This window comes from Limanda limanda, chromosome 2, assembly GCF_963576545.1.
Source record: "Limanda limanda chromosome 2, fLimLim1.1, whole genome shotgun sequence".
In the NCBI taxonomy this organism is placed as follows: Eukaryota; Metazoa; Chordata; class Actinopteri; order Pleuronectiformes; family Pleuronectidae; genus Limanda; species Limanda limanda.
The window spans coordinates 27,308,657-27,452,202 of NC_083637.1; the positions used below are offsets into that span (position 1 = coordinate 27,308,657).

At 41.4% G+C, this 143,546-nt stretch overlaps 9 protein-coding genes across 16 annotated transcripts in view; 4 read left to right on the forward strand and 5 right to left on the reverse strand.

The window, feature by feature from the left end:
- Window positions 1-15,268: 15,268 nt before the first annotated feature.
- On the reverse strand, window positions 15,269-20,615 carry crybb1l2 (crystallin, beta B1, like 2). Its single transcript, XM_061090528.1, is given in 8 exon segments — window positions 15,269-15,440; window positions 17,700-17,842; window positions 17,949-18,081; window positions 18,824-18,942; window positions 19,351-19,451; window positions 20,441-20,518; window positions 20,521-20,563; window positions 20,565-20,615. Coding segments are annotated over 8 exon segments (840 nt in total).
- A 2,250-nt stretch (window positions 20,616-22,865) lies between these two features.
- LOC133023491 (beta-crystallin A3-2-like) lies at window positions 22,866-29,469 on the forward strand. Of its 2 annotated transcripts, none has more exons than XM_061090550.1 (5): window positions 22,866-22,901; window positions 25,133-25,251; window positions 27,879-28,020; window positions 28,277-28,419; window positions 29,322-29,469. In XM_061090550.1, exons 1-5 carry the CDS (start codon window positions 22,866-22,868, stop codon window positions 29,467-29,469), a joined length of 588 nt encoding a protein of 195 aa, XP_060946533.1. The 2 variants fall into 2 exon arrangements, with proteins under 2 accessions (XP_060946533.1, XP_060946524.1); XM_061090541.1 differs by lacking the exon at window positions 22,866-22,901 and adding an exon at window positions 24,615-24,689.
- An 855-nt stretch (window positions 29,470-30,324) lies between these two features.
- unc93b1 (unc-93 homolog B1, TLR signaling regulator) lies at window positions 30,325-41,530 on the reverse strand. Of its 2 annotated transcripts, none has more exons than XM_061086783.1 (13): window positions 41,345-41,530; window positions 37,874-37,987; window positions 37,592-37,733; window positions 37,261-37,414; window positions 36,947-37,108; window positions 35,878-36,007; window positions 35,683-35,776; window positions 35,394-35,518; window positions 34,528-34,710; window positions 34,111-34,396; window positions 33,863-33,984; window positions 33,634-33,756; window positions 30,325-32,275 (listed from the first exon to the last, which is right to left on the reverse strand). In XM_061086783.1, exons 2-13 carry the CDS (start codon window positions 37,985-37,987, stop codon window positions 32,018-32,020), a joined length of 1,893 nt encoding a protein of 630 aa, XP_060942766.1. In that variant the 5' UTR covers window positions 41,345-41,530; the 3' UTR covers window positions 30,325-32,017. The 2 variants fall into 2 exon arrangements, with proteins under 2 accessions (XP_060942766.1, XP_060942775.1); XM_061086792.1 differs by lacking the exon at window positions 41,345-41,530 and adding an exon at window positions 41,297-41,321.
- A 93-nt stretch (window positions 41,531-41,623) lies between these two features.
- On the reverse strand, window positions 41,624-45,825 carry timm10 (translocase of inner mitochondrial membrane 10 homolog (yeast)). The gene is made up of 2 exons (XM_061089719.1): window positions 45,631-45,825; window positions 41,624-43,528 (listed from the first exon to the last, which is right to left on the reverse strand). The coding sequence occupies exons 1-2, from the start codon at window positions 45,699-45,701 to the stop codon at window positions 43,333-43,335; spliced, it is 267 nt and encodes an 88-aa protein (XP_060945702.1). The 5' UTR covers window positions 45,702-45,825; the 3' UTR covers window positions 41,624-43,332.
- A 10,006-nt stretch (window positions 45,826-55,831) lies between these two features.
- ctnnd1 (catenin (cadherin-associated protein), delta 1) lies at window positions 55,832-86,569 on the reverse strand. 6 transcript variants are annotated; one of them, XM_061067127.1, is made up of 22 exons: window positions 86,499-86,558; window positions 76,524-76,671; window positions 73,687-73,761; window positions 73,440-73,559; window positions 72,939-73,231; window positions 72,712-72,802; window positions 72,396-72,586; window positions 70,923-71,178; window positions 70,149-70,220; window positions 68,570-68,720; window positions 67,629-67,830; window positions 65,083-65,200; window positions 64,672-64,828; window positions 62,878-62,943; window positions 62,528-62,655; window positions 61,571-61,721; window positions 61,252-61,447; window positions 60,967-61,157; window positions 60,218-60,262; window positions 59,910-59,992; window positions 58,339-58,433; window positions 55,832-57,951 (listed from the first exon to the last, which is right to left on the reverse strand). In XM_061067127.1, the coding sequence occupies exons 2-21, from the start codon at window positions 76,662-76,664 to the stop codon at window positions 58,374-58,376; spliced, it is 2,787 nt and encodes a 928-aa protein (XP_060923110.1). In that variant the 5' UTR covers window positions 76,665-76,671; window positions 86,499-86,558; the 3' UTR covers window positions 55,832-57,951; window positions 58,339-58,373. The 6 variants fall into 6 exon arrangements, with proteins under 6 accessions (XP_060923110.1, XP_060923102.1, XP_060923094.1 ...); XM_061067119.1 differs by lacking the exon at window positions 86,499-86,558 and adding an exon at window positions 86,277-86,421; XM_061067111.1 differs by lacking the exon at window positions 86,499-86,558 and adding an exon at window positions 85,635-85,654.
- Window positions 86,570-87,980: 1,411 nt separating this feature from the next.
- Window positions 87,981-112,237, forward strand: LOC133020203 (equilibrative nucleobase transporter 1-like). Its single transcript, XM_061086682.1, has 15 exons — window positions 87,981-88,100; window positions 91,330-91,497; window positions 94,442-94,683; window positions 95,051-95,180; window positions 97,293-97,339; window positions 97,427-97,503; window positions 97,601-97,693; window positions 97,773-97,912; window positions 98,004-98,107; window positions 98,942-99,082; window positions 106,630-106,737; window positions 108,723-108,909; window positions 109,011-109,134; window positions 109,235-109,347; window positions 111,947-112,237. Exons 3-15 carry the CDS (start codon window positions 94,491-94,493, stop codon window positions 112,050-112,052), a joined length of 1,563 nt encoding a protein of 520 aa, XP_060942665.1. The 5' UTR covers window positions 87,981-88,100; window positions 91,330-91,497; window positions 94,442-94,490; the 3' UTR covers window positions 112,053-112,237.
- Window positions 112,238-113,442: 1,205 nt separating this feature from the next.
- On the forward strand, window positions 113,443-120,620 carry LOC133019136 (protein NYNRIN-like). Its single transcript, XM_061085510.1, has 4 exons — window positions 113,443-113,480; window positions 114,647-114,853; window positions 115,308-115,494; window positions 116,959-120,620. The coding sequence occupies exons 1-4, from the start codon at window positions 113,443-113,445 to the stop codon at window positions 120,082-120,084; spliced, it is 3,558 nt and encodes a 1,185-aa protein (XP_060941493.1). The 3' UTR covers window positions 120,085-120,620.
- A 3,002-nt stretch (window positions 120,621-123,622) lies between these two features.
- Window positions 123,623-132,498, forward strand: LOC133025990 (equilibrative nucleobase transporter 1-like). The gene is made up of 13 exons (XM_061092798.1): window positions 123,623-123,933; window positions 125,112-125,473; window positions 126,323-126,449; window positions 127,317-127,363; window positions 128,178-128,254; window positions 128,388-128,480; window positions 128,990-129,129; window positions 129,225-129,349; window positions 130,303-130,446; window positions 130,576-130,683; window positions 130,769-130,955; window positions 131,572-131,695; window positions 132,223-132,498. The coding sequence occupies exons 2-13, from the start codon at window positions 125,284-125,286 to the stop codon at window positions 132,370-132,372; spliced, it is 1,512 nt and encodes a 503-aa protein (XP_060948781.1). The 5' UTR covers window positions 123,623-123,933; window positions 125,112-125,283; the 3' UTR covers window positions 132,373-132,498.
- A 1,953-nt stretch (window positions 132,499-134,451) lies between these two features.
- The window catches only part of LOC133023097 (uncharacterized), a 10,658-nt gene continuing 1,563 nt past the window's right edge, over window positions 134,452-143,546 (reverse strand). The window contains exons 2-7 of the mRNA XM_061090046.1: window positions 141,978-142,309; window positions 141,771-141,835; window positions 140,560-140,717; window positions 139,874-140,389; window positions 137,329-138,821; window positions 134,452-136,392 (exon numbers count right to left, since the gene is read on the reverse strand). Of these exons, the coding sequence (XP_060946029.1) occupies window positions 135,718-136,392; window positions 137,329-138,821; window positions 139,874-140,389; window positions 140,560-140,717; window positions 141,771-141,835; window positions 141,978-142,309 (3,239 nt within the window). The 3' untranslated portion in view covers window positions 134,452-135,717. The remainder of the gene's footprint in view (window positions 136,393-137,328; window positions 138,822-139,873; window positions 140,390-140,559; window positions 140,718-141,770; window positions 141,836-141,977; window positions 142,310-143,546) is intronic.

Here is a 143,546-nt window from a genome sequence, read left to right on the forward strand (position 1 = left end):
ACAAAACTGTGTTTGCATGCACAACTTGTGCACTCTGTTTATTTGCTTCCCTCCAGTGGTATGAGAGATACACAAGGAAGTTCACAAATGCCCCTATAGCAGTGCACAAGGTGAAAGAGACAGAGACTCTGTGACGCAGAGAGAAAGTCACAGTGCACAAGCAGCAGCAGCACATAAACAGCGGAAGAAAGAAAACCAGGACATGTGCTTCTGGATGGTGACTCAACATGTCTAATTGTTTTGGATCAAACTATCTAACAAGATGCTCTGACCCGTCCAACTGTCACAGGCAAACACACGCTGGCGCCATTGGTCCACGCTGTGCCCACCTCCCCTCTCCTACAGCGCTCTTCTCTTTGTCCTTCAGCACTCTGTCCTTTTTTTATTTTGTTTTTTTTTCATCCCCGTTTCTTTCATTTGTTCTGTCCCTTGGCGTCACCACTTCCGCTTCACCATATACTGCGCCGCTCTATCTCCACACACTGGCACGCAGCCTGCAGCACAATAGATGCTGGAGTGTCATGTAATTAGTTCCTTCTTCTTATAAGGCAACATATTGTTTTGAGTTTCTAAAATGCTCGACAGCAAATCAGGATGAACGTCATTTCTATTGTATTCATATTTCTTATAATGTGTTTAATTAGACTGTTCATTCAATGGAATTGATTTAAAATGTATGTAATTTTTTTAGCTGTTATTACGACCTATAAGTTCTACTCTACGTACTACATTCAGACGTTGGACTGTATAATGTCTTATTAAGCTCTGGAGAAGGATTTGTCACGTTTGGGAAGTAATCGTAATGATCTCTGGGTTTGGGATTGACGACTGCAGATTTACAAAAGAGAAACTATATATTACAAACTGTAACTTTAAAAAAACATATGTATTTACCAGGCAAAGAGGATCCAACCGAAGACTTCACATAATTAATAATAAACAAGTTGCATTGTGGTAAATATAGTGTCCAATGTTGCTGAAGCCTGATCCTGGTAACTAAAAGTCCCAGATTAAGATATTTCCACCACAGTTTTTTCTTTAAATCTGTTTCAACGTATAAACACATTGTGTGTGTCCTAGAGGTCTAAAAGACATGTGAAATATATTTTCTTCCCTATGAAAAAACAACATAAACAACATTGTGTCACATGGATGTGAAGTAGACACAAAATAGGTGTCCTCTTCAAAAATCAATGCTAAAACACTTTAAAGCAGGACCTGTATCTGCTCCTCTGTGCGAGGAGGATCAGGAGGAGCACTGCCAGAGCCCAATAAAATTACCTCCAGCAGGCTATTGGTGTGCATGTTTCTGACCAAACGGTCATGTGGGGAGCATGATGGACTGACATCCTCCAGTAGGACCTGTGCTCACAGCCCAGCACCTTGCAGCTCGTTTGGCATTTGCCAGAGAACACCAGAATTCGTAGGTCCGCCACTGGCGCCCAATTCACTTGACAGATGAGAGCAGGTCTCACCGGAAAAATTTGTTCATCAAGATCTGATTTTTGATTGAAGTGTTCCCTTCATTTTTTGGAGCAGTGACAACCATGAACCTAATAAATTGCAAGTCTCATTCTTGAATCACGTACGTGGCTCAAAAATATCATCCTTTTGTACTGGAGCATATACAGAGTTCAAAGTGCTGTGTAAAATGACACTCTCCTTTGAAAACACACTTCAACCAGGGATTGGTGGGGCTCACTCTGCTATCTTTGGTCAGTATAGCTTCCTGTGCTCTTTTATCTCCAGCAGAACACTTGTATAACACTCAGCCATACGTGTTTTCATGTGCTCAGATCAATAATGTCCTCTCTCTCCCTCCTCCTCCTCCATCCACACACACGCTCGATCACTCCCTCCATTCTTTAGAGCTGATTTGCTCAGTCTCCCCTCATGGCTTCCTCTTTCAGTCAATTAATCTATCTATCTATTCAGAGGACATGGTGAAAATAAATTATTGATTGTTTTCCACATCATAACATCAAAAAAAGACAAGAACCAGATCCAAATAAAAGCCTCTTATTTTGGTGCCACGGACCATAAACCTGTTTTTTTTTTTTAGATGTGAATAATTAATGAGGATAATAATCCTGTCCTCTCAGGGCTATATTTCATATAGGATCACTATGTCAGTTTGGAGAAACAGCAAATGTTCGAAGGGGTTAAAGGTTTTCTCTTTAGAATTGAGCCTTTTCTTTCACCACAGCAGCCCTCACATTGTTCTGCATTATATCCGAGCTACACTAAAGTTATAGAGCTGGGCAGTAATGGTAGAAAACCAGCAAATCCTTTGACAGATAGTTTTTTTTGTGAAATGAATAATTGATCATCAAACCAACCGCTGATAATTTGTCTGTTTAAGACAGATGATTGATGAACCATTTCAGCTCTAATTTAAATTGTGTTTAGCTAAAGGTTGAAGTTAAATCAGTGTCAGGTAATAAGTGATTATTTAGTCCCTCTGTGTTGAGAAATAAAAAGCAGTTGTAATGTTTAGCGCACAATAAACGTCTCACTTTTATACGCATTTTGGAGATGGCTTATTATAATTTCTTATCAGGTGTGATTATGTGAACCACATATAGCACCTGACTTGGTTGCTAGCGAGCAGTCCTCTTAATAGACCCCTTAGCGATAAAAGGGCTCCATCATGCAAGCAGAGAAGAAAACTTCCACAGATTAGTTTTCATGGCACCTTGTGTTTTCTCACGTCTCTCACACAGTCTTTGCTTTGCGTCATTCTTCAATTTCAATATTATCTGTGCTTGTGTCACCTCTCTGTGTGTGTGAGCTTACGTCTGCAGGAAGGTGTTCCTAATTAACACTTATTAACACTTCCTTCAGGTGTTATATTTTGCTCGCTCTCCTTCTTCGCTAAGCTGGTTTCTTAACCTTGTCTCAAATTAAACACTCAAACTCTTAAATTAAAAAAAGTTACTTCACTTATATAAATAATGCCCATTGAGAACAAAGGAACAGGTTTGGTCAGTATTACATTGATAAGGACAGTAAAGGACCCTGGCTGAATAAGTGAGGTGGGCTAGTGGGGTTTGGTGATGCTTTGCACCAAAATACAAAATGAAGGTATAGCCAGTACAGAGTAACACACATGAGTGAGACACTAGGGCTGTGTTCGAAAAGTCAATCATGTTTAGGAACCTTCAGTTAGGAGTGAAATGACCTGGAAGTATTTCAGCGGCCGCCATTATAAGAGCTGTTCAAATTCTCTAAATGATAAGGAAAAGAGCGTCAATGCTTCCTAACTTATCTCCTTTAGCACAGGAACCACTGGAACATCCTTAATGAAAAAAAAGAGAAAATACCGTCCCACAAATCGTTGCGGCAGCAACATTTAAAACGACACAACCTCATAGTTGCACTTGTACACCCTAACGCACATGTATATAAAAAAACAGAACAACTGTTTTATTCTCCTGACATAATCTTGATTTCTTCTGTCACATCTGTCCAGTCAACAACAAGCTTATACTTGTCATACTTATAGTTCACAATATCGAAAAATACAACTAAATACAAATATCAAAATAATTCAAATTGTGGAATGGAAACAATAAGGTTTTCTTCACATTTATTACTCACATTATTATATTATTTCAACATTTCAGTTTGGTTTATTTTCATTTTCAGTCAAATCTGTTTTGTTCCTGGACCCTGTGACGTATACATCGGGAAAAGTGTAATAAAGGAGATTATTTGGACGTTCTGTCGCAGCCTAGCTCTAAGATGCAAGAAAGTGTAGGTGTGAACATCATGACTTGAGAATCCATTACCAGCACAATAGGAGCTTGGATAATACAACAAACTGGACAATGACAATAGACAGAAGAGACAGACCAACATCCACACACAGCACATCTCAAGCTCTACACACAAGTGAGGAGCAGCTTGTGCAGACAAACACAACAGAGACAAGACACAACGAGCTGAAATGTGTGAGTTGAGCGAGATAAAAGATGGAGCATCAGAAGGATCTCTCTTGCCACCCAAGGTCTCCCAACACAACAGGACAGTGTGAACACTGGATATATACGTGCAAGTGTAAAGAGAAAGCGGATTGTCTACTCCGCAGCTGGTTGATTAGTTGCAGAAATCACAATGGACAGGAAACAACAAAGGTGAAAAGGTTCAAAACAACACATGCAACGTAGCAGACTATGTAAAATGGCTAAAAATGTCAGCAAACCGACACCAAGCATAAAGCTAGCACAAGTGATGAACTTTAAAACCGAAGCGTATTAGTGTGGACGTAGCCCAAAAACACAGGCAGAGAACAGAGCTGTAAACTCGGTCAAATGAAAACATGGAACAATCATAAATGCCCTATTTCTCTTGCTGTTTTTTAGATAATTTAAAAGGTTGATGCTCGACGGGTGGTCTTATTATTATTCTCTTACGGTTGAGAGACTGGAGCTTTACCACCAGTTCACCAGCATCTGTTTATTTCAATGGTCCCAAAGGGGGATTTACTACATAAAATCGGAATGCTTCACATCTACCAGTAATATATTTTTAATACTGTATTTTTACAGGTGTAGTTTTACACACACACACTTGTTCTGGTTGACTCATCCTCTTGTTTACTGTTGTCAAGTTTCACCACTACACCTACAGTAAGGCTGCAGGCACCATTGTCGACTATAAATGTGACAACTGCTCCATACTATAGAGACACAACAGCAACCTGCAGGTACTTCAGCTTTTGTCTTTGACAGGTGAGCCATTGTACAGAAAACCATTGTACATTACGCCCCGCTGTCAGAACACAGGCACTCATCTCCAAGCTGTCAGTCTGCATAAACTAGAGGTTGATCTTTGTGGCCTACTGACAAACTTCAAACCAGACTTTTACAGACTTCTACATTGACTGCTGCAATGGACTTCCTAAGAAATCTATCAGTTACTAACATCTTATTCAAAATTCAGATGCAAGAGTTTCAACCAAATCTAAGGCTGCCCACATCACCCCTGTTTGTAAATCTATACCAGCTGCCAGTAAACCAGAGGAAGTTTCAGATTAAAACCTCTCCATTAACAGAAGTTAATGGAGCTGACATGAAATCCATAATGGAAATGCTAGACCGATAAAACCCAGTGAGATGTCTGAGACAGGGAGCTGTCTGCTAGTGGTACCAGTGCAGAGGGAAATCTAAACACAAAGCAAACTGCCTGATGGTCTTAGGAATGCTCCTTCTTTTTCTTTTATTATTTTTCAAATATCTATCTATTCTAATTGTGTTATATTACTTATTCAACTTGTTTATATATAGAGAGAGATTTATCCTTATTATTTCTTAATTATTACCAACTTTTGCTCTTTTTATTTTGCTTGAAAATGGTTTGATTGAATTATTTTAGTTTTGTTTTAGTGTTGTCCCTCCAGTACAGCACCTTGAATCTACCTCTGTGTATAAAATGTGCTTTATAAATAAAACTGCCTTGCCGCAGTTTATACTTAAGACTTAATTACCAACCGGGATAGTTGCCTCCAATGCGTCAATTCAATTTAATTTTCTTTGGAAAATTCGTAGCTCCAAAGCACAAATTACGAATATGCTTAATGTGGGTCGGGTTTATTATCTAATATTAAGTACCATAGTTTCGATACCATCCTTGTTCAGGATTCTTGGGCCAGCAAATAATGTAGCACAGATTAGATGAATATACTTTGCACTGAAAGTGGTAAAAAGCAGGGGCCACTAATGGCTTCGGGTTTCATTTCTATCATCTTGCCATGTCTAAAGGCAAAACAGTGTAGCTGCGCCCAACAGCCACAATAAAAGACAGGGTCAGGGCATGATATTCATTGAGGTTAGGATAAAAACCCAAACCCTCAGACATATTCTGCTAGAAGGCATTCAAGGTGTAGCACTTGGTTGTACACACAAAAAGTGACAAAAATAGGTGTATGAGGAAATAAAAGACAAGCTGAGCAGTTCAGCTCCTGTGTGACCCTCTCATCTCCACATGTCTGGCCTGTAACTGTGTGATGTCAGATTGGCAGTGTCAGAATGAACTTTGTTGCTTCAATGTGCTTCAATCCAGTGCCATTCAGTTTTATGTGATTTCACATTCAGCTTTATTGGTCACTTCCATAATACACGTAACAGGATAGAGCCAAATGCTGTCCTCCACAGCTCGGGGTGCAGGTCATGGATCATAAAAACTAAAAAAAGGCATAAAAGAGAGCAGGGTTTATACTGAACAGGTAGTCATTGGATATGTAAATTGTTCAGTTCTGTTATTTTTTTAGTGTTGGAAGGAGGGATGGAGGACAGAACAGAAAGATCTTGCTAAAAATGCTCTGAAGCCAGAGTGCAAAGTTAGTGGTTACTCTGTATAGATGTTCACTAGGGAAGGGATAGAGTCTCCTATGATCTTCTCTGCAGCTCTCACTTATTCTCTGCAGTGACTTGCACTCAGTGGCTGCACAGCTCCAACAGAATGTTTGCATTACGAATGGAGGGGACCTTTGTCTGCACAGGAAGTATTGGCGCAGTCTGGCTTTCTTGGCGAGGGCTGTATTGTTGGTGGACTAGTTCAGGTGTCAGCGATGTGTGCCCCAGTGGAACTTGATGGTGCTGACTTTTACCACTGCAGAGGGAATTGAAAACTGCGACCCCTCTTGAATCATTGTCCGATCCATTTTGAGGGTTCACATCCTGAACCTACACTCACACTCTGGTTAATGTTAACCCCCATCGCTCAAGATTCAGTGGCTGTGTCTGCTCAGAGGCAACACATTAACAGGTAATGGACTGGAGAATAAATATGTGAACAAAAAACTGTTAACTGAGAGATCTTCTTTTTTGCTGCTGCCTGTAAGATCAGTCCTCCCTCCCCTCCGCCTTCTCTCCTCCATATCACCACCCCTATAGTCATCAGTCCCCGTCGCCACTCTCCTTGCATCCTGTGACCGGTTCCACTTTCAACTATTATTTTTAACCCTCCGGCATGCCTCATGTGTGACGCAGATGGTGGCGTAATACAGACACAGCAAACTAAGGAGGGAAGAAGGGGTTGAGAGGGAGAGAGAGAGAGAGAGAGAGAGAGAGAGAGAGAGAGAGAGAGAGAGAGAGAGAGAGAGAGAGAGAGAGAGAGAGAGAGAGAGAGAGAGAGAGAGAGAGAGAGAGAGAGAGAGAGACGCAGGAGGTCTAGTTATAGCGAGACAAGGAGGGAGAAAGTCTTGGAGTTAAAGTCTGGCGAGGGATGAGTGATGAGGCAGAGGAGAGAGAGAGAGAGAGGCAGGAATGATAGGTTCACCTGTCGCACATTGTGTAAAAACCTGCCAGCATCAATTTTTCATCCCCTGCTGTGATGCAAACTATGTCAAAATTCCGAATGTATAATGAGCATTGTTCTTTTCCCACATCTTGCCACACCCCCTCTACCCCATCATCCATCTTCCTGAAAGCTCTACGCACCCACTCGTTTGTCTGAGCAGAAAGAAGAGGAGTTGCATATCAATCTTACATCACTCATCAGTCAGCCCAAGACTTTACATAGAGGCACTGAATGAGCATCAGCGCTCCGTGACGCACACCAACTGTCAGGTTGAAGCGTTTGTGCACTTGTGTGTTGCTGCACGTGTGTGTGCGCGTGAGTGCAAATGTGTGCAAATATATTTGTGCATGCTGAATCTGTGTGGCAGCATGTCAGAAACCAGACAGAAATCATCATCAGACTCACAGAGCAGAGAGAAAAGTGAAAAAAAATAAACGTTTCTCCTCCATGCCGCTCCCTCTTTTCCCCTCCAACTTATAATAAGGACATGACATTAGTCACAATTAGACAATGAGACTAAAATTGTCTGTCCTCTCCTACTCAAAATATGTTTTCCGTCTGTTTCCAAAATTAAACATCACAATCCCTGCATGCAACAATGGCAGCATCCAAATTACTGCCAATTGTAATGATTAAATTATTAAAATTAGTACAGATGACACATTCAGGTTCTGGGAAAAATACATTCTGTGACTTAGGGAGAAATAAACAATAAAGAGAATCATCTGCTCTGTGGTTTCATTTTATCTGAAGTCACTCTGACAAAACTCCTTAAGCTTCCTGAGAAACAGTAGCAGTGCATTTACTGCAAGATAATGGCCTCGGTCTATTGTATGGAGGACCAAGTATGACAGAACTAACTATTGTATTGGAAAAATGACTTGGTGTAGTGGAAAATAGCAAATTGTGGTTGAAGACTATTTGATAGTTGAAGAGTAACTTTTTGCATACCTGTCTAAGACTCTATGATCTTAATTGTTTATGACCTGAACCCTGTATGACCTTTCTATATACCTGTTTGACCTTTCCATGACTTATTGACTGTCCAAGGAACCCAATAGAAATGTATGTAAATCATTTGTTCTTTTCCTACGGTTCCTGTCTGAATCTACCCTACAGAACCAGTCTGAACTGGCAAACAGCCTTGTTCTCCTATAAGATCTGTGCATCTGACTGTTCTTCATCTTCACTCTGAGATCCTTGTGACTCCCTGCATGAAGCCCCTTATTAAATACACGTAGATAACTTTGATGTTTCCAGCCTCTTGTGTTTCCAGATTTCCGTCACACTATTAATGGAGGTCTGTCAGTGACAATTTACAGATAACACATTCATTTTGTTTTGTTTTTTTTTTTAAAACTGAATCAAGATATACCTTGAAACAAATTAAAAAAAATAATACATGGCATACATGTAGTTAATTTCTTTAAGAAAAAATAATTGCTACAAATAGAAAATGTAGTAGCACTACAAAATATTAAATGGGAAAATTTGGTGGAATTATACAGGAATGTGCTGGCATTATTACATTATATTTCATTTAGCTGACGCTTACACCTAAGCGACTTACGATAAGTGCATTCAACCATGAGGGTTTAAACCCAGAACAACAAGAATCAAGTAAAATTTTCTTCAAGAAAGCATGAATACGATATCCTTTTAATTGTAACGAACTGATCCTCTAATATTTAAATTAGTCTTTTCCACTTAACTTTCTTTTTGGTGTCTTATTTATGTATTTATTGTAGTTCCTGCACATCGTATTTGCTGGTCTCATTGTGCTTAAGGAAACAAACAGCTCCTACTGACTGACACATTTTGAGATGGGTTTGGGCACTTGTGAAAATAAGAAAAAAACAATCATACATACATAAATACATAGACATATTTCACACAATGGAGTATTAGGGCCACATTGAAGAAAAACAAATTCAGACATTTAAAAAATGAATTTGTAATATTACAATATATGTGCCAAAAGATTTAGTATCTTGTTATTTGTGAAACATATACTGAAGTATAGTTTCAGGCAGTGTTGTGCACGAACGTGTTCAATGAACGTGAGCGACATTCACTCCAGGGAGAGAGTGAACGCCCCAAACCCAACTCAGTAGCTCAGAGCATTACACAGGGAGAGGAGTGTTCAGGGGAGAAGCCGGTCAGTGACTTTGTTGAAGAACAGGAAACAGTGAAAAATTCAGAGTTTGTCTGGTCACAGCTGCTCAGTGATCAGAGCAGCTGCAGGTGGTTTGAACCGAGCTGGAGTTTCTGTGTCCTCCTCCACTCTGCTCTCACTTGAACTAATAAGCACTCAACACTAGTTATTAGGACCTGATCAGTTCATGAAGTATCTTGGTGTTTGTTTGATACGCTCTAGGGTTTATGAGGCATGAAAAATGACTCGTCAACGTTTTACGGCTCAATACAACACGAGACGTGACGCTCACATTCAGGACTCAATGTTAAAGTGAGCGGAGCGACATGCAGACATGATCCGACACCGTCGATTCTTATCCAAACACATGACCGAACGTTTGACATCTAAATCATCCCAATAAAAAAAATGAACTATAAACACAAACTAGTTCATTTTTAAGTGCGAAATGGCACAACACTGGTTTACGGAATCTCTGCGCTTGTCATTTTAACACAAGTGCAGGCTGCTTTTCTAAAATAACATTTTGCCTAAAATTACGAGCTTTTTTTCATAATGTTCTTTTTTCTCGTAAAATCATGGCTTTATTATTGTAATATTATGACTATGATGTTTGACTTCAATGTCCCTTTTGCAACATAAAAATTTAGATTTTCTCCTGTAATAAAACATGTCATGAATCAATGTGAGTGTTAAGGCAACGTTTTTGCATTAATGACTTCAACAACTGAGATAGGAACATATTTATAGACAAAAATCACAAATGAAATCTGCTGTTACTTAAAAACCAAGCTCGTTGCCAGTGTGACTTCACCTCTCTCTGAGAGCAATTGTGACGGGTAATACATGTTTTGCAAAGAACTGAAGATAAAACACCTTATCGTCTTTACTGTATAGCAGCAGTGAATGACCATGTTCTCTGAGCAGTATATCAGATGGTCAGAGCCACTACCTCACCAGATTATTTAGCAGTATTGTTCCACAAGGAGTCATTAAGCTCTTATAAGCTTTCCCATAATGCCCTGCTGCTGAAACAGTCCCAATTCACAGAGTGACATCAGAGGCAGGGCTGGAAATAGTAGTAGCTGCATGTGTGTGTGTGTGTGTGTGTGTGTGTGTGTGTGTGTGTGTGTGTGTGTGTGTGTGTGTGTGTGCATGTGTGTGTGTGTGTGTGTGTGTGTGTGTATGTGTGTGCACATGTGTGTGTGTGTGTGTGTGTTTGTCAGCTTGCGCTCTGGTCTACTCACGTATGCACCTCCATATGTGTGTGTGTGTTATGTTAACTTGTGCGTATTTGCTAACGTGCTCGTGTGTGTGCCGGCGTGTGTGTGTGTGTATGAGGATGACGTCAATACTCCTCCGATCCACATTTAACCGCATAGTGCTCACAGCACATTGTAGGTGTCTTATCTCCTCGTATTTATAGACTGAAGTAAACAGGGTGTCAGTGTGACAGGTGAAGTGTGCCGTTCCCTCTGGTTCGGGTTTTACTAAGGGACTTTATTTCTGGAGTGGGACTGCATAGGAATTTTCTTCTGACAGAATAGGATTTTTTCTGATGTTTCAAAAGCAGTATTTTTAGGATGGAGGGATGAAAAAACAATAAAAGATTGTTCCTGACTTGTTCCCAAAATATGTGATGGAAACCTCAGAAAAAAAGGAATAACATAAATGGAATAAATGGAACTCATCCAGTTCATGTTTTTATAAGTAACGAAATGTATGACTTCTTCCTCAGCTGGAAGACCAATTGTCTTCCTATTGAGTTTTCTATTTCTGTTTCTTCCCCCCCGCCCACATGTTAATTGGTGACGACTGTGTGGTACAGCTGTATCCTCTGTATCTGTGAGGTATTTTTCATTCATGTGAGAGCTGCGCATTTCTCGCACAAACTTGCCAATCAGTGAGCTGTCACAGGAAATCAGCAGAGAGGGAAGAGATACATTTGTCCCTTGTCAGTCCATCAGTCATGTTACAGTAATAATAACTACATTGCCCATAAGCCCCATCAGTCCTTTCCATGGAGAAGAAGCCAGCCAATGATTCACAGTTGGATCAAACCCAGAAAGCTTTATAGTTTTCTCTAGAACCAAACACCACAATCCACCACAACCCAAAGGGCTTCCTTCGTTTACTTTGTGTGTTGTGTTAAATTGTGCAAGCATATGTTGTGTTGACTGTACTTTGCATGGCTGTATTCCACGCTATCAAACGTGTCGATTGTCTTTCCACTGTCTCAGATTAGGTTTCGGCAACAAAAGTCCTTAAGTTAAGGATACGGGAAAGATGGTATAGGTTTGGTTAAATGTAAATAAACTTGGTAGTCTGAAGTCAAAATGAACATAACTAATAAATATAATAATGATGGTGTCATTAAGGGATTTTGTGTGGGATCAGATATTTTTGGTTTAAAGCTAATGTCTTTTAACATTTAAGTCAGTACAGGAACAATCTATTGCCAAAATGACCCATAACTAAATGAATTAAATTAACCCTAACACTGTTACATTGCTCAATTTGTATGATTGTAGATTAGTTGTAATCTCTGATCAAATGCTTATTTTTATTATGTCTGTGTTTATTTTCCTCTACATTATTCAGCTGCATAACACTGATCAGAATTGCTCTTGGTTTATCCTGCAATAACTTAATTATTTTTCCAGTTGGGGGCAGCAAAAAATAAGTTCTAAGCATATCATTAATTTTTAAAGCTACGGCCACACTAATACATTTTTAAATGGTGTTTTAAAATCGTTTCAGATTCTTAATACTCTATGTACATACTAACACTACAGTGACCACATATCCCATGACCATTCACATACACTGGTCATGCATTTGCCAGTATAAACAGGAAGCAGATTTGCAGTTGGCTGCTAGTTGCAGAAAATTACACAAACCTTTAAAAGTCTCAGTTTCTGCTCATCCAGAATAAAATGCAAAATCTAAACTAAAACTGGATCAGTAGTGTTTGGAAAAAGCTCAGTTTGAGGAGCTCTGAAAGTCCGGATGAGTGTGGATGTCTGTTGTTATAACTGTGTATCGAGAGAGAGGAACACACATCATTTCTCTTTTGGCAACAGGGACAAACTATGAAAATTATTTAAAAGTAAACACCAAAATTCAATCAAAATATATTTTACGTTAAACTACTGAAATATCACCCTGTATGACCTGTAACCTATTTTACAGCCTAAAAACACATTTTTAATAGTGGGAATAAACATGTTATTGTGTTACATCAGACATTTTCAGGAGCCCGTCCTCTTGACATCAGTGGCAAAAATAGTCTTTTGTTGCATTTTAATTGAAAGCAGTGGTCGTAAAGGTTGGAGAGAACATAGTGAGTGAATCATATTTATGTATCCATCAATTCTGGCCCAGCAGTGACCGAATTATGCTCTAATGCAGTTTACTGAAACTTGCCTCATTATATTTGCATGGTTTGGAGCACTCTAAGCTATTTAAAAGGTGTGTTCTACAAAAGTCTGATCATCACTGACGTCGCGCTGTGCTTAAAATGGGTTGGCACTGAGAGAAAGTGCAGATTACGGTATAAATGATAAAGTATTTCTGAATAGTTGATGAGCCTCAGGGATAGACGTACATGATGCATAAATGATCACATTTCACAGAAAGAAAGTGTGAATGCTTTGAATGTGGTCAAAACAATTTTGGTGCTGACGTCGGGCATCAATAGTCTGTTTGGTGAGGAGGATAAATAATGAATGAGACCATTGATTGCAGGAATGCTTCGAAGCTCATTGTTTGGGTTGATGCAGAGAGCTACGGTGGACGAGGGGGAGAGTTTTCGTCTTTCAAAGACTCAAAGTGTTATCCATTGGTATAAATCAAATCTGTCTCTGTATGCATCATATTGAGTGATTCCACTGTGAGTGTGGACTGAAGGATAGATATCCCAAATTACCTGAGATGAGCTCTAACAATGACAGATCCAGCGAGTCGGTCTATTCTCCAAGGTGATAAAGGAGTATTGGCTGAGCTGAGTCTAAGAGAAGAAGATGACAGAAGTGAAATCCAACATTTTACAGTTTTGTAGTAATGGAAGTCTCACTCCTATATCTTTTCCAATTAATGCAAAATAAATATTCTAATGTGCAGCTCTAGTTGATTAGAATTATAATCATGAGACAATAAAACCCAAACGGCTCATTTGAATGTATTTCCAAACATACCCTTAAACCCTAAAACCACAGACACTTGTTGGAAAGTCCAAAGACACAAAATCAAAAAAGGTTATAAGAAGCTTCCCATTCTCTCATTCATTAACAATTGGCTCTCACTCTCCCTGCCTATTCTAATCAGCGAAAGTTGGGTGTTTTGATAAGCCAATAAGATCTGGCTTTCATCTAAATTATCCAATCACCTTGTTGCTGTCAAAAAGGGAATCGGTTCTCCTCTCTGTCGCTGTCAGCTGTCAGTTTGGTGATTCCCTCCTCTTCCTCAGACACCTCCAGTCTCCACATCCAGAGCCCTGGACAGGCCCAACTCTGAGCCCAGTCATCTCATCTCATACTCAATATTATCTGGATCCCATATCCCATCTCCAGTGTTTAGATCCTAAACTGTGGATCCTAAACCCCTTCAACCTTGATGACATCACAAGGGGTCCAAGCGCCAAATAGACTCTCATTCATACCACATCACTTGAATCTCTTAAAATTGGTCGGCAATACAGTTTTTTCATTTTTCCAAACAAAGTGTCTCCTGTTTGAAATTCTAATAATTTGTTTCTGCTCTTTCTTTTAAGTCCTCTTTAAAGTTGCCTTGTTGTTGCTTCATTCAGATGAAGATGGCAAATCGTTTTTTACCGTTAATTTGATAATTTACAGTGGCTACTTGTCATATTCTCCAGTCTTGTGAAATCCAATCAGCATTGGCTAAACCTTTACCACTGACTTGCACCATCCCTAAAGTTAATTTATCATTTATTATTTTATTATTTCATTTATTTTTCGACATTGTTTTTTTTTTTTTTATCTCACATTTCCATATTTTTTGCCATTTGAGGGTAACTCAGGAAACGTTTCAATGAGTCGTGTGAGACAAACAAGGTATATCAGTAACCACCTGGATCCAGGGGAGTTCTGTATTTCAGGGGGCTCTTAATGTGTTGTGCCCATCTTCAGACATCTGGTAGTTATATGTCGAAACCATATGTTAATAAATAAGACATCATTTCAAGTGGAGCAGGATGTAAGATGCTTTATTGGGAATCAGGGTTGATGTGGCTTCAGGCTCTGAGCACAGAGAAATTGCATCCACGCTCTTGTTGTGTCCTCCTTCTGTCTCGGACTCCCCCACATAAACACACACAATATCCACACTGCTACCCCCACCTCAACCCCTGGTCTCCCCCACCACCTCTCCTGTCCGCCTCTGCCGGGCTGAGTGAGGGGCTGACGTCGGCGGGATACAGGAGAGAAGTGTGTGAGGGGGAGAGAGGAGGGAGGGAAGGAGAGAGAGGAGCTGACAAACAGAGATGGTGAGAGGGGGGAGAACAAAAATGGAGAGAGCATTTATTAACGGTGTGTGTAATTAATCTCTTTCTTCAAGAGTGTCATTGTTCAGTGGCTTCCAATGCTCCACCAGCTAGAAGTAACAAGCTGCTGTTTTCCCTCCATCATGCACTTAAAACCACCAAGAGTATTTTTGGGACATGGGAGGAGAATATTACTCCCTCTCCCTCTTCTCCCTCTTTGCCTTCCCCACTGCTTCCCCTCCATGTCTTTGCCCGCCCTCTGCCTTCATCCCTCCTCCGATCCCTCTCTTCCTCGGCCTCGCTGGGTTTCATTTGGAGGTGATGGTGTAGCAGCCGTGTGGGTGCCACTGCTGGTCCCGGATGCGCCTGATGGACTGCATCTGGGGGGAGCGGGCGCCAAACTCGTTGAAATGCCTGTAATCGCCCTTCTCCAGCAGGTACTGGCTGCCACGGTAGCCGGGGAACTGGTAACCGACCCAGCTGCAAGAGAGAGAGAGAGAGAGGGAGAGGAAGAGGAGAAAGGAAAGGAAGTAGATCACAGGAAAGAAAAATGAGTAACAGATGAGTAAAGTGTGAGAGACGGACCGATCACACATCTAACAAATTAAGACATCGATCTGTTTGTCACAGCATCGAACCTCAGGGCAGTCTGACTCCCAGCTGTTTGTTTCAGGCACAGCGAGTGCTTCAAATGAGGTAATCAGAGCAGATGAGAGGCTGAGTCTGCTGCCTGCCACACCCCTGACCCCCTCCGCTAGCTGCTGATGAAAGAGCCTCGGTTCCTGAGCTCGCTCCCAGACAAACACTTAGATCTCTCAGATAGTGGGGAACTATGCTGCTGGCTCAGATTGAGAATGACGTCAGCCGGATGTGGAAACTCTCTGACCCACGCTGGATTTAATGTAGTTCGGCTTTTTTTAAACAGAGTTGTTGCAGACACTGGGTGAGAACGTTTCAGAGCTAGCTTTCTGCTCTGTCGGCAGCCAATTAATAAAACACAGAGGCAGGTCTAATTGATGTTTAAATGTAGTTTTGGGAAAAATAGAATGTGTCAGGCTGTTCATCAAAATGTGAGCCCAGAAGCAAATTGTGTATTTCCAATTACCAGTGCAGTGCCCGTTCTAAACCTGCCTGTTTTCTTGTCCTGTGTCAATGCTCCAGAGCTACTACAGAATTACTCCTCGTCATTATTGAGTCCACCTCTAACAGTTCTACAACTTCACTTTTTGTGTGCAGAGCTTTTTATAAACAGTCTATGGTGCAGAGTGAAGTTAAAAAGGTTTGTGTTCATCCTTACTGATTTATCTGCAACGGAGATTTAATAGTACATTTTTTTATTGAATGAATTTAAACTGAAATTGCTTCTTTACTGTTCATGTGTATGGCCTCTATATATATTCAAATGATTTGCTGAACTGCCGTATATTGCAGAGGTCTGTAAAGCAATCACCACAATCTACAGACCAAAGTTCACAACTTTTCAAAATAAAAGCTTTGCAATTCAGCTGAATATAAATCATTACAGATTTTTTGGGACACAGGCTGCCAGTTGCCATCCTTGCATTCATAAAACTTTTAGTAGTATTGAATATATCATGTTTTTAAATTGCACCAAACTCAACACTGCACTTCCTCCAGTTATTTACAATACACTTACCGAGTATGAATGTACGGTTGTAAGATATGTTCTCCAAAGACGGAAAGACACACAGAAAGTTTGGAATTCGACTGTAAATGCTGAACTATTCGTTTTGAACAGATCAAAACCTACAGTTATATGTCTGGATATGTGTGTGGTCAATATGCAAAATTAAGCTCAAAGTTGAAAAATGTTATTGTATTAGCATATTCATGTAATCCTCGTGTCAGATTTACATTCTTCCTATTGTCAACTGGTTTCAATCCATTATATGTCTGCTTCTCTCCTACTCCTGTGTTCACATATACAGCACTTTTATATCAAACTATTCTCATTTACATGTTTTTCTGTCAAAAAAGTATGAATCTGTGACACGTGCCATTAACTCTATATGTTAACCAGCTGTAATTTCCAAGCTGCTGCTCTGCTCTGCTAAAACCCTTATTTTATAGTTGTCTAATGTTGTCTGACAAAATCAGACACATAAGTTAGAGACAACTAAGGTGCTGTGATTTGGGATTATATTTCTGCCTCTCTGAACCATGAAGAGAGAGGTGTGTCTCAAACTCGCCCGGCAGTACCCGCCGGGAGTGACTCTCCTACTACAGAAATTAAATAAGCTTTGTCCAAAAAGCTGTTACAGTTTTAGCTCGTGTGATAGTTTGGCAGCGCTGCCTGTTTGCTCCCCCTGATGACGCAACAGATACAGAAAACAACAGCCAATATGGAAGCGCCCACACTCAGACAGCCGACCAATAGTGTAATCAGTCAGTCACACAGCATTCGACTGATCATTAGTGTAAGGCTACGGCCACGCATTTGTGAATGAAGCACTGGCAAACCTTTGTCTTTTGTTTACTTCCATCCTGTGGGAGCGTGGAGCCGAATAAAACATTTGCTGCCTGTGTCAAAGCAAATCCTTGGCTTCATTTTAGCTTTGGTAAACCAGCACCGGCAACGCCACAGCCTCAACAAATGCCAAAATGTTTGTGTGATTTGTGATCTCAGTCACGGACATTTGGGTTTACAGGTCTAGCCCCACTGTTAAGGTTCAGGCAAAAAGCAAGAAAATGGCTGTAACAAGTTGACTCAATACTCACGTTCCACAGCTGACCATGATGCTGCCCACTCTATCGGTGAAACCGTAGGCAAACAGGCTGGGGACATCATCATCCATGATCTCCATCTTACGACCCTTGAACTCTCCGACCTCATGCAGGCAGATCTTGTGCTTCTCAGGGTCCTGCAAGGTGGAAGAAAAAGGAAGGGCCGTTAAATGGAGTGAAGAGATGAGATGGAAGAGAGCCTGTGAAATATAAATAAATCTTCAGTGAAATGGAGAGGTTTACCATGCGGACTGGTCTGAAGGACAGCAGGTAGTCGTTCTTCTGGCAGTTGCTCCATGAGTCCCAACGGGGGTACTCGCCCTTCTCCAGGATGAACATCTCACCACAGAAGTTCATCTGTTCAAAGCCCACGAAGCTGAGAGCGAAAATGACAAAAGGGGGAGGAGGGGGAAGGGGAAGAGATCATTGGATTGCCTTTTTAAAGGAGACATCTTGGAGGAGCAGTAAACTTGAGTTTACTCATGAGTACTGCAGAGCCACTGCAACCAGTTGTATAACGTGTTCAATTGTTCAATGGTTTGGACGCAAGAGTTTTCAGGGTTTTACAATAAAATTATGATGTCATCAAATGTGAGATCTGTTGTTTTTTGTTTTGTTTAATCCAGACGACAGAGTAAGAATCAGGATATCTCAGTCCCTTGCCCCCTCACGTTTGACCATTCTGTTTTAAATGTGTCTCATAAGTTAAGCCCAATTTTACGGAGGTGCAATTCAAATATGTGTTCATCACAGGATGTCCGCTTTGACTGACTTTGATCAAATTTCTTTCTTCTTGCTTTTACCTCTGAAAAACTTTGTCCTCATGTCCTCCCTTGTATGTTTTTACTCTCATCGTGTCACTGTTTGTGGCTTTGTTGCGTCAGTAGCTTGGGTACTGGAGTTAATTCTACTGCTGCACCTCTCTGAACATCACTCAGCATAAAAGCATCAGATAAATGTCGAAATGCAAAGTGTGAAATGTTGCATAATGGCGAGGTACCGCAGTGAAATTATCTCTTTGCTAGCTCTTTGCTCAGACGAGTGTTGGTAACGGGTACATTATACGTGCATATGTGGGAGGGTGTGCACATGTGACTGTGCGTGGTTGGGCTACTTACGGTCCAGAGTCGACACGCAGGGAGCGCACCCTATCCATTCCCATGTCACACACATTCATGCACTCGCCGGTGATCTCAATGCAGCGACCCTGGAAGTTCTCCTGGTCATAAACGCACATCTGGACAGTTGGGGTGAAGAGAATAAGGATTAGACAGGAGATCACAGAGTACATGATGGAAAGACTGTGGCAGTGGTCTAACCAAGAAGGAGGGAGAGAACAGTGAAGCGACTGTGTTGTTATTACTGTCACTTGTAATTGGGGACTGTCTCCCATCGAGCTACAAGAACCAACAGGCTGTGGTAACAGACATTTCACCTGAACTCTTTGTTCAAGGCCAGACTTCTGTGTGTGTGTGTGTGTGTGTGTGTGTGTGTGTGTGTGTGTGTGTGTGTGTGTGTGTGTGTGTGTGTGTGTGTGTGTGTGTGTGTGTGTGTGTGTGTGTGTGTGTGTGTGTGTGTGTGTGTGTGTGTGTGTGTGTGTGTGTGTGTGTCTGTGTGTGTGTGTGTGTGTGGGCACGTGCGTTACCTTGTAGGACATCATGCCCATCTCTGACATCTTGTTCTGAGCGGCCTTCCCGTCAGTCTGAGAAGCAGACTTGGATTTCTCTCCCCCGGCGGACATGATGACTGAGAGGAGAAGAAGAATCGCTCTTTAGTAGAGTTTTACTGTCACATTAAGAGACTGCACAGACACGACTGGGGTTGCCATTAAATAACTTAATATGCACAAAGAATTTGTACTTTAATTAAAAATGTAAGTGTAATGTATTAATGACAGAACACAGACACAAGTTACAAAACTAGTGGAATCGTCTATATGGCCAAAACTGAGGCGAACATACAACAGAATACTAACATTATTCATCCTGTGACAAATGATGTCAGTTCTGGATAGATCATGTTACATCAATTCTAATAAGATTTTATAAATATAATTGTTAAAATTACAACATCGCCAATCCTAAAATACATACAACTGCATAAATGCTATTTGTAATCACATTTAAACAATTTGTAATGCAAGAAGGACAAAATATGAGACACAAACCTCCCATTTTTCTGATCGTCTCTCGCAGCCTGAATCATTTTCACACATTCCACAACAAAGCTGAATTCAATTCAAACTTAACCACACAAATGACCATCTCGTCACTTAGCTTTACACACAGAGTTACAGTAAAACCTCCATCACAAATCAGCAATCAAATCAATGCTAATAACCCTTACTCCTTAACAAATATCCAAAGCTGTACAGTACATTTGTAGTACCTGCATAAATAATTCGGCAGTTTAAAACTTTTCTCAGTTTTGAGCCTAAAATAAAATAAGTCTGTGCCGCATTTGTGGAACCAACATGAATTTTTAAGTTAAATGTTAGACACAGCCAGACAAAATTTAAGTATTGGTTTAAGCAGAAGTAATAAAGTTTTCATTGACCACTTTTGGATTTACTAGAAATTCACCTAGCTTGACTTGTATAGCTTAGCTTGAACTGGAACTGACTTTCCTATGTTGTTCCTATTGAAAGGTTTTACACCAGGTAACTTTCAGGCTCTCTCTCTCTCTCTCTCTCTCTCCCTTTTCTTTTTCTGTATGATGTTTGTCCACTGTCTTACCTGTGGCAGTGTGTGCGTAAAAGTGTAGACTCTGGGCTGGGACTGGTGGTCTGTGTGAGATTGGGCCGGCCCCCTGTGGCTTTTATATGCTGGCGCCCAGAGAGAGGGGATTATAGAGACAGACAACAAACTCGCTGAGCTCACAGCCCCCACAGAATAGAAATACCCCCATCATCAAAGAGAGCGAGGAGAGAGAGAGAGACATAGAGACAGTGGAGCAGGTGAAAAGGCAGATATATGCCACAATATACAGTATATCTACTACTGTACTAATTCCACAAATGTCTGTCTGTATGTATGTAGAGCGCATAACCAATTTGATACATTATAATTTAAATATTAATACAATTTGTATAAACAAGCGACCAATACTGTGTTGATTGCTTAACAGACCTTTGAAATAGCCAGCATGTAATGTATGAAAAATTAACAGCAGTTCAGTAAAATCATAATCATCATAAGCCACATATGTCATTTTATGAAAAACATTGACTCTAAAATCTATTTAAAATCTTAATTGCAAATAAACCAGGCAGGATGAACCAGCAGTCTCTGCATACAACGTACACAAAGGGACAGTTTATTGTAGATATGTTAGAGGAGGACTCACTAATGACTAACAGTCACTAATAATAATAATTCTGAAGTAACTCCAGATCATTAACACAGACCAAGAGTACAGCCCATTCTAACCAGGCAGGTTCAGAGCAGGCACTGCACTAGTGAATTGAAAATCAAGAGGAATATGAAGAAGAGAATATGACAAATTAAACAATCTGAGTACGCATATATTTCACCTCAGACAGGCTGAAAGACAAAACCACTTCCTGATGACTTGAGCATAATATAAATCCATGAAATAAAGAGGGTGAAATAAAGTGACTTTAACACTTTCTGTGGTATTCAAGGTATTTTCAAAAACCTAACCTAAGCAGCAGCTCCAAATAATGACGACCAGGATGACCAGGCTCACATTTAAGAGCCTGTCACAAAATTATTCATCCCTACTCCCTTCATTTCTATCATCAAGATGGTGCTGGGGAAAACAATAACAGGAAAAGCAATAAGCTGTGAGAAGCAATAACCTCGCTGTTCCACCTCTGGGTGAGCAAAGAGGTTCGGATGGGCACGGACAATAATCTGAATCGCCCTCTTCATCACAGTGGAAGAAAGCTATCAAATTAAAGCCTGCTGTCTTTTCTCTTGTGTGGGCAGCTAAAATGTTGTGGTGGGTGTCGGCTGCAAGAGGCAATGAAAAGTATCAGAGGGGTGATGCGAAATCTGAGGGCTCTATATGACCCAATAAGACGATGCTAACTGTCTATGTATATTGTAATGGTGCCGTGCCGTAATGACGTCATTCGTTCCATTTGATAGAAACAAAAATGCCATCTATGCAAGCCTATTGGTGTTTAGTTTGTGGTGTGACTTTACAGAAGCACTTTTTACTATGGTTCAGCCATTGACCCATTCACACACACATTCGTACAGTGCATCTACGTGCAGCACTTTATCTTTCAGGGATCACTCACACTGACAGAACAGCTCAGAGGTGATTTGGGGTCCAGCATCTTGCCCAAGGACACTTTGGCATGCGGACTGGGGGAGACAGGGATTGAACCGCCGAACTTCTTGTTCGTGGATGACCCACTCTACCTCCAGTATTTTTGAAACATGATAACTTTTTCTGACATTTTCATAACATCTCTTATCATATGACATCATAAGAAGTAGGATGGTTTCCTGATTAATTTAAGCTTCAGATTGTCTCTTATTTAATTATTTGCGGAGATATCTTGGACAATGTGTTTTTTACCTGGACCTTTGACCTCTGGTTGATCAGGTCCAAAAGTAAATAACATCCAAGAAATAACTTCACCAAGTTTAGTGAATACATGTCCAAGTTTAGTCTGGTTATTTTGTCCACTCAAAGACAGGGGTGAAAACAACACCCTGCTTCCGGCTCAGTCAGCACACAGGGGAATCAAACGTGCGGCTCTACATACTGCCGTACAGGTGAGGTCACAGGACAGGAAATGAGGGGGCAGCTGTTCACCAGATGAGAGTCTAATGCCCTGTGGTTCAACTACAGGCTCATAAAGCATGTTGTTTGAATTTCTTCTAATCATCACGTGAATGGTCAGAGGAGAGGGAGGAGTGAAGTGGTGAATCGCACACATCCCTCTCCCGCTGCTGGACGTCCTCCATCAACGCTGAGAGTCACATGACTACACAGATAGTAGAAAACAGCAAGTGAGCACCCTGAGTTAAAGCTCTTATTTGTGTATCCTTGATCAATCTAAGCAGGATTCAGTGACTGCAGACACTCAAAACCTGCCCCCAGAGGATGTTGGAGCTGGCAACTAAAAATTAAAAAAATACTTGGCGCAAAAAAACACAAGTGCATCCAGTGTGTATGTCCTTCATGAGAATCACTGATGCGCATCCTGATGGTCCCCAAGCAAATAATAATGGCTTTTCAATATATTTTGGCTGCATACTGATGAGAGTAATCTAGTGAAAGTCAATCCTCTTGTGGAGCAGCTACTGTGTGTGTGTGTGTGTGTGTGTGTGTGTGTGTGTGTGTGTGCGTGTGTTGGGTTGAGTTTTACGTTTTTGCCAAACAATTTTTTTCATGAAATTACTTTTCAAGCTGTTTTTATTACTGATTTACATCCTCATCAATTGCATTTCTTTCTTCCAATTTCCTTCACTTCTGGGCTGAACCATTGAAACAGGCCTCCCGGGTTTCTCTCCAAATCCTCCTCATTCTCTGCCTATAGTCCCGACCATTGTTGCTCTATATGATGGCTCTGCTGACCTACACGAATACACCAACAACAGCCCCGCATTCACCGGCCGCACCTCAGCTGTGTACGATCTGCTGAGTCGACAGACAACATGGTCACAAAGAGAGAGGGGGGGGGGGCGGGTGTGGGGCGGGGTGGGGGGGGGGGCTCACAGGCGCGCGTAAAATCCGTGTTTGTTTGTTTTTACGCACCAACATGAGCGCACGTTCTCACCTGCGTCAAGCTGCTCAGTGTGAGTCCGAGGAGCAACACCGGAACTACACTTCCTCCGGCCTTCAAAAGTAATATCAGGGAATACCACCCCCCCCCCCCCAAAAAAAAAATCACATATTAAGAATCATTAAACAAGACTGTGATTAAAGGCATCAATGTTTAATTAGCTGATTATTTCGCATGATCTACAAACTAATTGTTGAGTCTCTGAACTTATTCAACTTCTATAGATATTCCAATTGTGATCAGCCTATAAAAACATCCCCTTTTTAATAAGCTGAAACCATTGAATTTCGAAAAAGATTTGACTCAACAACTTAACAAATTACTTAGAATTAAATAAATTACTTTACTTGTTTTAATAGGGCTTAGCTGCTGATTCATTTACATTGATCCGCAGATGTATTAGCAAACCTTAGCATTAGACCAAGGTAGAAAATATAAATAAAAATATGCTCATAATAATCATCATAATAATAATAATAGACTGTTCATTACACATAAAAATAAAAGTATTTAAATGTATCATGGAGCTGTTAATTTAAAACGAGAATTATATTTTATTAGTTACTTAAAACTCACAACTCTAATACAACTCTATTATCGTGTCAAGAATCTAGAATGACTTGAAATAATCAGTTGTTTAACAGAGTTCAATTTTGAAAAGGCTCACCGGAAGTATGATGTATAATTGTGATAAAGCTGCTCACTTGACAAACTCAGCTCGTTCACAGTCATCAGTAAAGTAAAGGGCTGCACACGCACATGCGCGGGCACGGGGGCCTCGCGTGGACGACGGTATAAAGCAGAGGCGCCAGGTTGAGACAAAAGTCTACGTCAGGAGGTCCCGGTGTGTTAGGAGAGCGAGGACACGTATCAGGTGATATAAGTTTAAATGTTTATTAATCCTCCATAATCCCATATTTTGAATATTATCATTATTACTGCATTTAATTACTTTCTCTGAAGACACACTGCTTGCATAATTCATGTCAAAAGGAAAAGTTTTTTTTACAGCAAATAGAAACGTTTAAAATAAGTGTTTTTCTGTGATTTTATTGTGAATTTGTTGAATAACTGTAGCATTTTACTGATGAAACTTCACCTCATCCGTGACCCTGATTCTCTCTCTGACCTTCTCTACTCTAGAAATGTACAGATTCAATAAAACCAGCATGACCATGCCCATGTCCTTCCCCAGCATGGGTACAGCCCCTTTCTTTAAGGTGAACATACACACACACACACACAAACTCTATAGTGTCTCCATGACTTCACAGGACTAACATTGATTTCTTGGAGACTTATTGTCTAACTTTAGCCATAGTTTCTACTTTGCCTAAACCTAACCCAAACCTAACCTTAACCTTAACCTTAACCTTTATCCTAACCTTAACCTTAACCTTAACCTTAACCTTAACCTTAACCTTAACCTTAACCTTAACCTTAACCTTAACCTAACCCTAATCTAGACCTAACCTTAAAACATGTCCTCACCTGAACATGTATGATTTATGTCTTGTTTTTTGTTCCCATAAGGACGAGAAGTCCCTATAATATGACTACGGAAACAGACTTATGTCCCCACCACATGAGTTATCCTGGAACACACACACACATGTAGTAATGACATGACTGCAGCCTCATGCCCTACCCTCCATGTCCACAGGTGACTGTGTTTGAGCAGGAGCATTTCCAGGGCAAGAATATGGAATTCACGTCCGAGTGCTGCAACATCAACAACTGCGGCCTGGACAACATCCGTTCCATCCGAGTCGAGAGTGGAGCGTGAGTCACACAACCTGTACGCCTGCAAGTCTCTGTGGACAGCTGACTGACTCTGTGTGTGTGTGTGTTTATCTAAGTGTGTGTCTGTGAGATGTAGAAAGGTAGAAAGATGATGAGATACGGAAAAGTGTCCAGGCTCCCACCACAAAGCATCTGAGGCCCCTCCCTTAGATGCCGGGTGTATGCATGCAGCTCCCTGTCCTGTTTGTGCCAATGACTCTTTTAGAAGGAACACCACTAAGAGTTATTCAAGAAGCTGAAAGGGTTATTATTCCTCAAAGTCCTTTAAAAGATTTACTCTGTGTGGAGGCTGTTCAGACCTGGCTCACGTGCCCCGCCCACATGTGTTCAGCAGTTATCACTGGTCAGCAGTGGATTACTGAAGCTCACATGAGAGTTTTTATTGCTTTCATAAAACGGTGTATCTGCTATAAAGCAAACTAAATACTGAGAAAATCTAAACTTCTCTGAGAACTGGCTACAAAGTATAAACTATTTTAAATCTGTATTCATTATTATATTATCAATATTGTTAGTGTATATTCCTGTAATCTAGATTTTGTCCTAGTAACTAAATACATTCAGTTTTAAAGTGTAATATCAGTGGGGAAAAGTAACTAAATAGATGTACTTCTACTTACACTCAAATACTTTCCAGAGACAAGACGATTCTTCTCAGATTTGGATTTTACTTCAAAATAAAAACTGGATGGAGCATTTTATGAAAATTTGACTTTTTATTAGAAACTGTAGACTATACAATGAGATGGACGTTACCTCTCCACTTCCTACCGCTTTTCAAAAAATTAAGCTAAAATATAATGGCTACAGTTGTAGCCATCTTGGACATTTTATGTCATAATGAGCCAAAGTCTGTGCAGTAGTGATCGGGGGTGTGGAGAGGTGGTAGCGAGGGCCCAACGATAAACACACTCGACCAATCGGAAGTCAGTCTCGGCTGTCAATCAAATAACTAATTAAAACTTAATGGAAAATTCGAACGTGAACAATCAGCAGCGTGATCATAGCAACCTAAAATAACAGAAACCATCTTTGAGAAGTGCTTTGACCGTGCTCTGCTAATATTAGTTATGCAGCTGCCAACCACCAGGGGGTGATCACGATGATTTGGCTTTACTTTCTGGGAGCAGTCAAGATTTATTTACAGTCTATGTTATAAAATAACCAAACATTAGCTCCACCTCTATCAACTCCAATGCTGAAGTAGCACTTGAAGGCTTATAAAGGACAAGAACCATTCAGTGTAATAAGAATGTTTATTTTTTATGTCTTGCATATAATAATAATTATTGGAGCAGAAGTATGAAGGAATATTATTTCTATATTGTGGAAATGCTAGCTTTATCCAACTGGATGTTATTTTCGGAACCACCTATAAAAATTTGCAACAGCTCATTACATTGGTTTTGTGACATAATAAGGCCAGTGGGCCAGTATGAAAAAAGTTAGTAAAAGTAGAAAAAAGTGGGAAACAGGAGTGGTTCTATTGTAAAGTGGAGCAAAATAACAAAATTCACAGAAAAATCATTGCCCTTTGTAATGAATCAGCCATTAGTAGGCCTCATGTGTCCCTGCTGCATTTCACTATTTAAACAGGTTTTAATATAACTTCAGATGAAGGATGATTGTCTCCTTTTTTCTCATTAAATCACAACTTTAATCTCATCACATTATGACATTATTTGTGAAATCCCATCTCTTTATTTGTCTCAATGTGTCCCTGATACAGTTTGTTAAACCTTTCAGTTCAAGGGAGCATATATGACGCTTGTAAAATAACAACAAACCACCTAAGACAATAATCATGTTGAAGATATCTTACACTGATTGGTACACTAATTATCAAATTGAACTATTAGATTGATTTAATAAGCTCAATCTTCATTGATAACCATGTGTATATTTAGAAGCCTGTTTATGTAGTACCAGCTGCCTGTCATCGTAATGTGTCCTCGGTTTCCCCCACACAGTCGTCTGTACACTCAGACTTGTCACAGGGTGAGAAAGCTCGCTCTGATCATTTAGAAGCTGAGGACAAGTTTAAACACACGCAAACTTTGTCTCACCCTCCGTGTTTTGACGCACTCAAGAGCAGAAGCTACTGCTGAGCGGATTTATACGTAAGAGACCTTAGTCATTTTGTTTTCAGCTCCAGTGAACGTTCTCCAAACACCTGCTGAACGAAGCTGCAGAGAGCTGATCATTTTTTTAATCATTTTTTATTCACTTAGGAGAAGTAGACTCCGGTTTCTTTTAATTATACACATATGAAGTTTCTTTAAAAAATGTCTTTCTGGTTCACACTCTAACATCGTAAGTATTCGTATTGTGTAGCGTTTTGAGTTTAAATTATTTTTTTTGATTTGGGGGAATATCAAATGTTTTAATCCCTCTTAAATGTATATTACGATGAAAGATTTGAAGCAAGAAATTATAAAAAAAATGTTGAGGTGAGCTTCAGCACCTGGAAAATGTAGGAAAGTCATCTCTCTTTTGTCTGATGTCCCCTGTCACTGTCTGTTTTATGTTCAGACTGATCTCAGATGACACTGTGAAACATTTTTGCTCACGCATGTGATTGTGACCTCTTCCCCTCGTGTCTCCAGCTGGGTGGGCTTCGAGCACCACAGCTTCCAGGGACAGCAGTTTATCCTGGAGAGGGGCGAGTACCCCAGCTGGGACGCCTTCAGCGGCTCACTCGCCTATCACACAGAGCGCCTCATCTCCCTTCGCCCCATCTACTGTGCCGTGAGTACCTGCGGGGGAGGGCAGGGCCGTCAATGAGCCAGAGGAAGAGATGAGTGGGAGTGAAAGAGCAGGAGAGAGGGAGAATGGAGATGGCAGTGATGACAGAGTGACAGAAGGCGCGAGTGGTCACAAGAGTGAGCCACACTGTGAGCGTGCTCAAAAATAGAAATGAGACAAGTCAGTGGCGAATGTACGTCTGTCTGACAGGAGCTAACGCTAATTTTAACACCAATTCTCTGTTCCGCCCCGTCCACAGTCTCACCAGAGCAGCCACATGAAGATCTTTGAGAGGGAGAACTTCCAGGGCCGCTGCACCGAGCTGGGCGACGACTACCCCTCCCTGCAGGCCATGGGCTGGCTCAAGCCTGAGGTGGGCTCCATGCACGTGCAGTGTGGAGCGTAAGTCAACAGTCCTGTCACATACTAGTTCATATTGAGTGATGGTGTTTTATTATAAAAGAAGAATATGATGAGAGAAAAGGTAAATCGAGAAGTGAGTGGGAGGCTAATAAGCAAAGGTAGTTAGATCCAATGGTTAAAAGAGGTGAACTAACGTACTGTACCTGTGTGGTCTAATGTGGTCATATCAGTTCTGAGCGGTAAGCCACCTTTGATTAGATAGTATTAACTTTTTTAAATAAATGTCTTTACGTAGTGACATCCTAAACTTAAGCTTAGGTCCTGAAGGGTCCAACACAGTTTGAAACACTAGGTGGCGTTATGAGCAATGTTCAACCCTTAAAAGTAGATTTTTAAAATAAATTTGGTAATGTTATATTAAAGGGATAGTTCGCCGAAAGAGGAAAATGATCTTATCATTATCTACTTACCACAAGTGTCTGTAAGCCTCGACATTCATATTAGAATCGAAACAAGGTCATTTAACCATGTTTTTAGCCTAGATGTCCTCTGTGATCCACGAATATTAACTTCTGCCACATGTTGAGAATGTACATGAAATTGCAGTACAGACATGATAAAAACAATTTGTGTTAACTAAGACACAATTTTTCTTCCAGAGAAAAATATAAACATTATATCACCAACCTCCAATAACAACAAATTATATATTTTTTGTATTTTTTAAGATATAAATATCTTGTTGATATCGACAACAAAGATCCAGCATATGTCAAGCTCTGATTTGAATAACAGACCCTATGTTGGCTCCCATGGAAGCTTATAGAGTTTAATCAAATACTGTGGAGACGCTTGGAGAATGTCTTTGTGTTGAACAACTCGCGACAAGTAAACCCCGCTCCTCACTTACTTTACCTCCTGCTGCCTCTGTCTCTCTACAGCTTTGTGTGCTATGAGTACCCTGGCTACAGAGGCCAGCAGTACATCATGGAGTGTGAGAAACACAGTGGAGACTACCAGCACTGGAGGAACTGGGGCTCCCACTGCCAGACTCCCAAGATCCAGTCCATCAGACGCATCAGGCACTGAGAGGGAAACACATCGGCAGCGGCCGCAGCAGCAGAAGCAGCAGCAGCAGCAGAGGCTGGGCTCAGGCTAACACCTGGGCCCCCGCTTTGGATATGAGTCCAAAAAGCAACTGAGCTTAGGGCTTCTTTAAGACAATGCACATCATCCGTGACGTAGCAGCTACCTCTTTATTCTCGCTTAGATTCCTATTTCTTCTAATACTCATCTTGTTTTAGTGAAATAAAGTTCAGATTCAGAGCATGAGAAGTCCTGTAATTTCTGTGTGCGTGCAAATACTCAGAGATGATCAACAGAGCTGTTGAGAATTAGTCTGGAAACTATTATATTTACACTGCATGAGAACACGTCATGTGTGTGCAAATGTAGTGTTTTATGTGCTTTTATGCACAGTTCTTGAGTGTTTCCCGATTGGCAAAATTACATTTTTTAACTTCATTGATCAAGTATCTCAGAATTCATGCAGTAAGTTAAACCGGCATAGTGATGTAATAATTAAATTGTCAAACACTTAGAGACCAAGATAATGCATTTCAACCTTATATTAAAAATTATTGCATCAGTATTTCCACAGAAGGAAGCGATGCAGGTTATGTCATTATACTTCTAAGGTTCTTTTCACCTTTATATGTACTCTTATGTGAGTTAAATACATGAAAAGTTTTCATTGATGTCATCTACATTTATAAATGTCATAACAACTGCAATGAAACATTTAGTCTTGCTATTCTTTGCACTAGTCATACATCAAGTTTCCATGGCATTACGTGTTTGGCATCCACCACCGTCTGAATATAAAGTTGGTGACTTCAATGCGTGCCACCCACCAGGGACAGAAACAGTCACAGTCAGCAGCAGTTGATTTCAACACTATTTAGTTGGTTCCAGTGAACTCAGAAACACAGTAACAGATCATCACATAAGACATACCTTTGGCTTTTACAGTTTACAGGAAATCAGAAATGATTTAAATTACAAAATGAAATGTTTAGAATCCATCCACTCTAGGATGTGGATTCTATTAATTTCCCCTACAGCAGGGTCTCAGTAAACATTCATGCTTTCATTCCTTTATAAGAATGAACTAAAACCAAGCTCAACTCTAATGTCTTAAGTATAGGTGCTAAAAAAATGAAATGACAGAGCATCAGTGTGAAAGCACGACAGCTTTCAGTACTGAAAATAAAAAGCCTACTCAGTCCAAGTTACTTTCATGAGCATCGTGTAACTTCAGAAAATATAAATGTTCAGTGAAACACTTGACTGCCAGGAAATACAGTAGCAACTGTATAATAAAGTACAAACTGTGGGAATTTAACTTAACATAACTTTGTATCACAAAATATTTCTAGAACTGCATTTTAAACATAGATTTTACAATGCGTTTAAGTATCTGTAGGTACATGTGGCAATCCCGATATGTTTGTAGTTTCAACACATTATCTGCTGTTCGTACCAAGTTCCTCACGTTTTAACTGAAATGTGTCTTTGTCGATTGAAACACCAGGAGGACATTTTTGATCTCTACATACCTGCAAAACTAATGTCCTTCCCATCAGCCTCAGCAGTACTTTCTGTTGAGTGCTAACTTGTCAAATGTCAGCATGCCAACATGCCAACCTGAAATGATAAACCTGGTGAAAAGACATACAAAATCTCTAGAACTGAAGACAGACTCTCATTCAGCATTTCTTTTGTCTGTCTTTATGAAAAAATTAATATTGTTCCTGTCTTTTACTTTCCATACTCTAAAACAAATCACCATCCACCACAGCAACCACTGTAACCTTTGTACTGTAATCATTGTTTTACATCGATCAGCTCCCATGACAGCACAGCAGCATAAGGTCATCGTCATGTGGTTTAATTCATGTCCCTAGAAATCACTACCCCCTCAGTTATTTATAGTTTTCCTATTCATAACTTCTGCTGTCCACAAACATGTGCAGCGTTGACTGTCCTGTTAATGCAGACGTGTCTGAATTAGTCACGACCGCTCGGCTCACTCATGGACTCTTTGTGTTGAGTTTGTTAAAGGTAGATAAACAACAAACATTGACCAAACAACAATATAAGATCTTATAAGATCTTTAAAAACTACAATTCTCTTAAAGAGATGAATCAAACCACTCAATATTTGGTTGACAAAGGCTGAAATTGTATCATAATTAGAGATATCAATTGGATTTTTAATTAAAAAAAAATCTTGGTTCCAGTTTTATTTTGGCTCAACATCAGTATAGACTCAGTGAGTATTTTAACATATTATCCAGTGTGTAAAACCATCTGAGGCGCAGTCTGTTACAAAGCATTATGGTCCTTCCACTTTCTCTACCGTTTCATCAGGATGACAGTTGTGACTAGAGCTGATTTGAGCCTTTTGATTAAAACAAATGCTAGAAAATAAATGTCTGTTTATTCTCGAATGAAGCGTAAATATCTGTAAAAATATGAATGGAATCATGAACACAACAGGAATCCAGATCATCGGAATCTCTCCTCCTCTTCTGTACGTCATCTGTCCACCATCTCACCTCCTTTTTCTTTTCTCTCACAATCCCTCACGCTCTTCCCTCTCTCCCCCATTGACATTGGCGTCATCCCGATTCTGGTGGTGTCCTGCTGCTCCTCTCCTCCTGGCTATAGGTGAGTCAGCTCCGTGGGCCCCTCCATCCTGGCCCCTTTCCTCCCTGCCCTCGGCTTCCATCTCCTCCAACACATGCTCTTCATCCTCCTTGTTCTCCTCCTCACTTCCCCCCGAGTCGGACTCATCTGAGTTGTCCTCTTCCAGGTAGCGGTAGCCTTTGACCTGCGGAGACAAATTTTACAATAATGACTCACTCTGGAGAAAATAATGGTTTTACAGTCACCTTTCTTTTAGTTTTTCACACAAAAGCTCAGACTATAATGAGACTTCCTGTGCTGAAGGGTTCCCTCCACAGAATAGAGAACCAGACAAATCACTGCATGCAGGAGTTCAGATCTCACTACAAAATGGATTAGTAGAGTCGTAAAAGATAACAATCTAAACAATTAGATTATCAAAGTAAACACTAAATATTTTTTCTGTTGAATGACTGATCGACTTATCAGCTCAGGTCTGTATGTAACCAAACCCGAACGTAACAATAAAATTACTTTACAGTCTCAGTGACACTGAAGGCACCAGGCCACATTGCACTTAGCTGAACAGAGAAAGAGAGAAACCCACACAGTGACAGATTTGACAGTTTAACTGCAACAGAGAACATCTGTGAGCATTCATCAACGCATTCACTGTGACCTCATTAACAATAATACGTAGAAACTTTCCGCCTCTAATTAACCATGTTCTAAATTAGCAGAGGGTATTTCAGATTACAGGTAACCATAGCAACAGCACTTCTGATTACTGCATTTAAAAATGCATTGTTATTTTCTTACAACATCTTGTTTTGCTTATGTGAAGTGGCCTCTTTATGAATGTGATATTACACTGAGATTTACAACTTTTATATACATACAGTAAATTGCAATGAGAACAAGTGTAGGAGTTCTCTTTATATATATATTTAATAGTGAGTGAAGTCGTTCAATGTAAAACTAACTGCTGCTCACTCATTCTTCAAAACCTGCCTCATTTCCTGTGGGTTCTTCTCTGAAATTAGATACATAAAGTTCATGAAATACCATGTTATGAAATACATGTGCCGACTGATTCATGGTGTGTCTTCTATATCAAAACAACGGCAATATCTTTTGACATCAAATGATGATTTTATACAAATCACACAGTGGTATCAGCTGCCCCGGCCACACTGGCTGCATGAGTATAAACCTCTTGCTCTTCTGTTGACTGAAGTTTTTTATTGTAATATTTGCAGGACCAGAAAATGCACGGCTTAATTCTGTTGATTGCTGGTATTTGGTTGAGTGCAAAGACCTACTTTTATTCAAGGAATTACAGTCGTCATACCAGAGACCTCCTTGTGTAGCAGACACCCTGTGTCACCAACAGATGCATGCGAGAGGCAGGAGATCATCAGGGTAACTTTACCATGGCTGGCCTCAATGGCAACTGTTAACTTAACTTTTTCAAGTGGATGAAACTTCTTCCTGTGCGGTGTAATCATTGGCTGAAAAAGTGGAATTATCCAGATTAACTCTTGAAAGCCTGTGGCTGGTTACCTTGTGCCGTGGCCGAGGAATGCGGGGCAGTCTGGGGCGCACGTCGCTGGCCAGCCGACGCTCCATCAGCCAGTAGCAGTAAGAGGCGATCAGTAAAGTGACCAAAAGGATGGAGATTTTGGCCTGAGAGTTGGGGACAACACACAGGTAAAGACAAAAATAGGATCATTTGGAACATTTCACAAATGCACACTAAAGGCTGTCAAACACAGACAGTCCCATACTGTACCCTCATAGGCATGTGGGACCAGAGGTAGACGATGAAGATGGCGATGGCCTGGCACCAGTGATAGATGGTGAACACAAAGTCCAGACGTTCTTTTTCCTCAGCATACAGCATACTGAGCAGAACTGACAGACACAGCAACACACACACACACACACGCAAGAGTTAATACGGACACGTCATGTGTGAACAAAGGTATTGCACAGTACATACAGACACCATCCCTCCCCCCCCCAACAACCATTACTCACTGCTGAGGCCCGTCTTGTTCAGTGCGGTGCCGAGACCCCACAGCACAATGATCACCAGCAGAGGGCCCAGATAATGTTCGTAGGACTCGCCCGACACGCGCTTTAGAGAGAACGCCATGAGAGCCACCAGCAACACAAAGTGCACAGCGGCGCCGCTCAACAAACACACCCAGCGCGGGAGGCGCAGGGTGCAGAGGGAGAGGGAGGAGAAGATGGAGCAGGAGAGGCCGTAGACGAGGACCAGGAGCCACAGCTTGTCCAGGCCCAAAATACAGACACCATAGGTCTGTGGAGGGAGGGAGGGAAAGAATCAAAGAGATAAGATGAAACATACTTTTCATTTTTATTTTATTTGAATTGTTTGGGTTGAAGTTACACTTCTATTAGTTCAACAAACTCCTCTAACAGAAACGGTACCAGAGAGATTCCACTGATGGCAAACAGCGCTTCAAAGCCGCTGTAGAAAAAGAAGGGGCAGAGCAGGCGCAGGCGGTAGTCCCTCAGGTGTTTGAATGGCAGCTGGAAGATGTTTCCCCAGCCGATGCTCCGCAGGTCAATCTCTTCTGTTGGCCTGTAGGCGGCGCCACACAGGACAAGGAACTATAGGTAGCAGCAAACAGCAATCAGGACTGACCATTGTGCTCCATACATGCTTTTCTCCAATGTGAATAATAAGGCAGTTGTTTCTGGCCAATCATAGGACAGAAAAAGCCGAGCACAGAACTACTCCTGCAAAACTGAGAGTAGCATTGGCTTTGTAATAGAATGACTGTAGCTTTACTATGAGCAACAATAAACCAGCTTTCTGAACTCTTCATTGTACATAAGTGTAGATGTGTGTGTGTCTTTGTGTGACAGACTCGACCAATACATACCGGAGAGGTAAGAAGTCTGATTTCACTGTATTTATAAAGATCTAACATGTTTAATCAGTTCTTAAATGCAGAGGGTATAAAACCACAAACTAAGACTTTTGTTCTAAAGACTTTTGGGAAAATGGTTTCCTGAGAATTACACCTCCAGGCGATGTGGGTTTTCTTACGAAAGCGACATGTGTCACTATCTGTGCGTGTGTGTATCTATTTAATTATTTTTAATTTCTTTTTAAATGCTTGTTTTTGTATCGTCTTTTGTTGCTTTTACAATTTGTCTTGGTGCCATTTATATCTCACGTTAAGTACTTTAATTTGGCTTGCTTAATTGCTAAAAGTGCAAAACAGGTAAACTTGCATGTGTGTGTGTGTGTGTGTGTGTGAGTGTGTCTGCGTGTTTGAGGATCCTACAATGATCATGGCCAGGAAGGCGAAGCCCATGAGGACACTCTCCACCTGGATGAGCAGCATGGAGCGAGGCAGTGTTTCCAGCAAGGTGGTGTTGAAGCCAGGGATCAGTCCACTGACACCTGCACCTGATAGAGGAGGAGGAGGGTTCACACATTAGAGGAGGGAATGGGAATCTGACATATGTCCCCCTCTCACAGGATAGAAATTAGTGATTCCTCATACATAATTGTCATGTGGTTATTTGTAAGTAATCATTCATCGGAGGAGGTAGAGTTCTGTGTGTCTTTACCACAGGCTTTGACATTGAAGAGAATGTGCTTGGTCGTCTGCAGGTGGCCGTTGAGGACCAGACGCATGGGGAACTCCGCAAAGACCAAACTCAACTGTTGAGTAAAAGAGAAGACAGGGACCAGTGTGGTTTATTTTTTCTCATGTTAAGGACAGCAACCCAGCATTAGAGAAGAACACTTGGCTGAGGACTCACGTGGAAGATGATGTGGAAGAGTGACTGGAAGATGATGATGTAGCGGTGGCACACTCCTTTAGGAAGCTTCTTTTGCTCCTGCACATGCTCTTCCTTGTAGTTGACGTACTCGTAGTACTGCTGTGCCATCCTGCATGTGTTTATTTTATTTTTTTAACACAATTAAGGTACAATCAGTATGTGTTAGTTTGATATCCACTAAAGCTGCTTTGAGACATGCGCTAAAACCAGTGGCTGCAGACATTTTCTGGAATTCTTTCAGAAAGCAGTAAAAAGTTTGATATGGTCCAAGTGACTCCATGTGAGAATACAGCAGCAGATTATCTCGTGAGGGAGTCAGCACGATTTCAAAACATGTGACAGACGCAAAAAATGGAAAAAAAACAAACAAATACATAGATCTCAATATGGAAAAGCCATACACGGAAGATATGTGGTGATAAGGCCGACGCCGATGTCAATATGCTGTCAATAAAAACTCAAGCAGTGAAGTGAGTCTCTCTCCTGAAAGCTCTGCGTTGTTCAGAGAAGGTTCTCATGAGTTCATGCCAGAAAAGTGCTTAAGAATATGCCTTACATTTCTTTTTCTGTTGCTTTCCGAATTCAACATTAAAGAAGTGCTATAAAAAAACATCTGCTGGCTAAAACTTCAAAACTCACAAAAAATCCAGAGTTTGTCATGTGACCGCAAGAAGTAGCCATTGGCTGCTTTCTCTCCATGCAGGATGAGGGATCCCTCTGTGAGCCCTTAAGTGATGAAAACGGTTTGATTTGACTTTCAAAGCTTCAATGGTTACGTTTGAGCATTATCGAAATGGTCAAGATGAATGGTGCTGTTTCATTGCAGATTTTCAGGTTTAGTGATCAGGTGAGAAACAGTTGAGTTGGTGAACATGTGTGATTGTGGTGCAGTGAAGGTAAGAATAGCAACAGCTCATCCTTCCATTGAGATCTGAGCCACTGTTGCTGCTCGACCTTCACTGCGCTTTGTTTGCTCTGCTGCTGTAAGGGTCAGACATCAGCAGCTTGTGAAACGTCTTCACCCACCCACCTGCACCATGTTTCTCACCTGGTGATGTAATTTCCCAAGGAGGCCCAGAGTGGCACTATGGCCACGCCAATGGCCACGGCTGACGGAACCAAGGTGTAGTAACGCTCCCAGTAATTGGTTGAGACAAAGAGGGCGTAGATTCCTGAAGCCAGGAACATCATCCACTTGGTACCGAGAAACCTGAAAGAGATATAAACAGAGTTTATAGAGGCAGAACAAGGGTGTCCATGAAGAGAGATTATTTTGTTATCCTGGTGTGTGTGTGTGTGTGTGTGTGTGTGTGTGTGTGTGTGTGTGTGTGTGTGTGTGTGTGTGTGTGTGTGAGTGTCTACCTGATAAGAACAGGGGTATACAGCAGGCCTATAATAGGCGTGACGTTGATACCCATCAACATCTTGCGGTCAATGTCCTCTAAGCCAAGGTTGCTATACTTCACCTCACGGTACGTCATATCATAATGAAGGATCAGTTGCATTTGCAGAAGGCCTGTGGTGAACACGAACACACACACACACACACACACACACACACACACACACACACACACACACACACACACACACACACACACACACACACACACACACAATCTCAGTTAAAGAACATATAGGAGACTGCAACTCTTTGTATTTATCTGAGGATATTTTCTACTGTGAATCTCACCCATATATACACTGTACACAATCATTGCTCCAACACTGGCTGCAACAACATTCTTGATGACCCCCAGCCTCTTCCTCCTGTAGTATTTCCTCTCCTCCTCCTCCTCATTGTACTCTGAGTGCGGACCCAAAAACTCCTCCATCTGAAGAACATGGGGGGGGGGGGAGGTTCTGTTACTGTTTGGTAAGAGCAAAGGTGTGGATGTTTTACCACACTCGTGGAAGAGTGAGTCAGAATCACAGAGGCCGTCGGTTCTTCCTTTCCCAGGACAGATGAGCTCACCTGGCCCTGCAGGTTTTCATCTTGCCCCACATGCTGCAGTTCATTAATGACGCCGTCGGGAAGTGCTACAGGATCAGCATCTCCGGCGTGCTCTTCTCCATCAATTGCCTCCATCTGGTGACCAAAAAGCAGAACTACGCCGGATTACTTAATGATTAACTGAACCTTCTGGAATCACCCAGATTTGCTAATCCCTGTAATGTTCCTGTGATGCTGCTCTTATGATATGCCAGCATGGACATGGGTTGTCAAATCTGTTACAGCCTAATGAGAAAAACTATTTGATGAAGTCTTTACTGGCCACAAATAATCGTTAGAAACTAAGAATAAATTCTAAGGCTAGATAGAAAACTAGTTTAAAATGCCAAAAATTCTGTGAAAGCAGCTTCTTAAACACAGTAATATATATGTCATAGATGCTGCTTCAATTTTTTGTCTAATATATTATTAAGCAGAGAGCAAAGATCTTTTGCTTCATTCTCTCAGATTCCTTTTAATGCAATTTAGCAAACTCCAAGCAGAAATGTCTTTTACTGAAAGTGGTTTCTCTCTATCCACTCTACCATAATGGCCTGATTGGTGGAGGGCTGATGAGATGGCGGTTATTTTTTAGGTCTTTAAGAGTTGATACCTGACAGTAAAAAATTAACCCCAGATTACAGTGAAAAAAAGAAAAGTAGAGTAAAGTAGAGCAAAATAGGGTAAAGTAAAGTAAAAAAAAATTTAATTTTACGTCATCTCCCTAACAAGACCGTACTTGCTTGTTTGGACTGCTACTTAACTATAAAAATGTTTAATGTGCACAGTGAAAGCAGTATCTATAGTTTATGCTGAACATCTTTAAACAGCACCTGCTGCTGCTGATGGTCAATTTGATAGTCACAGTTAGTGAGAAAGTGACATTGAGGCAAAGAGCACCGTCCTCCGGTTCTTTCTGCTGCTCACACCTCTGCTCTGACCTACTTCCTCTTTTGCTTCCCTGTAGCAGGCAGTTTCAACTTTCAAAAATAAATCGCAGATCCCAAAAGAGGATGCTCACCTGCACACACAAATTCTGCACACGCACTACTCTCTGTCATATGGGATGGGGGATGGCAGAATTGGCTGGTGGATGGATTTTTGGTAACACATCATACAGTGGGTTTGATACATTAGGAGATGCTGTTTTTTAAGTAATAGAGGTGACATTGGAATTAAGTTGTCGGCTAAGTGCAGGCACCTCAGGCCTTTGGGATTGTTCAGACGGAAAGTACCAGGACAAGAGAAAGAGAGACAGAGAGAAAGAGAGGGAGAGAGAGAGATGTGAACATCAGCAGACTACCAAGGGTTGTAAGTGCATGATAATTTTTGCTTAAAATTTTTGCCAAACCTACAATTTCTAACATTTAATGGATCACACAATTAATTGATTCATCAACAATATAATAGATTAATTTATAATAATAATATGTAATTTTATAATGAAAAAAATCTGTCTGATGAATAAAGAAACACACACTCTGGTCATTTGTTGTTAAAATAATTGAATTCCACCGAACATCTTTTAACAAGGAGCATCTCTTAAACAATTGTGACACAACAATCTTCATGACGGGAGAGTCTGAGGTCAAAGGCTAAATAGAACCCTGTGAGTTATTACAAAAAACAACAGTATGAGGGATCCTGCCATTATTTATACATCTCTGTTCAAATCTACCACATCATATACGGTATGAACATCTGCTGTGCTTTGGTTCCTTTCATTTTGACTACAGCTGAACCACATTGTCATAAAAGAGGATATGACCCTCAAGATGTTCTCTAAAATCTACGCAATCAATAAGTCATTCTTCCCTGGCTACAGGCTAAGGGGCCATGTACACTAAGTTAAATTCAAGAGTAAACTCAGAGAAGTACTCAGATACTTGGCTTAAGTAAAACTCCTGCATTCAAAACTTTATTTAATGAAATTATGTAAGTATCCTCAGCAAAATGTACTGGAACAATGAAAAGTAAAAGTTCTTACAGTGCAGTAAAAGGTTTTACTATTCTATCCGATAGTTTTGGAAGAATATTATCGCTGCACTGATGTGTAAGTTGTATTTTATTGCTGTAGATGTTTCTGTTTCTGTAGCAGTTGAATCTACAATATATTCTATGAGATCGTCATATATCTGTGAGAACCATGTATCTCTATAAATCCTTTTCATGATTTCAGAAAGACATCAACAATATCATCAATATTAACTGGTGCTGGTATCATTAATAACATCTATACACAGACCATAGCAAATGGTCTGACATATCTTATGCATGTTACAGAACTGTTCCTGGTCTCTCTCTCTCCCCCAAATTTTCTCCTGCTCACCCCAACCGGTCGAGGCAGACAGCCACACTGACTCTGCTTCTCGAGGTTTCTTCCTGTTAGCATTTTCTTTTCTCTCTGGCGTCGCCAAAGTGTCAAAGTGTTTGCTTGACCTAACTATGTCGAGAGCCTTGAGATAATGTATGTACGGAATTGAATTGAGATTATCATAAACATGCAACACCAATACGACGGGTGGTTTACACACGAAAAGTAACTAAAGCTGTCAGACAAATGTTGTGGAGTAACAAGTACAACATTTGTATAGATAGAGATGTAGTGCAGCAGCAGCTGAAACATGCACAAATGGCAATAACGAAAAAGCACAAGTACATCAATTGTGTACTTGGGCTGTGGCTGAGGGGTAGAGCGGTCGTCCTCCAACCTGAAGGTCGGCAGTTCGATCCCCAGTCTGACCAATCTGCATACCGAAGTGTTCTTGGGCAAGATGCTGAACCCTGATTTGCCCCTCATAGAACAACAAATTACTGCTAATGGATGCACTGTATGAATGTGTATGTGAATGGCTGAATGTAAAACTGTATTGTAAAGAGCTTTGAGTGGTCATCATCAGACTAGAAAAGCACTATATAAATACAAAACCATTTACTTCAGTACAGGAATTGAGTGGCCTACATGGATTTTACTGTGCACCACAATTAACAATCAGGAGTGGACTACTGGATCCCCCCCATTCTGGGAATAACAGAGAGTTGTCTCCTTCACTGTCACTGCAAATAGAGTTCTATCATTTTGGATTGCATTGAATGCAACATGAAGAGTTTTTAAGTTTTGAAAGATTGAAACCCCCTCTCACTCTTCTTTGGTCCTTCACACTCCTCAGGGCAATAACAGCAAGATATTAGAAAACTGATTCTTCCATAACACTAAATCTAATTTAAACCACTAGATTAAATATCATAATCTAGAGCTCGGGTTATGGGTGTTGCTTCTCTACTATTCTGCATATAGAGCACATTTCAAATATATTCATTTTTTGAACCTATCCTCCGTCAATGCAGTATTTCAGAACACTGTCAGCCACCGTATATAACTGACTCTTGATTAAACAGTCCTACCTGAACAGGTCGCGCTTCTCTTTCACCCACACCTGTGGCCTCACTCACCGTGTGTGTGTGTGTGTGTGTGTGTGTCCTCTCAAGCCCCAGTGAATCAGGGTGTCCACCTGAGACAGGACACGCCAGCTCTGTCCACGGGTCCCTCCTGGTCCCTCCTGGTTCCTCTTTCAGAGCCACAGAGCAGCAACAAATACAAACTGGTTTCACGAAGGAAACGAAACTAAGACTGCTTCACTTCCTCTCAGCAGTGTGACCTGGAGCTTCTCTTAAAGGTACAGCACCAGGCTTTAGTCCTGAGCACTGAATGACCACAGCTTCAAGTTCACATCAAGTTGGACTTTGTTTAATCAGAGTAACTAATGACAGTGAAACACAACAGGAAAATAAAAACATCACAGTCAAAAACATGTTCCACTGACATACAGCACAACAGACATGATGAATGATCACAGTGCAGTCTGTCTTCCACTAATGTCCATGTAACCACAATGACCAGGCTACGAGTCTGGGTCTGTTAGTAAGCTATCAGTGTCGTTGTAAAGCCTGACAGATATATGGACTGACCATATCAGTCAGTATTAACCTTTCACAGTGGGTATCACTGACTTTGTTTACATGGACATCTATGTTCAGATTATCGACCTTATTCAGAAACACACGACCATGAGCTGCTTATAGAACATTTCAATCATAATCCCATTGACATGTCACAGAGCAGAGCCCGACATGACTCACAGCGTCTGACGTTATTCCCCCAGTTTCAAAACCCCAACACATCATAGTTTAATGTATGCTACCATCTTCCATTTGGGTTGTCTTCTTTGGAATCTCCGACTTGTTTCCATCCAGGGCGGGTGTCGTAAAGCAGCTGGTAGCTGTCACAAAATGCTGTGAAACCTCTAATAGGATGATATGTGGTTAGAACCTATACATGTCTACATAAAGGGACTAAGGTCAGAATACTCCACGTCTTAATTTGATTGTTTATTCCAAGGACACCCCATTTCAGCTTCAAATAATAAATTACATGACAGTGACTTGTTCAGAGCATTGTCTTAATCAGACTGATATCAGAATTTATGTCCATGTAAAGTTAGTCAGTGTTTCTTTGAAAACGTTTTATTTTACAGAATAAACAATTCAGAAAAGTTGTATATATTTACTTGAGTTTGTTTTTTATTCATAATCAATTATAATGAAGTTTATGTTTGAACTGTAAAATATCAAGACACAATTTCTTTCTAATAAGAGTTTGATAACATATCATTGCCAATTTTTTATATATGGGGTGATCTATTTGAAATGTTTTCATCTAAATATCAACATTAGTCCCCAAATCATTATCAGTCAGGCTCTAGTGTGTAAAAACTTGTTTAGGCTCACACCATACTTTCACATAATTAATACAGTGCACACCCTGATCCATGTATCTGTATTTGATTTGCTATTTCAAGGTTTTAAACAGGAGTAATACTACTTAGTCTGCATAACAGACGACTCCACCAGAATATCAAGATGTGGTGCAACCTTAAGAAGAGGCCCGTTTTACTTTCAGCCCTTTCACAAAGAAAAACTGTTCAAAGAGCGACTTACAATCAAAGGTTGATTTCAGTTCATAAGTGCTCGTTTAAACTGGCTGCGAGTACCACGTGGTTGGTATCACAAAGGTTCAGCAGCAACAGCAAAGCAGCTGAAAACAAGCACAAAGTGGGAATTAAATAAACTTTAAATGTCCCAGGTCTTTCTTCTCTCCACTCAGTTTGCAGATGATTGCTTGAGGACCAAACGAATCGGACTGGTCCAAAGACGCCGGTGCTGAGCAGTTTCAAGATATGCAGAAGATCCACTGAGTGTGTCCTCTAACCCCGTCTGCAGTTTGTCTCAACATTAAGTTAACGGTTTTGTTTTTTAAGTTTATCCACCCTTTACATTAAAACACCAGTCTCTCATTGTATAGAAACCAGACATGCTAACCCCATCCCGTAACCCGGTAACACCCGCCCCCCTGCCACATGTCATTTCCTTCATCAGTGTCTCTATCCGCTGCCGACAGCTGCTTTCCTCATCAGTTCCTCGTCCTGCACAGAGAGGTCTGTCAGCTTGCGACCCAGCTTCTCATGGAGGTCCAGGTATTTGGCCACGCAGCGGTCCAGGCACACCGACTCCCCCTTTGTCAGCTCCGCCTCCTTGTAGTGTGGCGGTACACACTTCCTGTGGCAGGCGTTGGTCATTCTGTGTGAGAAAAGGAAGCCAGGTGTCAGTCATGTTCTTCTGTTGTCTGTAAAGATCAATGTGATTTAATGTGAAAACACTTTAACCATGGTATTCCATTGTGCCTGTGCATCTTAGCTTGATGAACCATCAGTAATCATACTGTCATTTGTTTGACATAACTGCAAGTTCTTTATTTGATGCATGTGTTGTAAATATTAACAGACTTTTGACAAAGATCTGTAAAAGAAAATCCCATTTCAAACTACTTTCTCTCACATTATGTGGATATTATAGCAAAACTGTATCAGTCAGTTATCAACAAATAAACGCAGAGGAGGCACGACAAAATGGCCTAATTAAAATACAGAAAATAACAAAACAAGATAGAAATGGGACATTTGTGTCATGAAGTTAGAAAGATCTGATGCCTTTACTCCATGTTCTTTTTAGTAGACATGTCAGTCACATGCTTCACCTACGGCTAACTGGTAATGCATATAAAAACAGGAGGATGGAAATACTGCTCTTGACTGATATGATCAAAGGCGATCCCTGTGTTTCCACAGAGGGCAAATTTAAACAATCACACCCATTTCTGAACCATAGACTGGATATAAAGACAGGTAGGCTCACTTAAAGTGAAGCACTTGATTGCCCCCTGGTGTCTGGCTGGAGTATGGGTAATGAAGCCTGCCTCCTCAATATTAGTGGATGGGACATGTTGGCCATTTAAGACAGTTCACACTGATGCTATAAAACCAAGCTGAGATGTCATGATTAACATGTGACTGCCAAGCTATGGGCCAATCACGTGTATCGGATTAATATTAATGGTAAATTATTTTTTTTGTCAAGTCAAAACGTCTGCTATGATAATGGCCAGCTTACGATCTGCCCACAGCTGGATACAGAGCAGTCCTGCTTTCACAGTTGTGTAAATACAGCATTAAATGAGTTACCCTAAGATTACCTTTGTTCAGTTCTTGTTTCCACCATTAAACAAACTAGATCGAAGCTTCATCTCCACTCCATCCACAATCCTGTCGCTAACTCAACTTCAAATAACAAGCTCTAAAACAATTGTTCCTCTGCTTAACACTCTCTGATGGCGGCCCATATCATAATAAAACCCCTGTACCTTAACACAAGTACAGTGAGTCATACTTCACCAGTCTGGTCCATCAAGAATGAAAAAATGTGAGATGGCAACAAAAAGCATCAATCTGAATTCTCAAGCAAAAATCCACTTGGTTAACTCATTCCATCACCATCTGATTTTAATGTCTGCTCAGTGATTTGCAGAGTCATCCCATTCAAAAGTTTGCTATTGACAGATCTGAATGTGAGTGATTGTAAAATACTGAAAGACTGTAGTTGGACTCAGCTAATGATTTTCCTGGGAGTGCCTTCTATCTAAAAACTGAGTACATGATGGATCAGTCATCAGTGTGTTGTCAAAGGCCCAGTTAAAAGATGTCTGCAGGAGTTGCATGCTTTACTGATCCACAGATACTTATTTTATTATTATTAACAATGTAAATCCAAAATATATTCATATAATACATGCATTGTGCAAGCAGAGGGATTATAGATAAAAACATGATTGATATACCTCAGTCCTGTTTCGCTGTTTATTCTTGCGTTTGTCCTTCTCTGCATATCAAGACGAGTTTAAAATTGCAACCTTCACTCTGGAACAAAACCCATTATTTTGGCCCATATCACCGACCTAATGTAATTGGAATATACACGCTGAGTGGGCCATTGCTGTTAGTAGCCAACTTTAAACACTATTCTTGCACAATATTAGAAATATATGCCAAAACCTATTCAACATTAATTCATCATTGTCAATTCAACCATTTGTTATATCGGGCAAGATTGAGTGCTTTATAAATCAAAATCATATTCGGATTTCTCATTTGGTTTAAGGCACCTTCTGATTCCACATCTGTGCACTTTTTACATTTATCAGTGGCACGGTGCGAGTCACATGCAGCTCCTGGTATCCTAGTTAGATGACCTCTGCAGGTCCTTTGATGAAGACTGTGATGAAAGCCATCAAGCGGTTAGCATTAATAAGAGAGCTAGCTGAGCAGTTAGCTTATCTTAGCTCTTACCGGTTGTACATGTCTGCCATCATCTCCACCTCTAGCTCCGCCGCCAGCTGCTGGGCCTTCATGGGATCCATGTCTGCGCTTCACCGCTGCTCACTCCCGCCTTCAGCCACACACTCAGTCCGTCCTGCCGAGCCTGCACAGCGGACAGTCGATGAGACTCTACCGGCTGCTGCTGCTTCTGTAACCTTCAGCGACGTAAACACGTGTGTACTGCTTCCTCTACTACTTCCGGTGTCAATAAAGTTGGATTCAGGCGGGGGCGAAGAAGCGCGCCCTCTAGTGGAGTGAGACCAAAACGGGTTTTTTTTTGCAAAAGGGAAAAACAATTGCATGAAAAGACAGACCGTTTTTATTATGGCCATAATCATGTTTTTCACACAAATACAGACTCAGAATATTTTTAACAGTCTGACCTTTCATATTTCTCTCAAAATGTAAAATTATTACATTAACAAACATGTAAACAACATTAAGAACTTTTTTCAGACTTGTATAAATGCTTCAACATGTTGTTAATCAAAACTAAACAACTCTTTCAGCCTAGTCTGCTGAACGAAATGAATACAATAAACCTTTGATTCTTATATACACACACTTCACAACTGTGTGAACTTAATTACGTAGTACCATCAGAACGGAGAACATAAAACTGTATCTGAACTTTACTCTTCCTCATCTCCAGTCACATCAATCACATCCATGTCTTCCTCCTCTTCATCTGGTATTATCTCCATGTTGTGTAGTCCATCCTCTCTGCTCTGCAGTTCGACTGGAGAGCACAGCAGGACATCCACCTCCTCATCTTCCTCCTCCTCACAGTCTGGGGTCCTGCGGATTCCACCAGCATCGGACAGACCTGGACCAGTTTTCTCAGGTGTATGGGGCAGCAAGTAGTCATCTGAGGGTTTGTCTTTCTGAGGCAGGACACTGGGAGACGAGCCTTCGTCATCCTGGACGGCAGTCTGCTGTGTTGTTTTTGGAGCTCCTGTATCATAGGTTGTTCCAGCCGAAACAAAAACAGATAAAGATTGATTATTCTGTCACTTTCCGAAGTTAGTGAGTCTTTTTTAGTTAATTTAGTATAAGTTAATTGCAATGAGAAATAATTTAAGGATGAGGACTAAGTGATTGATTTTGTGAAGCTTTTGTCCGACATGCAAAACATGAAGTAATAAAGCTCTTTATTTGGGTCTCATGGTTACTTGTCATGTCTGTGACTTTGTTACAGTTCCATCAAAAACACATTTCCTCTCCAAACTTCTCAGTTGCTTAAAATAGTGGTTTTGAACTGAAACGAGATTATGGAAAATTTATTTAAGAGAATTATGTTGTTCCTGGTTTTCCAGACAGAGCCGACCTCTATGTTGTGACTAGGGTTGCAAATTTCCGGAAACTTTCCATGGGAAGTTAAGCTCGGGAATTAAAAAAAAAAAAAAAAAACTACGCAAATTAATCGCTGAGCAATAAAAACATCATTCAAAACTCTATTTGAAAGATGTATGGAATGCAGCACACACTGCACGCTGAATTTAAACCCTCCACTGTGCATTCTTCCATCACATGCACAGATAACTCCCAGCATCCTGCACTCTAAAGCAGGGCTATTGAGGCCTGCTGTAGAGTGAAGGACTAGTCAGGTAAGTTTTGATGATATTACTGGGGAAACATATTAGCATGCTGATTGAGCATTGTTCATCTGTTCATCTAGCCTATTTCCATTCATTTATCCATCAATTGTAAAATATTTTCACAGACGATTCCAATTGTTTGGCTAACTATTTATATTTCTGGCATTGCATTAGTGTTTTTTTTACAAACTTTTTTCTCATCTTATTCTACAGAACAATGCCACGTGCACTATCTCATGTGTGGAAACATTTCACCCCATCCAATGTAGAAGGAAAGGCTGTGTACATTGTACAAAGACCTATGTTAAGAATGACACAACGATGCAGAGGCATAAAGTCAAGTGCCCAAAGTTTCCTCAGGGCTCAAATCAGCCTATGACAAAAAAAATGTTTATATTTATGTCTGTATATGACAAGGTAAATACAGTTAGTATAAATTACCCACAACATTTCCCGTTTATTCCCATGGAAAGTTTCCAACTTTGAATATTCCCGGAATTTTGCAACCCTAGTTGTGACCACACAATCTAAATTGAATAGGGATGCATTAGTGTTAGAGCTGAAATAAAATATTCAGACTGAACTCACACGCATGCGATGCGTTACCTCTTGAGAGTGGGCGTGTCAGACGCTTAGTGCCAGTGTGATCATCATAACAACTGTTATATGCTTTCAACACACAACACAACTGTGTCATGCTTGATGTCAATACAATGTTTAAGATAAGTGCACAGGAAATAAAATCCACACTCGGATGAACACATACTAAGTTCACCGGCTGCTTCTGGCTCTTTTTTTCACATTAAATCATTTGATTGGCAGGTGCCTCTGTTGCCACCTGAAAAGTTAAGGTCTGCTCAACTTCTGCGAGCAACACAGCCTAAAGTAACCATAATGCAGTTAGGCTACACATGACATCCCCCCTTTAAAGTCAATGAAAAGTGTTTCAGTTGATTAAATTAACACATACGTGCGAGTCCTGCATGAGTGCATTGTACTACACAACCACTACTTTTATCAGGAGTAGACATTGTTCTCGTTAAACTAAAGCTAGGTTATAAGTGTTGTGAATTAGAGTATGTTTGGATGGTCGTAATGATATTTTTTCATCAGGAACATCCTCGAACTCAGATTAATACCACTAAAGATAAACTGGAGAAGATGTTTGTGATCTGGTTGAACTAAGCCTTTAAACAGGGTTCCACTCATACCTAAATAAAGGGAGTTATATCTCTATCTTGTTTTTCATCAAAATAACAAAAAAACAGGGTTAGGGTAATTCTTCATATTACCACCAGATGACACCAACGTTTTTCAGCCAAACCAATGAATCAAATAAAAATGTTTCAACGGTTCATTAGCTGGAGTTCAGTTCCTAAGTTCCTGATATGACATTTTTTATTTCACTGAACACAACAAAAAAAAGGGCAGAACACAGATCTAACCTTCATCAGGGTTCTTCAGCGGCTGCTCCCTGTCTGCTGACAGCTTGGACACTTCTTCCAAAGCAGCAAAGGAACCCTCTGTTGATTTGTTGAAGACTTGATTGTGATTTTTATCGATGGTGACCACGGCCTGAGATTCTTCCCTCTTGCTCCTGTCTTGAGGCTGAACAATTTCCACCTCCTTCACGAACACCTCAGTCGATTTTTTACATGTGCTGTCTAAGGTAGCCACCCCTTCACTCTCTGCCACTCTTTCAGGTTTATTTGTTTGCTGGTTTTCTTTTGATTTCCTCATCTTTGAGGTTTGACTCTTAATAAGCTTCTGAAACTCCTTCAGAATAACCATTCGTGGTTGTTTGTTGACCCCAGCTATTCTTACGTCTGGGTTTTGGCAATCCATCTCAATGGACATCTTTGTCGGAACCTCCCCTGCTTCTGTACTTCTACTCCGCCTCCTTTTTTTGCACCTTTTCTTTGTTTTGTCCCCCGGCAAACTGACCGTCTGCTGATGACTTCCTTCATTATGGCTGTCCTTTTTGTCCACAGCAGGGATGTTGTTTGGAGCAGTAAGAGCTGGAGGGTTTTTCTTTGGTCTTCCACGCTTTCGGCGCACAACTTCTTGTTTGTTCACCACTCCCTGGGCCACAGATTGTGCAGCTACAACATTTTCTGGGCTTGTCTCACTCAGTGATTCATGGATTATTTTTACAAAACCCCTGGTTTTGATGGGAGTTTGGTCAGCGTTCAGCCCAGACTGCCTGCAGTTCTTTCTTAGACTTTCTGTGACCAACGACTTATTTGGTTTCCCAACAATTTTGGATGGACAGCTCAAAGCGCCTGCAGCCTTTTCTCTTTCCTTCGCCAGCACATTGTTGCTCGACAAACTGACTTGACAAATGCTCAAGTTGATTTTGCTCTTTGTTGCATCACTGATTTTCACGTCTTTGTATGTAAATATAGAACCAGCAGCATCTTGCTGATGACTGGTGGACTTTGTCTTCTTTCTTTTACGTGCGACTTTAACACTTGTAGTGTTGAGTTCTTTCATCTTCCTGGGTTTATATTTAAGCTCCAGAGGATTTGGTTGATCAGCAGATGCCTTTTTTCTCTTGGCCACTTCTCTCGCAGTACAAGATCCTGTCCAGGTTCCTCCATTGGGCTGCTTCAACTCCACATGTTCTTGTTTTAGCTTTGACCAACAGCGGCCATTTATATCCTGTGGTAAAGTCGCACTTTCATTTTTTTTGTGAGTAATGGTACTCGGACGGAACTGCCGTGATACAGGGTTTTCTGCGAGCCAGGTTCGCCTTTGTAGAGATGGCTGCTGCTGAAATGTATTGGCAATATTCATTGAGTTGTTGAGGACACGCTGATAATTTGTTGATGAAGAACAAGGCTCTAAGGGAGAGAGACATCGAGGAAGTCGGAAATCAGCCATGCAAGGTGGCAGAGTATGAATGGACTGTGGCTCATTCCCATTTGTCAGAGGAAAGAGGTCAAAGTTGGGCAGATTTGGTCGTGAAGACGGTTCCTGGAATGCTGAGTAATTTATTTTCTGCCCAGGGGAGAAGAAATCTGAGGGGATGAGTGATCTTGCTGTAGGTGCTGCAGGACATACACGTTCTCGAGTTTTGGAGAGTGGCATTCGATGGTTCATTCCATCTCGTTGTGACATGGATCTGACAGATGAATGATACTGTGAAGAGAACTCCTGCTTCTGTTGGATCAGGGCAGGGTCTGGTAGAACAGATGAAAATGTGGAGCAGCTGGGCAGGTTCTGAGCTGTGAAACAACAGAGGATACCTGAAGCACAGGTGGGAAGACTGACATCAGTCCATTATGAATTACCAAAGCTGCAGTGGTTGAATGTTAGCGTGGTGGATTTGGATAGAAGCTACATACATACCACTACATTTCAGTATTACAACGCATCACTGTTGCTACGTTTACCGACCACAGTACCCTAGAGTCTTCAACTGCCTAAAACAGAACATTTTGGAAACGCCGCTGGGGCAGTTTTAGTTTGAAAACTCCGGGGCAGTGGTATGGACCGGCAAATAAAGTTGTTTGAAACGGGTTAATTGTAATTTTCTAGAACTAAGCAACAAACTAGAGAGTAGACAACTGCTACCTGTTCACACTGGCGCGCACATACACAGTAAACATGAATGATCATGCAACATGCGTTTTCAGTATGAACAGAGATTTAAACTGAAACTGAGCTAAAACCGCTTGGGTGGACAGGTTTAATAATTATTATGGATGTAGCCTTTGATTGTCTGTTGATGTAATCGAATAAGAAGTGAGTGTACCAAGCAATACAAGACTCAGAGTTATTTTGACAGTACTGCTCTGTGCTTAAAATAAGCTGAAACAATCAATCGACAGAAAATCATACAGGAACTAGAGATATGTCAAAATCAATCCTTATTCATTCTGATTCACTGTTTCGTGCTTTTTTTGTCTCAAATAGTAGTAAATATTATTTTGTTTGATTTTCTGTTCACTAACTAAACTTATCTAAAGCAAACTAAAGCATCTACATACCTGTATCTGTTGGGCAATTTGGTGTCCTCAAATCCTGGTAAAACACATACCCTGCACTGCTGACACCAGCTTGCATAAGACTGTGGCCTGCTTCTTCATGTGCAACAGGGGTATGGCAGACAGAAGATCCTCCGCCTTGGCTCTGCTGACCGTGATGAGCCCCATCGCTGTCCCTCTCCAGGTGGGGCAGGATGTCGAGGCCCATCATGATGTCCTCTAGCAGCTTTTCCATCTGCTCATCAGACTCCTCTACAGAGCCCTGACCCTCGATGCCATCGTTTTGGTGTGAAGTGAGGCAGTTGCTCGATGGCACTTGGGAGTCAGACCCTCGACTATTGGGGTGAGGTGGTGATTTGGGGGAGTTGGTGGTGGCTGGCTGAAGAAAGAGGGAGTCTGGATTCTGATCTGAGCTTGGCTGGACAGTGGAGGGAGGAGGTGGGACGTTTAAAACATCCGTGTTTGTCGTTTTGTCCTGTAGACGAGTGAAGAAGATGTGAGCAAGAAGCAGATCTTCGGTTAGGTTCAGGGTAAAAATAAGATTCCAATATAAAATGGGGTCATTCACAAAAACAATACCCTTTATAACTGTTTTCTGCTAATCCCACATGTACAGTTCAGATTGTGCTTCTTTTGGGATATTCTTTGAAACATAGCTACGTCCGCTTTTCTTACTATATTAATTTTTCCATTGGCTAACAAAACCCTTTCACTAAAAACTAGATTGTCAGTCAGAAGAGCATGTGCCTCAACCAAGGCCCAACAGACCCCTTATGAAACTGTATTTAAATTCACTTGATATAAGTTTTTGTTGGGATCTGCTCCAAATTGCACACAATCATAAATATCCTCTAAACATGCCTGATTATTTTCACAAAGAGCCATGAACAATGCTGTGAGAAATCAATGAAAGTGTGGAAAAAAATGTCATGGTAATCAGTCCAGTGTTGATTTAGAGAAATATAAATTCATGTTATTCTGAACACACCACATCATCTTGTCAAATCATATATAGATTCATGGTCATACTTATCTACCTGTTTAAGTGAGGTAAAACTTGACAGGGTGCCACCTGTGTCTTGCCCACTCACCACCTCCCACACATCTCCTGTGGGCCTCCTCCTCCTCAGCTTCACCTGCACGCAGGGAAGAAAAACACAGCAACGAGGAGAACGCCGAGTTAAAGGCCCTGAGAAGTCATCACAATCAAGTCGTGACAACTTTCTCATGACAATAGTTTCCTTGCATTTCTTTTTTCATGAACTGAAGCGTGGAACAGAAAATAGAGATGCAAGTAAACGTTATACAACAGCAGTTAAGTGGATATGAAACCTTGAAACGTGTTTGTCAGGAAATAATCGCACACTGACAACAGCAGGAAGTCACAACCTAACAATATGATCTCCAATAAAACAGTCAGAAAATGTGTTGGAATTAAGATTTGTACAATGTGATTTTGGACACTTGTCTATTCCAGGGTAATTTTGCTGTCTAGCCTGATACTCAATTGTATTTTATCATAATGAGAAATTCCACACAATTGAGACAAGACTTTTCAGTTTGCATTTCACGGATAAATTAAAAAAATGTGTTAGCAGCACATTAACACTGGTGTCTGTCCTTATCACTTAAAGCTCTCTTGACATCTTAGTCTATATTTTATCCATGTACGGCTCAGTGGTATAATCCTGATATTTTTGTATTTTCATTTTTGTGTTTGTCGAAACGTCATCAACATATCAACTCGCCTGCAGGGAATGGTGTCGTGGATGTGTTCTCACATAAAGCCACTCTAGAGTCTTGACTATGTCAGGAGATTTAGGAGGAGGGTGCATGTGTCAGTGGTGATAAGATACATTAGTGTCAGAATTTATGTACACAACTAACCTTGGCAGAAATCTGAGGGGTCTCTGTCATCTCCTGCATCCGTTTCATTTTGGCCAGGCTCTTCATCCCGACACAGACGTGCCTCTTGTCTGAAGACTTTGCTCTCTCCTCCTCTGGTGTCTCATCTCTGTTAAATTGTCTTGGCTGCTCTGTACCACGCCTGCTGTCAGCCGTCTCACCGTCCCTTATTCCATTCTCAGGGTTTGTCCCATAATCTGCCGAAACCTGTATGCTTTCCTCAAACTCAGACGACTGCTGGACGGTGCTGTCTTCCTGATGCCTCTGGGAGTTTGAGTCATCATCAAGAGAGAGCCGGCATGTCAACATATCCCTGGACAAAGCTGGAGTTGAAGTGCTATTGGTCACAATTCTACAGGGATTGCTTAATGGAGAGTTCCCATCACTTGGTACGCCACTATGCATGCTGGGAATGACTGGGCAAGACATGGAGGACATTTGTTTAACTTGTGCGATGCTTTGGGGTTGCAACAAGACAGGAAGATCCAAACTTTGAGCTCCAGGCTCTGGGGTTGGCGGTGTAACTTGTGTGGAGCAATCAATAAACCTGACCAATGACCTTTCACCAGCTATAACAGTCTGTGTTCCTGTAGATGTAGTGGTTCTCTTTTCAGCTGGAGCATCTGTATCCTTCCTTTCAGCCATCTCAGCCTGAACTTGTGCATCTTTCATTGTCCTGCTTTCATTCCTGCATCTCTTTTCTGCTTGAAAGCCATTCTGTCTGTCACTCTCGGGATTCTTCTGCCTGCTCTCCTGGGGTTCTCCCCTCGATATTTCCCCCTCTTTGAGGTCTGTGATCCCAAACTGGCGGGCTAACGCTAGCACGTCGTTCTGCTCCACGCTCCCTTTTACCTCCATCTCGCCAGAGTACAGCAGACCAACCAGCTTCAGCAGGGTCGGGGCCTTCACAGCCTGGAGCTGGAGCTGATACTTCTGGCCGGGTGAGGGTGACGGGGAGGACGACAGCTTCCAAGACAGGTAAGGGCTGAGCGCTGCAAGAACGCAACTGTGGGCGGGTACTGAAATACCTTCGCGCAAAAAAAAGAGATGATCAAAAAATAAGTTTATATATTTGGTTTCACTTGAATTTAAACCGTGTGCTCCGTCAGCATTGTGTTTTCATAGGCTGTACGGCTCACCCTCCGTCTGTAGCAGTGTGTCACAGAACTGGGAGTTGTTTTGTTGTCTCTGCAGCTCTCCCACAAGCTGCATCTCAAAGCCGGGCCACCGGTATCTCTGCATGTCCACATAGGAACTGAGAGGAAAGAAACAGGTGGAGGACAAGAGTGGAGGATTGGGGTTAAAAACTGTTATGGACGAATACACAAAGATCCAGAACACTCACTCGTGGTACTAGTGGTATGTTACCTATGTTTGCATATGTTCAGATGAAGCTATACAATGAGTCTACATCAAAAAATCCACACTAGCTCTATGCTGGTGGTGTTGAATTTCTTCCTTCAAGCTCGAGTCCTCCACCAGAGGGAGCCTGAGGGTTCTTTGCAGTAAGTTAGCAGTTCTTAGGGCTGCTCTCTTCTAGACAGATCTCAGATGTTGATCCTGGCATTGGCTGCAGTCACTCTCTCAGTTTGGGGTTAACAGCCCTGAGTGATCCGATTACCACTGGCACCACTGCTGCAGTCACTTTAAAAAAAATTCTCTAGCGTCTCCTTCAGCCCTTGGTATTTTTCAAGCCACATGCTAAATGGCCCTCTAGTGGTTAAGTTTAGGACGTCACTTATAATTATGACGTTGGAGTGAAGTCTTTGTTGAAAAGTTGATTATTATATTTTGTCTTTTCTATTAAGTTCATGTCGTTTTTTTGCTTGAATATTAGGACTAGACCATTAAGGAAATGGTTCAAATCAAGAATGCTCCTGAATAAACTTGTACCAACATCTTGATTATAATGAACAAGGAGATAACTGTTTACAAATATGAACTCTGTGACTTTGTAATGTCACCACAGCGGAGTTTGGCTCGGCACGGCTCGGCACGGCTCGGGTCACTTTATTATGATAGCAGGTGGTGGCTCGTAGCACGTGGTGCGGGTGTGCTACGCTAGCATTGATGAACTTGACTTCAAACTTCTTAACTTCTACAATCAACCTCGTGTTTTTACCTCAGGCACCTGCTTTAGCCACATGCTACAACTCGACGATCACCTCCACAATGAGCTACGCGTTAAAATACAGATAGTTGCATAATTAATCACTATGCGGCTAGTAGCTAGCTAGCTTATTAGCAGAGATCGGGGAGGGGGGGGTGCTCAACAGCGTCATTAAATATCGAAAGACCACTCTATTTCCAAATGATTCTTTCAAACATGTAGCCCGTTAGGTTTTATAAACGTTATTTGAGCTTTAAAACAGTGCAACTTCAACTATTTAATTAGCAAGTTAGCTAGCTCTGTAGTTAAATAGTCGACATGGAGGCTAAAGCTTCGTAGCTAGAGAAGGACACTTACCTGTGTTTCCCTGTCGCAGTAGATTTGGTTTTTACACTTTAATTCAAGCGACATTGAGCTAAACCTGTGAAACAACCTGTGAAATAACGTCAGAGGCTAAACACATCTCCTCCTTACCTGAGTCAGCGAGGCAATGACTGACAGCGCCACCTGCTGGACGGGTCACCCATCACGAAGCGGTGTGCTCAACAAAAAAAACAAGGGCTACGAGAAATCATTTTCTTTTTTATTAAAAACAGTATTGCTAGTTACATAATTCATTCATAAATGAGAATGTGCAACTTTTAAGAGCCAAGGCAAAGAGATTAAGGTGTAGTCCAGAATCAGATTTAGTTTTTACCCATTAGTGTTCCAGTATGTGATGTTGGAGGATTTTGTTTAGCTAACGTATTCTGCATTTAAACCATTAACTCAAAGTTTTCAATCTAAACATAAAAACTCATTGCATATGCGTTCACCCAGAGCACCCGAAACAATTAAACCCAAATCAGAATATCAAAAAAAAGTATATAAAATCATTAAAATTAACAAATATTCTCTTGTATATATAGTTTTAATGTGCTTTTATTTTTTTCTCCATTTTATCTAATGGCAAATTCTGATCTGAGCCTCCTTACACAGATTTTCTACCACAAACCCTCACGCTCCTCATGTCTTTTAGTCGGTCCGCTCTCAAAGGCAACGTGTTACTTTGAGGAACTGAGGCTTCCTCTGTAGTGTTTCAGTTGGCATGGAAAATGTTCAAATGGGGGGGGGGGGGGGCACACATAAGCCTCCCCAGTGCTTCTTATATCTACCACTCAGTAAGTATCTACATCTCACTCTGCACTAGGAATATGCATTTGTCTACAGAACGAGCACTGGAACTGTGTCATCTCCCATGTACTGGTCTGAAGTCGTAAAGCCAGGCAGACTGTGGGTTTGTGAAGCAGTCAATGATACAGAACTCAAGAGTTTTATACCTCGTAAAAAAAAAAGAAAAAAAAGAATCAACTCTTACATACATACAAGTTCACATCTTCCATCAGCTTGCAGAATAGAAAACTGCTGAGTTCCATATACAGTATTATTCCAATTAGTAACCTACTGAGAAAAAGACTCTTTGATTGGTCACCAATGTCATGTTGAGCACACCCATCAGACCTATCCTGAATGAGCGAGGCACTCCAGTTAGCCCACTGTGCGAGACCATCTTGTATGTACACATTCATAAAGATTATGGACAATGAGATGGACCCCATGAATCCCGTGATATCGCCCAGAGAATTACAAAGAGGCTTAAATGTTACACAAAGATAGAAACATAGTACAGACGTATTGTCTATTCCTCCGCTCCATTTCTGTCCCCTTTATATCTACAGATCACAATCAAATACAGAACTATGCAGCATTCGCATGCACCTAGGGGATGGTCTGTCACTGACGAACACTGCGTACAAAACAAAACAGCTGACATTTCAATGTAGCTGCTGTTAAAAAGAGTGTGTGTGTGTGTGTGTGAAGTTCTTGCATTAAATATTGGCAGTCGCAGCAGTAGCAGTGTCATTTGGCACATGTACATAACTGTGATACAGAGCAAAGCAAAAAGATTAGCAACCACTACCAACACAGAAGCAGAAGGTTTACACATATCTGATTACTTGATAAACATTGGTTCTCAGTGGTAGGAAGTTTTTTTTGTCATATTTAACAATCAGAAAAAAAAGAAACATTCCCTCAGTTTGATCAAAACAGAGTGTAATAGCCATTTATGTTTCACCAAAAAGTGTCCTGTTCTGATCACCGGTTCATTTGAATGCGTTTAATAAGTCTAAGCTCCGACCTCCAGGAGATACCAAAGTCCTCGGATGACGCCCGATGAGCGTTAGTGTTGTCCAAGTCGTAGTGTTGTTGTGAAGTGATGTAGTGTTTTGGCCACAGTATCTGATCGAGTGGTAGGCATCTTTTCTTTTTTTTGGGAGTTTAGGGTCGCGCAGAGCTTAAAGTGGTCATAGTGTCACATCCGCTAGTCCACAGGGAGTGTAGTAGCTCCCCCTCAGTTTCCCATGTGGTTTCATTAGTGTGTCAGTCGCAGGGGAGGAATGTAACAAAGACGAAGAGAGAGAGAGAGAGAGAGAGAGGGAGGGAGAGAGGGAGAGATGGAGACAGCGAGAGAGAGAGACAGAGAGAGAGAGAGAGAGAGAGAGAGAGAGATGGGCTGCAAAAAGAGTGAGGAGGGACAGAAGAGTTAAGTGTTAATCCCATCGGCAGCGTGGTGATCCCCCATTGTCAGTTCAGCAAGGGCAGTAGGTGGGAGGAGGCTGTCGTCTTGTGATGCACACAATCAGTTTTTCTGCAAGAGAAGAAGAGGCCACCAGTGAGGGCATTGATCATGCGCAGTGGTTAACGTGAGGCACCCAAGTGGGAAGAAGCACATGTTTGAAAATTAAGATTCACAGGAAAAGTACGATACATAACCTTGGCTGCAGGCAACAATGTTACAACACTTCAGACAAAAATTACACAAACTGTGCAGTGAGAAAAAAAACACATCTGAGGAGAACTTAAATAAAGTTCACTGACACTTTTCACCAGCAGGGGGAGCAAAACCAACACATTCATATACAGTATTATGGAAGCTCACTGAAACATTGTCAAACACAGTCACAGTTGTACTACACAACACAAGACATCAGGCCAGACAGTGAGCTGAGAGCAGCAGCCGGGGGGACACACATACCATGCGCTGACATGCAGTGTGACAGTGGGTGTAGCCTAACCATCGTAAGAATCCATTAGAGGCAAAGAGGCCTGCCTCTCCCCATACATCCCTCCCTGAGAGAGAGAAAGAGAGAGAGAAAGGAAGAGTGTGTGATAGATTCAGACAGAAAGAGGAGGAGAGAGACAGAAACAAGGCACGAAGCGATGAGGGGGTGAGTAAAGGAGGAGGGTTAAGTGTGAACGACGTGAATAATAAGAGGAAAAGAAACAGGAGAGGATAGATGGGAAAAAAGTGGAGGGAAATAAGGCATTGAATGAGAAGAGAGAAAGGGGTTAGAGAGGTTTGTTAATTGTTGACATGTTTCAGGGTGAAAAAAGAACACCAGTGAGTAATTATGTGCAAGTCACATCAACCACAGTGCTTTAATGAGACGTGAATTGTGTATGAGTTCTGTGTGTGTGTGTTCGAGCATGTTCATTCACACGGTTCTGTTTTCAGCTTAAAGGGATATTTCACAGAAAAATGAAAATTCACTTGGATGACACCACAGGAGCAGTATGGAGGCATGTTAGGTTTTTTCTGTTGTTTAATTACATCTTAAGAAGTGGTTACCATTTACTTCAATTGTAGTGGATTATACTGCAACAAAGTTTACCGCTGCATCTCCAAAAGTGCTTTGTGGACTCAACACTTCATCCGCCCCTCCCTCGGCATATTGGTTAGTAGATAATGAGTGAATTTAAATTTTTTGGCAACTATCCCTTTAACGGTGTCATAGTCATCACCAAAGTGACACAACCTAAATTGTGCGATACCTTAATCACTGTTATAAATGAGTAAGGTCAGGTATCCACACTTTTTTATGTAAACGTTGTCGCTGTTTTGCGATAGCGAAAGGTGGAAACACCAGCAACCTTCACTGCCACTTAAAAACGTCATGTCCGTAAATGAGGTGGCAACGGCATCCGCACCTAAACCAGCAGCTGATAACCAGCCCCAGTGGAGCATGTTCCGGAACCTCACTGGTGTCACTCCAGATGTCGTTAACCGCTGCCACACCATAAACGACAAGACTAGTAAGAGATGGAAAGATGTTTCGAGACCGGACATGCTTCTCCTCCCAAAATTTGGAAATAATAAAGTAATACTGTGGTACAGGTACAGTCTCATTCCAAAAGTGACCAATACTGGGATATTAATTTGAGGTTATATTGCTGAATATCATCAAGAATTCTAGAAGTTCAAGAGATGTGTTCGTACCAGATGATTAATCTTTTTCCGACGACTTCCAATTTTTTTCCTCCTGACAGCTTCTTCTCTACAGACCACACTAAGGTTTCATGAATTCACTGGAAAATGTGTGTAACAGAGTTACATCCTGTGAGACCCTATTCTGCAGTGACAAAAAAAGACTGCTCTGATCTTTACTTTTAATTCACACAATCATGTGTTGCAGGTGAAGTGTAGGTCGTATGTAATAGAGCTTATGTTAGAATTAAAGGTTGTTAGTTAAGTTTGCTTTAAGGTGCAGTCATGCAGGTTATGTACGTAGGAGGGGTGTTGTGTGTGCACATGTGGCCAGTGCTTACCTGTACTGCATCTTTGTCAGCAGGATCGAGTGTATTTTCTAGAGTGTTCCTTCTCCCTCTCTGGTCCAGTGTGGAGTAGGCATCTTCAGGAGAAAAACATGTTAACCTATTGTTCACACAATGTGTGTCTGCGCGCCTGCAGCGGACCTTCTACATTCTGGTGTAACAACTGTATTTAGTTGAATAAAAGTATAACTATATATTCAACTACATGCCATACTCTACGGTATGAATTAGATTTACACTTGATTTTAATCTCGATCCCCAAATCCTTAACCCAGGTATGTGTGTTCTCTGTTTTGACTCACCTGGTCCCAAGTCATTCATTGGAATCATATCCCGGTCCCCTTTGCCTGTGTTTCAAAGACACAAACACATTGAGCATCACTATCCCTGTCAAATTCCTTGTTTATGTAAACTTACTTGGCTAATAAAACCTGATTCTGTGCAAAGTTAAATGTTTCTGTTCCCTCAGAGAGCCAGAGCATCTCCAACTAAAGACAGAAGTGTGTAGGTGTGCGAGGTGTTGAATTCTAATTCAAGCCAGCTACTATTTGCAAATATTTAGTTAAAGTTAGGAAACTTCTAAGTCAGTGTCAAAAAGCATAATTTCTTAGACATATATAACAGACATTTAAACAAAGTGTGGTGATGAACAACTCTAGTTGAGATTATCTAAAATATCCCACTGTGGTCCTTAAATGTCTTGCATCCTAGAGTTAATTCTTTGAAATCTGTAAAGAGCCTATATAGGAACAAGCTGCTAGTGAATCAGACAAATCTTAGTTTGGACTGAAATATCCAAAATCTTCATTAATTCATCATTATTCAGAGAACAAAAACCAAATACTTAATTTAAAATATATCAAAATCACAGTCAGTTATTCATTTTAAAGAAGTAGCAATAGTCAGCTTAGTCTTAATAAAGCTTTGATTCAAATGAACAGAAAAATAAGAAAAACTTAACGCTGCTTTACAAACAAAACTTTACAGAAGATCTATGGGAAGAGGAACCTTTGCTTTCACTACATCAACAACGAGCCATTCACTCCCTCACCTTTGTCTATGAGTGTACTGTCCTCATTATATCCTCCATTGGCCCTGCTGTTGTTGCTGGGAGGGTTCAGGTTGACCATGAAGTCCGTCTTCTTCCAGCCGTCCTTCTCCAAAGTGCGCCGCAGCTCCTTGTAGCCCCACACTGTCTGCAGCACCAGGCCGGCGCCACGCACCTCCCGCTCTGAACGATTACTGTTGGACAGAACAGCGAAGGGACGGAATTCAAAATAAAGATCTTACAATGAGAGGAGGAAATTCAAAACTGTGAAACAGAGAGGCGTCTTACCCGTCCTTGTTAATGAGCACCAGTCTCTCGATGCCCTGTGAGGCCCTGAGGATCTTGGCTGCTTCAAGGCTGGAGCCCAGCACCTCATGAAGCGTGCTCAGTACCGACACCACCGTCTCTTCTGACAGCGCTCGCACCGGCTGACTCTGACCCCCACCGGGCAGGTTGGCAACAAGGTGAGGCACTGCATGTTTTCCTAACAACACACGAGAGGTTAAAGCATTTCCGTATTATTCTGGTTTCCATGAATCTTACTGGTATTCCATGTTCACGTGTGAGCTCTTACGTAATGCAACTGAGACACACAGAAAGCACTCACCTAGTAGATCTCTATTACGTGCATCAATAGCCATGTTGCGGAGGGCTCCAGACATGGCTCGGACCACGCGGTCGTTCCCGTGTGCCAGCAGCTCAGTCATCATGGGTAGACCCTTCTCCTGGCGCAGCAAGGCACGGATGTATCGCCCATACTAAACACAGACAAACATATATTTTTGTTTAATTAAGGGGCCCTTTTATAAGTGTGTGACTGACTGATGACCTGCCCTGGGTGAACACAGCCTAAGGTATCATGCATGCCGATATTACTCTCCAGGATGTATCATCTGCTTGATGACATGTGCTGAACCTGAGGGTGCCTCCCTGCCTCTATTCCAACGACTTCACCACTGTTCACCCCTTGTAGGTAAAACACACAATTGCACTCAAGTAGTCTCCCATCAGTGGGAACTGGAAAGAAGTGCACAAAGCACCATCTTTGACTAAATTTGCAATATGACTTTAAAATTTAAAATTAAACTGCACATTTACAGAATTTTGTAGATGATCGTATCAAAAGAAATCTGACTGTTTACACAGTAATCATAAATCATACTGGAGATCGGCAAGTATTAGGTAATATTTCAAACTCGTTTTCCTGGATTATTGAGTCTCCTATAATTGTATGCAGCATATTTAACCACTAAAAGAGTATTTATGACGGGACTTACCTGCCTTTACAATATTCAAAAGATTTTTATTATTAATTTTTTCACATTTGGATGTTCAATGTCAAAAAGTAGAAGCAGCGGCATGTGTAAATGCTGCATATTAATGCCTTTCCCAAAATTACATGAGGTTGTCTAAGCTCTGTTTGTTCCTGGAGAACGCAGCCAGAGGCGTGCATTGTAACTCATGTTTGCTCTAATTCCCTCAATCTGGGACAATAGTTACTCAGCACAGGGAGCGATGGTGCTCTGAAAAAAATAAAGAAAAAGAGGCAGATAGTTGTTCTTACAGTCCAGCGGCCGGCACACAGGTTCTGAACAGCTCCAGCCGATGCCTCCAGCACAGTGGGGTTCTTAGACTCCTTTAGCAGAGAGGTATAGATGCGGACCACCTCTGGCTGGAACAACAGCTCGTAGCCTACAGGAAACGAGGGAGAGTGCATGGAGAACAGGTGGAGAAGGAGGGGAAGTGTGGAGAGTAAAGACATAAGGAGGGATTGGTTAAAAATAAGCAGAAGAAACAGAAGGGAAGACAAGTGTAGAAGAGTGACAGAAGGAACATATGGGTTATTAGCAACTGCTTATTTCTTTTCCCTGGTACAATATATACAGTGAATGTGTTGACGGATTCAGTCTTTACCTTTAGCTGGTGCGGTCCTCTTTGGAATGTCTATCACATCTGCAGCTGCATCCTCATCTTTCCTACCTGGAAGCAGGCAGCAAAATTACAGTCTTACAAACACATCAAATTAAAAATATATAATAGATTTATTTTTGGAGAGGGGTATCTACTGTCAGTCTACATCCATACTAAAACGTATTCATTTGAAATCAGTTTTAATCCCTGTCTAAATTTAAATGCAGCATTTAACTGCACAACAGCTGTCCGTGATTATCAATGTTTTGTTCTACAGTTGTAGCCGAGGCTGATGCCAATTGTTTTCTATCTAAAGGGGGTCTTGTGATAGGACCCTGGCAAATGCTGTGATCGAAAAGACCCAATCAGCAAGCGGTTGTGAGTTTCTTTGTCGTTTTTTTCTGAACATCTCAATTTTTGCCCGTCCAGACCTCAATCTACGCTCTAGTGGACGTCAGGCATTTCCATACCAGGGTTGATGTATTTTCATATTAAAACTCAATAGTGTGGATGTAGCCTGAGAATAATCATTTTTGTGGTTAGATGTATATTGTCAGAGTAAAATAGAAACCGACCAACAAGTGATGAAGGTAATGATCTGAATATTTCAATATAATTCTCTCACAGTGAGAAAGAAGGGTGCATGTTAGTAACAACCTGTTAGCTCAGCTACAGCTACTCTACTACTGCTATTACTACAACAAAAGCAGGCAGCAGAAGCACAGTGCCGTCAAACAGAGGTAAGGAGCTTACCTTTGGAAAACCACTCATCTGTAGCCCAGCACAAAAACACGAGAGAAACATGGAGAGGAGAGAAGACAGAAAAAAGGAAGGGATGAAGAGGGACAGGATGGCAAAACAGGAGGAAGAGAGAGCATTAAGATAAGGGCAAAGCAGCCATAACTGAGGCCCCCAGTCAACACCTGATTACATTACAAAGGCACTGCTACCACCACACACAGTCAATTATGTGACATGCCAAGTGTGAAGGTGTCAAAGCAAAGCAAAAACTTGTTCATGTAATTTCATATTACACATCATAAACACTCAGTTTGAGGCCTAACAGGTTCTTTAGATGGAATCTTCTCTCTCACATAGTAGTTATATGTTCTGTCTCATTTATAACATTGTAAAATCTAGTCTGGCTCCATGTAAAAGTGCAATAACAGTATATGTGACCTTTTTTTCTTTAGGTCACTGTTAAAAAATAAATCAACCATCAACTCAGTGTTCTGGTTACTTAATAATGATAGTAATGCTGTGATTAGTTGATCATCAGAATAAATAAATATTTAGATTATAAATACAATTTTTCCAACTTTTGACATTTCAACAACAACAATAATTGATCGATAAAGATGGATGGATAATGAAAACAAACAAGTTTCACACTGCCTCATTTTATCTGAATAAAACAAGAAACATCAAAAACAAAGAAAGCCAGAAGAGAGATGGTCTTTGACACTGTAAAATAATTTTATAATTGAAACTGGAATAACCACAAAGCAGTAGAAAGGGGTTGTGTAGTTGAGGAAAACGTAATCAATACTCTCAGTGAAACACAGAGTGTGAGAGAGCATGAGCTTCCTCTCAGTCGGGGAAATTGTTCACATTCCTGTGCAAGCAAGTGTTTTTGTTAGTGCAAGTGTGTTTGTGTGTGAGTGTGTGTGTGTGTGTGTGTTTGTGTGTGAGTGTATTAGACGAGTTAGACAGAGTTGACAACAGTGACATCACAGTTATCCTGATTCTTTCTCCTACTGACTAAACAAATACAGCACATTGGTCTCTCTCTCTTACCTTTGCCCTTGCGTGAGCTGAAGCAGCCGCCCTTCTGGCTGGAGGGGGCAGGGCCCTGGTTGATGGGTGCGGCCTCCTGGTAGCGCTCACAGCCAGGGATTTCACGGTGAACCTGATAGGACAAGTTCCTCAGCAGACACATGCTGTTCTCTATCAACTGGTGGGTGGAAAAGGGGATGACAGAGAAAAAGAATGAAGAATTAATATTGTATAATAGAAACTAATCCTGCAAAGTTTCTCATTGATACACCAAATCACCTACTGGCAGTCGAACATATACACTGAATCTTAATTCAATTATCCTTTCAAAATACCTGAACTTAATGGTCTCTATTGCTTCAAAAAAATCCACTTAATTGATAACTAGGGGGGAAATGCTTCAATTGTCTAATGTTAAATAAATCCACAAACCTTATTGTCAACATCTTTACAATCGATCTGGGATTGGACGATGTACATAAGCGAATCGACCAATCCTGTGCATTCCCTCAGCTTCCTCCTCGCCTCACTTCGCTCTGAACTCACGTTTCTTCAGACGAGCGGAAAGTTGAGAGGATGAGAAAGAAGAATGTAAAACAAAATGGGGATTAGCGGCTGGAGAAATAAACAAGTCACTACAATAGGAATTCCTGCACACAATGCTTGAACACAGCCCCCAAGATCTGTTTGAATGAAACTCTTGTTAAAAAATCCTGCTTTACAAAGAGTTTGGTTCAAGTTACAGCTCGGGACCAATTTCTTCCCTCTCTCTGTGATTGAGTCCCACTTAAAAGATCTAACAGCAGTGAGTGGATAGATGGAAAATTGATACCATTTACTTCTTCATTCACTGATACAGAACGGACGTAAAGAAAAGGACCATAGAAGGAGGAAACTCAAGACATCCAGCCTTTTGTGCTGGCCTGTTTTTCCTGGTGACAGACGCGCCCTCTCACACATAACAGGACGCATTCCCCTCCACAGCAGGGGGCACTCATTTCACTTCTCTGCAACATTTCTGATAGTAAATACAAACTAAATCAGATCAGCAGAGCAGCACAGGAGAGGTGCCATAGTCCTACACATTTACTACATTTCTCTGATTCTACTGTCAGGTGAAGTCACTGTCAGTGACTCCTGTTTGCGCACAGGAAGAGAAAGAAAGTATGCACTTCAATGAGGGAGGATTAATCAGTGTTAGATCGTCTACCTCTAGATTAACCTTTGAGTCGACACAATAACAGAGCAGCTGTTCACGGACACACAAGCACCAAATAATGCCACCTGTCTGCCAACTGCTCATCCTCTGATCAACATTGGTCAGCCATGTGTGAGGACACAGGGAGCTAATATAGGTGTGAAAAGTCCTTTTCGTAGAGCCGATCACAAGTGAACAGCTATACGTACATTTGTTCACACCTGGCATTAAAATGTCAGAACGGGTTCCAAGTCTCCCATCTACTGCTTTACACGACTTTATATACAAAATAAAATTTCACCCAATTTACCTAAAACCTACAGGAATCATCTTTCAATACAATACTTTTCAACTGAGGATTTAAACAAGTTTTCCTTTTGATGTGCCACCTATCAGATCACACCCCAGTTACCTCTCCTCTCTCTTCGTTTAAGCAAGTTTAAAAAAAACTACTGTTCATCTTAAAACTATCCATTCATATGATCATATTCATGTTACATGGGGAGATATGTGATGCTGACAGACATCAGCAATTATGTTGAATATGTGCAAACGAAAAAATATGGTTAGAAAAAGCAAGAACCAATGAACCACAAGCACCCGAGTAATTATTATAATATACAATTAACGTCTGAATGTTTATGAGTCAAGATCAACATTCTGTTGGTGAATTCTCAGTAATAATCTGTAGAATTTATCTGAAAATGCAGGTCTAGTTATACCGTGTAGTGAACGATACTGCCCAGACCCTCTCTGCAAATACCAAAGTTTTCAAATGATCAAGATTACCAAGTTATTCACACATATTTCTCTACAGCCACAAGTGAACGCTGTAATTAACCGTGTGGCAGAGGGGAATGCACAGATAACAGACCTGGAGGCTGGAACATACTGTTTACACTGTTGAAGTCAATGCCCCACTGTCCTCTGCTTACCCCCTCCCTGTAAACTCTTCCATCCGTCCACATCACTGGGACGATTTAATTCACCCAGAATTCCTTCTTTAATAAATAACTGACATTTAGCCCACGAGTATTTCAATGGGTTAGGGTTTCATAGAGCACTGATTCCAAAACAGAATTTCGAAAGGGATATACTTGCTCATTGGCCTTTTTCTATCAACTCAGAAAGTGTATTTTACTGAAGTTATATTATAGATATGATACAATCCTGTTTCCCATTAATTATCTAGACTGTGGCGGCCATAATAAAATAAGAGTTCTTTTACTTAGCGTATGCAGCATTTTTTTTCCCGAATGCTCACTCATGCTGTCATGCTATCACAAACTACCACATGCTTACACCAGGGTCAATAATGTGTTTACCATCCATGCAGACAGTCAGACCTCATAGTGTAATTTGCACTGAGGCATTAATGCAGTTCTTTCTTTCACTCTTTCAATGCCCAACAATTAAAACATTAAGGTGAAATGTTTATGAAGTGTAGGGGACAGTTAACTCTGACAGGGAAACACATCAGGCGATGGTCTCTGTTTCCGCACTTTGCACAAAAAGCTTCACATGAAATTGATACACATATTTTCTTTCCTCTCCATTAAAACCACTCCATTATGTGTTTCCTTCTCTTCTGCTCGGCCAACTCTTCATCGCTTCCTTCCTCCCTTATACATCCCATAGCTCCATCCATCTGTTAAGCTGGCATCTGTCCACTTTCCTCTCCTGTCTTCCCCAGCACTGCCTACTTCTCTCTCCCTTTCTATAATCACATAGCTCTAATCTGCCTTCTGACACCACCTGTACCTACATCCCTCCTCCCTACCTCAGGCAGCCGGCTGTGTTGGTGAGGGCCGTCTCCCACTCGAGGTGTCGGGGCTTGCAGTTCTCCTCTCCGCCACCTGCTCCGTTGCTCCCTTTCTCCCAGCCCGAGTGAGGCACCATCACCTCGTCGGAGAGGGCGTGCAGTGCATGGTCTACAATTTCCATTTTCACAGAGTCATGAGACGACAGGTTCCACAGCGTTCCTGGGAAAAATACAGAATTTTAAGTATGCAAAACGCTGTTTAGTTATGCAGCATTCTTGCAGCACCAACTGTCACAAAAAATCTCCCTTTAGAAAACATAAGCTTATGGATGGTTGCATTTTGTGATTTGTGTGTAAACCAGTCTGCATAGAGGGAGTCCATTCATTCTCTTATGAAACCTAGGGACACAGAGACTTCCAAGTTACACCAGTTGGACAAATGAATTATCCTATTGGGGCCCATTCTTTTCCTATTTTGGATTTGAGTATTAAAATTATTAAAAACAAGCTATATTTATTTTTGATATCAGATCCAATTTTGGATTCTCAATTGAATATGGCAAAACCAAAGGATACACACATATTAATGGGTTTTTCTAATGTTTTATAAACCCAACAATAGGTTGATTAACCAATAAATTAATTGCTGTAGTTTTTTGTCTGACTCAGAAAATTGCATTGGGAAAATCATTGATCAAATGAGAGTACAACAACCATAAGTCATAATTAAACCTTTAACTATTTGGGAAAGGTTGGTATCCAGAAGATGATATATTAGTAATCTTTGAAGGAAACTTCTTATTGAAAAACTGGTAAAAATGTAATGAATGAAACAAGACTCCAAATGGTGATATTGACATTAGACATGCAAATAAATCTATCAGGACTGAAGGAATGATAAGGAAACAAGCAGGAAGAAAAAGTTGACTATAAACTGTGTGTTTTCAAGTGCTTCCAACCTGTGATTGTGTCAGTGAGGTCCTGGTCACGGGTCTTCCTCAGCAGCCTGGTCAGCGCAGGAACTCCGTCACAGTTCTTCATGGCGATCTTGTTTTCATGATCTTTGCCATAAGAGATGTTCTTTAGTGCTCCACTGGCTGCATAGTGAACCTGGAACAGTAACGAAGTAACAGTTTAATGAGCTATTAAACGTGATGGATAATCACTTGGAGAGCACTTATAACACAATATTGAAACCTTATATTGAAAATCTATCATCATTGCAATATCCATGTGCACGATATACAAAAACTGCAATAAATGGGGTTTCATGCGTTAAGCCTTCACAGTCTGCATGTCAATATATTTGGCCGATCAGATGGATCCCTGCTGCCCTAGATGATATATTAAACACCTTTAGATCATTGACGTTTTGTTTTGTCAGTGAATCATTGTCGGAAGAAGAAGACAAATCAGAGAAAACAGAGATTTGATGGAGCCGCTAAAAGCTGTAAAAAAAACTACTTCAGGGTCCGAACATGTATGAAAAGACCCCAAATTAACAGGTTATGTGATATTAAACAACCTTATTGCACATCGCATGTTTTCCTAATAGTGTGCAGCCATAACACATTCATGGATTTGGCATTGTTGGCATGCCCTTGAAACTGCTATATATATTATGTGGGTCTTGGCATGAGATACTGATGCAATTATACCGGGGAATTAGGTGGCCACATTTCTTCACTGTAAACCAATGTTACCTAACATTAAAAGCTATGGTTGGTAGTCCTGGAAAAGCTGGAAATAGCAGGAAACACTTTGAAAAAATGCAACAGATACATCCCACCCGTACTATCAGCCCTCTCGTCAAAGCTACGCCCCAAAAAAACCTGAACGTGCACTCTCTGAAAACAGCTAGCAGAGGACTTTTCAATGACTTGCTCGCTAACTTCTTGCTTTCAGTCCATTTCAGTGAAATATAGGTGCTTTCAGACATACACCAAACTCCAGAGCAAGGGGTTTTGATGATGTTTCTTATACGCAACAGACATGAAAAGAACATCAAGTGGATGCAGTCGCTGTCTGACCCATTTCCACAGTCAGTAAATCATTCGACACACACCAGACTTCAGACTAGTTTTTGGCCGTAGAGCATGAAATGTGAAATTAAGAGGCTTCTTTGCTCTGACAGTGGAATGCATGATGTGGTTTGTCTGGTAATGTCCATTCAAACATCAGCAAAAAGTTACCACAACCCAAAGCCTAAATGAAAGGGACCCATAAAAAATGTAAAAAAAAACACAGAATGTTTTGGTCGAACCCATATTTAGCAACAATGTTGACCTCCAGGATTTAACAAGAATAGTTGAGTACGTAATGCTTAATCCCATTTCTCAATTTTCAAAGATTAAGGTTGAGTATTACATTCGCCTTCTCCTCAAAACTCGCCTCAAGCCAATGGGTTGTGTCAGTATTACATCAGAAATTCACTAGTTTCCCGGAGAGTCTTTTTAACCCCACCTAGTCCAATCATAGCACACTTGTAACAAAGTCAAGAATAAACTGAAAGGCGAGGAGGAAAAAAAGCAAACTGACGTCTTTGTTTGGGTTGTCAAGCATGGAAACCAGTGCTGGGATGCCTTTCATACGACGCACATCAGTTTTCACCTGGAAAGAGGAAGGAAAGATGGATGTTAGAAGTTGATGGTGGTCAGGTAAAGTCCAGCTATCTGTTTATTATAAATTATGTCGTGAAAAATCTTTTAAGAAGAATAACTTCTACTGGCAAACTAGAAGAAGTCCCATCAATACAGTTTTTTGCAGCTCTTTTTATTTAAGATTAAAACTAAGAAATCTTGTCTTGCACAAGTTTTGTCTTCTATAAATCCAGTTAAAGACATTCCCCAATAATACCTTATGCTGTATCACCACTGATATATGTTAATCTACACTTCAGAGTTCAAGCTCTGGTCTAATTCTTATACATCAACATTGACTGAACTTTTAAAAAATGTGGCACTGAATAGTTGTTCTAAATAACTGATAAGTGGCCTCAAAAGATGCTTTTAAAGATAATTTAAATTTGAAACCAGTTTCAATTAAAAATCCTCCTGAATTTCCTCTTGAACCTCCAACTTTATAAGAAACAAAACTCTACCACTGTTCTACCTAAATCAAAGAGTGATGTATCCAACAAACCCTTCATCCAAACGCTCCCATTTAAGACTAGCTGTTTTTTGCCATCATACATAACTTTACTTTAATCAGAAACAAGTGTATTTCACCCTCACACTCCTGACAAATGATTGCTTCTGATCTACAAATTGAAACCAAAACATTGTAAGTTGCTTGCATATGTACATCTCTTACTTTATCATTCTTATAGGTGAGATGCTGCAGGTATGCGGCTGCATTGCTCTTGACAGGGTCAAGCCTGTAGTTGAGCATGGCGATGACCTCTGGCAGCTCTGGCTGACGCCAGCCACTGGGGCCGGGACCTTTCCTCAGTGTGCTGTCCAACGACGCCATGCTTCCTCTTTCACCCTGGGCCAGAGGTGCTCCTCCCCCCCAGTAATACATGTCCCCTGGACCACTCATGTCGCCATCCAAGGTGCCTTCGTAACTCCTGTTGAGGGAGGTGACGAAAATTTATCAACAGATATCTATCAAAGCAAACTGCGGTAAATTAGATACCAGAGTTTACCTTGTTATTGTTCATAAGAAGGATTAGTATTGGATAACAGCACTGATCTTATGATCTAGTTACAGAAGATAATTACAGCTCTAGAGAATAAATCTTTGGAAATTTCAAGTGCTTCAACTTGAATCACCTGATTCCTTGAATATAAATGTTTATAGAAGCATATTATAGATTTAACCTTGAAAATATTTTACAGTTATGGCCCTGATTGCCAACACGAGAAAAACTGTTCAACAACAACAATAAAAAAATAATTGTTGAATGCTATTCCATACAACTACACATGGACTGCCAGTAGCCGATGCTTCAGCTATTCACAGACAAGGTGGAAATTGAAAACTGTTCATTAATTCATCTGCACTGTTTGTATGGACATACAGCTGGTTGGCTACTGTTAGCTCCCTGGCAGGGAGAGACTGAATGAAGCAGGATCCGCACACTGTTTACTGTCTTCAACAAACACCATCCCAGCGCTCAGATCAGAGTGCACTGTGATTTTATTCAATCTTGTAAACACCATCACTAGATTTGCAACAGGATATCTAGAGTCCGCTAACTATGCTGAGCCAAGACAGTCTCGTAAAATGTGACCAATCCACAGAGACTCTAACTATTTATGTCTGAGTTTACGGGACTGACGTGACTCAATGTCTGAGAAAGCCTTGCCATTAACTTGAATTGGAAAGTACTTTCAGACTTAAGTAATGGCTGTCATCGACGTTGCATTTTAACTTAAAATAACCTTTGTGCACATTACAACAACTCGATTTCCACAAAGTAGATATTTTACTTATCTTTAAATGAACCAGTCCCAACAAATAACCATGCAAATACAAAACATTTAGCGAAGATGTACTTGTTAACTGAGAAAAGGGGTTGGGGCGATTTCCAAGGGACCAGCACAGACAGGGGTGCCCAGAGAACACTATTATTAGTGTTGTTATTATTATTAATTATTTAGTTGAAGAGTGTTTACGAAGCTAAAGTAGGGCTATTCTTTTTTATATTTTCTCCGTTATTAAACTACCAATTGTCTGGTGGGTGGTTTGGTTATATTATTTCATAGGACATTTCTAGAAGCGCCCCTGCATCTAGATCCCTATTAACATAGATGAGTCACCACAAAAACAAATATCACTTACCCAGCCCGTCGTGGGGGGCCATGGGGGAATACATGCTGGTTGCGGGGCACGGTGCTGTAGTGCATTGGGTGTGCCATCCCATAGTCAGGCTCATCATAACCCATACTGCGCTGATCATCCTCCAGACCGTAAGGCTCTGGAACAAACCTCGGGAGGGAGGAAAGCTCCATAGCACTTCCCATACGCCCAACCTACACAGAGGCAGAAGTTAGTGTCAGACAATCTGAAACCTGCTGTCTACCAAATTACATCCTATTCAATTCTTAAGATACAGCAGAAGGCACCACATTTAGCAGGTGTGGCCGGCTGAACATACCTGTGGCTGAGCAGCATAGGGGTCCAGCTGGTTCCTGCTGGCGGCTCTGTAACTTGGATCCAGCGTTCTGTAACCGTCTGGATGAACTGGTCTGGAGAACAGAAGGAAGCAGAGGTTGAGAACCACACCAGAAAACACTATCCAATCAGAATGTGTATTTATTGTCTACCCCGCCATGATGGCTTGAATCCTAGTAACATAAACAGGCATTTCGACAAGCATGGTACCTGTAGCGATCGTCCATGTGAGCGCCCCTGCTAAGGCTTGCGTAGGTGTCAGACGGAGGCCCAGTGCGGTATTCATCATAACCCCCTTGGGGTCCGTAGTGGTAGTTTCGGGGCACGGTGTGAGTGGGATAGTCCATTGGCATTCCTCCACTAGGTGGCTGCCTGTAGACCCGGTCCATGGGAGTGGTGTAGCCCCCCATCCCAGTCACTGATCCCCCACCATCCAGGGAAAGTGTGTCTGACACAGAGGGGATAACTGTGCGAGTGGTAGTGGTCTTTACTACTTTCTTTACCTTAAAGAGCAGGAGACGGAAAACAATAAGTTACTGCCGAATATTGACAGCAATGAAATAGTGATATTGGAATTTAATTACAAGGATAAATGTTAACAGATGTATCCTGATTCAAGACAACCCTCATTTGTAACCATTTATGACAGCATGTCACTCTATTGGCATCTAGGGATTATTGATAATATATTTATTTGGTTCTATGTATTACCGTGGTCTCTGTGCGCCGAGTGGTGCCATCTTCACTGGTCACAGAGACGACAGGCTGAGGCTCCTGGGGTTCCTCCACGGTGTACGTCTCCTGCATCACCTGACCAGGCTCCATCCTGAACTACACCCATGCAAATTAACATATTTCAGAAATGTAGCAAATAGAGGTTTCACATGGGTTGACCTTATGGTTAAGCATGTTAACAATAATATAAGAGGCATTGGGAAAGGCTCTAATGGATGCTTACGTGATGTGTGCCGTTGATGTAACCCTCGTTCAGTGTCAGCCTCTCTATGTTTGCATTACAAGGTAAGCGGCCGTTCTGCCATGAGAAAGGAATACACATTAACACACACGCATATACACACAACAGTCACTGGGCAGTTGAACTTTTCCAGCAATACGTAAACAAAATAAAAAGTGAAGCAACAGTCATCAACTTTCATTTGAATTTTGGAACCTATTGTAAAGCTCAGGCACATCAAAGTTTAAAAACTGAATGGTTGATTCATATTTTCCATATGACAACGATGGTAACAACCATCTAATGACAGCTTGACCAGAAACAAAACAAGCATGCAGCAGCTTTGAAATATGTGACGGATTATAACAAAAACAAAGAAGTCTGCATGGTCGGCAAGAATGAACTATGATGATGGAATGAACAGATGAAAAACATGTCAGTAATGAAATGAATGAGAGACGCGCAGAGAGATAAAACCTGTTCCTCTCTCGTGACGTCACCGTAAGCATTGCCTGCCCATGGGGTTGTAATGGGTGTGGTGCCCTTCCCATTCCAGCCACAGGGGGAACTCTAACTATCTGTTGTGCCATCTCACAACTTGATGATATGAAAATGAAGAGGCAGAGCCAGAGGGGACACTGCTCACCCCTGACTCAAGGATAACTACAGCTGTCTCCAACTGACAAATGTATTTTCGTATTTAATAATTTTTTTTAAATCTGGGAATAATTGTTATTAGCACTTTCGCGTATCGCAACCCCAACTCTTAGAAGTGCAACTCTGCCCGGATCAGGTAAACAAGACAAAACAAGAGAAGAGAGTCTTAGGGAATAGTAGGAAGTGCCGGGCAGATGTGAGCATGTGGGAACCTGTCAGTGATGACTGAGGTTGTGCAGCGCTGCCTGGGAGAGTGGCAGAGGCATGCGAAAGCCTTTGGGCTATGTAAACACATACAGAGATAAGAATCCGCACAAGCTACATTTCTCTCCTGCTCTCACTGTATTGCACGTACCCTACCTTTTTTTCTGCTGCTAGTCAGCCACAAGAATCACCTGGGACAGGAATGTGTCCCTGTGACTGAGAGCCCGCATGCAAGAGCCTCTACCAACAGGGAAAGTGAAGGAGAGCCCAGTTGATTATTGTGTTTTTCAAAGGTTGCCTCTAGGCCAAAAGTGTCTGTGTGCAAGTCCACTTATTCATGCTCCGTAATGACTAAGCGTGTCAATAAGGAAGTGAAAGAATGAGAGAGTGTGGGTGGGTGTAACTGCATGTCTGTCTGTGAGGTCACTCTGAACCAGCTAACTGACTGGCCCATGATAAAGACGGGTCAATCGTGAATCACATTACCTATGGTCGGACAAATTAGCGTCTGGAGGGAACGGGATATCTGGGCCATGACTTTTACACTCCTTGTACACTGTTAACAGTCCAACTTGTGTCTTTTATCACACAAGTCCAACCTTTTTCCACATAAATAGCTTTACAGATGTTTTAAGTCCAGATGACATTTTGACTAATCTCTTTTAATAGCTATCTGCATGAATTCAGTTAAATTAAAAAGCAGACAGCTGTTGCATTTCTGTCATTGTATTCGGCCTCTTTTGCTCTCCACAACGATTGTTTATCTGTGGACAACTGAGGCCCAGTACACACCTGGCATTAACGTCTCTCCTGGTCCGATTGCAAGCGTGTTCACACATGTGGTGATCAGAGTTGATATTGTGGCGGTGGTTACAATCAAATCAAGGATAAGAGGAAAACATCTCAATGATTGGTAATGAAACTGCAGCGGCTCATCTGACTTTAGTAGGAGGTCCTTCATATGTGGCCCAGGATGGATTTGCGTTCACACTGTTAAAAGAACGTGGACACATGTGGACCAGACCACCACCGAGTGTGGTAATCGGATCATTATGGGATATGAGTGCATTCACACCTGTACTTCGGCTCACATAAACCACGTTAATTCCAGAAACGTACAGGGCCTAAAGCCTGCTCAAATATAACTGGTCAAATTAAAAAATGATTTTCAGCGCAAAATCGTGTACCTCGCCTACAGATTCTACATATAGAATCAGGCAAACAGTGGTTTCAGCTATGAAACTGACACTATATAAAGAGTTTTATCCAGAATCTAGAGCCCTGGTCTAACAGGCCTGGGTTCTAGATTATTCAAACCAGCTTGTTGACATACTGCAGCTCCATGATGATCCAGGAAAAGACTGATATCATACCAAACTATATATACAGCAAGATCATTCTCTGCATGCAAAAGCGCATGGACCAGTCACGACAAGCACAATGGGTGGCAGTGTGAAGTTTGAGATGATGATGATGCTGATGCTGATGCTGATGCTGATGCTGATGCTGATGCTGATGCTGATGCTGATGCTGATGCTGATGCTGATGCTGATGATGGTGATGGGAAGACTCATTTTGAAAGAGAAAAAGATGGATTCCGAGAATGTCGAAGGAGGATGGACGAAAATGCTTTGAATGAAGCTGAGGAGCAATAGAGGGTGAAAATGACCTCCTCGGGAAGGCTTCACTGGAAGGTGCTTTGGTCGTTTTATTTGACTCAAATTTTAATTTCTAAAACTCAAGCTAAATTTCATGCGAGCACCAAGAGTCCAGTCAGAGTAGAACCCAGAGAGGAGGCATTTTACTCATGCCCTCTATGTTCTTCTGCCTTCCAGCCAGTCCACACTGATGGGATATGGGTGACCATGGAGATGACGTTGGATGAGCTCACTCGGATCAAGGAGGGGTGAATCCGAGGGACTTTTTCGATGGAACGTGTGCGTGGGTGAGGGAGGGGCACTGGATTTGTTGCCCATTACCTGCATGTTGGGGAGGGGGCGTGGCAAGGTGCCGGCGCACGACCTCCGCTCATCCTCCAGAGCTCGGCTCAGCATCTCAAACTGCCTCTCCTGCTCCCGCACTGAGGCCAGCAGGGAGGCCGTACTCGCACACTGCTCCATTCACACGCTGAGAGCAGAGCACAGGACAGGACAGGATCATCAACACCAGAGAGCCAGATGAGATTCAACCATCACCAAGTTTTCATCCAAAGAGGATACATGCAGCAAGAGTGAAAACCCCAAGTAGATATAGATACAAAGCAGGGCCCTAGCACAGTGCAGAGCTGAGAACACAATCACCGAAGAAGGGCTAATGAAGCTGTTTGCAGAGGTTAAAAAGCAGCAGGAGCTGATGCGGGGAGGATAAATGAGGGAAGTGGGAGTGAACTGCATAGATTAAGTAGCAGGTAAAGAGAGAACGTGACTACAGACAGAACAAGAGCAAGATACATAGGGAGGGTGAACAGCAGGACTAAGGAAAGAGCTCATTGTGGGAGAATACATCTAAAAAAGTAATTATTCAGTTTTTGTTCGATGTGAGATGTAAGAGCAGGGATGCAAGTGAACCACTCTGTGTTTCAGCATATTTTTTTTTCACCTTCTGCTATGCGGGGTTAAAAATAGAAGGAAAGTGAGATACACGACAGGAGAAGGTTACACCAAGTTTTCAGCTGCAGCGTGTGGAGCTTGTTATCACTTCTTAATTCAAAGGTTGTAGAGAGAGTTGGGAATGGAGAGGGAGACGAGTGGGGGAGCCAAAATTCTACAGTGCTTCGTTTACTGGCTGGAATACTAATGCCAATTCATCTATACGCCGTCCATGACACTGTATATTGTCCATACTGTGATAAGGGATTTCATTTCTTTACAGCCTGGCTGCCACCATCCCTGGTCAATAAACCTTTTTATTATGCATTTAGGTTTTAGTCAGTGAGCCAGAGTAAATGATTCCTGTAGCAGCAGCGAGAGAGAAAACATTGTAAGCTACCAAAACACGGAGACAGTGAAAACAAGCTGGCGAATAAGAACGAAAAAATGTACTTCTTTCTTCTGCTCAATATTGTAATGGCAATTAGGGTTCCTCGGCTAGTTTCATAAGACAAAATATATATTTATGTACCTTGTACGAGCTTTATTTTCATTCATTTCATTCTCACAGCGGATTCTCCCAACTTCTATTTCTTCTCTTTTTTGCAGACAACTTTATTTATTGATGGCTATCAAGACGTGAAAAGGAAATCAACAAATAAGATAAAAAGTCTTTTAGAAATAAATGACCAACTTTATGAGACTTAGTGTTTAAGTCGTATTGCACCTCATTTTTTAAAATAAAATATCAGTGATATATTTAGTGAAAGCAAAAGTCAAAGGGGTAGTTGTAGTGCTGATGGAAGGCTGGGTGAAGTGTTTGAGTCCACAAAACACTTTCGGAAGTCCCGACACTCATATTCAACTGGAAACAAGGTCATTTACACAATGTTTAAGTGGCTTCTGACGGTCCCTGAATGCACCTACTCGGAAGACATCAGTGGACATTTAGGAAACCCAGTTAAAACCCAGTGTAAATTACCTGGTTCCCAGTTGAATTGAATTTCTGGGCTTTCTGACACTCATATGACACAACATGAGCTGTATGGAGGCATGTTATGCTTTTTCTTGTGATGTTTTTTTACGTCTGACGAAAGTTCACTAATTTCTTCAATTGTATTGGATTTGGCTGCTATGCTGTTTACCCCTAAAACTCCAGAAGTGTTTTGTGGACTCACACAGTGGTGAGTAGATAATAAGTTAATTGTCATTTTTGGGTGATGTATCCCTTTAAACTCAAATCCAAATATCCCACCCAATGGCTTAGAATCAAACTATAATGACATCAGATGAATTCAGAAGAAAAGATTTACTCTTATTCACTGTAAGTCGAAATTTGGGGTGAAATGATCATTCAAATGTAAAGGTTTAAATTAACTAGACTACACATTTCCAGGGACATACTGACATTTTACTTAAAAATAACCAACTTTATTACATATCCAGTATTATGGAGGAAATAAATCAAGATGAACCAATACCAATAACTGGTTGTGCTGGACTATATTGCCTGAAAAATCTAAGCAAGATCCGCAATGAAAGGAAAGAATTTTGGTTTTAATTGTCAGAGTGGCCTTTTAGAAGGAAATGTGGCCTTAACAAATGCCATTGATGACCTCAGACTAAATACACAGGCATGAAGATAAGGGAATGTCCCTCCAGCACAAGTTAAGACAGTGACTAAGTGCTTTCCTCTGACGTCCTCAGCAGAGACGCTGGTAAGGGAGGAATGAGGAATCTGTGGAGGATTAGTGGAGTAGTGTCTGTCTAATAACGGGATGATATGAGCTTGGCTCCTCTCCAAACCAGGGCAAAAACCATTTTCTACTTCAAAGTCCACTGACTCATGTATATCAAATCTGCACTCCATCCGTGTACACACAAATGTCAAAGGGAACAAAGGCTCCTGTATTACTTCCGTGTACACACACACACACAGACACACCTGAGTGTGTGTCTGCATCCAAGTGATTGTGGGTCAGAAACAAAATAAAGGTGGCATGTGTGTGTTTGGCTGACGTTGATTTTATCCTTGAATACTCAAACAAGGCTGTGGTGCGTTTCAGTGAAGTTGACGCTGCTAGTTGTTTCTATTCATTTGCTTGGAAAATAAAACACACATTTGTGCATGCAAGAGTCACACAAAAACACACACACAGCCATTGTCATACATTCCACAGTGAGATTTGGCGTGTCATATCCTGTCTCAGCTCTTGGAAGCTGTCCTAATAAGGGAGCCCTTCAGTCTTTCATAGCGCTGCTCATCCTTCTCTCACACAACGTTTTTTTCTTCCCAGCCAAACACTTCAATCCAGGAAAAGGGAGAGTGGGAGCCATCACGTTCACTGACCCAATCAGGGCAGTCGACCACAAACCAACAAAGTGCTTCTGTAGTGGATAATGTGTGTAAACTAAAAAACATTTCTAAAGTTATTTCAAGTGGCAAGTATGAAATGACAATTGTTACTTTGGCTACACGCATGCTTTTGTGTTTTCCTTTTCGAACCAAAGCGAACTCTGGTCACATGAGTGTTTTGGCCCTGTATCAGTTTTAATCCCTGTCCATACTAACACGCCTGACAAGTAGGGCTGCAACTAACGACTATTCTGATAGTCGATTAGTCACCGATTATTGAAACAATTAATCGACTAATCGGATTATGAATGACACAAATTCTCAATAGCTATTATTTAGCAAGCAGCTTTTAAATTTAGCTTGAGGTTGTTCAAGGCATGTGATGACTGAAAATAAAGACAATAAAGATAGATACTTCATTATAAAAAATGTCTTTTAATAAACTTTGCTGCATATAAGGGTACTGTTGACACAAAAGCAAAGAAAAATCAAGTTTTTGTCCATTTAAAACCAAGGACAGGCAAAGTGCTAATAAAAAAAATTAATTTAAATTTAAGTTTCCCTTTTTACTGTGAACCAAGAACAGGCCAAGTGCTGGTACTAAAAATAAATTAAAAATCAAGTATCCATTTTTCGTGTTAACAAAAAAGGACAGGGAAAATAACATTAATAAAAACATCAACAAACGAAACTACAGTCTTCTTCAGACTAAATCATTTTGATTAAAACAAGACGTTTGTCAGGCAATAGGATAACATTTCGCTTTTAAACTCGTTAAAAAAAAGTTTAAACCATATTTTTGTAATGGATTCTAGAATCCTGCGCGCAGGTATATACGTGTATATATAACATCTGACAGAGGCGAGTCCGCATCGTCTCCGTTACGAAGTCAAATGTGCCTCCTCCTCACATGCTCGTGTCCTGCTGCCCTGGAGAGCAGGTCCGCTGTACAGATACTGCAGGTAGTTTTTCTCGGGCCATGTTAAGGGTGAAGTTCTCCCGAACTTTTTACTTCCTGGTGCGCGACTGCGCCCGGCAGCGGACGCCGACATTGGTCCATGTTTCGTCGCTATTGCACATGCGCGACTTTCAGAGATAGGAAGGGAGTGAGATGGCTCACTCCTCAGGTACTTCCATCAGCACCTCTGGTAAAACAACGTTTAGTTCCGCTGCGCGGCACGAGAAACACGCGCTATGACGTCACCAACGAATCATCGACGAGTAAATTCGTCTGCGACTATTTTGGTCATCGATTTTTGTCGACAACGTCGACTAATCGTTGCACCCCTACTGACAAGGCATAGGACGTGACGACTCGCACACCGGGCATGCTAATGCCAGTGTAAACATGAAGGCCTGCACGTGCCGGTGACAAAGATTTTTATCGGCAAGCAAGTTACTTTGACAAATTCTGCACCAAATGTTTAAACTAAAATGTGGTCAACAGCGTTTTCAAACAAACTTCTGCTCTCAAACTCTGGAATAGTTTGGCTAAAAGTATTCGTGGCAGAGTTAACACATTTTCAAATGAAAACGTAGTAGTGTGTGGGTAGCCTTTATGTGGCAGCCATATCTTGACAAATATTTGACTTGTCATTAAAGTTGTTCAGTAGCAGATCAAGTTTTACATCAGGGAGCATTTATTTTAACCTGACTATGAAGCACTGAGACCAGACATCAGCACGTCAATGTACCAATTAAAGATTTTCTTTGCACCTCTGTCAACATAAACAATCTCTGAGAGTGTAGAAGAACACTGTCTCTTGTGTGCAATAGTCAGACAGCCACAGAGCCTGTAGCTATACGAGACTCAGCGCTTACATTCTTGTGGCAGAGTGCATTTGCTTGTGAGAGAGTTTTAAATGGCTTTAGCCACTTAATGCCTGAGCATTAATCATTAATCCATTGTAAATCCACTTTGTGGCAGTGCTAAATTGTATCTGCTAATGGGATAGCCCAGGAAATACACAGCTTAGCCACTTACTGTCCAGAGCCAACACACAACAGAGATGAAAAGCTAGTATCCACTACAAATGGAAAACTCTTAAGTACACACTCAGTCAGCTTTTACGTCTGTCAGCCAGTGCTCACTGAGTGACTGCAAAGTATTCCCTTATTATCATGTTGCAATTATTGCTTCTTCAGCAACTCAGTCACTGGTGTTGTGGCAGGCTGATGTGTATTCTGTTCCAGTAGGCACACCCACCTACCAACACCCACAGCTGAGGTGAAGCTATGGTAAAATGCTGTTGTGGCTTGGCCAAATGCTCTGCTGACTCAGCCTCATTTGAATGGTCACACACCGATTTGGACTCTGTGTGTGTGTGTGTGTGTGTGTGTGTGTGTGTGTGTGTGTGTGTGTGTGTGTGTGTGTGTGTGTGTGTGTGTGTGTGTGTGTGTGTGTGTGTGTGTGTGTGTGTGTGTGTGTGTGTGTGTGTGTGTGTGTGTGTGTGTGTGTGTGTGTGTGTGTGTGTGTGTGTGTGTGTGTGTGTGTGTGTGTGTGTGTGTGTGTGTGTGTGTGTGTGTGTTGATCTTGGCCCACCTCCAACTACTGCCTTTACTGTTCTGACTAGAAACCGTGAACCCCACCAACAACAACACCGTCCTCCCATGTGGCCTGTAGTGTGGTAGCTGCAGAGTGAGTGTACGTGCACATGCAAGCACACACACACACACACACTCACACATGCACTAACCCACACATCCACTTGCACTCCATCCAGACTGTTCAGGGACCTCTGCAAGGCCGGCTGTGTAATCTACAGGACACCAGCTAACTATTCTTAGTGAGGAAGGAAACACACAGCCAGCTGTAACTCAAAATATAAACCAGTGACTTCAAGTACATCTAACTGGAACAATGATCTATCTGAATACAATATTGATATGAGGCTCAATATCTCCTGGGTTTTTTGTTATTGTAATATAATGATTGATCTGGTCTTTTCATACTGCAGAGACATTTTAGCTGAGTGGATCAAACATTAAACGCCTCTGACTTGACTACAAAACCCACATAGTAAATAAGCTACTCCCAGACAAAACATTACCAATGTCAAATTTGGCATTTTTTATCAAACAAGTGATTCAGCTAATGCACAGCTGTTATTATTGAATGCACCTCATTATTTATTAATTTGTCATCAGTGTTTCATCAATCAATTGTCAAGGAAATTCACAACTTCCCAGAATGCCATACCACAATGTTCAAACAATTTCCTGATGAAAACATGTCTGTCTCCTCCAGGTTAGGGTATAAATGTCATAGTTCTATTATCAATTGTCTGGCAGGGTTGAAGAAAGAAAAAATTGATTTCAAATTAAAAATAAACCTTTGGCTTCAAAAACTGTGAAGACAGTGAGGCGCTGGACAAAAGCAAATCCATATGTACGGGTGGGGAAAAATGAAGTTGAATGACAACAAATCTCCAAAAGGATTTTACACTATATAAGCCAGATACTCAATCTTCATAAATGTTGATCCAAAACAAACCACACTGGAGAAACCTTTTGCATTAAGATAAGCATCCTATTCTCTGCATGTCCAAACAAAGGCATTTCTAAGGATATTCACCTCTCTAACGTTGTTCTAATGGCTTCTGACACATAGAATTAATTTAATGTGAATGCAACCACTGCAATTCATTGTGCAACAGCTTTGTTTGACAATCACAGCAAAGTGTGTTTTCCTGCAGTGTGAGTGATGTTGATATTCGGTATATCTTATTTTACAGCTTCACTTTAAAATGGATTGAACATTCTAGTGTCTCTGCACTAGAGAAAGAGCTTGTTTGCCATGCAAAATAAAAAATGAGCACAACAGTCGTTGATATATTATTGATGCACTAGGTTGGAAGCTTTGTTATACACTTTACAGCATTAGGGCATTATCTAAAATGTGCTAATAAAGGCAGAAGTTGCGAGTCAAAGTTGAACTCCACTCGAAACCAGGCTGTATATGGAAATGTTACATCCGGGTGAATGTGCTAAGTTGGCAAGACAGCGAGGTGAGAGAACACCTCATTTTCAGCACATTCGTGACATCGAACATGACGCACCAGTTATAAAACCAGAAAGGCAATCTCCTCTACTGGCAATGGGAAAGGAGTCATTTGCCTTTTTTAGCTGGTTTACTTGTGTTTAAAAACCTGTCTACAACTGTGAATCTTGGTGTAAGAGATGAATGTGAAGCAGACAACTCCATACACAAGTAAAACTGTTAGTGCAAATGAATCATCCTGAACAGAAACCAAACTACAATAAATAGAAAAATTCTAACAGAGACATAATGAATCAAAACTGATTTGATTGTAGGAGCTAATGGCGACACCCGGCATGCACTATTATCATTATATAGGTCAAACATGGTGTAGGACTAGTATTATATAGTTGAAATCAATATCATGGCATCACTACATCACTGTTTGGGTAAATTAAACTTAAAGATCCAGTGTGTATAATTTAGGTGAAAAGGATCTATTGATACAAAGTACATATAAAATAATACTAGTGATGTTTTCACTTGTGTGTTTCATCTAAATTGTAAGAATTGTGCTTTAATTTGCCATAGAATGAGCCCTTTATATTTAAATACTTTATATTTACTCTTTACAGAGGCCTCCATGTTTTTACAGTAGCCCAATCTGGACATCCTACGCACCTTTTGAGTTTTTATGACAACTGAAAGCGGATGAGAGGAGGGGTCACTAGTCACTAGACACAAAAGTCAACATATGAAGTAATGAAACTGGTGAGTAATCCGACTGACTCAGTTGACTGGGTACATGTTTCTAATTTTCAACCATTTTTGTAAACTAATAAATATTCCTGCTCAATCAGTACTATGGAAAATGATCTGCCAAACAAACTAATGATTAGCAGTCGGTAAAGATTTACTACTGGTGAACTGCAAAGGGAGCGTGGTTGCCTCCCAACAAGGAAGTTGGTTAGATCTCTTCCATGAGGACCATAAAAAGGCAAACTGGCCCTGATCTTTTCCGAGAAGTTAACCACCAGCTCTGAAGGAGGGTACTGTAACAGTCCAGCTCCACGGCTTCAGCGGAGTCTGTGCACTTTGATTTCACTGTCCGTGTTATCACACATCTCACATGACACTGCCTGCATGGACTGTGCACTGACGTGCTCAGGATTCAAATAAAAACACTGCTGCAGGTGGAACCGTTGGAGGTGGAGAGTTGAGGACAGATAAAAGAGAAAGAATGAGCGAGCACAGAGAGGAGGAGCGAGCACCAGAAAACCCCAGCTTCTGTGTGTCAGAGGGACACACCCGTGGCGTGCTCTGAAAGCCCGTCATTACACAGGCTCACAAATGATAGCCCTGGTTAGAACAACTGGCTGAGCAGCAAGACTCCAGCCCCCAAGGACTAAATTGCTAGGGGGAAAAAAATGTAGGCAGCTAAAGAAATATCCAACTTCTGATCTTTTTGACCCTGCTTTTTACATTTACAGAGAGGGGACATTTCAGAGCAAACAACTTGTCCAAACTTGCTCACAATCACTTCCATCCTTGTTCCAACAGGTCAGAGCAGACATGCCCTACTGTTGGGGGGTTGGGGGGGTGGAAGAGGAATATGCGAGGCATGTCCATGCTGTACAGAAACTCACCGATCAGCTCGACAGTTTCGACGCAAACCAAAAGATCTTAAGTTACTTGCCAAGTATGTCCCTAGTGTGTTGAAAATCACCAGTATCAACACAAATTTACAAATCACAGTAACTTCAGACAGGAGAGACAAGTTGCTCTTGCGCAATGATGAAGTCACACAGAAACTACAGTGATCGTGATTACAAAGTGAAACCATGAGGAGTGACCCACTGAAGTCCCCCTGTGTAACCCTGGATCCTGAAGAACTGTAAGACGAGATGGAGCCTGTGTTCCAACCCTTTTTTTTAAAAAAGCCTCTGAATAACGAAGCCTCAAACAGGCCTGCCACCTTACCACACCCACACAACTGCACTCACACAACAGGTTCTTGCTCTTGTCCCGCTAACCCTGTGTCCTCCCTGCTCCACCTGGGAGACCACACCGAGGGACAGTGGCTGAAACAACACACCGCGCGTCTCCACACAGTCAACACAGAACGAACACACATTAAAAAGAAAAGCTCCTTGCAGGAAGCACCAACCTGGTGATCGTGTTCACCTGAGCAGCAGCGTTCAGCCCCACGGTCCGCAGAGAGTGGGCATTCCAGGCACAGCAAGCACACAATGGGGAACTGATAAGTGATCCGAGGCTGGACTTTGACTCCCAGTTTACGGTGTGTGACACGGCGGGCTGCCCGGCCACTTCCGGGTGCCCTTACCTGTCCGGTTACACCCCGGGTGGGGGGGAAGGGGCGGAAAGGGCCTGGTGGAAAAGCCCCTCCGTGTGTAAAGACAGCGAGCACTCAGCGTGTAATGCAATAACAACAACCCACAAACCACACCATCCATGGAATAATGTCACACATCAGCTACACCCCAATACAGTGGAGGGGCAGACGTGTGTCCGAGTTGCCATTGTTTCCACCTCTTCACTCTACGTGTAAAAGTTCTGTCAAACTTCCCCTAAGGGTCCCACCACTCCGGATGACTTATTCATCCTGCGACCGAGTGGAACACACCGACGCTAGCTGCGCTAACCTGCGCTACAGCGGCTGCTAGCATGCTAGCGCTGTGATTACAACAAAGTTCAGCACATTTTAAACTCGCTCCCGTTTCCGCCTCCCACTGTTTGTTCCAGCCGGCTCCACCGAGCCCACCAGCCCGGAGGAGACGAGCTTCATTACCGCGTCTGGAGGCCGCTACGCTGGTTCCTCAAAGTCCATAAGTGTTCGCGGAGCTGGATTCAGGCCTAGCGGACTGCTGCTGCTGCTGCTGCCGCGGACACGACCCGCAGGCTCGGGGGAAGAAGAGGACGCGAGTCGGGATGAGTCCACCGGAAAACACGTCGCTGTGGCGGAGCGGAACCAACCCCCCCCCCCCCCAGTGAAGACGGAGAAAACACCCACCTCTGCAGCTTCCTAGCGTCCTCCCTGTGCCTCCTCGGCTTGTTGTTCACTTGTCTCTGCTCTTCCTCTCTCTCCGCTGGGGGGGGCGAGAGGAGGGGACGAGCAGAGAGCAGTGTGGAGCGGGGGGGGGGACAGGATATATTTCGTTATCGTGCGATTATTTATTTAACAGCTATTGATAAACAATACTTCAGCTTGGAATGAAAAACAAAACAACCCAATAATGATTTGATTGATACTCATATAAAATCATTGCTTGGTAATTTAGTTTGTTTGAATTTAACTTGAGTCGCCTGGCTCCATTTTAAAGACAAAAATAACAAAGAATACAGTAGCTCATGTTTTTATTGTTTAGTAAAAATCATACAAATGTCTGTAAATAAAGCTTCTTTGTAAAATTCAGAAGATACTGCCCCCGTGTGGTCATTGCATGAAGGGGCGGTTATAGAGCAGCGTGCAGTGATGTGGGGAAGGTCACCAGTGATGGAGCGTGTTCACATTAATGCTGCAGAAGTTATCTCACGGCAGGTGATACACATTGTGATGAAATAATACTTGTGACGGGGCAAGGGAAGGCAGGGTTAGGGTTAGCACCCCATGTCACAGGGAGAGAGAGAGGAGCAGGGGAGTTTGTGCTTATTACTCAGACATAATAAGAGGAAGAAGAAGACGTGTTATTAATATTATTAAAATTACACACATTCATTTTGGGGTTTAAACAGTATAGTGACTGTGGGGAAGGTGTGTTTTCAGATGGTAAATGGATGTATTTATACAGCTTTTTAATTCTTATTGACCAATGAAAGGCAGAGAGAGAGAGAGAGAGAGAGAGAGAGAGAGAGAGGGGGGGTTGTGTGTTTGTGTGTGTGTGTGCGTGTGTGTGTGTGTGTGTGTGTGCGTGTGTTTGTGTGTGTGTGTGTATGTATGTGTGTGTGTGTGTGTGTGTGTGTGTGTGTGTGTGTGTGTGTGTGTGTGTGTGTGTGCGTGTGTCTGTGTGTGTGTGTGTGTGTGTGTGTGTGTGTGTGTGTGTGTGTGTGTGTGTGTGTGTGTGTGTGTGTGTGTGTGTGTGTGTGTGTGTGTGTGTGTGTGTGTGTGTGCGTGTGTTTGTGTGTCAGCCATAGACTATATATATAAAGCTGTCAGCCCCGGGGGGGAGAGGGAGACATCTGCAGCTGCAGACATCAAAGATCCAGGCATCGGTCGTAAAATGAACAACATGTTTCCTTCAGATTTGACACCTTCCTGGGATGTAATTTGAGGTGTTGGTACCTTTTAAGATGATGTATCAGTGGTTTAAAGTCGAACAAACCACCGCTACAATGTGTCTTTCCACGTGCTCTCTTCTGCCTCTCTCCGGAGCTGCAGACAGAAGAGGCCTGTCATCCTGTCATCAGAGGCTGTCATCAGAGGCGGGGCTCTGGAGTCTAGAGCCCCGCCTCTGATGACTCGGTTTGAGTGACACGCCTCCAGGCCTATCCCCGGCCTCACTGTGGCGCACTGACTCTCTCCGGCTGTTTACACAGCTGAAAGTCCCGTTATGTTTGAAGCTATAGAGGACCAGCCACATACTCACAATCGGTTACAACAGATTGTTTCTGAACGGTAAGTTACACCGTCCTCATGTTTGATCAAGTTTAAGCAGGACAGTAACGGCCCGAGTTACAGTACGGAGTTTCAGTCCCGAGTAACGAGTAACGTCTGCGTTACACTGAGCACACTGACACTGCACGTCAGGAGAAATAAAGTGTAACCGCTGGTCTCGAACAGTAAAGATCTTAGGATGAATGAGCACGGACACATCCTCTTCCTTGCATCCCTCCACGCTGCAGTGGTTCTTCAGTGTGGTTTGTTGTCGTTAGCCTGTGGTAGCTAACAAGCTGCTAGCTCAGCAACAAGTGTGCCTGGTGTCGCGTTCGGTGTGGAGGGGGGTGCTGGACTGCTACCGGCTGGGTGGGCCTGAGAGACGTGATCCTCAATGACTCATACAGGGGAAGAGGTACGAAACGTGACGTCTGGATAACATATGTCTTTGAATGGACTGAGTGAAAAAGTCCGCGCAGTGACTGTTTTCATACTTTGAGGTTCCCCACTGACCCCCTTCAAGTTATTACAGATAGTAAAAGCCCAGAACATTTATTTAACACAATATGGACCATTTAAGAAGACATTGTAACACATGACAGGGGCAAGTGTCAACTACAAAACGGCAAAGGCTTTTTTCTGCTGCTTTAGACTGGAAGTTAGTTAGTCATCAATGAGTAACGTCATAAATCACTCAATTTGTCATTTATTATTATAGTAATAGTATACTGTATTTATGTCCCTTTTTTTGTTTATGTGATTAATACGACATTTAACTTCGTTAGTATAAAGATGGTAAACATGACAACTATAGAGTTCAATACAGAGTTATTCAACATATTGGCCAAAGATGTAATTACTTTATGTTCAGTTTGGAGTGAATATTTTCTGACAAGTGAGGGAAGATCCTCCATGTTGTCTGGCCTTTTCTAACTCCTTTAGCACTTTATCCTCTACATTCCAATTAAATCTACATATTTTCCGTGGATATCATGTCCGTCAAATGATGTATTTATCTTAATCCTGGAGCCCGGTGTTTTACATGTGTTGAATTACCAACAATAAAATCAGCAGATATGCTTCAGATCAACTCAGTAATTTCCCGAAGCACAGACCACATGGACACAGGTGCAATGCAAGTAGTGGGTTTTTGTTGGAACTGATTGGAAACTAAATTAGCTGAGATCATCTGTTTTAAGGTTCAGTTATACTAGACAAACAGAAAGTTAATGTATCCCAAGTACAAACATTCTTTATTTACAAAATGTTATACGCTTGAGATATTTGGAATTTCTGGTGGGTGTGTTGCCTTCTCTGTTATCTCTGTGTTGTTGGAATCGGGTCAGGATCTGTACTTTAGATTTTACTCTTTTTCAAACCAGTCAATGTCACAGCATGGGATCAATGTTTTTAGCCTAATGCTAATGCAGGAAAATACACTGAAAGCACATATACATACATATATAACAGTAACCATCTGTAATACAATTAAATAAAAATGTTTAATTGATGTTACATATTTAAAAACACTAAAAATAGGAAACAATAGAATTGATAATAATAGCTTACATATGTACACAAAATGTTTATATTCTGCTCATCATTTTTAACATTCTCATTTTACAGTGGCATTATGAATTTATTATTGTTTTACTATCTCTTTATAATTGTAACAGTATAATTATATGATCATCTTGTCAATCAATAACACTTAACTGTGATCAGAAGCTCAAACTTTTGGTGTGTAAACATTTCAACAATGTAGCCCATATGGAATAATAAGGTTGCATGCAGCATCTCTGACTGTATTATGGTATATTTGGTTGCACCGCAATATTTTCACCAGCAGACGTCAGTAATTGTGTGTCTCCAACTTTGGATCAATTTTCAGTACTACTCGATAAGAACCTCAAAAATACTTTTGGGGTCTTTAGAATTGAGTTATCTCCTCACTCCAAAAGTGAATGTCTGGGCCACTGATGGAAAGTCAGTATTTTGATTGTTGAAATTAATATGGGGTTAAACTTAGGCAGACAATGCACACGCAAATGAAATCGTAAAGCATCAGAAATGTTGGTTCTTGTGAATTTTTGACCAGCAAGACCACTTCACTGGACTTCAGACAATATATATTAATGGAAATTTTCCCCCTTTTCTACCTCCCAGTGTCAGAGATGACTACACTGAGATTTCTCTATTAGTGCTGAACAGATAACCTCAATATTTGCAGCTTCAAAAATTAAACATTCCAGACACTTAAATCCCAGAGATTATATCAGACGTTTGAGACATATTGTCGTGGCAATTCTGCAATTCCACTCTGACAACGAGGAACGAGACACAAATCTCTCATAGTATTGTCATTTGTCAGACTTCAATGCTCAGAGCATGATGCACAAGACCAAGGTTGATTTGTAATATGCACACCGATAGGATGCTGTTCTTTCTCCTTATACATTTGGCTCCTTCCTCCCTTGGTTGAGGCTGTTTCTAAGCCAAAGGTCAGGATCTTCTGATGACGTCAAGGCAACAATGCCTTAGATTAGGCAATCAGGCCAAGATTCATTCAGTTGTACAGGATACAGTATGATTAAGGTTACATTGTATACGATTCAATCATAATCAGTCAAAGGGGAAATAAGCATGATTAAATTGTGCATGATCAAAATGTTACATTTCCCTCAAAATATACATTAACTGTATCCCAAAGCAAAGACACTCTTTTGCTATTTTGCTAAACAAGGAAGGCGAACTCCAGGCAGGTAATTCAAACAAAGACAAATTAATTAATACACTTTAAACCCACTATCAAAAGGGACAAGGAATATTACTATGTAAAATATGAATGTGTGATTTTAAGTGATTGCTTACTGTGCATGTGGTAATGATGTGGGTGAATGTGTGGAATTAAACCTTCACATTTGTGGCTGAGTCCAATCAAAGAAATGAAAATCCATTGAACAAAATTTGTTTAGCTGATCGTCTAGTAGTCAATAACCAATCTGGGTCTAGGCTGCGTGAGACAGCACCAACTACCTAATTAACAGCCAGACACATAGATGAAATATAATAAGTATAGACAAAAATACAAATAAAAAACGTTACAAAAACATTTGAATAAAGAAATGAATGTAGAGACGCATATATACATGTAAAATATAGAATTACTAAATTAAATGTAGATTAAATGCATTTATTTGGTATGTTATTGTAAATGTATAGTTCTTTATACCTGCTTTCTCTGCTTCAGTTGGGAGCAGCTCCGCCCTTCAAGCACCCGGGCCTTCCCCCAAGCTTGGTTCCGTAATTGCATCAGGCTGTGAGATGGCTGAGGTGCACAGACAGTGTATAGGTAATGATCAAGATGGAACATTTGTGATATCTGAATGAGGATCTATTGCTGATCACAGAAAAAAAGGTAAGGCTTGTATTGGTTTTGTATTTATACAAAGGTTATGTACAATTTAATTTGATAAACTGATCAACTGGGATTAACACTAACTTTGACAAGCAAACAAGTGTGTTGAATCAAGCGAGACGGATTAGGACTCTCTATGTTAGGCGCGTCTTGATGCCAGGAATAAAATCTGTTGAAGTAATTCCAGCTCCAGCACCACAGCAAGATAACTCTTCTTAGAATTACATTACATTACATTTCATTTCATTTAGCTGACGCTTTTATCCAAAGCGACTTACAATAAGTGCATATTCGTCATTTTCACAAAGCGCATGTGTGTGAAGTGCGGTGATCTACTGAAGGTCTCGCTGAAATAAAAATCCTACAAAAACCCTTCCCGAGTTCATGTGTCCGTGTCAGAATCACGTTGAGACTTCAATATAAATTAAATGGTTAAAAAAAAAGAAAATAGTACAAAAAACTTGACCGGGACTCGAAACAGCGAGACGTAGCACTAATAATTTCTGGCCCGATGGCGATCTTGCTTCGCCACTGAGCCGCTGAAATTTCCATCGCGCAATAGATAAATGTCTCGTTCTTTGCTTTGTCAGCTGTATAACAACAGATGTGCTTTAAAGTAACGCCCATGTCATCTGGTGATAGTCCCAACACAGAATAAACGCATATATACTTAATACCAGGCTTCACAATCTGATGCTCCTCTTCATGGGAGACACAGGGAGTTCTGAAGAACACACACGCGTGACCAGCTCCACGCAAAGTGCTTGTGTTTGACGCTGGTGATCATTACAACGCGCACACACCAAAGCAGTGTCAGATGTAAACATCGCCTCACAACAACAAGGCGGAAGCTCCAGCGGTGTTTTTATGAGTAAAGTTGGTGAACGTGCTTCTAATGGACGGGTGAAGCTTCACGTGTCCTCCTGTCGCTGCTGGTTAAAGTCAGCAGACGTGATTTTAAAACACAAATTATAATAGTGATAAATAATAATAATAAAACAATTTATATTTTGTTGTATTTTCACAAACAATGTGATGTGGTGATACAAGCAATTGTGGACGCTTCATGAAACATCATCATTAAAAATAAGTGCATTTTGTTTTGTGTCAGTATCATCATATCTGTGGTCCACACCAACCATGATATCAACGAGCACATGAAACGCCCACTCATAGTAAGCAGGCGAACTATTTGTGGCTTTTGCTTTGTCTGTGCGCAGGATATAGCAGTTTTTCATGATGTCGTATATACGTGTGGTAGGCACACGGGCGCAGCGGTGTCCAAATGTGTCAAGTATGAATGATAACTCCGAGTTTTTGGGGAAATTGTGACTGTCACAAGTTAACCTGGGCGTGTTCCTTGAAACAATAATTCAGGGTAAGATGTGCACAGGCTTCACAGTCACCTGAACATAAACGTGACTCAGCAAATCTCCCGATCAGTGGCGCAGTGGGCAGTGCCATTGTCACTACGTTAATTTTTATGTGGACCACACTGCATCGATTCCCGTGGTGGGAATTCTTTCACATTTATATTTAGTCAGAAGAGAATACTGACACAAAATGCACTTTATTTTTTTTAATGATGATGTTACATGAAGCGTCCACAATTGCTTGTATCACCACATCACATTGTTTGTGAAAATACAACAAAATATAAATAGTTTTATTATTATTATTTATCACTATTATAATTTGTGTTTTAAAATCACGTCTGCTGACTTTAACCAGCAGCGACAGGAGGACACGTGAAGCTTCACCCATCCATTAGAAGCACGTTCACCAACTTTACTCATAAAAACACCGCTGGAGCTTCCGCCTTGTTGTGAGGCGATGTTTACATCTGACACTGCTTTGGTGTGTGCGCGTTGTAATGATCACCAGCGTCAAACACAAGCACTTTGCGTGGAGCTGGTCACGCGTGTGTGTTCTTCAGAACTCCCTGTGTCTCCCATGAAGAGGAGCATCAGATTGTGAAGCCTGGTATTAAGTATATATGCGTTTATTCTGTGTTGGGACTATCACCAGATGACATGGGCGTTACTTTAAAGCACATCTGTTGTTATACAGCTGACAAAGCAAAGAACGAGACATTTATCTATTGCGCGATGGAAATTTCAGCGGCTCAGTGGCGAAGTGAGATCGTCATCGGCCCAGAAGTTATTAGTGCTTCGGCTCGCTGTTTCGAGTCCCGGTCAAGTTTTTTTATACTATTTTCTTTTTTTTTAACCATTTAATTTATATTGAAGTCCCAACGTGATTCTGACACGGACACATGAACTCGGGAAGGGTTTTTGTAGGATTTTTATTTCAGCGAGACCTTCAGTAGATCACCGCACTTCACACACATGCGCTTTGTGAAAATGACGAATCTGCGACCAGCTCTGCAACAGACAATCAACATCTGGAAAAAGGTAAACAAATCGCCAGAAGCCATGATCGCCAGTTAAACTGGAACACGGGCAGCCACTGGTAGCCAGTGTAGGGAGCGGAGGAGCGGAGTAGTGCGAGTGAATTTAGGTTGGTTAAAAACCAGTCGAGCTGCTGCATTCTGGATGAGCTGCAAAGGTCGGATGGCAGTAGCAGGTAGACCTGCCAGGAGGGAGTTACAGTAGTCGAGGCGTGAGATGACCAGGGCCTGGACCAGAACGGAGTTGTCAAAGTTAATAGTCAGGTCATGGGTGGGAGAGTTTGTCCCTGGAAGGAAAAGTATTTCAGTCTTGTCAAGATTAATCTTCAGGTGGTGAGCGGTCATCCACTGAGAGATGTCAGTCAGACAGGCAGAGATTCGTGCTGCTACCTGTGTTTCTGATCGGGGAAAAGACAGGATTAGTTGGGTGTCATCAGCATAGCTACGGTAGGAAAAGCCATGTGAGTGAATGACAGAATAATCATGTTGTGCCTGTTCTTCTCCCTGTGATCCTGCTTTTTGAACTTTTTACAGTTTTACAGCAGCACTTCACTCTCTTGGCTCAGCAGAAGCATTTGGCAACATGCTCAGAATTCAACCGGGAGAAGTGAAATTACAACACTGGTTGACACTGTTGTCGGGGCTGGTGGAGAGTTTGTTCTTCACAGGGATTGCCTATGGCTGGGCTTCTCTTGTGTTTGTGCTGAAAGTTGATGGATACTTTGCTGCATACTGCACCAATGCCACCAGAGATGAAGATTATGCTGTGTATAAAGGTATGTATGAATTGGTACAATTCAAGGTGCAGAAACATGCATAGAAATGCAGGCTACACAACAGTAACGAAATATGTTCAGAGATCATTGAATACATAGAGTTTTAGAAGTAGAGCAAACCAAAGAAAACCAGCTCTTCTGCTTGATCTATTTAAATATTCTAGTAAAACAAAGCAGTTGGGTTGTAGATTTGAATTTTCCTGCAGCAGCTTAACTAAATGTCAATAGACTACAAATATCTATTATCTACCTGGTGCCTTAGGGCAAATATACATTTTTATTAGGTATAAGGTTTCTGAGTTTAAAGATTAGATGAAACAACACACATGTATTTAACTATTATTAAGTTTTTCTTTACTCGTTCCAGATTGTAGTGGTCAGGACGAGCACTTCTCTCAGGTCATGTCAGTCGCTTCTATTGCCACCACAATACTGCGCTTCCCCATTGGATATGTTTTTGACCGCTGTGGAACCGCAGTTACAAGGATAGTGGCAATGTGAGTACCCCATCAAGTAAACGGTCTGTCAAGTTTGCAGTTTCTGCACGAAGTAGTTTTGAAAAGACTTGTTCACTGGCATATCTCCTCAGCAGCTTATAGAACTCGGGCCATGGGAGGTTTCCATCTCGTGTTACGCACCTTTCATGTCCTGTAACCCCAATTGCCTGGAGTAGTTTTTATTAAACCAGCAGCATAAATAGATGTCTGTCTTGTCAGGATTTTAATATTGCACTGTCGAAAAACAAAAAATCAACATGTCTCGTCTCGTTCACACATTGTCCCTCTGATGCACTTCTTAGCCACCAGCTCACTCACCACACAACTTGCCTCCATAATATTGTCTCTTCGTAAAGCTGTTTATTAGTCCAACGAAGTTTGTTCAAGTGCATTTTGTCTTTGCAACACATTCAGTTTAGTTTTAAGCTGTAAATATTTTTCCTCACTGTAAGTACGTCCTTGCAAACTAGTCACGATGTCTTTTACCTCAACTACATAATCTTTAAAATTTCTCTTGAAAGGTGCAATATTCCACATGTACTTTTCTTTTCTTTACAGTCACCATGATGCTTGACAGTACAGATATGTTATAGCTATATGGGTAGATTTCATTTCTGTTAGGTGATTGTCGAGTCTACAAGGACATGTTAGTCTACTGTTTTATGGTTGTGGCTGGCCAGAAGCAGACTTAAGCATTAGGCAAAGGTCAGCAATTTCTTTGGGCCCCGAACTACCAGGGACCCGTAAAACACCTGATAAACTTGTATCCTTTTATCCGTTTATCCAGGAACATAAATATGATAAGGGGCCCCTTTGATACAGTAAAGGCTACAATCAGAGTTTGTCAGAGCACTGACCACTGACATAGATTGTTGTAGTCTGATTTACAAATTGGAAACCTTATTTTGTAAATTACAGCCCACTCATTCTAACAGTCACATATTACTTTTTAAAGCATTTTCTTTAATAAAAGGGATTCATATTTGACTGACCACTTGTATTAACGAATGAAAAGGCAGCCATGTGCAGTAAGATAGAGAATTGTGGATGTGATACATCGAGAAGCATCGAGAGCTGTTTGGAGTTCAGAAGTCTTGACTGTTGGGACAGATTTTGCTTCAAGGTATAGCCTGCAGCTCCTGTTCCAGTTGTACAGGTTTTTCTTCTCTTCTCTTAGCTACTAGTTAATGTAATACGTTAGGGCATACAGGGTAATGTACTGTACTTACATCAAGACAGTATTTCCCCCTGAAATGTTATGTTTACATATGCAGATTAGCTTCGTTGGTGAATTTAGGAGAAATCTACAGATGCAGACAGACAGAGGGTAGTAAAACAGACCCCATCTTAATGTGTATTATTGGAAATCTTATTGGAAAGACATGGAAGTGTTCTGCCTTAAAGAGTTACTGCATTATTTTAATTGTAGGCTTCTCATCTTATAACTATAAATTATATAAGTTTGTTGTTTGCTGATAGATCTTCATCAATAAATGATACAGACAGTCCTCCCTCAAATGTGAAAGGAGGGAATTGTAGGTACATTGAAACTAAGTCCTTGTCACCAGTTATTGTGTGTGTGTGTTATTCTAAATATAAACTGGAAACTATAGGAACATGAAAACATGCATATTGTGGCGTAGTTTCCTTTGCTATTGATGCTCCCATGATAAACACAATGTGTTTCTTATGTTTTATGCATTTTCTCTCTCTGTTATGCCCACACCTCTCCAACGTTTTTAAACCCCTCAATAGGAGAGTTTTTGGGCAAGCACAGTTTTGGTTTGAAATTGTATTTGTCTGGTTGAGCAGAAAATAAGACTTTTGGAACACCCTCGCTCACTTCCTTATTGGCTCTTATCAGTCACATCTCAACTACCAGTGGTGAATGCAAAGTGTTCCACCTCACTGTCTTCCCAATTTAACAAATCCCTGCCTATACCTTTCTCTATTGCTGTCCCTGGTTTGTAGAAGTTTGCTACTGTACAACCAAATCAGGCAGACAATCAGTTTCCTGTTTCCACTGTCACACACATGTCCAGTGCCAATGAATGGTGATATGATAACCAAAAATCTTAACACTCTCATGATCATGAAATTATCTGCCTGCAGATCATTGTACACCGCTGGCACACTGCTTATCACACTGTCAAATGCAGGTATGTTGTCTTTTATATTGTATTGTGCCATAATGTAATCAGATAACATGTCAGCTCTCTTTCCATTTATCTCTCTTTCACACACAGAGACGTCTGTGTTGCTCTACCCAGCTTTGTCAAGTTTAATAATTGCTGGAACGATGCTCTACATCACCAATGCTCAGGTGTGTGATGACCCAGTTTAAATATTTTCCTTGTGGGTCTGAGAAAGTGCATGAGGTAGAACGCAAGAAGCTCTAATGTGGTAACTTCTCTCTGAAGGTGGGGAACCTGTTTCCTTCCTATCGCTCCACTACCATCACCATATACAATGGAGCATTTGAATCCTCGGCTGCAGTTTGTCTCATTATAAAGGTATCGTATTATATCGTGTTAGGCTCTTTGATTCTTAATCACACAATTAAAAGGGCTCACAACCTCCTCCTTTCTCTAGTTGCTATATGAAAGAGGAGTTTCTCTGCACACATCTTTTCTCTTCCTCACCTTGTGTAACATTATCCACTGCGTCCGCACCATCTTCCTGATGCCCAGACGACATATCCCCTACACGCTACCAGAGACATACAATTACGGGTCAGAACAAACTGCATAATCCGAAGTGATTTGAGCCATTAGTTTGTTTCCGCAGCAATTTAACTGTTCTTTCCTTCACCTGCTGTGACAGGGTAAGCTGTACTGTACAAAAACGAAAAAGAAGACAGGAGGAGAACGACACAGTGCAAAAATTTCAGGAAGGAGATCTGGAGAAGACTGAAAAGGACGAGAAAGGTTACTTTGAAGTCGATTTTTTACAAACATCCCACAGTCAAATAATATATAAGAGAAAAAACTGTTTATTTTATATGGACATGAAGCTACTTTGATGGTCCAATATGTATTGCTGCTTTGGCTTTCTGGATGTGTCATTCATGGCTGTGTCCAAAATCACTCACTAATCACTTTGTAGTGAGTTGGCCTCTTTGTAGTGCTGTTGGAATTTTTTGTGAATATTTTATAACGATCACAACTGATGGGCACTATCTGAGACGAGAGGGCAGTACTCCTTAGCCATCTCTCTCAGGTGATTCTAGTCCTTTTTTTTTATCATAAATATCTGAATTATCGTGAAGATGAAGACATTCAGGCTTATATTCAACAGAATTTTGTTGTCTGTTCCCTAATTATCCTGGCTGTAAAACATGTAAAAAGATGGGAGCACATCTGCACATCTAAACACCCAATTTACATTACAAGTATTATTACTAAGTTAAAAAAATGTATTTACTTATTATGGGATTTTCCAAAGGCCGACATTGTTGTTGTTATATGTCATAATCTTACAATGACATGATAACCAACACAGAGAAAAAGTGTTTTTCTCTTTTGCAGATGAGCTCACTAGTCCTCAACATAGAAGTTCCTATGGGGTTGTGATTGAATGGGTGATTTCAAACACAGCCAATGTCTGTCCTTTCCAGTAATTATAGGCAATGTGGGAAATCGCTGCATTATGTAGATGCATAGTGCACAGCAACATATCATGACAAAGTATCTTGTTATGTCACATTTTTCATCTGAAAATTGAGTTTCCTGTTTCCAATCATCTTGTTTCTCAATCATCAGCCACTTTCAGGAGCTGTGTGTTTTCATGGCTCTTCTTCTGTCACCTGGTGTGGGTGGTCACCATCATCCTCAGTCAGTTCATCTTCTTAGCCAACGTCAACCCCATGCTCACCCGGCTGGCTGATGATGACCAAACCGTTGGTGAGGTGTAATGAGCATTTCCAGGAGTGTAACAAATAAAAGTTCAATCCTTGTCTGGATTCTAAGATAAAAAGACATGTGGGACCATGCACTAATTAGTGTAACTGGTTGGGGTGAGAGGAGAGAAATAGGGCGGGGGGGAAGACCTGGAAGCTGAAGGCTCTGCCTCCCTTTCTAGTCTTCAAGACTCTAGGAACCAGAAGTAAACCTTCAGGATATTGAAGATTCACTAACAATTTGTTTTATCTGGCATCATATATACATTAAGCTGGGTGTTATCTGTGTGACAATGGAAATCTATGTAGAACTTTCTGATAATATTTCCTAAAAGGAAGCATATACTATGTGAAAGGTATCGGTCCAAGTACAGAACCCTGTGGAACTCCATGATTAATTGTTATGTTCCTGGAGGAGTGATTGTTAACATGAACAAAGAAGTATCTAACTGATAACTATTAATTATGTCTGCTGCTGTTTCTTTAATCCCAATAATATCTTCAAGTATCTGCAATCCAATCTTTTGATCGATTGTGTCAAATGCACTAAGATCTATCAAAACAAGTACAGAGACAGGTTTAGACGACCATTGTCTGAGGCCACCAGAGGGTTGATGGTAGCTTTCCACACTGCTTTTTATGTATTATGATCTAAATCCTGACTTAAAGTTTGCTTTCAAATGTAATTAATCACAAATTGGTTAGCACAAGCTTTTTCAACGAGAGGGAAGTTGGATACAGGTCTATAGTTAGCTAAAAAATCTGGGTCAAGAGTTTTTTTTTTTTTTTTTTATATTTTTGTTTATTGGAAGTAGTTTCACGAGATACAACAATATAACAGGGAATACTTCCATCTTACATTTTTTCCCATCTTTTTATCCCTCCCACATTCCCATCCCCAGCACCCATAACAAACCTATAAACACGAAAAAACAACCAAATATAAAAATAAATAAATAAAATAAAATAAATAATTAAAGGGGAAGGGTGAATTGTTATTAAAAATAAAATAAATGGGGGGGAGGCTCAGTCATCACCATAACGCAGAGATGTCAAAGACTCAATATGACTTAAGAGAGGTCTCCAAGTCTTTTCAAATGAATTTAAGGAACCATTCAGGGAAAATCTAAGCTTTTCAAGACTCATGAACAGTAAAACTTCTTCAACCCACCTACTGTGAGATGGGGGTTGAGGGTGTTTCCATTTAAAGAGTATAAGGCGTCTGGCCAACAGGGTGGTAAAGGCAAGGACATTCTGTATAACTCTAGAGGCAAAAGGCTGTAGGGGGGCCCCAAACAAAGCCAAGAGAGGTTGAGGAGAGATGGTAGTGTTATATGCTGTGCTAAGAGTTTTAAAGATTTCAGACCAGAATGTGGCAAGCCCGGGACAGGACCAGAACATATGAGAATGATCTGCTGGGGATTGTTTGCACCTGTTACAGGAGTCAGTTACATTGGGATAAATTCGAGATAGCCTCAAGTTAGTGTAGTGAACTTTGTGCACTACTTTACATTGTAGGAGGCCATGCCTCGCACAGATTGAAGAGGAATGAACCAACCGTAGTACTTGTTCCCAATAATCATCAGGTAGTGTGACTCCAAGCTCTTGCTCCCAAGAATACTTGGGGCCTGATACTGGGCTATCGAGAGAAGAGTTGATAAGGCTGTAAATGCTAGAAATTAGCAGCTTTTGTCCGGGATCAAGAGCCAGTATTGAATCAATCAATGTTTCTGGGGGACGACTGGGGAATTTGGGGATCTGATTCTGAACAAAATGCCTTATCTGAAAAAAACGAAATAGATGGGAATTAGGCAGGTCAAATTTTCTTGAGAGCTCTAAAAACGACATAAAAGTCCCTTGGTTGTAAAGGTCCTTAAATTTTGTTATCCCTTTGTTGAACCACGTCCGAAAGATCAAGTCAGTGCAAGAAGGCGGAAATAGGTGATTGTTAGTAATTGGAGAGAGGTCTGAGCCCCTATGAAGGCCTAGGTTCTTCCTCATTTGAATCCAGATTCTAACAGAGTTAGTTACCACTGGATTGGAGGTAAAGTTGGGGGCAGTTAGAGGGAGCTGGGAGCAAACCAGGGAATGAAGAGAGAGCTTGGAAGATGCAAGTTCCATATCCACCCACACGGGGCACTGGTCATCTGCTGTGTTATTAATCCAGTATAAAAGTTTATAAATATTACAGGACCAGTAATAGTGTCGGAAATTGGGCAAAGCTAAGCCACCAAGAGCCTTCGGGAGCTGTAGCACTGACTTTCTGATACGTGGATTTTTATTGCTCCAGAGGAAAGAACCTATTAGTTGGTCGAGCGAGCTAAAAAAGGACTTTTTAATTAAAGGACAGGGATATGTGAAAAAAGATATAAAAACTTCGGTAAAACAACCATCTTAACCAAATTAACTCGACCAACAAGGGATAGTGGAAGACCAGACCATCAGACAAAATCTAGTTTACATTTCTCAACTAGAGGAGAGAAATTTTTAGAGAAAAGATGACTCATTGAATCAGTAATATGCACCCCCAGATATTTAAATCCACCTGTAGCATGTTTGAAAGGGAATAAGGACTGAGGTATATTTTTTGACGCAGAATTAATGGGAAGAACTTCACTCTTGTGGATATTAAGTTTATAACCTGAATAGGACCCAAATTTGTCAAAGATATCTAGAACCACAGGGAGAGAGGCAGCTGGATTAGACATGTATAAGAGGAGGTCATCGGCATACAACGATAAATTGTGAACTTTCCCAGCTCTGATGATGCCCTCAAACCCATCCTCCTGGCGTAGCCAGATGGCCAGAGGTTCAATAGCCATGGCAAATAGGAGGGGGGAAAGAGGGCAGCCCTGTCTGGTTCCTCGATAAAGGGGAAATGGAACAGACTGGAGTCCGTTTGTGTGGACAGAGGCAACTGGGCTGGCATAAAGCAATTTAATCCAAGATATAAATTCCAGATTGAAACCAAATTTCTGCAAAACAAAAAAAAGGAAGCTCCACTCCACCCTGTCGAAGGGCTTCTCTGCGTCCAGTGAAATAACCACTTCCGGAACGCCTGAACCAGGAGAACCAATGATATTTAAAAGCCTCCTTGTGTTATGAAACGAGTGCCTACCAAGCATGAAACCCGTTTGATCGGTTGATATTATACATGACAGGACCCGTTGTAGGCGTTGGGCTAAGATCTTTGACAGGATTTTTAAATCAACATTCAACAGAGAAATGGGCCTATAGCTACCACACAAAAGAGGGTCCTTATCACTCTTAAGCAGAAGAGAAATAGTGGCCTCCGACAGGGTAGGAGGCAGTCGGCCCTCAACAAAGGACTCATTATACATTCTCTGGAGGGCAGGTGCAATGACGGCAGAGAATAACTTAAAAAACTCAACCGTGAACCCATCAGGGCCCGGAGTTTTACCATTCTGGAGTGACATAATTGCTTCCTGAACCTCTCTGGTAGAGACTGGACTCCCCAGCTCCCTACCCAAATCTTCATTTATTTTAGGGAAAACAATCTTATCAAGTGAGTTAACTCCATCCCAAACAGTCGGAGGACATTGGGAGGAATAGAGGTTAGAGTAGAAAGAACAAAATGATTTATTAATTTCTGTGGGGTCTGAGGTGACTTCACCTGACGCAGACTTAATCTGAGGGATCAACCTGGATAGTGTAGCTGTGCGCGCCTGATGTGCTAGTAGTCTTCCCGCTTTATCCCCAGCCTCAAAGAAGCGTTGTTTAGCAAGAAATAACTGTTTCTGAGTTTTACTAGTGGATATTAACTCAAATTTGGACTGGAGCTGAAGGCGTTCTTTGTAAAGAGCAGGGGTAGGAGCCGCAGCATACAAATTATCAATTTTAAATATCTCTTTGGTGATTGCCTCAAACTCTGCCCTTTCTGCTTTCTTTAAGGTTGAGACATATGATATAATCTGCCCACGCATAAACGCCTTGAAGGCCTCCCATAGAATACGTCTAGATATCTCTGGAGAATCATTAGTATCAAAGAACAAGGAGATCTGAGTGTGAAGAAAATCTTTAAAGGAGGCTTGGGCTAGCAGAGAAGAGTTAAGTCTCCACTGCCTGGAGGGAGGGACGAGACTAGGAAAGCCAATATCCACCGATACAGGGGCGTGGTCTGAGATAACAATACTATGGTACTCACAAGAGTGGATCTCTGATAAAAAATAATTATCCAAAAGAAAAAAGTCTATCCGAGAATATGAATGATGAACATGTGAAAAAAAAGAATAAGCTTTGTCCGAATGGGAAGTAGCTCTCCATGGGTCAAATAAGCCTAAACTGATTTTATGTGTGTCAAGGACTTTAGCTGACTTGGATAGCGCCTGAGGACTAGAGGAAGACCTGTCTAGGGAGGGGTCCTGAATTAAATTGAAATCGCCTCCAATAATTAAGTAGTGATCATCAACTTTAGGGAGGGAGGAGAAAAAACTTGAAATAAATGTATCATCATCCCATGTCGGTGCATAAATACAGGCCATGACCACAGGCGTGCCACATAGTCTACCAGAAATAATTACAAATCGACCATTGGAGTCTTCAATGTAGTTTGACAATTCAAACGGAACATTTTTGTTTATAAGGATAGCCGCACCTCTCGCCCTTACTGGGAATTTAGAGTGAAATACATCCCTTATCCAAGGCCGCTTGATACTCTTAACATCAGAAGTGCGGAGGTGAGTTTCTTGTAAAAAGAAAATATCACCCCCAAGCTGCTTTAAATGAGTCATTACCTTATTACGTTTAATAGGCTGGTTGACACCCTTCAGATTCCAGGAGATAAGACGAAGCTTCTTACCGTGAGTCATCATGACATAAAAAATGAGGAGCTATGATTCTCCCAGGCCTGACGTGACCACTGAGCCAAAGGAAAAGGGGGAAAACAAAACAGAAACACACAACCAGAACAAACCAACAACAAAAAAAAAAACCTCAAAGAATCCCTCCACAACCCTCCCACCCCACAATCCCTTATACAAACCAGATTCCTCCACATCTTCAATCCCGACAGGATAACACTTTCAGCTTCCATAACCCTCTCTTGTTCAAGAGGTCATCCCGTTGAATATATAACACATACACCACGTTTTGAAAGAACAACATGTTTACAGAAGACTAAATTAAATTTAGTCCTCACCTCACATTTAACTAAAGTAGACAGGCCGTCTATAAGTTTGAAAAATGCAACGCCTGATATAAGATAATTGTGAGCACTTCAGAGGCACATCAGCCAGACTAAGGTCTCATCAAAACCAACTTAGCATGTTTACCATCATAATCAGAACAAAAAAGATGTTGATAACATAACATATGGCATCCACACTGTACATTTGTAAGTAAACTGAGTCCCCAACAAGGCAAAGCAAAGTACGAAAATCCACATCGCTCCTGCAGTACGATAAGGGCAAACTGTAAACACAGCTCACGTGCCTACCCGTTTCCATGGTTACCATGACGCTGGTTGAAGAAGTCCGCAGGGCAGCGAGTCCACAGGGCTGGAGCACACAGTATCATCAACACAGCTGGGGTAGAAACTCACCAATGTGGGCAGCAGCCAGGAATATCCTGATGTGTTTTACTTTCTGTCCATCACCCGCTCCTTGTAAAATGCGTGCGCGTCCTCCGGAGCCTCGAAAGTGAACACCTCATCCTCATATGATACTTGCAGGCGAGCAGGAAAGAGAAGCCTGAACTTCACGCCTTTCTGGTAGAGGGCTTGCTTGATTTTGTTGAAAGCGGCTCGCTTCTTCGCAGTGATGGCGCTGACATCTGGGTACACCCGCAACGCTGTTTCGCGGCACTTAAGCTCGTGTTGTCTGGCCCAACGAAGCACTTTCTCCCTCTCCTGAAAACGATGAAAGCATATGACAAAGGGCCTGGGTCTGCCTCCCGGTCCGGGTTTAGGAGCTAGGGAGCGGTGCGCTCTCTCGAGCTCCGGAGGTTTGGAAAGGACGTCGGGGCCGAGGTTTTCCATCAGCAGATTAGACACGAACTCGATCGGGTCTTGGCCCTTTTCACTGCCCTCAGGAATATTAATAATCCTGAGGTTGACTCTACGGGACCTGTTTTCAAGATCGTCGAGGCGGTCTTGAAGAGACTTGTTCTGTGCCTGCAGTATCTTCACTGGGTTCTCCGCGCCCGTTATGCGCTCAAAGTTGTCCCCGGCCAGGGACTCTGTAGCGGCGAGGCGACCATTAAAGTGATTCACCGTCTCACGAAGTGCGTCCACTGAAGTCTGTAAGGGTTTAACGGACTCCTGGATTAACACAGACATGTATTCCCGAAGCGAGGCTCGTTGCTTCTCTAGTTCAGAAACCAGCTGGCTCATTGAAAAAAATGTCCGGTGCGTCTTCGACGAGACCAGGTTTGCTGCTAGCATCAGGGCTCGTGGATGCCATTTTAGCAAGTTTGCTAGCTACCGTAGCCGCACCGCCGCGAGTAACTGGACAGCTCGGTGTACTGCTCGCTTTAGATTTAGAACCACTCATTTCACGGCTGTGTCGAAGTTATAACTGTTATCATTCACTTTCCCGAATCAATTGTGGTACTTACAGGTAAATATTAATAGTTCAACCGGGAGACCTCTTTCGAGCGGCTTTCTCCTACATCGTCACCACCGGAAGTCCTCAAGAGTTTTAACCTAAGGTTTAATTACAACCTTGAAAGCCTTTGGAATGTCACTTGTTATTAAATAATATAGTTTGATTGGATCTGTTAATTACAGGTTAGACATCCTTAGTCATAGGACCTGAAATACAAGTTGATGGTTTGGATGAGGATCCATTGAAGTCAACCCAGAGAGCTTGAGAAGAAAAGCAAGTTGCTGCAGTTTCTAACTGTACTGGACATTTGTAGGAAAGACGTTATGTTGTTCCATCATTATGAACACTGACAGAAATGGCAAAGTCTTATACTACTAGTATCTCTATCACAATGGATTCCGCAAAAACAAAGCTAACTGCAAAAAATGCAGCCGAATATCAAACAAGGATAAGTTCGCAAGACGAGTATAACTTAGCAACTTAACAACATTTCCCATTGTATGAGACAATGCTCATGTTCAGATCGGAGGCTTTCTTGTCAAAACAGAGGAGTGCAGATGAAAAACCAAGTGTTAAAGTTCAGTTATGTGGGTACAATAAAAAGTCCTTGAGCAAAGAGCAAAGATGTTTTCTAGTAAGGTTGGCAGAAGACCAAGAGACCTAAAGATAATTATATGGTGTGGCGCAAGTTCATCGGAGTATTGGCAGGAGTAGCAGGAAGTATAGTAGGTCATGCCTAGCCAGCAGCACACACTAACAGGAGTCATGCACAGAGCGGTGGCAAAGCAGCTAAACTAACAAGCTCCAAAAAATTACAACACCATTTCTCACCTGTGTGTCACCTGATATTTTTAGTCTGCATCCTCCTTACGTGTTTTGGAAAATGTCATCCATTTGTAATGTTCAGAATTTCCACTGGCTTCACAATTTGTGTTCTTTACCACAGCTTCTTCATCTATGTCCACTTATGTCCTCTGCCCCCCTCCAGTCAGTCACTACACCAATGCATTTGCCATCACCCAGCTGTGCGGGGTGTTGTTTTCTCCCATCAGCGGTCTCCTCATGGACAGACACAAGCACAGACCTCTGGCTCCAGGTTAGTTACCTTTCTTTCATATTATACTGCAAGAGAGAATAGGCTAAAAACATAATAGTATGGATGTAGCCGTAAGCTTGGGGTTCCATTTTAACCAAAGCAAAACAAATCTTTAAAGGAGACATGTGATGCTTTTTCAGTTTATCTTTCTTTGAGGGTGTTAAATAGTTTTTTTGTGATATGTAAAATTTCTACAAAGTTAAAAAGCTCAAAATTCACAATTCACAAAAACACAGCTCCTGTAACACCTTGTCAGTAGTCTGGTCAACTTCCAGGGCATCATAATGTCATGTGACATCATGATACCCCATAATTGTATAATTCGTGTCGAATGGAAGCTGTTGACCATCACAGTGGGCCAGTTGGCCAATCAGAGCAGCTTCAACGGACAGGAGCTAAAACCAAGTGTTTCAAACAGAGGCTGCAAAGAGGAGCTCCATCAATGAAAAGTCCAAGGAAAGTGACGTTCACATTTTTTTTGTAATCACCCAAATTAAAATGATAGAATAACAGAATATTAGCAGGGTTAGATCTAGGACTGGGAAGGGGTGGTGATGCCCAGCCAAATTTCTACTCAGCCCACCCAATTGGTCAACCTTATTCTGTTCCATTTCAATCTGCCAATCAAGTGTTTTTCATTCTCTCGACAGAATTTCCTCTTTCTGAATTGCTGGTTGGAAAAAGCACTGGGTTTTAGCATTTAATTGAGTTGTGTTGCTACTATTCTATCATCTCCTCTCCTGTAGCGGGGTGGAGTGCTCAAACACACACACACACACACACACACACACACACACACACACACACACACATACACACACACACACACACACACACACACCTCAGGTGCTGTCTAAAAACCAAACACTACTCCGAGAACAACTAAGCCAAAGTCTCCAGGTTTTCACAGTTTGTTTAATCTCTAAAGTGAACAGGGCTGTTGAACTTGTTTTTTTACATATTTAAGTTTATGACACCTGGATCGTTAAAAATAATCTTCAGTTGTGTGTTTATTTGCAGCTTGGTCAGTTCACAGCTTCCTAAATTGGACTTATCTAGTTCCTATAACTACATACTATACCCTTATTTTAATTTTTTCTAATTCAAATGTCAGAATGTATAGTCTTCAGAATATAAAGTTCATTGCTCTTTGTTAGGGTTAGTATTAAAATTCTATAATATTATCATTATATCAGTGGTATGGAATGGTTTCAAAATGATGAAAATATATATTATATAATGTTTATCACAATCATTTCTGGGACAACATATTGCACACAGGCCAACCTTGATTTTTTTATTATGCACCAAGTGAGAGGTATCCTTGCACATTTTAGAGTTTTGGTTCTATAAAACAAAATTTCATATCCAAGTAAAATTGGCATTGTACAATGAATTATCTTCAGCTGAATCAATATTGAATCTAATCAAATCTGATATCGAATCAAGACCTTGTTAATCTGAGTCGAATCTATTTGAGAAATCAGTGGCGATACCCAGCCCTAGTTGGACAGTATAGGTAGCAAAGCATTTGTAGGCTAATCATATGGGACAGTGGAAGCCTATTAGTATTCTTAGAAGTATTCTTATTAAAGCTTGTTTTTGTTCCAAATTATGGTATTGTTTGGTTTAGTGTTGTGTTAAATAGGTAACATGACTATGTTGTAATAGTCCTCTCTCTAATAGGAAGAATCATCATCATCATTATTTTTATTATCCCACAGCTTGGTTTCTATTGTAACAAGTTCTTTAAAACTTTGAAAAACACTCAATACACTCAATACTAAGTATTGTATCTAGACTGCCCCACCTGAGCAGTCTAGATATGGCCTGATATGAGTATAACATGTCTCCTTTAAGATCAAATTAAAAAACCTAAAATGAATATAGTCAAGTTTTCAGTGTTGAATATCTATGATCTCAGGCTATTGTCCTACAATGACTTCACAGTTCTGTTAACCATTATCTTTCCTTCTGCTTCTTAGGAGAATCAAGTCGAGAGGCAGATCTGCGTTCTGCCCCTCTCGCCCTCTTCCTCTGCTTCCTGCTGTGTTTTTTCTTCTGTGTGTGTTTCACTTGTCCTGTCCTCCCTCTGCAGTATGTCACCTTCATCCTGCAGGTCACCAGCAGCTCCTTCTTCTACGGACTCCACCAAGCCTTCATCAGCATTGCGTATGTGCACCTTCTCTCAATTCTGCCACAAACAATTTCGTCAGTCACATCTATCTTATCCATCTGATACTCTTCTCCTTTGTCTTCTCAATCTCCTGTAGCTTCCCTGCGTCTCACTTTGGGAAGATGTCCGGAATGGCAATGTCTTTATCAGCTCTGGTGCTGCTTCTCCAGTTTCCTTTGCTACACCTCATCCAAAATCAGCTGCATGGTGACCCACTCTATGTAAGTGTCCATAGCTTGTAGGATATTCTATGGAACCAGTTTAATAACTAGTCCCACTCTGTACCCATCCCCCAGCTTTCATTTTCTGTCCTTCTTTAAGGTAAATATCGGCATCACCGTGGTGTCCCTGCTCACCTTTATTCACCCAGTGCATGTTAGCCTCTACTGCAGAGAGCTGGCCAAACAGAGGAAGAATTCACAACTTACTCGACAGTAAGTATCACCTTTTACGAACTACTGTCTGAGGATGACACTGTGTTAGCTGAGGGAGCAGCTGTGGCTGACTAGTTTTATCACCAAAAGGTCCGGCAGACATTTGGAGTAATTTCTATTAACAGTTGCATATGCATATGGATGGGGATAAATTAAAAAGCAGAAAGCCGATGCGGTTCAGTCAAAGTGTTCCACACGGACTGTTTATTTAAGGCTCCAGTATGCTTCTACGTATCCGTTTCTCGGAGAGGGTTGCCCGGAGAGCAGAGAGTCTTTTTGATTTTTACCTCTCCGACGACTGTACGTTGAAAACAATTCACCACCAAACCCATAGGTGGCGCAACGGAAGACGAGCTCAGAGAAGCCTACCCCATTTATGGGAAGAAGAAGTCCACGTGTGTCTGTTTACCTCTGTCGGCTGGTCTCCCACACACTGAACCATGGCAACTAACAGAACTAAATAAAGTGACACCCAGCGGGTCAAAATGCTGATGTTATCGTTTCTTAGCGCAGCGGTTCCCAGGTCTTGTTTCCGAACTGTGTTGCTGATTCCACAGCTTGAATCTGCTTGAGGCTACACGTAGCTAGCTAGCTCCCCTCCCAGCTAGCTCCCCCCAGCTTCCACACACAGTCAGCAGGGACTCCCGACCAGGGCTCGAATTATCTTTTTGTCTCTAAGGGGGTCTCTATCTCTTAAAAAAGTTTGCGCACCGCGCACATGGCCTACCAAGGCTATACAATTAAATAGCCAAGGCGCGAGCATCGCTTTTGCGCACGGTAGGCATAGGCTGTATATAACTTGACACACGTACACAACAGACAGACATTTTTGTAAAGAAATTGATTTATTTTAATTAATTTCAATATATTATTGATTGTAATCAGGGCTGCAACTAACGACTATTCTGATAGTCGATTAGTCACCGATTATTGAAACGATTAATAGACTAATCGGATTATGAATGACACAAATTCTCAATTGATCTTATTTAGCAAACAGCTTTTAAATTTAGCTTGAGGTTGTTCGAGGCATGATATGACTGAAAATAAAGACAATAAAGATCGATACTTCATAAAAAAAAAAAGTCTTTTAATAAACTTTGCTGCATATAAGGGTACTGTTGACACAAAAGAAAAGAAAAATCAAGTTTTTGTCCATTTAAAACCAAGGACAGGCAAAGTGCTAATAAAAAAAAAATTTATTTAAAATCAAGTATCCATTTTTCCTGTTAACAAAAATGACGGAAAATAGCAACAATATAAACATCCACAAACCAAACTACAGTCTTCTTCGGACTAAATAATTCTGATCAAAATAAGACGTTGTCAGGCAATGGGATAACCTTTCGCTTTTAAACTTGTTAAAAAAAAAGTTTATACCATATTTTTGTAATGGATTCTAGAATCCTGCGCACAGGTATATAGCAAGCTAGCTAACAGGCTATCTTACCGAGGCGAGTCCGCATCGTCTCCGTTACGATGTCACACGTGCATCCTCCTCAAATGCAGGTCCGTGTTCTGTCGCTATTGCACATGCGCGACTTTCAGAGATAGGAAGGAAGCGAGATGGCTCACTCCTCAGCTGCTTCCATCAGCACCTCCGGTAAAAATGACTTTTAGTTTAGCTGCACGGCACGAGACACACGCACTATGACGGAACCAACGATTCATCGACGAGTAAATTCGTCGACGACTATTTTTGTCGACGACGTTGACCAATCGTTGCACCCCTATTTTAGATATGAGAGACCCCCTCAGATTTTTGACTTTGTTGCTTTCATGGGAGCTAGTCCTCACTCTCTGGGAGCTCGGCTCCCTCTGGCTCCAACGTAATTCGAACACTGCTCCCGACACTAACTACTACTACCCAGTGTTTGCTTCTAACCTGACGGTATTATAGAAACAGTGTCATGATAGAAGTGGAATTAAAGTCGTGACGGCGGGTTTTTGCACCGTTACCACCGCAGTTAGCATGGTGGCTAGCGCCGTTATGAAAGCTCGTTATAACCGTATGTGACCGTGCACACATGCCGTCAGTGCTCTACGATCCACCGTCAGCCGGACAACTCCGCTGGCTTAACACACACGTCACATTAATTGTAGAATCATAGTTGTGTTTGGGTTTGATGTGACACAGGGAAGGAAGCAGGAAGTTTGAGGTCCGGAAATGTGAAATACGGAAATGACGTCATACGGAAATTATGTCGTTCGCGGACCAATCACAGCCAAGGGCTGTCCGTTGGGTCTCCGAAATAAACACGGACAGTTAGAAAAATCAGAGGTGCACGAAAAGCTCTCCGAGGCGCTCGGAGAGGGCGTTCCATGACGAATAGGGCGGTCTTATCTATCCATTTTAGAAAAGACGGAGAGGCATAAATTGGCCTTTAATCTTAATCTTACCCGCAGGAAACCAAAGCCTGCATGCTCAAACTAGAAATGGGAAAATGTCTACTTTTATATCAAGTTAAGATTGCATCATAGTTAAAAAAAACAGCACAGCTCATCAGTCTAAACTGCTTCATCAAACATAACTGTCAATTCTAAGCTTCTTTCATTAATTTTTAACATCTGAGTTTCTCTGTTTCCTTTCCACATTAAGATCTCTCAGATCCTCCGACCAAGAGGCTGTCCCTTCGTCGAGTCTGAGGGGTAACGACGAAGCTGGAACATCTAACCATTTACAATCAGGTGTTTGCCTAACATAGATATATTTAAGAGTAAACTGAAAACCAACATGTTTTCTCAAGCCTTTGAGTCTCCTGAACTTTTCAGCCTTTTATTGTATGTTGTTTTACTCTTGTACATCTTTTTACACATCTCTTTTTTGTAAAATACTCTTGTTAACTCAGTTTATCAAATGTGTTTTATGAATAAACATGAATTGACTTGAGTCATGTGTCAGTATTTAAGCATGGAAGATCATAATTGACATCAAGTTATTTAATAATTTTCTAGATGCAAGGTCCACGTACTTGTGTTCTTTTAACTGGTAAGTTTGATTTTAAATGGACATTTGATGCAATAAAATAAGGTGAACCATTATAGGATTATGATTTTATGCCCCTGCAAATGACACCATTGGCACAAGATGGCAATCTGCCTTTCCGATATATTTTGGATTCATTCCTTGATAGTAGGAGGAAGTGGAAAGGTATTGTTCATTGTTACATTCAGTCTACGTTAAAGCTGCATTATGGGATTTGTGGGGGCAGAGCAACTGCAAACAACCATGTGAAACAAGTTGTCACCTTCACAGTAATAAAGTTATCTTGACAAACATGTTGTTAGCAAACTGCTGACGTCAAAAATGGGAACAAAAGCAGCTCAATTAAACAAACCCTTGATTGGTACTTGATCAAAAAAACAGAAAAGGTTTGAAAAAGAAAACCGACACACCCAAAGCTCCTGTTGAAGGATTTATTTGCCAGTAACGTTTGTGGTGGAAATTTTAACATTTGGGCATTGATTGATGGAAGGAACTACTTTGATGTATAGAAATATGAGCAAATGGATTCTCTTAGTTATCAGGGTGTTTCTCAAAGTAACTGATGTTATATGACTTCCTCACTTACAGGGTCACCTAACAAAGAGGTCACAGGAAAGGGGATGTGAGGGGGTTGTAAAATGTTGATAAGAGATGCTTGTAAACAGATGTTCACTCAAGGAGCCTGAGACCGAGGAGAAGACAGGATACTGATCACCTATTTCTAAAGATCAAAGAGGTTAATTGATAAACATGTGTTCCTCTCACAGGAGGAGCTTGTGAAGGTTTAAAACTGCTGTGTCTTCTGTATGTCATTGCTCATTGTATGAAATCTTTGCCGTGATTTGTACTGTGATGCCCATCTGCAGATGTAGAATTAAAACTCCAGAAAGAACACTTGCTGACTTGTGCTTGATTATTGGTAAAATTCCACGACAATCTGGCGTTGTCGGCAGGATAACTTGTGTGAGAGGACGTTCTGGATCTCAAAGCTGAAGGTAAATAGTGCACAAAAGAGTCTAGAAGACTCTTACCTCAACCTCCCTAAAACAGTTTGGAGACGTGAGGACTGGAAGCTGAAGAGAAGGGGTGCCCTCTCACTGAAGTGATCTATGCGGACCGAGCACGACAAGCAAACAGTTTCTTTCTGGTGAGTAAAATTCTAATTTCGAAAAATAAACTGGGTTTATTAAGGTTAAGGGATTCACTCATTTTGTAAAAAGTGAGGAGCAGACGTGCTTGCATAGCAAGGTTTTGGAAACCGGTGTTGAATTCAGAGAAGCTTCAGGGTTTGGAACCAATAAAAAAAAGTTAACTGGGTTTAACAGTTTTTTAGTTAACTGGGTTTAACAGTTTTTTAGTTAACTGGGTTTAACAAAGTCAGGGTTTAGAACCACTGCAAAAAAAAAAGAAAAGAAGTTGAATTGGGATAAACAAAGTATATATAAGATATATGGAGTGTTTATTAATTTAAACACACCTTTAAGATTGAGCTCTGACGTCGAGTTTCATGATAATTATAACTATTTTCATAAAAAAGTAATAGCATTCTCAAGTATTTAATACCTGGAGGGGTATAACTAGAGAGAAGTGTGTGTCTAGAGATTTGAATGATATTTCTCTAAAGGTATTAGGATGCACTAAGTGTATTTAGAAATGTTTTAACCAAAATATAAAAAAAACATTTATAAAAAAAAAAAAAGGGGAAAAGAGGTATTCTAAAACCTCCTATTAGGAGAAGTAACTACGTTAGATAGAATTGGGTTTATTAAAACTAAATATAAAAGAAAATAATCTCAAATCAAAACTCAAATTTAAAAAATACAGATAAATAAAAAAGATATAGATCAAATAAATTAAATAGGAGTTAGGAACATTTTTATTTTTTCTCCCGTACCAGTAGAACTTTTGGTCTACAAAGAAAAATGGGTTTAAACATCAGTAAAGAAGGGAAGAGGAAAGATTCTGTAAATTCACCACAGCCTACCTCTCCTAATGTGCAGTACATGATAAAGAATTACGGCAAATGTTGTACTGAACAATTCAGCGAATGGGTTGAGAATTGTGGCTTTCCAAGCACGGGAAGTTTGAGTTTGAATCAGTTACAGCAACTCAAAGTTAAACTACTTGTGAAAGAAGAGCGGAGTAAAGATGATAAGCAAAAAAGAAAAAAGAATAAAAAAGTATTTGTACCAAATTGGGCAGCGTATGACTGTTGGGTCACAGAAGCAAATATCAGAGATAGAAAGCAGAAGGCAGGGACTGATGTTGTCTCCAAGTGTCAGTTTCTCCACTTAGATCCTGATCTCGACTCAGCTCCGCCAAAGGGGAGACCACAGCCGGCAGCGGTGCTGGACCAGCCGAGCGCTCAGCCGCCACCGCTGCAGACGGCGCAAGCGGCAGTTCCAGCCGTCTCTCAACTCTACCCAGACCTCGACCTCCCCGCTGCGGAGGGACAAGACAGCCCTCCAGCCTACAGCACTCCGTGGTCAGCAGCTCACACTCCGAATCGCACCCGAAGAGGTAAAGATTACGGTTTAAAAACATCCGTGCAAGCACCGATGGTGGAGGTGGCCGCAGGAGATGGAAACACTCAGCTGATCTATAGACCATGGACATTCACGGAAATGAAAGAATCCACCGTTTCATTCCTCCCACAAGTCCTAAGTGGGGGAACACAGTATGCAGTGCAATTGGAGGCTTTTTGCAAACAGTTTAAACCAACGAGTACTGAACTGCAGAGACTGTTGATGACGCAGATGGGGATTCATTTTTCCAAAGTGACGAGAGTTTTCCCCGCACGGGAGCGGCGATTGGTGGATCCAGACTGGGCCCATGCTAGTAACCATGAATATGGACAATTCATAACTAATCTGTGTGAGGAAATAACAGAAAAGTTTCCCGCAAGAATGGACATGAGTAAAATTTCCATGTGTAAACAAGGTGAAGATGAGACTGTGACCGATTATCTCCACAGGCTCTCGGAGGTCCACACTACGAATAGTGGCCTCGAGAGGCCGGATGCCATGGGGGGGCAGAATCGTATCACCCCGTGGGAAGCTCACTTGAGGGATCGCTTCATCCACGGCATCAGACCGGAGATCAGTGAGATGGTGAAAACAAACTGCATCGCCTGGGAGTCTGCAAATCTCGGGAAAGTCGAAGTACATGCCACCCATGCTGAAAAACTCTTGAACAGTAAGAAAAAGAAAGAGAAGTCTGAGTTTACAGAGCAGCTACAGATGGCTCAGCTGGCGGCGTATCAGACACAAGGCCGCGGCAGAGGGAGAGGTCGATGGAGGGGAAGAGGACGGGGACGTGGAAGATCTGACGCTTGTTTCATTTGTGGCAAAGTTGGACACTGGGCAAGGGACTGTCCTGATAACCCGCACACAAAGTGCGATTGACTGGCGGGGGAGCTGAGGACAGATACGGATCCAGGTGGTGAAAACGTTGAGACGGAGAGGGAGTTTGAACCCTCACATCAATATCGTAAGAACACTGACACACACACACCATGTAAATTAATGTTGGACACAGAGCAGATGATTACGAAGGCTATTAATCATTGTGAGTTTAAGCAGGAGATTAATAAAGAGAGGCTCATTGAGCTTTATGCTAAATATTCACATGATGCATATAAACAGATGCCGGAACACACGATTGTAGTGAGTGGTAAAGACATCACATTTTTGGTAGATTCAGGGGCCACAGAATCAGTCATTAAATGTGGAGAGTTTGATATTACTCCTAAAATGAGTGCCAGATATCTCAGAACGATTGGAGCAACTGGTACTACAGTGACAGAGAGATATACTGTACCATTGTCTTGTCATGATGAGGTTGAAGGGAGCTTTAAACATTCATTCTTGTTGTCACCACGGTGTCCAGTAAATCTTATGGGTAGAGATTTGATGTGTTTGATGGGCATTATGTTAATCTCAACATCACAAGGTATAGTCGTAAGTAGAGTTCCACAAACATCAGTGTTTGTGAAACATGGTAAAGAGGATTTAATATATTCGTATCAATGGAATATTCCAGACTCTGATCTCACTGCTGTAAACAGCACTCTTCTGCAACAGGCAAAATCACTTAGTACAGATGTGTTAACAGATGTTATGACAACACAAAGCTTACATTGTACAGCACACATCTCCGTTGGATCAGATCATTTGTTTGAGCAAAACTGGTTTAAAGAAGGCCAGGTTGAAGACAAACTTAGGCTGAATTGGCTATACTGGAACAATAACCACTGTGTTGTATCAGTAGCTCTAACTGACTCACTTAAACAAGATTTGCTTGAAGTGTCACATTCTGATCCTTATGTTCCACTAATCAAACCCAGACAGGAAGAATGGAAGGACTTGGAAACTTGGACCAAAAGGTGTAATGCAGCTACTGGATGGGAGAAAACATCTGATCCTAATATTGATTTTCACAGAGGTTTGAAGGTTAATCGTAGGAGATTTTCTGCAGTGATAAATGCAATCAGGAGTGTTGAACTCATTCCTGATATAGATTTTGTCAATGTTAAACATACACCGCAAATAGGAAAACCTCTTGATATGAGTGATGAAGGATTCAGTTTTGTGTTAAACATAAGTGACATTCCTGAATTGAATCAGGTACCGTCATGTGTGTGGGCTGAGCACAAATATGATGTGGGTCTAATCAAAGGAGCAGACCCAATAGTGGTAATCCCTAAATCATCATATAGACCATGTCAAAATCAATATCCATTGAAAAAGGAAGCAGTGGAAGGTATTAAACCAGTCTTTGAATCTCTTTTAAGGGCTGGGGTGATAGTTCCATGTGAAAAATCTCCTGTTCGAACACCTATTTTTCCTGTTAGGAAAATGAAGGAATCTGGACAACCACAAGGATGGAGATTTGTGCAGGACTTGCAAGCAGTTAATGCTGCAGTACAGGCTCGTGCACCAAATGTTCCGAATCCTCATACTATTCTTTCACAGGTTCCATCTGAGAGTAAATGGTTTTCTGTGGTTGATTTGTCAAACGCATTTTTCAGTATTCCCATTCACCCCGACAGTCAGTTCTGGTTTGCATTTTCTTTTGAAGGAAAAATGTACACATTTACACGCCTTTGTCAGGGGTATTGTGAGTCACCCACAATCTTTAATGCAGCATTAAGGGACAATCTGGAATCACTGGATCTACCAGCAGGTAGTGCCCTTTTGCAGTATGTGGATGATTTAATGATCTGTTCCCCCACAAAGGAGACATGTGTACAGGACACAGTGGCGTTACTCAAACATTTAGCTACAAATGGTCATAAAGTTAGTTTGTCTAAAATGCAATTTGTTTCGGAAAAAGTTACCTTTCTGGGTCATATAATCACATCAGAGGGTAAAACCCTCTCATCCAAACGAATTGAAGCTATTCAAACTATCCCAAAGCCAGAAACAAAGAAACAAGTCATGAGTTTTTTAGGGATGACTTCGTATTGTCGGCAATGGATTCCACATTATGCTGAAATAGAGGCACCACTATCAGCAATTGTGTATGGAAAAGGCCTCACTGCAAATAACAGAGTCACCTGGACAACTGAAGCTGAGAAAGCTTTTGTTGATTTGAAGTTAGCTATGCAATCTCCTCCGACATTAGGACTACCAGACTGTACCAGGCGCTTTACACAGACTGTGGATGAAAGAGGCGGGTATATGACATCTGTGCTGCTGCAGGACCATGGGGGACGACTGAGACCGGTAGCTTATTTTTCCTCACGACTTGACTCTGTGGCAGCAGGACTCCCAACTTGTCTTAGGGCTGTAGCAGCTGCTGAGAAAGCTGTGATTGCATCACGTGATGTTGTGGGTTATGCTGATTTGACGTTACTGGTGCCACATGCTGTTTCAATGATTTTGCTTGAACAAAAAACTTCTCACCTTTCAACAGCTAGATGGCTCAGATATAATACAGTGTTACTTGAAATGCCAAACATCACTATTAAGAGGTGCACTGTTCTTAACCCCGCTACTCTCCTCCCTACACCAGGTGATGGAGAGCCACATGATTGTGTTGCAGTAATAACTGAAATTTGTTCTCCCAGACCAGATTTACAGGATGTACCGCTTGTGAATGCAGACATGGAGCTGTTCGTGGACGGCTCAGCATCAAGGGATCCAGCAACTAGTAGAAACCAAGTGGGTTTTGCAGTAACAACTTTGTATGATACAATCATAGCTGAACCACTCCCATCACAGTATTCTGCACAAGCTGCAGAATTAGTTGCATTGACTGAAGCATGCAAATATGCAAGAGACAAGAGTGTCAACATCTTCACTGATAGTAGATACGCATGGGGTGTGGCACATGATTTTGGCAGACTTTGGGCTAATAGAAAGTTTTTAACCTCTACAGGTAAACCCATTACACACCATACCCTGGTTGCTGCTCTTCTTGATGCTGTGTTGCTACCTAAACTGATTGCAATCTGTAAATGTGAAGCGCATACTAGGGAACTTGACTCAGTTTCACGGGGAAATGCAAGAGCAGATATTGCTGCAAAGGCTGCAGCGAAACGTAGCCTGCCAGTTAATGATGCTTTTGTTTTGGATGTGCCCGTGACACCTAATGCTGATTTACAGGAGCTGCAAGCGAGGGCAACACCAGAGGAGAAGGTTGTTTGGAAGAAAGCAGGCTGTTCTGTTACTGACGGAATTTGGTGTGGGCCAGATGGAAAACCTTGTTTACCTAAATATCTGTTTCCTTATTATGCTAAGTTGATACACGGTAAAGACCATGTGTCAAAGGGGGGAATGCAAGCAGATATACAGAAGTATTGGTTTACAAAAGGATTTTCAAACTACTCAAAAAAATTCTGTCAGAAATGTGTAATTTGTGCTACGAATAATATTGGTAGAGGAATCCATACTGCACAAAGTGCACATCCAGCACCAAACGAACCATTTGATCATTTACAGATGGATTTTATTGAACTAACACCAAGCGAGGGAAAGAAGTACTGTCTTGTTGTGGTTGACATGTTTTCCAAATGGGTAGAGGCTTTTCCCTCATCGAAACAGGATTCTTCAGCAGTGGCAAAGGCACTTCTGGGGGAATTCATTCCTCGGTGGGGAATCCCAAGAAAGATATCCAGTGATAATGGTACTCCATTTGTAAGCGCAGCTTTAAAGAGTGTTGGTGAGTATTTGGGTATCGATATGCGACAACATTGTGCTTACCATCCTGCTAGTGGAGGAGCAGTGGAAAGAGAAAACGGCACATTGAAAAACAAACTGGTCAAATGCTGTGAGGAAACAGGGCTGACATGGACAAAGGCATTACCTATTGTTTTAATGTACATGAGATCTAGAGTGAGAAGTAAGAATGGTTTGAGTCCTTATGAGATTCTCTTTTCACGTCCAATGGAGACAGGAATTGGTCCTGTTAAAAGGCAGCTTCCTCAGACCAGTCAATGTGAAGATGAAATGTTGCGATATTGTGTAAATCTTTCCTCTGTTCTCCTTGATATCCACAGGCAGGTGAAAGACGCCCTACCAAAATCCATAGACGGTGAACTGCATGATTTGAAACCAGGAGACTGGATTGTGGTGAAGGACCTGAGGAGGAAAAGCTGGAGAGCACGCCGGTGGAACGGGCCCTATCAAGTTCTTCTCACCACGCAGACGGCAGTGAAGGTCGCAGAGAGGGCAACCTGGGTACATGCAAGCCATTGCAAGAGGGTACCTGAGCCAGGAGAGGATTCTTCAGGACAGAACGTGCGTTGATGTCAGCAGGTGGTGTTTCCAGCCTTCGATTGTTTCATGCCCGCAAGGAAAGGGGTGTGGAAACCATTAGAGTTACAAGTCTCTAAAATTCAGTGACACACTGATTAAGAGGGTTGCAAGAGGAACACTGCTGATACTCAATGGCGCCGACGGACAAACAGTGGCATCTGATGGGGCGGGCGGTGCGCAGTTGGAAGGAAGGGAAGTGCTCCCTGTTCTTGCTGACTGTCATCTTCGTCCTACCACTGCTGCTGTGGAAAACAAGCCAAAACAACTCGAGCATAAAAGAAATAACCAAAAGAGAACTTTCGTTTGACCCCTATGATGAACAGATAAAACCTGAAAATAATGCATGGTATGAGACCATGAAGGTAATCGCTAGAAAAATCACTAATGAGAGCTGTTATGTCTGTGCACAACTTCCTCATGGTGTGGGTACTACTCTCCCACTTAAGACCATCCCACTAAACACCTCAGAGACATTAGGAGTACTGATAGCTTTCACTCAGGGGCTTTCACTAAAGAACAGGACTGTGCGAGACATGTATAGTAAACTTAAACTACTGAATATCAGTGTAGTTAATTATGGGGGTTCCACAGCTCGATTCTGGGACATGTCTTTGGTGGCAGATCAGGAAATTCACCAACCTGTGATGACAATAAACCCCACCGGACAGTTAGGCACTGTTTGTTTTACTAGACAATGTTTTATGGCTGAGGATCACTATCTGGGAACTTCACCATGTAAGCAAAAAGTTATAGCTACTTGTGGTTTGAGATGGGATCGGGAACCATCAGAAACATGTAGAGGTAACGTGCCATTTGTTGCTCAGTTAAATTTAACTAATACCATCAGTTTAAACAGACCAGGTCATGACAACCCGGTTGTTAGTATGCCTTCTAGTGATGGGTATGGGTCTCTGAGGGAACATGTGTGGGTGTGTGGGAAATATGTTTACCAGTCACTCCGACCGGGGTGGTGTGGGACTTGTTATATTGCCAGACTAGTACCTTCTGTTACCTTGTCACCTAACCTCACCCACTTCCATACAGATTATCCTCACTATTATGTGCCATCCAGACATAAGCGTTCCACAGTAAGAGTGTCTCCAGGAGAAAAAGGATTCGGAGGGTTCTTACCTTGGTGGGGAACTGTGAACAACGCACACAAGATAGATGAGATTGCTATGGAACTGGAGAATCTAACAGCCCTAGTGGGGGAAGGTTTCTTATCTCTGTCTCCCAGTATTCAGGGTATCAGGAATGTGGCTTTGCAGAACAGAGTGGCTTTGGATTTAATGCTCGCAAGTCAAGGGGGTGTTTGCCACATAATTGGGACCGATTGCTGCACATACATACCTGACATTTCTGATAATATGACGCATATAGTTTCCCATTTGAATGATCTATTGTTCGAGGAGAAAAGCAAAGACTCTCAAATTCCTGAAGGATGGAATTGGGGATCATGGTTTACTCTAACGGGTTGGAAAAATGTATTGTTGAAATTTTTGACGCCTATTCTGATTTCATTTTGTGTATTAGTGTTGTTTGCATGTTTTATTGTTCCTTGTGTTAAGACTATGGTAACTTCCCTCATTAAGTCTACGATTGGGCAATATGTTCAACTTCCTGAAACTAATCAATCCTGGACGCTTCCCTTCCAGGATGATGAGATGATTTAAAATTGTATAGAGGATGTTGAGCCTTAAGGTCTCAAAGGGGGGAGATTGTGGTGGAAATTTTAACATTTGGGCATTGATTGATGGAAGGAACTACTTTGATGTATAGAAATATGAGCAAATGGATTCTCTTAGTTATCAGGGTGTTTCTCAAAGTAACTGATGTTATATGACTTCCTCACTTACAGGGTCACCTAACAAAGAGGTCACAGGAAAGGGGATGTGAGGGGGTTGTAAAATGTTGATAAGAGATGCTTGTAAACAGATGTTCACTCAAGGAGCCTGAGACCGAGGAGAAGACAGGATACTGATCACCTATTTCTAAAGATCAAAGAGGTTAATTGATAAACATGTGTTCCTCTCACAGGAGGAGCTTGTGAAGGTTTAAAACTGCTGTGTCTTCTGTATGTCATTGCTCATTGTATGAAATCTTTGCCGTGATTTGTACTGTGATGCCCATCTGCAGATGTAGAATTAAAACTCCAGAAAGAACACTTGCTGACTTGTGCTTGATTATTGGTAAAATTCCACGACACGTTTCAAGCACCAAGGCTCTTCCTCAGGCTTCTGATAGAAAAACCATTTTAAATTCACTCAAACCTTTTTGAAAGCATCAAGTGTCGTATCCTCATTGCAGAATATATACTTATCATAGCAGATATTGTAATAAACATACATTAAAAAAATAGCATCCAAAATACAAAAATATACGTATAAAATTCATGCTTGTATTCAATAACAGGGTCGGGCTAAGCAGTTGTCATGAAAATTAACCATACGAGGCGTCTATGAGGGCGTAATCATCGCAAATTGTAGCAAAAAAGTTTCAAATTCATTTACACATTTTCAAATACGATTACATACATAGATTTTTATACGTATTTGCAGAAACGCGTTAAATAAAGTGTATTTTAAATTGTGACTTTACAATGACTTTGCAGCTCATTTATTTAACTATCCTTTATTTTGACGGGTTATGTTAAACCAGGTGGACCAAAAAATGCAGACCAAAAAGGTAGTAAAACAAAAGTGTCCTTTAATTAAGGCAAAATCCAAACAGGAAAAAGATAGAAACTAAAGTGGAAAACACGCAGGAAGCAAAACTTAAAAATAAAACAGCAAACGGAAAGCTCAGGGAGAACACAAATCCAAACACAAGGAGAACATAGTAAAGGTAAAATAAACAAGAAGCCCATAATCAAAACAAAACACTCATCATTCAAGAGGCAAAGTCCAGGTTATGAGTACAGAGTAATGTCATATTTTACCAATTAATTCCCATTGAGATTCAGTATCTCTTATACCAGGAAGAGCAGCAGTAAAGTAAAATAGTCCCAAAATTTGAATAGAAAGGCAAATAACACAGTGTACTAAAATACAGCTACCGATTAAAAATAAAGCAGATAAATAGAAACATGTAGGCATCTGTGTTAAAAATGAATTATAGAAAATTAAATTATTAAATTAAATGTCATACAATGTCTTTTGATCTAATGACTATGTTGTATTTATCGTTTTGTTTTACCTTTCAGGGAGTCGATGTATTGAATTAAACCTGCTGTTATAATCATGTAGGTTTAGTTATAGATTCCCAAATCAAATTGATGATAAGAATTACTGACCCATCTGCTGATGGTACCCTGTGAATCTCTGCTGTGCACATATGAAAGACAAACTCCTGCTGGCTGCAGGGAGCAGAGTCCACACACAAGGAAATATTTGGATCACCTGGAAATCAAAAAACAAACATCATCTCACGTGGGGGTCTGCAGCAAGTGGGTGTATGTGGTGTGCTTGAGTCGAGTTCATTCTTCTCATCACTGTGCAAGCAGCCATGATTTCAAATGACCATGGTGCTCTTTTACAACACGTGTCTAGAATGTGGCTGTGCCATGTGTCACAACGCATAGATTTAGCGAACTAATCTGGATTACCATCAGCACCGTCTGCGCGGCCTGTTCTCTTGTTGTGGTGTGTGGAGACAGATCAGGGACATCTGACTGAGGCGTCTGTAATCTGAAGGTTTCTGTGTAGAAACAAACTATGTTTCTCTACCACTAGCTGCAGGATCATCTGCTATGTTGTTTGTGGTAAGATGGTGACTGTGATGATCCCTCCAACATGACAGAGTGCTGTTCTTCTTCACGGAGGATGCATCCTGCATGAAAAGGTGAGATGGTCCTGCTTAACAAGCAGAGGGTTGCAGTGTTGTATGCTGTTTATTTAAATGTCTCTACTGCAGTAGAGGTAAACTAAATATAATGTTTACATTGTCAGCTCACAGTCACAGCTTAAAATTGCTGCTGTATCTCTTGTTCAAACTGAACTTGGACTTTTCCTGAAATGTAAAATGCATGTATTGTCTTTGAATGATCTCTCATGTTTGAATGGTATACATTTATTTTTGGTGCACAGAACTCTCTTAAAAAGATCTCGATCTCAATGGACCACCTGAGGAAACCCACCAAATATAAAAGATGGTCTTTTATCTATAGTTACCAAAATGTTTTAAGATAAGATGAGATCATCTTTATCGATCCAACACCAGGGAAATTGTTACAGCAGCAAATGGTCAGAGTGAGGTAGGCAAAGAAAGTGGATGTCAAAGTATAAAAAATAATAAAATAGACAATATAATAGAAAATAAAAATACTGAGAATATGTTCATAATATTTACCTTTCACGACAGATATACGACGGAAAATATTATTTGTATAGAAACACACTTGAGAGAAATGCATTGGAACAGGGTGATTGCAGGATGTATAATGTTTGTGCATGTATGTATACATTTTGTGTATGTATATATATAAATATATATGGGCAAGATATTCATAAAGTATCAACATAAATGTTAGTTTTTTTACTCAGAATAAATTAATAAATGAATAATGATAAATCAATTATCCGGATTAATGTTTCTTTTTAAAGTGTAACTGTTAAACTAAATTTATAACAGTGCATTTAAATGTACGTATAATCTCTGTTTTAATCTGTCCGAGCAGATGTTCCATCATTCACTCACTGTGAATTAGCTCATTAGTTTATTGTCTTTAGAATATGAATTAGATGTTCACACTATGAAACCCATAAAACTACATTGTATGCCATTAAACTAAGCCAATGCAATATTTTCCCTTTATTTATCATTGTTTGAAACACAGTGTCTGTACTTTATTTTGTCTGTGTTTGATCCAGTTACACAGTGTACCTGGATCATAATGCTGTGTTTGTGTGTTTGTGTGTGTGTGTAACCATATGCTGTGTGTGTGTAAGCATGTTCTGTATCATATTGTGGTACTTATGCTGTAATATTTCCCTCCCACCTGCTCTGTTTTTGTACTGTAGAAAGTTTAATCCAGCATAGACCCCTGGTCCCCCGGATGAGCTGAAGGTCAACTCAATCTGCTCAGCCAGGAATTAAAGGAGCAGAAAAACAGAAGAGAACAAGCGAGACCACAATAGTCCCAGAAGAAGAATCTCATACTGGACAATCAGCCCTGGAGAGAGGACGTGAAGCATGCAGGGGAACGCAGTTGGTACCAGGTTGCGCTACCAGCTGACTCTGGCCACGGGGATGCTGGAGTGTCTGTGCTTTGCCGGTGTGGTGTTTGGTTATGCCTCCCTGGTGTTTGTGCTGAAGGAGGACGGGTACTTCAGTCATCTGTGTGAAACTGTCCCTGGCACCAACGGCACGCTGAGCAGTACAGGTGAGCATCTCTGGTATTTAGATGTCAGAGGGGATAATGATGTTGGGATGCTAATTCAAGCAGACATCCATTTTTGTGGATGTCTGCTTGAATAAGTTAGAGTGTATTTCTCATGTAATATGTTTATTTTCATGAACAGAAATCATCACTTGATTATTAAATGAGAAAGAATATATCAAGTCTTTACTAAATCAAGGCACTCATATATTCAAACCAAAATTGCAAATACTCCCAATTAAAGCTGTGTCAATGCTTCTCCACCACTCACATGCACCTTTGACATAATTAACCTCTGCAAATGATGTCAAGAGTGTTTGGAAATGGTTTCTATCACAGATTGAAACCTCCCAGTCACTGCTACCTTATTTGCAAAAATGTGTGTTGTACGTACCAATACCTCTATCCCACTGAAAGAGAAGTTATCTGACAATCACACGGAAAAAACAGCAATGTTTCTGGACAAATGGAAATCGGACTCTATTCTGCGTCTAGTTCTTCACCAGCTAGTTGGTAATTCTGTCTGTCGAACATTTGCTAATTTATTTATAATCACATTATACAGTCTCATTTGATTCACTGTTAAGATTTATTTTTGCAGTAATTTACTTTAATACTGCATCTTATCAAAATTGCACGTAACATATGACCTACTCTTCTGCACATGTAAAGTAACCTACAGAGTAAGATCTTTTCTACCAAAGGGAAAACGGTGTCTTTGCGGGCCGCTGCACATTATGGACAAGTGTGAACAGTGTTGTGTACCTGAACTAACTTGCTGTGACACATCTTCCTTTCTCCTGTTTTGACTTTATAATGTATTGATTATCTACCTTTGGTTTTGTCTCACAGACTGTAGCAGACAAGATGAGAGGTTCTCTCTGGTCTTCACCGTCGCCTCGTTCCTCAACAACTTTAATATCATCAATGGCTACCTGTTTGATCGATTTGGCACCATGGTGACCAGGCTGCTGGGAATGTGAGCTCTTTCTCTCTGCAACTATAGAACTCAACAGTTCAGGCTGCAAATGTGTATCTACTTTTGTATGATTATTAACATATTGGTTGTCCAACCGTAACTTATCTGACAAATACATGCTAGCTTTTAAATCATATATTCTTAAAGATTGTTTTAGGAGACTTCATTCACACCTCCGAGAGCATCTCAAGATAAATGGTTTGGAAGTTTAGGTCATGCTTTGGCCTCAGATTTAGCAGTGAAGGCAAGAAGCACATCTATAATTCTGCTTTATGGGAAACACTCTAGCCTGTTTGAGTTTCTATAAACCAATCAAAAGTGTGAATTGTGATGCAGAGATTGTGCCAGTGGGGAACATGTTTTTGATTAAAATTACTCACTTACAAAAACAGTAGAAGAATTGGTGACCGACTTTGCACTGTCGACAAATCTTCAAAACTTCTAGCCATTTATATAGACAGTGTACGTTGCCACATCAGAGATTGTTGTTGTTTACTCTAGTAGAGGGGGATTTTAAAAACTGTAACAGACAGATAGCTGAAGTGAGAATAATACTACTAAGACACGTGGCCAGTGACCCACAGTTTACTGTCAGTCAGAGCAGAAAGAGGCTAATTCTTTTCAATTGAGTTCTTACTCAAACCCTTTGACCCCCTGAAGCACAGCTAGACTGTGTGTACTGCATGTTTGCACACATCAACAAGTTGTTGTCGATATGACTGTATCCTCTATTTCATTGCTCACAGTGGATGTGGATGCACATGCTTAGATCATGTGACATAGCGAATCAGGTTGAAGAGCAACCCACCACCACCACCACCCAATATGGACATGCCTGCTCTAAATCCTTTTCTTGTCTCTCTCCAGATGTTTATACACCACTGGAACCCTTCTTGTTGCCTTCTCGAGTGCAGGTAATTACACATAAGAGCCCACACAAGAGAACACCACCATGGGCGATGGGTAACATCACAAAATGTTTCAGCAAACTGGGAGAGATACAAAGAGGGCAGGGGTCTAGGGGGTCAGGGGTTGGTCCCCCAGAGAAAGATTTAACTTTAAACCGAATGTTATGCTTTTCTTTTCTTTTTTTTTTCAAATTCACCTAATACAGTATAAAGCTAAACTAAATGGACAGGAAACAAATATTGGAAGAATGGCTGCTTCATTATATTTATAAAAACATTATACAACCTAAAATGGTAGTAGGTTTCAGACTAGGGAAATGGCCTCACAACACGTCACAACATGATAAGAATAAACAAACCTGGTTAAACCAGGTCAAATCTGAGCGCACTATTCTCAATAATCAATTGAGTCAATCTCAAAGTCTAACAACTGTGTAAATCCAGTTCTACCTGCTCTTTTCAAACACTTGTTGTGTTGGCAGATGTTCTTTTAACACAGACAGTTACATTTTTTTTCCTGAAAGTGAATCTGCAGCTCTCTATGAGAAAATGACATCGTAAACAATGATGAAAGCGCAGTGCAGATTGCTCAATGAAAACTGACATCATTACACCGAGCGATTCACATATTAAAAAATACAGATATAAAATATTGCTGTAAGTGTGGTGAAAAATGAACTCACAAAACTTTGTCTTGATATTTTTTTTAGAGCGAAATGCAATGAAATGTTGCTGTTAACGTTAACATGTACTAATCATATGCTTTAACTGATCTGATGGATGATAAAGTGCGATGAGTTTATCTTCCATTGTCCTGTAGCATTTTCAGAGCTGCTCTTTCCAGCCTTGCCCTGCATTGCTGTGGGAGGAATTCTGCTCCTTCTAACTAACATGCAGGTGAAAACTCCATAGTGTTCCTGTATAGTGGGTGTGTCTTAGCATAGAAACACACTAATTAGACATCACACACTAATGAACACTTCAACAAGCTGAGAGCTTTGTATTGATGTGTCCGATGTGTGTCTGAAAGGTGGGAAACTTGTTCCCAGTTCACCGCTCCACCATCATCACGCTCTACAACGGTGCCTTCGACTCCTCCTCCGCTGTGTTTCTCGTCATCAAGGTAAAACAATGAGGCTGTTCTTTGCTAGCATTATGAGAATGGGGCATTTTTTTTTAAATTCCTTGATTTCTCAGAGAATAATTCATGGATCTTGATTTAAAAAATTGTTTGGGAGACTGATATTTCTGAACGTGAGCAATTTGTGTAGAGGCAAAAAGAAATCTTGATCTAATCAATTGAAAGGTGGTTTCATAAGGGGACTGTTGGGCCTTGGTGGAGGAATACACTTTACAGATTGACGTTCTAGTTCTGGATGTATTTCAAATTGCTCTCTTATTATATTAGACACTGGTGGTAGTAATGTTTGGCTTTTACTCTTGTTTGTTCTGTTGCACTGCAGCATAATCTCAGTCAGCTTCTGTATAAGGTTGATTATCATACAGCCTTCGTTCTACATCTTATCCAGTTATATTTGTGGATTGAAATGCAACTGAATCACACCATGTGAGGTCACGTTGTTCTGCACCTCTTTGACATACATGTATATATTTATTTCGTGTGTTTTCCAGGTTCTGTATGAACAGGGAGTCGGTCTTCGCTCCTCCTTCCTTGTTATGTCCATCTGCAGCATCATCCACCTGCTGAGGACCTTCCTGCTGATGCCCAGAACCCACATACCGTACCCTCCACCACAGTACTACACCTATGGGTGAGAACATCACATAACCTATGGGACTACAGTCGTTCATCTTCATTGATGAGACATGACATGTATAGCTATTCAGCTTTTTTTCTGATGCTCAGACTGAACTGTGGAAAGGCCAACACTTACAATGTGGAGAAGTTTGAGAAGACGAGGGACGGTGCGATGAAGGACAACACAACGCCCGCAGCTGAGGATGGGACAGAAGCCCAGGACTCTGCAAAAGGTACTCAACCTCGTTGTTGATTTCGTCTCTTCAACAGCCACAGAATATGGTTGGGTGATTACACTGTGCAGTACAAGTCATAATGTTTTTAAAGATGTTACTCTTGTAGTGTCATCCAATCTTGATGATGGATCATGATCTTGGTTGCTGCTGCCCATAGACTATGATTGCAGCAGAACTGCTTGACATATAGTATTGAAGTTATCCTTAAAATGTTTGCCCTCATCATTGCTGCTAAAACCTTTATCTTGATGATGTTTTCCTACACTTGACATCTATTGCACTTCTCTCCGTCCTGGGAGAGGGATCCTCACATGTCGCTCTCTCTGAGGTTTCTACGTATTTTTACCCTGTTAAAAGGTTTTTTAGTAGTTTTTCCTTACTCTTGTTGAGGGTTAAGGACACAGGATGTCACACAATGTTAAAGCCCTATGAGACAAATTGTGATTTGTGAATATGGGCCGCTATACAAATAAAATTTGATTGATTGATTGATTGCTCGAGGAGCACGGTTTTCAAAACTAAGAATAGCATGTTCCAATGCAGAAAATAACCAGAGGAACCACTGACAATGACCACGTACTCTGATCTCCCTCCCTTCCCTCTGTGAATCTCCATAAAGCTGTCCTATATTTGTTCTTATTGAAAAGGAACACAGAGTAATATTAACCTTAAATATTAATCCTTACGGTTTTAAAAAAGAACTTTCTCAGAACTAAAAAACTAAACAAATATATCATATTAAATTATTATTGACATATACAGTAAACATATAATACTTATTTAACCAATAAACAATAGATACTTAATAATACATTTTTAGAACTTTAACCATTTAAGCGAGTTAAAAAATATATATAATAAAAAAAAAAATCTCCATATGCTACATGACAATGAGATAATCTACGAAGCCAGTTTTGATTTGGCACAGACTTGATGTCTCATGTGTTTAGCGACAAGCTTCCAGAGCTGCGTGTTGTCTTGGTTCTTCCTGTGGCACCTGCTGTGGCTGTCCATCATGCAGCTGAGACACTACCTCTTCATCGGCACACTCAACCCCATGCTCAGCCGCCTGGCCAACAACGACCCAGACCTGGGTAACTGACATCTCTCTATCTTTCTCTCTTCATTCTCTCCTCTCCTTATCACCACCCAACACAAATCCCAGTATCTCCATTTCAATGCTTCTCTCTGTGGTTGTTTCCCTCACACCACATCTCCCACAGTGAGTCAGTACACCAACGCTTTCGCCATGACCCAGGTGTGTGGAGTGCTGTGTGCTCCCTGGAACGGACTCATCATGGACAGACATAAGGGAAAGCCTCTAGCTCCTGGTAAGTCAGTGACCAGTGTTCCAACTGCATGTGTGCGTGTGAGAGAGCAAATGCACTAACTTCTTCTTCCTTTTCCCTCCTGCAGGAGAGAGCGAGCAGGAGGTGGACCTGCGCTCCTCCTCTCTGTCTCTGTTCCTGACCTCCCTGCAGTGCCTGCTCTTCTCCGTGTGTGCCAGCATTCCCCACCTCCACCTGCAGTATCTCACCTTTGCTCTACAGGTCCTCAGTCGCTCCTTCCTCTACGGGGGAAACGCAGCCTTCATTAGCATCGCGTGAGCAGCCATCACATACACAAAGAACAAAACTTTCAACCACCGCAACACACGAAACACACAAACCTGGCTGAGGCCACATAGTATTTGGTTCATATTGACAGTGACGTGACATGAAGTTCTTTGATCACTTATTTTGCAGTGGTTTTAGATGTGGCAGTAACTTGATTGTACTGTTGCTTACCTTGCTCTTGATTTGTGTACGAGTGATTTCAGAGAACTTGCTGCATTCCCCAATTTTCTAGTATTTTGATCTTTGTTACAGGCATGAGCAGATATTATGAATGATCCATTAGTCTGCTGTTATTCAGATCAAGTTTTTCCACTAGTGTAATTAGATTGGGACAATTCTAAACAAATGTATACATTATACCTAATCATTCTGTTTAACTCTGCAGTTAGATTAATAAAATAATCCTAAATGTAATAATTTACCTGCTAAATGTTGTGATGGTCAGGGACACAACTCCTTTGTCTGGCAAAATTATGCAGTTAAAGTCTCAGTCCTGCACAAAGTGTGCACAGAGATGTTTTGTTTGACTTGCCCTGGAAGCTCTTTTCAGATCATGAACCAGTTGACTGATGTTATGATGTTTCGACTCTCTCCCTCCTTCAGTTTTCCAGCGTGTCACTTTGGGAAGCTGTACGGCCTGCTGATGTCCATGTCTTCTGTCGTCTCTCTGCTGCAGTACCCCTGCTTCGCCCTCGTCACAGGAACTCTGGATGGAGACTCCTTTTATGTAAGAGCGGTTGAATATCAAAGTCAGCTCGAATATGTATCTGACACCTGAGTTTTTTCTGTCTTGGTCTCACATTAGCCAAATGCGGATGTCCTTAAGTGTTCATCTTGGTTCATGTTTACCGCAAACAAATCTAGAAGTGGCAGGAAGGTCAATCCGAGTCAAAGATTGTACTTGTGCCCTCTTCAGGAATCCTTCAGTGGCACACGTGGTTTTTAGCAAGTAGACGCAGCCAGTTGCCTTCATGTATGTGTGGTTAAACAAGTATAGTGTGGGCCTGACACACATTCCAAATTCTTCCATAAGTGTTGGTTTTAGTTTGAGGCATGTCCCATTTGCTAACAAGGACGAGGTGTGGTTTATGACATATATTTCAGCAATAGAGATGCTTCACATTTGGGGAGTTGTCATGTCGTTCATCTATACAGTATGAGCTTTAGGCCTACAAGCAAAATTAAACTGCAATAGTGTAACCGACATCAGAAAGTTTAGAATATTTATTATTTTTGTGTGTGTGTGTGTTCCAGGTTGACATTGCTCTGACTTTCCTCACACTGCTGGTGTTTATCCATCCCGTCTACGTCTTCATCCACTGCAGGAAGCTCACTCACCACAGGGCGTTGAAGGCCCAGACTGAAGCCACTAATGGCTCCAAAGTGGTTGAAACCATGTTGTAAAGGAGTAATAATGCAGATGTTTTAACCTCTGTCTAGATACTTGAATTTTCAACTTGTAAAACACTTATCTGTCTTGTCTTTTCCATTTTCTTATCTAGAAAATATATCACAATACATTTTATAACTTTTTCCTACTGCATTGATATTTTGAAAGTTTTTATAGAACAGATGCATCTTGTTTAACCAACATTGTATTTGAGTGCTTAAATGACATTTAAAATGAAGTATACGGTTTATGTTTATATGTAACAGCAGTATACAATATACAAATAATGGACTGTGTACCATGTTTATACACAGAACATAGGGTGACCAGGTGTCTCTCTTTTTGAGAAACATTTTTATCCCTTTTCCCATGTCCCACAAACTGAGATGACGTCCCGCATTTCGATTGGCTCTTGTTTTTAAAAATTACTACAAGTCTCACAGACTTGTCTTAAATCTGACTTTTACTCATTGGCTGAGAAGAAAGCAGGGAAAGGTGTCATCAAGGGGCTGTCACACGTATATATTATGAGCCCACTTGACCGGCACACGTCATGTCACCATCTTGCTTTGCAGGCACAAAGTCAGAATTTATACAGATTTTGAGTATAATGTAGAGCACGGCCAAGAAAAGGAAACGCAGCTACAATAAAGGCTCGTGGAGGATTCTCAGAGACTTTGTGGGATTTAGTTCTTTTTCAGTTTCCCACGGGGGAGAATACGATGTGAAGCATGATTTCAGACCGCCACTTATCTTTGGTAATCAGATTCTTCAACCTACATTTGGTTTCCTGCGATCTGGTCACCATAAGTGCATAGTATTCATGATTAAATTTGTAAATTACATTACATTACATTTCATTTAGCTGACGCTTTTATCCAAAGCGACTTACAATAAGTGCATTCAACCCTGAGGGTACAAACCAAGAACAACAAGAATCAAGACAGTAAAATTTCTTCGAAATAAAGCAAAACTACAGAGTGCTATAAGTAAGTGCCATTTTAGTGCTACCAAAGTGTTAGTTTCAAAAGTGGTTAGTGTTTTGTTTTTTTTTTGTTTTTTTTTTTATTCAAGGTACAGTCGGAAGAGGTGTGTTTTTAGTTTTCGGCGAAAGATGTGTAAACTTTCAGATGTCCGGATGTCGAGTGGGAGCTCATTCCACCATTTAGGAGCTAGGACAGCAAACAGTCGTGATTTTGATGAGTGTTTAGCTCGCAGTGAGGGAGCAACGAGTCGTTTAGCTGAAGCAGAGCGGAGAGAACGTGCTGGTGTGTAGTGTTTGAGCATGTCCTGGATGTAAACTGGACCTGATCTGTTTACAGCATGGTATGCGAGTACTAGTGTTTTGAACCGGATGCGGGCAGCCACTGGTAGCCAGTGTAGGGAGCGGAGGAGCGGAGTAGTGCGAGTGAATTTAGGTTGGTTAAAAACCAGTCGAGCTGCTGCATTCTGGATGAGCTGCAAAGGTCGGATGGCAGTAGCAGGTAGACCTGCCAGGAGGGAGTTACAGTAGTCGAGGCGTGAGATGACCAGGGCCTGGACCAGAACCTGCACCGCCTTCTGAGTGAGAAGGGGGCGTATTCTCCGGATGTTGTAAAGCATGAATCTACAGGACCGCGTTGTTGCAGTAATGTTGGCAGAAAGGGAGAGTTGGCAGTCGAGTGTCACACCCAGGTTCCTAGCAGTCTGAGTGGGGGTCAGCACGGAGTTGTCAAAGTTAATAGTCAGGTCATGGGTGGGAGAGTTTGTCCCTGGAAGGAAAAGTATTTCAGTCTTGTCAAGATTAATCTTCAGGTGGTGAGCGGTCATCCACTGAGAGATGTCAGTCATACAGGCAGAGATTCGTGCTGCTACCTGTGTTTCTGATCGGGGAAAAGACAGGATTAGTTGGGTGTCATCAGCATAGCTATGGTAGGAAAAGCCATGTGAGTGAATGACAGAGCCGAGAGTGTTGGTGTACAAAGAAAAGAGGAGAGGACCCAGGACCGAACCTCAAATGAGCTAGAACAGTTTTTAATTACAAAAGTAGGCAATGTTTACATTACAGAAAGACAAATACATGTGTTTTAATATGCAAAGATTCCAGAACACTATGGTGTAAAACAATAAAAGTAGGTTTAAATCACTGCTTTATATAATGTAGAACTGAAAAGTGTTATACACTTCTTTATATTACCTCGTGAAATACAGCAATAACAAGCAGTAAACAAGATTCTCTACAATTTTACATAAGGCAGCAAAGTTTACTCAGTATAGGTAATATGTTTATGATCAAACTGTTAAAACATGCGAGCACACAGCTGGTGCCTTTTAATCATATTTTTATGCTTCTCTGTTACCATTGGTTGATTTGTTTGTGGCCACCTGCATCATCTCCAAAGAGTTCTGAGTGATCAGATTCCAGAACACTCTTGGGTGCTTTCACACACGAAAGCACCCAAAAGATCACTTGCGTTCTCACCACTCAAGACAGATTTTAAAACCAGGTCTAAACCATAGACTGTACGATCTAAACAAGGTCTAAGATTGAAGAGAATTTATGAATGTGTAGGAGAACCAACTGTGGCCTTCAGGCACCATCAAACTGTATAAGACTCTCTCTTCAACCAGGATTTGGTTTGTCCGTTCTGGGCTACTGCAGAAACAACAACAGTATGGTTGATGACTGCAACAGATATGGATATGAAGGGCTCATCATGAGGTAAAAAAAACTGGATTCTTAGTTTCAGGTGATTCTACACTAATAAAAACATCACTGTGAATGTTAATATTATTTTCCCTTCCTGCCGACAGATCCTCCTAGATCTTTCACAAGGGTTGTTTCATTTACTGAAACAATTGTTGAATTCCTTCTATATAGAAGTGAGCTAATAGTCAGTCTTTGGAGAACACAAAACAAATGCAATAGTTGAGTCACAAGGTGGAAGTTTTACACAATACAACCACAGTGTTATACAGTTATACACCATATCTTTCTTGGAAATTGGCATTAAGGATAAAAAAAATAAGAATGTCTTTCAATCTACTGTATTTAAACAAGGTAAGGCACTAGATACTACAGAGTTTATAATACACAGAAGAAATTTAACTGTGAGTCAGTCGTACAGTGATCCAATCTATCCAATTGACTGATTCCTTTGGACTGAAAGAAATGAATGGCTGGCATGCCTGTGTGTCACTAACCTACCTCCCAGTCGGCTGAAAGGAGGGGATGGGATGTATGGACTGTATTTTTATACATAAGTATAGCCTGCTCACGCTAGTTTCTCCAGGATTATCAACTCTAGCTTTCATGTGGGGCTTTGGTTTATAGTAGTAATCCAGTTTAAATCTGGATAAGTTTAGTGTGTGTTTGTGTTTTATAGGACCTTCTCACTCCCACTGTTCTTGTCCTCATTCTTAACTGCTGTTTGCTCAGCATCACAGGTGGACATGTGGTTGTAGTGCAGGAAGAGGATTGCGTCCAAACTTTCCGGTGGAATGTTGGCTCTCTTTCTGTACATGGTTCCCACCCCTTCCCGCAAAAAGTCCAGTGCGGCGCTGCCTGCCACGGCTGGGGCGGCCAGGTAGGCCCGTGCCACTGTTGCCAACAGTGGAAACTGAACGGCCTTCGTCCTCCACCACTGCAGAGGCTCCACCCCCAGTGAGGCCCCCTTACCGGCCCTGAACACAGACATCTCCATGTCTACAGATTCCTCAGCAGAGCTCTGCTTGCTCGGGGGGGCCGAGCAGAACAGGTCTCCCAGCAGGAACTCCATACCGGAGAGCGCACGCTGGGAGGCGGGGTCCGCTGTCTCGTTCTCATCGGCCTCTACAATGTCACTCTCGTCATCGTCATCATCATCGGCCTCTCTGAAGCTGACTGGGCGGGAGTCTTTGAGGCGTTTGCTCCTCCGCCGGTAGTCGCTATCTGACGCTGGAGACCCGGGGGAGGAGCTTCTCTTGCTCTGGCTCTTACGATGGCTCCTCCCCCTTTCCTCCTTCGCAATCCTGACGGCCTCTTTCTTCAACCAATCAAATGTGGCCGTCTGATCCTAGAAAATATTCACCACAGAAATTTAGTATTCCAGGATATCCTGGTTATGGCCACAGACAAATCAAAGCATGGACACTGAGAAGAATAAAATATAAAAAAATAAGTGTGATTCATTATGAAGGTGCAGCAGGTCAAATACATCAGCTGAGTGGGTGGTCTTTTGTATGTGGTGCAGGACCATTTCAATTCACACAGTGAAAATAATGTGTCCAAATGCGTCCCAGACCACCTCTGCATGTGGTCTGAGTGATCAGATCTCAGGAAACATTTAGTCCAATTGTGATCGGATCTGGGCACACGTACTGAGAATCTCTCCAGGAGCACCAACACCACACCAGCAGTCGATAAGGCACAGCAGCCACTCTGTTTCCACTGCTGTGTCTAACACTGTTCCATTGAGAGTGCGGTGACGTGTTGCATCTCCAGGGCATACGCCAGCATCTATCTATCTATCTATCTATCTATCTATCTATCTATCTATCTATCTATCTATCTATCTATCTATCTATCTATCTATCTATCTATCTATCTATCTATCTATCTCTACCCCTTTATCCATCTATCTGGGCTGAGTGTGTTCTAAATTGCTGCTGATGTTAGTTTTGTGGCTGATTGGTCCTATATCAAAGCATTTGAGAAATTACAAATTCGACCTGAAAATTAAAAAAAGTTCAGGGATCAGAAAAGTTATTGCAATTAATCCTGATCAAATGAACCACATTTCATGGCAAATATATTTATAGTTGTCAAGACATTTTATTTAATACTGATGCTGCAGGTGAAGCCAGTTTACTTCATCCTAAGGACCTCCAATGTCAGTACAAAATTTCATGTCGAACAAATCAATAGTTGCCAGCCTGGTTGAAATGTTCCAGTGATACCAGTCCCCAGCTATTCCCTAACCAGTCCCCTTCATTTGAACTTTATGGCTCACCTTTTCCTCCATGAAGCCCAGCCCATGGAACTGTGGGTCAAGGGAGCACGCCACGCACAGAACCCTGTTGACCACAGGGTTGTCGTAGCCGCTCGCCAAGTTTCGCCTCATCATCCTCTTCACTTCCTTTAAGATGGATGACGAATCTCCCGGCCGTGAGACCAGGTGGCGCGAGAGCAGGCCGATGAGAATGGGTTTGATGAGGGACAGACGAGGGAAGGCCTCCTTGGCGAGGGTCCGACAGGCCACGTCCAGAGGTCTGAGCACCAAACACAGATCCTCCAGGACCTTCCAGTCAGAACGCATTGTGACGTTTGCTGAGGCCGTGTTGGAGGTGGAGTTTGCGTGGCAGCCGCCTGATGAACTGGTTTCTGAAGCAGTGTCTCCTTTGGACAAGCCCTGCATTTTCATCTCTTTTATTACATCACAGACGAGGCTTTTATGTTTGATGAGCATGCTCAGTAGAGGGTAGAGCTTATTCCACGCTGGCTGACAATGAGCCCAGGACTTCAGCTCGGCCTGTTCCTGTCTCGTCAGCGTCTGCAGCAGACTCTGGACATGATGCTGATATGAGCCTCTGTTTAAAGCAGGTGGCAGGAACAGTGTTGATACAATACCCTGAAACTGGCCGAGGGTCTTGGAGATGACATGATGGGACATTAATTCCTCGATGCAGTCCTGCACAATGCTGAAGAAGCATGGAATAGATGGAAGCCCCTCACTGGATTGGCTGCACTCAGAGCCATGTGGTTCCTCGGGGGACACAGATTCATCCCTTTCAGGAAATGTTGTTGAGTTCGGGTGAGGGACGCTTACTGCCGCCTCTCCACCTTTCTCCCCCTTTATTGTCCCAAGCCTCATTTTATTCCTTCCTTCCCCTCCCAGCAGCACCAGATTAGGCTGAAAGATCCCCCACTCCTGTGCCATCCCTTTGACTTGGGTCTCCACTGCTTGAAGGGTGTAGTCTTTCACCCCACACTCCTTCAGTCTTTGGGTTGCCAGGGCCAGATTCTTAGAGATAAAACCGGCGTCTATGCAGTGTGCCCAGACGGTGAGGTACCTCTCGGGGTTGCCTTGCCAGTTGTGCGACCAAATGTCAACACTTACAGTGACATAGTGATTAACTTCCCTCCGACTGCCAGGAGGTCGGCCGCGTCTCCTGGGCTCACACTCGATTGGAGCGGTATAGTCAGATATCTCCTCGTTCTCCCCACCTCCTGTTTTCCTCATCAGCAGCTGGGACAGCCTGGCCTTGCCCCTGCTGTGGTGTTCTCTCAGGAGGTACTCCAGCTGACAAAGTGACGGCAGATCCTTGCAGGAGGGCAGGAGGGTGAGGATCAGCTGCTTGAAGCCCTCCCCTTCCACCAGAGCCGGGGACTGGAGATCCATGATGATGAAGTTGGTTATGGCATGGGTCACTTGAGCAGACAGAACATGGGGGAATGTGCTGACCAGGCCGTTGGGAGCTATCAGGGAGTGAGGGTGTTGTTGTCCTGTTGAAAGAAACAGAAAAGAAAATCTTTAAATCCGCAAATTATCTTCCAGTTTGACAAAACATTTCGCCAAAGCCTGTTCAGATAGTATAATAATAAGTTATAATTTAAGTGTCTTTTTTCCTTTCATTTATGTGTATTTTGTTATATTAGAGCTTATTATTTTACTATTTTAGAGCTGTTCTATTACCATTTTTCCTTCCCAATAACCGGACTTTGCGTACTGGCCGATAACATGAACCGATCTGATGCCTGGGAGTTTGCCGTTTCCGTTTTTCCTTCTTTCCCTTCACTTTGGTGAACTGCTTGTGCTCTTTCTTGTGATGGTTCTTCAAATGCTTTATGAGATTTCTATGAGTGCCTCGAAAGTGACTGTAAACGACAAGAAATCACTTCTTCTCCGCTGTTAAAAAAACAGCATTGGCCCCTTGCTGCGATTGGTCAATGTGTCCACCATATTGGTTTGTGCAAGACTAGAAAGTAAAATAATACAAGTAAACGAGGGAGTTACAGCTTCTCTGGATAAAAAGAATAGTGGCGTTCACATTTCAATAAATGATTTGGGTTTGTGATCCGTGTGGAGAAGATCCAAAGAAAATGTCTCCAGTTACTAACAATTCCTATACTTCAGCTATAATCGCTGCTGAGCGTTAGTGTCTCAATGCTAAACTGAGTTACTCCAGGTGGATAAGATGCTCGAGCAATCAGAAAACCACACTTTAATGCAACAAGCTGAACAGTAAATTGTTATTCACTTCCTTCCTGGTTCAAATTTAACCAAAGGTATCATCCTGGTTGTTGTTACAGTTTCTACAAAACTGAGGGAGTGAGCCTAACATTTGCCTTGTGCTCAATTTTACTTTATTCTCCAAATTAGATAATTTGGCTGAACTCTTGAACAGTGGTTCTCAGAATTCAGGATTTATTCAGGTTTTCCCAAAATGATCGAGAATTCTACAAAAATGAGGTCCAAGTTGTGATAAACCAGAATTTGCCGTAACCTTGCTACGTTGACGCTGCCTCTCCTCAACCATGTTCACACTTTGTTTTACCCGTTATCAGAAGAGCCCGCTCCTTGTTGCAGTCCCGTGTTCTGATGTGGTGCTTGCTGGTCAGGTGGTTCTGGAGGTCCGCAGCTCCTCCCGCGCAGCTCACCCGCTCCCCACACAGCTTACACACCACGACGCTCCGGTCCAGGGGCCGACCGGTTGGGTCCGGCTCGAAACCGAAAAAGTACCACGGGCTGTGTTGCGTGACGTTTTGGCTACTCAGCAGTTTTTCTGTTCCAGGCATAAAATCGTACTTTTCCATCAGCTGGGAGCTGGGGAGCGGGAAGGACATGATGGAAGTAGAGGGGAAGGCGGAGCCACACAACCCCCCTGGATCAACAGCCGAGTCTGGATTTGACACCGTCGCCACGTCACTGATGACAGGCATGGGGCTCTGTGATTGGCTGTGATCTGACCAAAGGGGAGTGCTGCACGGCTCCGGGAGGGTGACCAACTGGATGTCTTGCAGGAGGCGCAGAGCTGTTTCCTTTTCTCCGATTTCACATTTTACATTATCGCCTGTATGACCCCACGAAAAAACAAATGAACAGGATATTCAGCAGGTTTTGAATAAAACATACAATCAAAATCTACTGTCAGCTGAAAAATGTATGTGAAAGTGACAAAACAATTTGGTTCAGCTAGTCTGTATCTATGACAGGATGGAAAGCCAGTGGGACAGAACTCACCCATCCCGAGGCCCAGCAGGGTGGCGTAATCCTTCCCAATCCACACTCTGAGCTGTGCTCCCTCGGGGATGGGCTGGGAAACCTTGTAGTAGATGTGGCGGTAAAACTGGAAGACAAATAGATTGTGCTCCTCCTCATTGCTCGTATATGTAACATACCTACAACACAGAGAACATAAAAACACAGTGTCTGTGTGAGAGCATGACTCCGACAAAAATTAATTCTGCAATTTAAAACAAAACAAAAAATTTGGCTGAAACAAGTAACTCAAATAACTTGATCACAAAAAAGCTATGGCAGCCCGCCTCAGTCCAATTTATCCCGGCACAATTAGAAAATTATTTTACACTTCTTATGATTGGCCGGCTGTGGCTCAGTAGGTAGCGCAGGTTGTCCGCCAACCAGTTGATTGCCGAGGTGTCCTTGAGCAAGAAACTGAACCTCTGATACTGTCCCGACAGTGTGTAAATGATATGTGATGCCTTTAGTCACATTCGGCTTCAAAATAAATTGCAGATACACAAAAAGTAACCAAATAGGTTTAAAAGTTGTCTAAACATTTATTTTACCTACAGAGAGGCCAGTAGACAGGTTGTCATCGGTATGCACCTGTTTATCATGTTACTCTGAGTACTGTGGCAGCCCCAACAAATACACAAACACACAGGCATGCACACACACTATATCTACCTTATCCAGGAGATGCCATGTTGCCAGAACCTTTTTGATGCCCTCTACAACTACAATAAAGTCTTCTAATAAGACAGGCAGTAAAGGCTATTTAAATGTATGCCTCAGATTTAACTTGTATTCCTTTTTTGTTACTAGGTAATTTGACATTATTGTATTTATTTGGGGGCATTTTAGAAAATATTCAGAGAACCAGATGTCACCTAAATGCACTAAATTAATTTACTTCGAACAGATATTTCAGGCAATTTAACCAATCAAAATGTTGCATTTTCTAAAAAGGAAACCCGTTAGTTATTTACTTTAAGAGACATATTTCTTCTTCTACTTGGTGTTTTTATTAGCATTGCTATTTAACATGGCAATGCATCTTCTTTTATCAGATTACTCAACGCAACAATCAATAGAATACTCAATTACTAAATTAATCAATAGCTGCAGCCCTACTTTAAAGAAAGTACAAATGACTGTTAATCAGAAATACAACAAAAAAAAAGTCGGAACATGAAATAACTACCCACCTCATCCAATTGGATTTATTTTCATCAGAAGCGTCAATGTAGATGAAGGAAGCGTCATCTCTGATCTGGAGATAAAAGCCAACTTTACTTGAACAGTTTTACCAGTAATTTATCGACACAAACTACAAAGTACATGATGGTTTTAGATCTGAATGAAGCTCAAAACTGGATTTTAAATTGCATCTTGATGTCGACTCGCATACTTACAGCCCAGGAGTATTTGAGGCTGTTTGGCATTTGACCCCTGCACATTTCTCCTATGTAGGGCCCAAACATGACGCCTTGCTGGAGGTGACACTTGGCGTACACTTTCATCTCTCCCATCGGCTCCTCGCCAGAAGATCCAGGACCAGACATGAGAGACCCATCCTCCCCACACAGGCCCAGGTAGGAAGGCAGGGACAGCACTGCTCGAGAGGGGCCGCCATGGAGCCAGGGCTCCCCGGGGGGCAGCACCGCATCCGGGACGTAGTTCTGATTCGAAGTGTTCTGCAGAAATGGAACATCCTCAAAGTATTCTTCATGGTTGAGATCGAAACCTAGAACATAACACAGAAATGAGGTGGGATATGGTTACTGACGATCCTCTTTATGGAGCATGTTCTAGCTTGATGTTTGTTTTAGGTTTAAAACTAGAATTACTGCCCTGTGGTCCTCCACCTCTCTCAACTGACGGAAATTTGAATAAGTTTCCAAAAAGGCAGACTTGATATATCAAGTTCAAGAGCAAAAACATGTTTTGTGAGGCAAGGAAGTGTTCACAAGACAATAAAAGGGCATTCACCTGCAGCCACTGAGACTCTGACTAGCCAGTGAAGCAGTTCACAGCCCACGTCGTCCCCCTTTAAAACCGGACTTACTTCAGTCCTGCTTGGAGTCTGGACGTTTGTGCCCGATCATTGTCAGGGAGTTTGTTACTCACCTTTAATTAATATTGTGTATGACTTATAATTAGGGCTGGGCAACAATCATGCGATTAGTCTCAAGATTTCCCTGATTAATCACGATTAATCGCATTTGTATACGCAAAATCCAATAATGAATTCAAAGGTAGTGTATAGCGCACTTTTATTTTAAATGTTCTGCCATATGAACCAAAAAGTGCCATAACATTTGTTGTGCAAACACTTTTAACATCAGCATTTTAATACCGTAGCAGTTAAATAAAATATCCAGTGTAAATCTCAACTTAAAGAATGTTATCAAAGCAAATCCAAAATTAAAGCTCAATGCCACTGCCAGGGCATTAATGTTATCCTGTTCGTTATGAAAAAATAAAAAGCTGGCCACAAAATCCTGAGCCAATATCATATCATTAAAACAGGCAATTTCTGAGGTAACAGCAGAACCATTTACTTTCTTCAGGGAGCAGCATAACCAGTCTAGTACCAAATGTCCCTGTTAGAGTGAGACACCAGAAAACACTCTCAGTGCAGTTTGTCAATTCCTAGAACTTGACACTTGTTATTTTAAATGTACTGCCATATGAACTAAAGCGCCATAACAGTTGTTGTGCAAACAAACACTTAACACCAGCATTTTTATATAGTAGCAGTGAAATAAAATAAATACTTTGTGTGAATCTCAACTTAAACAATGTTATCAAAACAAACACACTTTATTTGACACATTCCACTGCTGTGCAACGTCAGTAAAGTGTCCGGCACACGTTTCAGCATAATGTCTCTTCTCTGTTTCCATCCCAGTCAGAGACTTCTCATCAGTATAATGCCCTGTGACCCAGAGGTGATTGTGGTTACCTAGTGACGTCCTGTA

Bases quoted from the DNA above. Each gene is read 5' to 3' on its own strand.
- ctnnd1 (XM_061067127.1), bottom strand. From the start codon at position 76,664: ATGGAGCAGTGTGCGAGTACGGCCTCCCTGCTGGCCTCAGTGCGGGAG. The intron at 73,762-76,523 runs GTAATGGGCAAC...TTCTCATGGCAG, and splicing joins GCCCCCTCCCCAACATGCAG to AACGGCCGCTTACCTTGTAA. The intron at 73,232-73,439 runs GTAATACATAGA...CTGCTCTTTAAG, and splicing joins CTCGGCGCACAGAGACCACG to GTAAAGAAAGTAGTAAAGAC.
- LOC133020203 (XM_061086682.1), top strand. From the start codon at position 94,491: ATGCTCAGAATTCAACCGGGAGAAGTGAAATTACAACACTGGTTGACA. The intron at 97,504-97,600 runs GTGTGTGATGAC...TTCTCTCTGAAG, and splicing joins TCTACATCACCAATGCTCAG to GTGGGGAACCTGTTTCCTTC. The intron at 99,083-106,629 runs GTGAGGTGTAAT...GCCCCCCTCCAG, and splicing joins TGATGATGACCAAACCGTTG to TCAGTCACTACACCAATGCA.
- unc93b1 (XM_061086783.1), bottom strand. From the start codon at position 37,987: ATGGAGGCAATTGATGGAGAAGAGCACGCCGGAGATGCTGATCCTGTA. The intron at 33,757-33,862 runs GTACAGTATGGG...CCCAACTCTCAG, and splicing joins GGTCCCACATGCCTATGAGG to GCCAAAATCTCCATCCTTTT. The intron at 32,276-33,633 runs GTAACCAGCCAC...TTGTCTCCGCAG, and splicing joins TTCCTCGGCCACGGCACAAG to GTCAAAGGCTACCGCTACCT.
- timm10 (XM_061089719.1), bottom strand. From the start codon at position 45,701: ATGGATCCCATGAAGGCCCAGCAGCTGGCGGCGGAGCTAGAGGTGGAG. The intron at 43,529-45,630 runs GTAAGAGCTAAG...TTTCTCACACAG, and splicing joins ATGGCAGACATGTACAACCG to AATGACCAACGCCTGCCACA.
- LOC133025990 (XM_061092798.1), top strand. From the start codon at position 125,284: ATGCAGGGGAACGCAGTTGGTACCAGGTTGCGCTACCAGCTGACTCTG. The intron at 125,474-126,322 runs GTGAGCATCTCT...TTTGTCTCACAG, and splicing joins CGGCACGCTGAGCAGTACAG to ACTGTAGCAGACAAGATGAG. The intron at 131,696-132,222 runs GTAAGAGCGGTT...TGTGTGTTCCAG, and splicing joins TGGATGGAGACTCCTTTTAT to GTTGACATTGCTCTGACTTT.
- LOC133019136 (XM_061085510.1), top strand. From the start codon at position 113,443: ATGCGGACCGAGCACGACAAGCAAACAGTTTCTTTCTG. The intron at 113,481-114,646 runs GTGAGTAAAATT...ATCTCGACTCAG, and splicing joins AAGCAAACAGTTTCTTTCTG to CTCCGCCAAAGGGGAGACCA. The intron at 114,854-115,307 runs GTAAAGATTACG...TTATCTCCACAG, and splicing joins TCCGAATCGCACCCGAAGAG to GCTCTCGGAGGTCCACACTA.
- LOC133023491 (XM_061090541.1), top strand. From the start codon at position 24,615: ATGTACAGATTCAATAAAACCAGCATGACCATGCCCATGTCCTTCCCC. The intron at 24,690-25,132 runs GTGAACATACAC...CCATGTCCACAG, and splicing joins GTACAGCCCCTTTCTTTAAG to GTGACTGTGTTTGAGCAGGA. The intron at 25,252-27,878 runs GTGAGTCACACA...TCGTGTCTCCAG, and splicing joins ATCCGAGTCGAGAGTGGAGC to CTGGGTGGGCTTCGAGCACC.